The sequence below is a fragment of the Lytechinus variegatus genome, chromosome 13 (assembly GCF_018143015.1).
Source record: "Lytechinus variegatus isolate NC3 chromosome 13, Lvar_3.0, whole genome shotgun sequence".
Classification (NCBI taxonomy): domain Eukaryota; kingdom Metazoa; phylum Echinodermata; class Echinoidea; order Temnopleuroida; family Toxopneustidae; genus Lytechinus; species Lytechinus variegatus.
Genome location: NC_054752.1, coordinates 700,820 through 822,137, shown reverse-complemented (window position 1 = coordinate 822,137; position 121,318 = coordinate 700,820). Strand labels below are relative to the sequence as shown.

General features: G+C 36.2%; 3 protein-coding genes and 1 long non-coding RNA gene across 5 annotated transcripts; 1 reads left to right on the top strand and 3 right to left on the bottom strand.

The window, feature by feature from the left end:
- Positions 1–2,012: 2,012 nt before the first annotated feature.
- LOC121426224 (tRNA wybutosine-synthesizing protein 4-like) lies at positions 2,013–25,165 on the bottom strand. Of its 2 annotated transcripts, XM_041622443.1 has the most exons (14): positions 24,777–25,165; positions 22,968–23,171; positions 21,663–21,855; positions 19,443–19,596; positions 18,321–18,387; positions 16,126–16,157; positions 15,664–15,754; positions 14,713–14,820; positions 12,775–12,859; positions 11,526–11,810; positions 10,314–10,627; positions 9,031–9,215; positions 8,331–8,463; positions 2,013–2,556 (listed from the first exon to the last, which is right to left on the bottom strand). In XM_041622443.1, exons 1-14 carry the CDS (start codon positions 24,867–24,869, stop codon positions 2,383–2,385), a joined length of 2,118 nt encoding a protein of 705 aa, XP_041478377.1. In that variant the 5' UTR covers positions 24,870–25,165; the 3' UTR covers positions 2,013–2,382. The 2 variants fall into 2 exon arrangements, with proteins under 2 accessions (XP_041478377.1, XP_041478378.1); XM_041622444.1 differs by lacking the exon at positions 14,713–14,820.
- Positions 25,166–34,138: 8,973 nt separating this feature from the next.
- LOC121426700 (SH3 domain-binding protein 5-like) lies at positions 34,139–46,611 on the bottom strand. The gene is made up of 7 exons (XM_041623072.1): positions 46,283–46,611; positions 41,499–41,561; positions 39,006–39,134; positions 37,982–38,167; positions 37,236–37,366; positions 35,830–36,086; positions 34,139–35,472 (listed from the first exon to the last, which is right to left on the bottom strand). The coding sequence occupies exons 1-7, from the start codon at positions 46,337–46,339 to the stop codon at positions 34,760–34,762; spliced, it is 1,536 nt and encodes a 511-aa protein (XP_041479006.1). The 5' UTR covers positions 46,340–46,611; the 3' UTR covers positions 34,139–34,759.
- A 6,114-nt stretch (positions 46,612–52,725) lies between these two features.
- On the top strand, positions 52,726–54,992 carry LOC121426127. Its single transcript, XR_005971561.1, has 2 exons — positions 52,726–52,989; positions 53,918–54,992. It is a non-coding gene; the product is annotated as an uncharacterized LOC121426127 (long non-coding RNA).
- Positions 54,993–55,624: 632 nt separating this feature from the next.
- On the bottom strand, positions 55,625–68,342 carry LOC121426126 (cyclin-dependent-like kinase 5). Its single transcript, XM_041622294.1, has 8 exons — positions 68,187–68,342; positions 66,332–66,420; positions 65,589–65,774; positions 64,938–65,033; positions 63,860–64,031; positions 61,980–62,110; positions 61,376–61,456; positions 55,625–56,714 (listed from the first exon to the last, which is right to left on the bottom strand). The coding sequence occupies exons 1-8, from the start codon at positions 68,221–68,223 to the stop codon at positions 56,622–56,624; spliced, it is 885 nt and encodes a 294-aa protein (XP_041478228.1). The 5' UTR covers positions 68,224–68,342; the 3' UTR covers positions 55,625–56,621.
- Positions 68,343–121,318: the final 52,976 nt, after the last annotated feature.

Genomic DNA, 121,318 nt, shown 5'->3' with positions numbered 1-121,318 from the left:
GTTTACATACATGTACACCCATTGAATTCAGTGAAATTTGTTCGCTTGCCAAACATCGTAAAATTCACTATGTCTTCAGAAATATCAATACTACCATGACCACGACAAAGCAATGTGATGAAGGGGCATGACATACCTACTAGTTTGATATCAAATTTTTCAAGATAGCACAAATATTTTATAAGATATAGTAAATTTTATGTTTGGCAAGTGTAAACTTTTCTTTGAATTTCCTGGTTGTATGTCAGCTTCTGGCCTCAACTGTCACTCTTCTAACACACAAGGTTAGACAATTTCAGTATAGATCTTTTGGTAAAGGGTGTTGGACCAATTGTTCCTCAGCATACCATCAAACTTTGATTTAGTCTCATCAGGAGATGAGATAATGTGAGTTGTAGTATTTTGTAAATTCATGTTTGATTTTTAAAGGCATAGAAGGGCAGTCTCAATTGTGCTTCCAACACAAGAACCAACCATTGTATCCAGGGGTGTGAGACTTCAGATTTTTATCTGATTTCAGATTTTTTGGTTTTGATTTTCAGCTCATATTTGGCTTTCCTCTGTACAAAAAGTATGGGAGCTCTTTCTATTTCAATACTCTTCAGCTTTTTATTTGCGACCACTCACACCCCTGATTGTATCAAGCAACTCACTTTAAATACACAAAGGAAAATCTTTAGCTTCTGTATATAAATAATTTATTTATTAATGCAACATCTCTCTTCACACTAAGAGTATCATTACGGTGACACATCATTTGCTCTGGGCTTTATTTCACCTAAGATATAGGGATTGCCATAAGGTTTTATATTAGGTTTATGATGGGGTATAGTGTTAAATCCAGGGATGAACTTGGTCTTTACATTAATACAGCTGAGCAATCGTTGCAGGAGCAAATGTAATGAAACTATTAGTAATGACCTTCAAACCTTTATTATTGGAAAAATAGAGATGATTTTAATTGAAAAATAAGGGGAAAAGCATTTGTGAAAGAGTCAGTAGTAAAACTATGTTGAAAAATCAGAAATAGAATAAAGAGCTCTTTGATTGGCAAAAATTCTGATTCCTCCATCTGAAGTTTGGAGGTCTTCTGGTATGATAAACCATCTGATCCCTTGGAATGGTTCAACAGAGAAGAACTAGGAAGTGTTTCATTAAACCCCCAAAATACTAGACACACATCAATATTGTGATCGCCAAATGAGACACATCAGACCCAGCTACCCTTCGTTCAGGAATAGAACTGTTATGTGCTAATGAACTGCTCTAGTAAAGCTGAAGTTAGCAAGAGAAAGCAAGACAACTGATTTGTTATTCATAATGGATGCTTTTGCATTGCAGTTTCATCGTCCTGACAAACTTGTTTAACCCTAAATAGACTGGGCTATTTCGACACATAAGAAGACGGGGGGGGGGGGGGGGGCTGATTCAGCCCCCCCATGATCTCGGCCGCCGATCGCGCGATCATGACAAAACTTGGCACGCGCATTACCCATGGCATAATCTACAAAACTATAAGATCAAATTCTGCGGAAAATGACATTGCTAATCAATTATGCTAATTTATGCATAAAATCAAAATTTTGCTTTAACTAAATAATGCCCCTAACATGCTAAATTTTGGTACACAGCCACTTTATATGAACCTGATCAAATGTACTTCAAAAAAATTTCAAAATCATTTCTTTTGTATTTTATTTCTTATGTATTTCTTTGTTTTTTGATTTTCTGGAAATTGTCAGGGACTTTATTTGGACCATAAATATGATGGAATTAATTGATTTCAATCAGTAAAAGGAAAAATAATGATACATTTATGAATTTTGGCTAAAAACTCTATTCGCATTGGATTTGTACACAAATTCACGTTTTTGTGCAATTTTGGGTCTGCATGCACTTACGAAATGTTGCGTAATTTCAAAACCGCGTACCCGGGGGTCGCAAAATTGGTTTCATAAGTTGCGCGAGACTTGAATGTAAAAAGTCAGTGAGCGACGCGGTCAAAAAAATTCGCGCGGCGGATTTATCGCGAAAAATGTCGAGGGGGGGGGCTGATTCAGCCCCCCCAGTCTTTTTAGGGTTAAACCTCCTTTTCATTGTATGCCATGGTCATATTGTGTTGGTTGACTGAAATGCACTCTTAAACTGGTGTTTATCCATGACATGAATCATACAAAGTTTCCTCATCACTTTCATCTGACAACATTCCTTGATTCTGATTGGCTGAGAGGCACTCTTACTATATTAAGTGTCCGATAAACAGTACTTGTCGGATAAAGTGTCCGACAAATCCTTTCATAAAACGCTCCCCAGGATGACTTATTCTGAAGTGTGCCCTCAGTGATTACTGGAGTGAAGTCATGCCTTGGATCATACTGTTTGCTACCTGGTTGACTTATATTGAAGTATGCCCTCAATGACTACTGGAGTTTGGTTCAGATGGGTGCCAAAAGAAAAGCAATTCCCTCCGCCTCCAATGACAAGGACGCCCTCTCTTTCAGGTAGCCAATGACTGGTATGGTTATGAAGCATCAATGGACATTCTGGAGAAGACACCTACATTAAGAATAAAAACAATCAAAGCTAGTCAGGACTCTGCATTCTTTGACTTGATAAATCTTTCCTTATAAAACAAAAAATTTTAATTGTCATGTTAGGCCGTCATTGCCCATTGAGTGCTGTATTGTATTCAAGTTATTATTTTTAGTTTCTCACTTTATCCATGGATCAGCCGCAGAATATAGTGTTAATTTGTTGATGTCATACAATCTTCGACATTTGAGATCTTCTGATTGAAAATTGCTTGCAGTTCCTAAATCCAAGAAATCATGGAGGGGGGGGGGGCGTTGGTCATTTGCACATGCTGAAACATCCTTGTTGAGTCAGTTGCCATATTCCATCCGTAATATTTCAAACATTGATTGTTACAAAATTGCTCTAAAAAGCCATTTGTAGAAATTGACTTCAAGTAGTTTCCTCTCTTGTATTGTCATGATAGTGTTTCTTTTAACCTTTGTCTTTTCCTGTTCCATGTAATCTTTCTTATTTCCTTTTCTTAGGCCCTTGAACACATAATGTGGATTTGGCACTTTAGAAATACTCTATATTATTATCAAAAAATAAAAACTGCTTTATTTGGGAGTTCACATGAATGCCTTAACCCTATCTAGGCCGGGGTATTTTGGGAGTTCATATGGCGGGGGGGGGGGGGGGGCCTCCCAGGCCCCCCCTAAGATCTCGGCCGTCGACCGCGCCGAAAATTGGCACGCGGGTTGCCTGGGACATAATCTACAAGATCGTATAGTAATTTATTTCATGCGAATTGCTATTACGTGATTATGCTAATTTATGCGTAATTAGTATGCGAAATCATACTTTTTCCTCTAACTCCCTAAATAAACCTCCAAATTTACTAATTTTTGGTATAGAAACTCTTTGTGCTGTTCTTAGCAAGTGTAAATGAAAAAAATTGCAATATCAAATCATTTTCTTATGTATTATATTGTTTTTTGCAATTTCTTATGTATTTCTTTGTTTTTTGACCTTTTGTTTTTCATTGTTTTTTCAATGAAATTTGTTGGGGACTCTTCTGTGATCATAAAAAGCATAAAATAATTACATTTAGACCAGCAAAACTGAAAATAATCATGCATTTATGAATTTTGGTTGAAAACACAATTTGCATTGACTTTGTACACGAAATCATGTTTTTGAGCAATTTTTGGTCTGACATGCACTTACATAATGTTGCGTAATTTTGGAACCACATACCCGGGTGACGCAAAATTGGTCTCAAAAGTTGCGCAAGACTTGAAAGTAAAAAGTCCGCGAGCGGCGCGGTCAAAAAATTTCGCACGGCGAAAATATTGCACAATTTGTTGATTCTAACTCCAATTATTTTGGGAGATTCGAAACCCAGTTTTTGTAAAATTCTCTAAAAAATCACTAAATTTAAAAGGCAGAACTACGTAAGTCTACTTACAAAAGTAGTTTTTCAAGCTTTGACGAGAATTAAAAGGCAAAACTATGTAAGTCTACTTACGTAGTTTTGCCAGAACAATAGCCGCAAAAGAAGAAGGTGATTTATCAGGCAAAACTACGTATCTCCCAAATTCTGCATTTTACCGGTCGCCCTCGTAAATTATACCGCAGAGCGAACGCACAGCTAACTGTCTGCATGATGGTCTGCCGCCGTGGCTGCACATGCGTTTGCCGATTGTGTGTGCATGCTTCAATGTGTGTAACGTATGTGCTTTGCGTATGTGTAAAAATGCGCGGCAGAGACACCGGATAGTTTTGCCTGATAATTTCGCAATGTTTAAGAGATACGTAGTTTTGCCTGATTAAACTTTGCCATGCGGAGGACATACGTAGTTTTGCCTGATAAACATTTGCCACGCGGCCGCGTACCTTGTGACATACGTAGTTTTGCCTGATAAACATTTGCCACGCAGCCGCGTACCTTGTGACATACATAGTTTTGCCTGATAAGTTAGAACATACGTAGTTTTGCCTGATAAAAAGCTCGGAGTGTGTCATCGATTTTATCAGGCAAAAGTGCGTATGTTTTAAAAAAAGTGGAAAATTAGAAGATTAAATGAGTAAATCAACTAGTTTTTGGTGCCAATAGCTTATATAAGTTCCGCAGATCAAAGGAAAACAAAAAAAATCGATATACCATTTTCCACTTTTCAAAGAAAAGCAAAAGAAGCAATGTAAAATATTCAAGCTCGAATATCTCCGAATGGCTAAAAAGGAGATACGTAGTTTTGCCAGATCACGGCCGACCAACCAATTGCATATATCATTACTATTATTAGAGTTTTGGCAAATATTCCACAAATCACAGAGGGAATATTGGCACTAACGAGTGCATAATTTCTGGTATTCCATGAAATAAAGCCATCCAATATAATTATTATTATCCACACCCCCCCAAAAAAAAGGGAAAATTTTGATTGAGCAAGTCATGTCATCACAACCACTTGATATGGCCTCATATAAATATGGCATGCAGTTAACATTGACATTATTGAGTATCATTGTGCTCTATTCTGCACATCACTTTGCTTTCATTGTTACATGCGTTCTATATTTCAAAAATTTGTGCATGCTCACTAGACTGTTAAAGACGGTCTCATATTTAATGGCAGGAGCCTAGGGCATATTCATTGTATTGATGCTGACCAAATTACGTAATTTGCTGTATCGCTAAGACAATATATACTATTATTATTCAGATGTAGGGTTTTAGAGGCGCAGATATTTTTTGACATCTGACGAGGTTGTTTCAAAGAGATAAACAAGTGGAATGCCTCTGGCCGTCTCACCTGCATCACGCGGTTCAATATAGCAGCAGTGCTGACTTTGAAAACTACTCTAACTCGCACAAGATGTTCAGTGATACATGGTTACTCTAATGTCCACTTTTTATGAAATAGACCAATAAACTTACAGAGATATGATGGTTATTCAACAACAAAAACCAACATGGTCAAAGTTCATTGACCTTACATGACCTTTGACCTTAATCATGTGACTTGAAACTCGCACAGGATGTTCAGTGATACTTAATTACTCTTATGTCAAAGATTCATGAAACAGATCCATAAACTTTCAAAGTTATGATGGTAATTCAACAGTTACACCCCATTTGGCCAACGTTCATTGACCTTTGACCTTGGTCATGTGACCTGAAATGCGCACAGGATGTTCAGTGATACTTGATTACTCTAATGTCCAAGCTTAACGAACTAGACCAATAACTTTTCAAAGTTATGATGGTAATTCAACACATACCCCCAGTTCATTGACCCTAAATGACCTTTGACCTTAATCATGAGACCTGAAACTTGCACAAAATGTTCAGTGATGCTTGATTACTATTATGTCCATGTTTCATGAATCAGATCCATAAACTTTCAAAGTTATGATGGGAATTCAACAGATACCCCCAATTCGGCCAAAGTTCATTGACCCTAAATGACCTTTGACCTTGGTCATGTGACATAAAACTCACGCAGGATGTTCAGTGATAATTGATTAACCTTATGTCCAAGTTTCATGAACTAGGTCCATATATTTTCTAAGTAATGATGACATTTCAAAAACTTGTTGGTTAAATGATTGTGCGCATGAAGCTATTGTTATGTCACAATTAAACTGCATTGCATATTAGTTGCCAGGAGGTGTGGTAAAGGAGCGTCAATTCATTGAATTTGAATGTACTTGCACTTTAAGCTAGTTCATCTTTACTCTATTATAGAGATTTCTTATTTCAAAACAAGTGGAATGCCTCTGGCCGTCTCACCTGCACCACGCAGTTCAATATAGCAGCAGTGCTGACTTTGAATACTACTCTAACTCGCACAAGATGTTCAGTGATACATGGTTACTCTTATGTCTACTTTTTATGAACTAGACCAATAAACTTACAGAGATATGATGGTTATTCAACAAAAAACCCCAACATGGCCAAAGTTCATTGACCTTACATGACCTTTGACCTTGATCATGTGACCTGAAACTCGCACAGGATGTTCAGTGATACTTTATTACTCTTATGTACAAGTTTCATGAATCAGATCCATAAACTTTCAAAGTTATGATGGTAATTCAACAGATACACCCAGTTCGGCCAAAGTTCATTGACCTTTGACCTTGGTCATGTGACCTGAAACGTGCACAGGATGTTCAGAGATACTTGATTACTATAATATCCAAGTTTAATGAACTAGACCAATAAACTTTCAAAGTTATGATGGTAATTCAACAGATACCCCCAATTCGGCCAAAGTTCATTGACCCTAAATGACCTTTGACCTTAATCATGAGACCTGAAACTTGCACAAAATGTTCAGTGATGCTTGATTACTATTATGTCCAAGTTTCATGAATCAGATCCATAAACTTTCAAAGTTATGATGGGAATTCAACAGATATCCACAATTCGGCCAAAGTTCATTGACCCTAAATGACCTTTGACCTTGGTCATGTGACGTGAAACTCGTGCAGGATGTTCAGTGATACTTGATTAACCTTATGTCCAAGTTTCATGAACTAGGTCCATATAGTACGGAAGATGTTGATCATCGTGGTAGCTGAATCTGAGTAAAGAAATAAATAATCTGTTGTCTCACGATGCGGCAAACAGTTTGCCGCATCGTGAGACAACAGATTATTTATTTCTTTAACTAGGTCCATATATTTTCCAAGTTATGATGACATTTCAAAAACTTAACCTCAGGTTAAGATTTCGATGTTGATCCCTCCAACATGGTCTAAGTTCATTGACCCTAAATGACCTTTGACCTTGGTCATGTGACATGAAACTCTAATAGGATGTTCAGTAATACTTGATTAACCTTATGGCCAAGTTTTATTAACTAGGTCCATATACTTTCTAAGTTATGACGTCATTTCAAAAACTTAACCTAAGGTTAAGATTTGATGTTGACGCCGCCGCCGCCGTCGGAAAAGCGGCGCCTATAGTCTCACTCTGCTTCGCAGGTGAGACAATGACAATACTCAGGCGCCATGCTCATGATTTACAAGATTGCCATAAATGATGGTTACGAAAAACTATTTTTCTTTGCCTTCATTACTTTATTATGTTGATTGTTTAGCTTTGTGGGGTATCTAAATAATAATGATAATATTGGATGACCAATTTTTGTGGGATGCGTAGAAATATTGTTACTCGCTGAAGAACAATATGTTATTTATCCTCGACTCGTCCAATATTGCTCTTCAGCCAATATTCCCTAAATAAATCATGCTTGTGTTTGGTACCTTTTCTACTATGAAAATAAATACTAAATATTCAATCAGAAAGTAGAAATCAAAGAAAGTAACATTTTTGTCATCTTGTTAAATATCTTTAGAACAATGGAATCTTGAGAGAGATTTAGCAGAATAAAACTAACACATTCTAAATATTGCACTTCAATAACAGATAAATGGCTTATCATTACAGTGCAAAAAGGGCTAAACTTGACTTCTGGAACAATTTTTTTTAATTTCCACTCATCCATCGATGGGTGGAAATGACCCAAGAAATGTTTGTTTCCAAAAGAACTCGGGTATTTCTGAAGAATTTATTACATGTAGATGATTTAGCCAGCACATGCTGGAATGCATGTGGTACACTATTTATCATATTTCATAATGTCTAAAATTGTCCAATGTTAATGACACAAAATATTTTTTTCAATGAAAACATTCTTGATATACAAATTTGATTTGTAGATAAGATAAAAATGGTTTGCCATGCATAGACTGGCTAAATAGCTCAGGTTAGACCTTTCTATCATTTATAAGACTGTCTTTACCTCTAATCTGATTTCAAGTAGAGTCCATGTAATAAGATGGATGATGGTTAGTGAGGGTGGGGTATCAGTGATTGGTTGCACCCCACCCAGGAGATATAGCTGGTCTTCTACTATGTGAGCTGTATGTGAATACCTGTTGGGAAAAATTAAGTTTAAACATAAATGTCAGAGTAATGATCTCAGAATGAGTTTGAATCCTATGATATAACCTCAATTTATGTACTTAATGATTCTTGTAGAAGATAAGCACGACATTCCAGAAAATTTTTCATGTTGGGTCTTTTTGCAAGAAATAATAGAACATAGTAAATGCATTAAAAATGCCCGTCAAAAGACAATGAACAGCTGAGAGGTCTTTGTCAAAAAATTGGTGAACCGGGATACACAAAGTCAGATTTTTACAGAAAAAAACCCAGATGTAGATCAACAATGATACTGTGAAAGTTAATCTTGATTTGGAGATTTTCTGATGAAATCACTATGTGCTGTAACTATTAAGTGGATTATTCTGAGTCATGTACTTGCACTTAACAAATTAGTTTGATTTGAATAAACCTTTCTCAGGGGCATCTTGTTTCTTGAAGGATTCAAACTGGTGGATTATTATTACCAATACTCACACTTTATCATTGACAAAATAATGCAGGGAAAGCTGCTATGGAAGGGATTATAGCACAGACAAGTTGCCTAAATGACTAACCTTGGTTTTAATGATGGTATGGTTTCTTGGATGGTATGTGACTTGGTTTCTACATTGAGGATTACTATAGAGTGTAGGGGTGTGGTATCACACCCTATACCACCTGTTACTACCACATAGGAGTTACCCCAAGGTGTGGCAGAATGAGAATGTCTAGCATCAATGAATCCTCCTTCAAAGTGTATCTGTAAGACAAACACACAACAACTAAAATCTTATATAGATGATAAGATGAATTCTAAAGGGTGTCAAAATACAAGTATATATTTAAACCTCATAAATCAGTTTCTGCATCTGAATCTATAAATTGCAATAGTGGAATGTAAGTTTGAAATGATAAACTCAAGTTGACATTGTAGAGCTTACTCTGCCTCCAGGAAATTTGGGATGTACACAGTTGCAATTAGATGGTAAATGGATTCGCGAGATATAGGGGTTTAGGATGGGCTAGTTCATACGGAAGCTTTAAAGTGCTATTTACTTGTCAAGATGGTGAGATCTCGCCAAGTCGACATATGAAACGTTGTATATCAACATGGTGAGATATTTTAACTCGCCAAGTTAAAAAGTAGATGGCAAATTTTGATTTATATCTAGTGTGCATGCACCACATCCCATTTACAACAAATCTTGGCTACCGATCAACATTCTCATGCATGCAGGCTGAAGTTTTATCTTACTATTTACTTTTATATGTCAGCATGGTGAGATACATGATCTCGCCATGTTGACATACAACTTTTCATAAGTCAATTTGGCAAGATTACACATCTCGTCATCTTGACAAGTCAATGGCACTTTAAAGTTTCCTTACAACAATAAACATTCTGAGAATCCTCCAGGTACTATCTAATGGATGCGCTTCTACACCCCTCCCACCATACACCAGAACAAATTTCCCTTTGGGCCGCTGTGGTCTTGTGGTCACGACTCTCGTCTTTCAATCTGAGGGACGCCGGGTTCTAATCCCAGCCGTGGTGTGCTTTCCTTCATAAGAAATTCACCCATATTGTGCTGCATTTAACCCAGGTGAGGTGAAAGGGCAACAGGTAGGATTAATTCCTTGAGTGAAATAGGCAACTATATAATTAGTGCCTCATAACTGTTAAATATTATCAATCAACAAATGGCTGCCTAAAGCTATAACCAGCAATTCCTTACAAAGATATTCCACAATAAACCAATCAAAGCGGTTGACTGCAGCTCAGATAGAAAGCATCTTGAGTCAGGTTGATGGACCTTACAACCTTGTCATGCTAAGTATTTTCTCATTGAATGCTTACCCTTTGCCATGATATCTTCTCTACATCTAAGAGCCAAGTATCACCTAAGGGGTGCCCTTCTACACCCCTACCACCATACACCAGAACAAACTCCCTTCCAGCTAGAGTCAATGGGGTAGCTGTATGCCTCCACCTAGGGGATGGTGACACCTCTCCTCCCTGTACAGTTTGTAGCTGATAGGATGGTAGATGATGGGTGTTCTGTAGAGTCAGGATGTATGGAATGGTACAAGGTTTAGAAGGAGATGTACGACCACCAAAGATGAGGAATTGGCCAGAGTTTAAGGCAGTCATGGTGTGATGGAGTCTCGGTCCTAAAAAACAACACACAGAAAAAAATATTGTCATGATTAAGAACACAGATTTATTTACATGATTCACCAAACACATATCAATGCAATCAAACTTCAGCTGACTATTAAAGGGGAAGTTCACCCTGAAGAAAACTTTCTTGTGAAAATAGCAGAAAAAATAGTAAAAAATATTGGTGAAGGTTTGAGGAAAATCCGTTAAAGAGTAAGAAAGTTATTAGAGTTCAAAGTTTTGGATTTGTGACGTCATAAACGAGCAGCTGTCCCATGTGTTATGTAATATAAAATGCATAAATTTCTAATTTTGTATGGTTCCTGATGACTTAATTTTGTTTTCTTTTCATGATCGCGTGTGAAACGATTTGTCTATTGATATACAAAAGTTACAGTGAAAACCATTTTCAATTTTCTGAGAAAATTACATTTCATTGATTTTTTACCATTCGCTATGTAGGAATGCTGCTCGCATATGACGTCACAAATCAAAAAATTGAAATTCTAATAACTTTTTAATTATTTGATGAATTTTTCTCAAACCTTCGGCAATATTTTTCATTAATTTTTCTGCTATTTTTACAATAAACTTTTTGTCAGGGTGAACTTCCCCTTTAAGGGTTGGTGTCAGATTAAGACAACTTTCATGTTTGTTCCCCCCCCCCCCATTTTAAATGCTCTTTCATATAAGTGTCACAAGAGGATCAAAATCATTGTAATAATTGGAACATTAGTGCACATTAGCTATATCAACAGAGCAATTGCAGTTGAGAGAGTTCTTAAAATGTATTATGAAATTCATTTAGAATGTTTTCAACACGATTAAAAACATCTGTAATATATTCCACTGTTTTTTTCTCACTTCTCAATAATATTGAATATTAAAAAAGGATTGCCAATAATCTACCTAACTTCTCAGACCCTTGAGTGGCGTGCAGCTCAATGACGTTACCAAGATGATGATTAATCATGTGAACCTTGTCCAGTCTTCTATGACATCCTGCTGAATCACCAAACCCTCCTGAGATCATAATATTACTTGTGTCTGGAATCAGTACACTGGCATGTGAAAACAGCCTCAACAAGGTGGTAGCCTCTAATGTAGACTGTAGAGGGTGTGGTTTCACAAGTACTGTTGGGTTGATATCAGATACGAAGCTATGCTCTGCTACTGAAGGTGCTAATGGCAATTCTAGAATCGAATTACAGAAACATACAGAACATACTTTCTGATTTAACCTCCTATCAAATAACAATACAAACATTCTTTGTAAATTACCAAATTGCCAAATAATACAAAGTCAACTGGGAACATAAACATGAATTATAAAAATTCCCCAATAATTATTTAAGCCCATTCCCAATTTCGCATGTTTTCTAAATTGTTGCAGTGATGTATTTTCAGTATAAAAACAATAATGTAAAAGTAAAACTAATTAGTACCACCATAACTAGTCATTCAATGGACATTGTTTTGATATGCAACAGAATATAACAGAGTCTGACTGACTACCGTGCTCTAGACTTTTGGCCTGATAAAAATTTCCTGATTTTTCCCTCATTTGAGGCAATTTTCCTTGATTTGAGGCATTTAAAAAAATCAACTTCCCTGATTTTTCCCTGACTGGAAAAAAGTAAAATAATTTTCCCTGATGGAACCCTGTAAAGGATTATCAACAGTGATAATACTTTATTAAATAACCACACATGCAAATTGTTGACCATTATTAAAATCAGGGAGTTGGGAAGTAACTCCTGTTAGAACCATGTGACTGTATTTGCCTGCGGATTTTCATCACACCAGAAGCATGTACATGTACCAAATTACGTCATTTAAACACTTGTACGATCATGGTCTTGTGTTGACTTCCCCAGAAATCCTGATTCTGGATAAATAACGATTTGAAATGTACCTTTTTGTAATTTAAAATCGGCGTTCTGAAGTGTTGTTTAATTGAAAATAAGCATGGACACAACCGTGTTTTCAACTAATCATGTATGAAAACACCGATTCTGGCCTGAAATGAATAAGCATAAACATGCCTTATGTTGTCCAATTTTGTCTGTGCACCTTTTATTCAATAAATATATGCGCTTAATAAATCTTTCATCATTATCATTCCTAAGAGTTTTGCTCATGTCTTATATGAACTCACCTGGAAAGAGATTTCTCCTGTATTCACCACATCTACCATTGAATGCAGCAACTAGTATATAGTGAATACATTTCAAATGCCACTCCTGTTAAAAAAAAAAACAAGTGGAATGCCTCTGGCCGTCTCACCTGCATCACGCGATTCAACATAGCAGCAGTGCAGACTTTGAAAAATACTATAACTCGCACAAGATGTTCAGTGATACTTGGTTACTCTTATTTCCACGTTTTATGAACAAGACCAATACACTTTACAGAGATAGGATGGTAATTCAACAAATACAACCAATGTGGCCAAAGTTCATTGACCTCACATGACCTTTGACCTTGATCATGTTACCTGAAACTTGCACAGGATATTCAGTGATACTTGATTACTCTTATGTCCAAGTTTCAAAAGTCAGATCAATAAACTTGCAAAGTTATGATGGTAATTCAACAGATACCCCCATTATTGCCAAAGTTCATTGACCTTTGACCTTGGTCATGTGACCTAAAATGCGCACAGGATGTTCAGTGATACTTGATTACTCTTATGTTCAAGTTTTATGAACTAGACCAACATACTTTTAAAGTTATGATGGTAATTCAACATATACCCCCAATTCGGCCAAAGTTCATTGACCCTAAATGACCTTTGACCTTGGTCATGTGACATGAAACTCATGCAAGATGTTTGGCGATACTTGATTAACCTTATGTCCAAGTTTTATGAACGAGGTCCATATATTTTCTAAGTTATGATGACATTTCAAAAACTTAACCTCAGGTTAGGATTTTGATGTTGATTCCCCCAGCATGGTCTAAGTTCATTGACCCTAAATGACCTTTGACTTTGGTCATGTGACATGAAACTCTAAAAGGATGTTCAGTAATACTTGATTAGCCTTATGGCCACGTTTCATGAACTAGGTCCATATACTTTCTAAGTTATAATGTCATTTCAAAAACTTAACCTTAGGTTAAGATTTGATGTGGACGCCGCCATCAGAAAAGCGGCGCCTATAGACTCTCACTCTGCTATGCAGGTGAGACAAAAAACAATAGAACTTTCTTATTTATTAAAAAAAAAAACAATTACAGAACCAATAACTAAGATTTACTTTAAGCTCATAATATGGAGAAATTAGTCCTTTGGCACACTTGACCCAGATGTGTACCTGGCATGAATCTATTCCTTAAAACTATTGTAAGATGCTGCCAGGGTAATAATATCCATTGCAAGCAATTATAATGTGATATATGTGATATATGCTACATAAGAACAGGATATCATAACATTCTATTTGTGTTAAGTCATTCATTCCAGTATAAAGGAGCATACAGGTTTGTTATATTGAGTTCTTGTACAGGGCATACTAACATATCTACATGATTTAAAAAGGATTAATTGAACTGTTACATGAGTGGAATAGTAGGTAGCTCTGCGTATGTACAGCACACTCTTATTACAGTACAGGAATTAATTAAGTTGATGTTTGTATTCAAATTCATTCATTTATATACGTGTAGATCTATGGGAAATCTTTTTTTTAATACTCACATTGTCAGTAAAGTACAATAACAGTCCACAGTAAGTTTCAAGGAAGTTCTTTTTTGTATATTTCTATTTTTCAAGTCTGTGACTACAATAATAATTATACTTGCTTAAATACTTTATCAGAGGTCTCTAATGGGGCATTTCAAGAAACTTGCAATCGATTGCAAGTCTATTTTTGTTCCTGAAAGCAAGCATATGCCTTGCAATTAATTGCAAATTTGCAATTGATTGCTACTATGCTCCATGAAACAAGGAGAGTAATCTGATTTGCTAAAGTTAAAATTGCAACAGAATATTTGCAATTGATTGCAAATATTTTCTTGCAATACCCCCTAAGTGCTTTACAATAATACAGCTTAATATAAAATAACACATCATACAGATTCATCAGTTTCTTACCTCAAACTCATCAAATAGCTCAATCTGTTCTACTCTTATCCTTTCACCCTTTGAGATGATTTGTGTGTAGTATTCATACATGTTAATAGCACAAGATGTATCCCAACCCTTCAGAAAAGAATACAAAAGAGGATGTTTTGGTAGCATATTTGCAAATAAGAAGTATTTGCTTTGCAATGTATAAAGGAATTGAGAATGCACAGGTTGTGACTCTCCTAGGGCTAATATAAATATTCTTTCAGTGAATACAGTGTTATCAAACTACCTTCACTTAATACAATGATGAGTCACCAGCCAAATTTAAAAGAACAATTCATTGGGGGAGGAGGTACTTTTCCTACACTATTGACTGAACCTGCAAATTAGAAAAACTCTAACACTGCAGTGAATGTTTCTTTTTCAGGGCTTTTTTTTATTTTGCAGGTTTCTTTTGAGAAATTTTCCTGCACCCTCATGAAATTGTCTTTCCCTGTAAGGCACACTAACATACAATGCCATAGCATCAAATTTTCTTGTTTGATATCATTCACATCACAATAAAAGTGGCAAAACAGGTACTTCTCTTTCCAAAAACTTTTTACTTTCTCAGCACAAATGAAATTATGGTATAGGCTTCATCATTCTCTGTATAACTAATCGTTATTTCAAAAGATAAATGATAAGACAAACAAACAGTCAATGAGCGACCGTCAGGTCAGCTCAGTCTCCCTATCCAGTCAAACATGAGGGAATAGGTTCTAGGGCATGTTGCATAAAAGTTACCATATTGGTTACTTTGTCATGCAATGGTAACTAACATGAAATCCTTGATTCTGATTGGCTGTTGGTCATCATTACCATGGTAGTGGATGTTATTAGAATAGTAATTCTCATGCAACAGGGCCCTGATTCTCTTTGTAATATTGGTCTGTCTAATATTGAAGGTGAATTCCATTTTAATGAAAGCCATACCTGTTGTATAAACCTAGCACAGTGTTTTTGCTTATTGGTGTACTTCTGTATCGCGTTTAGTGGCGAGTTCAGCTTTTTGAAATGTTTCTGCCTGAAACAAAAAGAAAGAGGAAATTCATATTCATCAATTCTAGTCATTCAAAAGATATCTTAGAATTATCATTTCAAAATGTTATGATATGCTGTAATTAGTAAAGGAAAAAAATGAAAAAAAAAACAAACAATTTATTGTATTTCTTAAAATCTAAACTTCAAATATAGATTATTTACTTTGAAAGTACTACAGTACAAATATCAAGTTTTATATGGATAATAATGTACTACATGTATGTATATCTGAGTTGCTATTTTTTAAATAGCAAACGAAACAAAGAAGAAAAAATCATAATAGCTTGTATTTCAGACAGTGAACCTGCAAATCTTTTAATTTTTTTTCTTCCAAGAGCTAAAATTTCAACTCACATTACAATGCCAAAAGGATCATCAGGCAAAACCTAAGAGAAGAAAAAAAATGAATGCAATGTTATCGAAACTGTCTCATAAGATTCTGTGTACAGACATGCATACAGATAGGCATACAAACACACACAATGCCTACAATAACATGAGCAAGGTGAGGTAAAGATCTCATTGGCGGGTAAGGTCTGGGTATCTAATAATTGTAGAGCAGGGTAAATCTTTATGAGGGAACCTGCTATTACCCAATCAAGGTATTTGTAAGAAGTAATATCAAAATTGTTAATGTGGCTGAAAATATACTCAAATCGACCAAAAATGTAGTTGTCTAGTATCACTTGTGGAAGAATGATAATAATAAAGATCATAAAAAAATCCATGATGTACACATACATTGACACTTTAATAGTTAAAGGACAAGTCCACCCCAACAAAAACTTAATTTGAATAAAAAGAGAAAAATCCAACAAGCATAATGCTGAAAATTTCATCAAAATCAGATGTAAAATAAGAAAGTTATGACATTTTAAATTTTCAATTCATTTCACTAAACAGTTATATGCACATCTCGGTCGGTATGCAAATGAGGGAACTGATGACATCACTCACTCACTATTTCTTTTGTATTTTATTATATGAAATATGAAATATTTTGATTTTCTTGTCATTGTCATGTAAAATGAAGTTTCATTCCTCCCTGAACATGTGGAATTCCATTATTTTAACATTTTGTGGTTCAGGCAAGGAGGTCCTAATTGTCAAATTCGTAAAAATTGAAATATTGTATAATTCAAACAATAAAAAACAAAAGAAATAGTGAGTGAGCGACATCATCGACTCTCTCAAATGGATGTAACTGACTCGTTCATATAACTATTTTGTGAAAAATAGGCAAAACTTTGAAATGTCATAACTTTCTTATTTTACATCTGATTTTGATGAAATTTTCAGCATTGTGCTTGTCTGAATTCCTAATTCAAATAAACATTTTTCTGAGGTAGACTTGACCTTTAACCAACTCATGAACAATCATTACCACTTGGAAACTATCTTTCATTTTCTGCTCCATTTGTTGCTTTTTTCTCTATCAGGCCAATATTTTCATGTCTTTAGACTTGACATCTTATATTCATGTACCAACTAAGTTCAGAAATTTTTTTTTAAAAAGTCATATAATGTGCTTAAAGGTAAAAGCTAGTTTTGGTAACGATTTCAAAATGAGTTCGTACAGAATCCAATGAAATGACCACCAAAGTGTCTGTTTGTATAAATAAAACGCATGTGCCAAAGGATTCTGGAAGAAATTGTGTAATTGCTGAGAAATCAGCAAATAAGCACAGGATTCGGGTAGAGCGTCGGGCCCGACGCTCTAAGCAATAATTATACATTGTCCCACGTGCGCTTATCTGTGTTGGGGATCTTCGGTGTGAACATTTTTCAGCGTAGATTTCAAGATTTCACAAAGTTCAGTTAATGTAATTGTACCAGATCTAGATCCTCGATGATATGCTGACAATTAAGCCTTGTTTTACAGACTTTCTCATGAAATCAGTGTTTACTGCAACTACTGGAATTTCTCTTTAAAAAGTGAAACATGACTATTGCTTTATAGCACTGATGAAAAAGCACTATAAACTTGATCTTGAGATTGTTCCATTAATCTTGAACCCAAATATTGTAAAGAAAATTCAATCTTTAGAGTGAAATCTTCACTATTTTCGGCAAATGTTGAGAGCAAGTGGCATCCTTTTTCATACCTGGAAAAAAAGAATTCAGACAGAAATAGTATACAAATAATGCACGTAAACGCGTGCATGCAGGGCCAAATAATGAACGATGTGCGAGAAGAGCCAATGGATATACCGCACCGAGGTCCACAGGACCGTTTGTGGTATGTCCATTTGGCGAGTCGAGCACAGAGTTCATTATTTAGGTCCTCTATGCACAAGAATGTGTGCATTGTTTGTTTTATACATCCCCCCTCCCCCATGTTACTGACTTGCCCTGAATGCTATATTTGATCTAAATTCTAAATAATTCCAGACCTCGCACTATAGTACAATTGGTATGACATCAGAGTGCAATATAGTGCATTTTGGACGTAATAGTGCAATTCGCTGAATATCATTTGATCCAATTTAGACCAATCAGATTACAGAAAAATGTTAGGAGTTGTATAATATAAACTCCAAGATACTTACTTGTTCATATGAAACAAATTGACCATGAGTGAAATAGCCTCCAGCCCACTTTATAAGAGCATCTGAACTGCAAAATACATTAAAAAATATTAAATAAAAGATGTCCATAATTATATGAATCCCTAATGAGATATCTAGTTTTACTAAATGTTAAAGTGCCACCTTTATGTTGACCCTACCTCAAGTGATATTTGTCATGTCATCTGTGAACTTTAAGAAAAAAACATGACCCTGTATATTCATAATAAAGATGTTAATGTTTAAAAAAAATAGCAAAACAAAACAAACCAAAAGAAAACCAAACAGTAGCAGTGAAGATGGCTTACATTATGGATTCTCTGTTGACTGGTCTTAACCCTAAAAGGACTGGCGGGAGAGGAGGGGGGCATGATGCCCCCCTCCCCCTCAATGCTTCACATGATATTTCTGAAATTTCTAAAATTTTATGACTTTTCTCTTTGAAGTCTTGCGCAACTTTTGAGACCAAATTCATGACATATATGTATAGCATCGTGGCGCCACATGACTTTTTACAAGACAATATCATGCAGAAAATGGCTCATTTTTATACCTTGTGTACAAAGTACGTATATGGGAGATGAACTTCATAAAAGGGTGATTATTTTTCATTCTAATTGTTCTGCTCAATTAATTTAGGGTTTAATTTAGTTGTCAAAAGGTGTGAAATAATTTCCATTGAAAAAAAACAATGAAAAACAAAAAACGACATCTGTAAAAAAAAAAGAAAATTTGAAGTGAAATTGGGTGTTAAATATGCAAGTAATTTTTTCACGAATTAATTTACATATTTTATTCATAAGAAATAAAAAATAATATTTTCATAGTTTTTTTATACTGGCTTGTACATATGTGGTGAAGAATATGTGTGCCAAATTTCGGTGCGATCGCACGAACGGTGGCCTCGAATAGAAGGGGGCATCATCCCCCCGTCCTCAACACTGTAAATCTCAAGTAGCCCAGTCCTTTTAGGGTTGATGCAGCTCCCATCTGTGGTGCTCTTTTATATTCCCCCTTTGTACTGCAATAAATAAATATGGAAAAGTGGCCTTTCCTTAAAATATACCAACATTCAAGGCCTGTGTGAATTACAGTGGGGCCTACCTGTGAGTATCAATGTATGTAATGACACACTCAGACAGAAGCAGGGTGGGCAATACTGAGTCAACGCCAATGTCCTTGAAGACTCTCTCTAAAGTATCTAGATGTTTCAGATCAACCCCAAGTAGATGGTACTTCTCAGATGATATACAAACACCTGTGAGAAGAACATATACATGTAGGTTCATATCTAGTAGAAGTTTCAAGCTGAAGGAATTCTTCATCTGAATCAAAGCTATGTGTGCTACATGCTACACCCCCTAAAGACTTGTGGTTTGCGAACCACGAGTCTCGCCTGATTTTGCGATCAATAAATAACATGATCTAATGACCCCTACATGAACTTTGACCTTGTCATCCTAATGAACAGAAACTTCAAAAAAGGATGGACATGACCTCACATTTTTTGACCTTTTGACTTCTAGGTGAACTTTGACACCATCTTTCTAATGGACACACATTAGACCAAGTGTGAACCTAATTGATGCAGAAATAAAGAAATGAGAGGTTGAAAAAAAATAACTCATCCTTTTGACCCCTAGATGACCTTTGACCCCATCATCCTTAACAACACACATGTGGTATTACCCAAGGATCATTTGCATCAAGTGTGATGAAAACTGATGCAGTAATATAGAAATGAGAGCAAGTTGAACAAAAACTTCAACATTTTTGTAGCAGACCAACAAACTAACAGACCAAAAGGAAAGGTCTCTGCCAAAACATTGTTCAGGCAAGACAAAAATTAGGTTTGAGTTTGCATCCCACCCCAAAATGTTAACTTTAAGAACCCACTGCACTATTCACATAATAAATAATGATTAGTTTAAAGGTCCACCACACCTCTAATTAGTTAGATTGGAAGGAGAGACCCATGCACCACCAAGGCACAGGTGATGCCAACAAATAATTCACTGACCTTTAGGGCAACATCAGATATATTGCCCGCAATAGAATCATATTGGCCTCTGAGGCCTTAGATGAGGGCAAAATGGTTCTTTACACTTTTTAAGGGCAATATATTTCATGTTCCCTGACAGAAAAGCCAGTCAGACATCAAGAGCAAAAACTGTGAAATTTTCAGATATTTTACCCTTTAAGAATGAGAATCTATTTTATCATGCTGAGTATACTGGGCCTCTGAACTTTACCATTGTGACGTAATTAAAAGGTCACGTCCCTGGCCTGGGGACACAGTATCCAGCGTTGTCTCATCTTGATTGACATTATGACGTATTTTGTTACGGCGTAGTTCAATAAGACACCTAGAATACCAGGATATTAGCTCTGCCTGATTGCCCGCTACATTTCCATGCATTTTCTCATTGACTTTTCCGAGCAGGTAGTAATTTGGGTCAATGGATAAACAATTGGAAAATAATTGCCCCACAATTCGATCACAGACATAAGCAGGCAATAATTCCATAAAAGTTACCCTGCTCAGATGTCTGATACGGCTAATAATATTATCATCTATACTGAGTGCTTTAGCGATACATAAAAAATTGTGTAATTTGGTCTGCATCAATTGCCTGTTCAATCAATACCAGAGTATATCCTTAAAAGGACCGAAATCTGATGAATATCCCATAGGCTCCTGTACAAAACTTGCCGTTGCAATATGACAGCCTCGTGCGCATGCAAGCAATCTGATGAGCAGCATAGAGCACAATGTCACTCAATGACGTCATAATGAACTACATGTTAGTCGCATGTCAACAACCAAATTTGATTCTGAAGTGATGACATAATGGAAAGTGACATGTCTTGTTCAACCAAATTTATACCTCTTTTATGGGGGGGGATAGATAATAATTATAATGGATGGGTTTATTTCATGGAATACCAGAAATATGACCAGTGTTTTGGCTCAGTTTGTAGAGCATCTGTCCCACAACCTGGAGGTCGGGAGTTCAAGCCCCGGCCGCGTCACAAAAAGACGTTAAAAGATGGGAGTTGCTGCTACCGTCTTGCGTTCAACAATTAAAGGGATAGAGCCTCGTCGATCTGGCGTTGCACAGCGGCTGCCGGGCCCACAATCAATAGGACAAAACAAATTTTTGGAGTATTATTCATTTCTGATGTCTATTTCAAAATATAAAATATGGATTTTCATTTTCATATTCCACTCGTTAGGGCCGATATTCCACTCATCTACAATTTGTAGATGCCAAAACTCTTGGAATATTTCTGGTCATCCAATATGATATAAATATTTCTTACCAGAGGAATCTAGCAATGAATGATAGATTGGGTTAAGAAGCAATTCAGTCAGTTCAATTTTTTTTCGTATCAAAGCAGCTTTTCTTTTCACCAGTTGAGGAAAATCAACTTCATAGAAAACAGTGTTGTCCAAAGAGCCATTAGCTTGTAGTCTGAAGTATGTTGAGTCAAATCCAGCCCCAAGTGATATGATCTGGATAAAGATAATAATTTCAGAGTTTGATCTCTCCAGGTATGATCTATTCCCAGGTGCCCTATTCTTTTCCTTCAGCAAGAAATTTACCCATATTGTGCTGCACTCAACCCAGGTGAGGTGAATGGGTACCCAGGAGAATTTATTCCTTAAATGCTTTAGTGGCTATATGGTGGCTCAGCTACAGCCCAGGTAATAATGCAATACCAAGTATCAAGTGCAGTAGAGTATGTATGTAATTATTCTAGCTATGCTAAATGGAATTATTATTATCAATATCCTGACTTAAACTCACGATGCTGCTTAGAGCACTTTGAACAATACATAGTGTTAGTAAGGACCAACCAATTAGTTTAAAGTTCTGAGAGAATATACTGAGCAACTTTTTCTACCAATAGAGGAAATTGGACTCTTATTTGTTGTGTTTTCAAAGTGGAACGCAAGTCCTAAACCAATTAATTTTATGCAATTTGTCTATTTCTGGTTCAACCATTGGTGATCATTTTGAATCGTTCTAGACACATTGTGTCACACACATTTTAGGCTTCATCTGGGAGCCTTCTTGTACTTGTAATTGCTTTCCCATAATTTTGGACTTATCACAGCACAAAATTTGAAGCCTAGGGCACTTATTCATGTCCTTAAGCCTAGATTATTCTTATCCCAAATCTATTCCAAGTGATGCATGTACAGTGGTACAGTGAACCCACCAGAAAATGCACTCCTTCATGCTGAGTGTTGAATGGATAGAATAGCCAAGAGAAACAACCTTTACTGAATGTAATATTTGATCACCTGACTTCACAATAAAACAGGACAGAACTTGGCAATTGAAATATATAAATTTTCTGGTGGTGTTCACAACATTTAGCACCACTGTATATCCCCCATGGCTTCTTTCAGTTTTGGCCACCTTTGAAATTAAAGCTAAAGTATCACCCTGTGCCTTTTATATCAATAATTAATGGGTGAGGCCGCTATCCCATTGGGCAAATATCATAGTACAACATAAATGGCAAAACAAAATCTCCCTAGAAGGTCAAAAGTCAAGAGGGCACCCAAGGCCATCATGATCTTGCTATCTGTCTGCATCTTCCCTCGATGTCACTGACCTGATTTGTAGAATCTCCAAATATCTTAAGGAATGCCTTCAGGACATCATCAATAGCTCTGGCTCTGATATAATATCCTCTGTTAATCAGTGGTGCTCTCCTTGTTGTCTTTGACACAAAATGATGAAGGTATGTATCTTTAAAGTATCCCAATGAAGCTACAGAACACTTGCTAACAATGCTGCTATCATTGGTCCCTTGGACCTGTTAAGTACAAGAGGATGAGAGGTTCTTCAATTTAACAATACAGTAAGAATAAGTGGCACAAAAGATTTCCCCTGCCAGCCCTGGGATTTTCTCTTCAATATCTAATCAATAAATCTCAAAATTTCAGCCACATTTTCTCTTTTTGGTTTTGATCGTAACTCTTTGCCCATCAAGTTCGCTGATTGGCACACTTGCTGCTTTGCCAAGTACGCCGATCGGCACAAATCTCACAACAATCCGATTATATAGATTTAAACAATGCTTTCAATCACAAAAGCTAAGCTGCACTTCCTGCCTTGCTATTGAAAACAAATAGCATAGGCTTAGAATATTGGGCCTGCACTATTATTCTTTGACAAAGGGGCTGTAAATGGACTAGCCTGTTCTCATATTTTGTAAAAATCTGGGAATGAATAGCATGTACTCTTATAGTTTGCTAAATGAAACTTGAAGGTTCTCATTGATCAGAAATATATCTTCTAAACATGAGTAAATGTTTATGAAATATACATCAATAGAAAGCCTATTTCATACTCTACAACTTTACTGATAACATTTTTCTGTAGGAAAAAGCATAAAAAAGCCATGTAAACTACGTATGCAAATCCAAAGCACCCATTTCTGGGGTCCACAGAATTAATCCGGCAATAGGGGATTCTGTGCACGGTGGACAAAGAGTTAATAACAAAGCTCGGTTGGACTTCATTTCCACAGATTTGTTTTCTCTTTTGATTCAGGGAAAAGAACTTGGGATCATGAATTGATTGATTAGTAGAATCAATGTAATTGGAAACTTTTTGCTTTCACTTTTCATAAATTTTGTTGAATTTTAGTTTTCATTATATTTATGACAAGCAGATCAGGATCAGCCAGGTAATTATTCTTCGATTGCTAGATCGCTGTCAGCTACAGCGGAGCAAGCGGACATGCTAGCAGATTAGCTGGCACGTTTGTATGTTCAGCTGTAGCTGCACTGATCAAATGATCGAAGAAGAACCTGGCTGATCCAGGATGTCAAACAGATCACTGTTTGTCATAAAAAGTTGCTTTTTTCCAGCATATTTTTTTTGAAAGGTGGTAAGCTGAATGTATTTAATATAAATTTATCTCTATTATTTCTTCCCTTTTCCCCCGTCAAAAAGCAAAATTTAGGAGTAATCAAGAAGGTGCACCAGTGCACCCTTTTCACCATAGTTAAGGTGTTGATGGAGCTCCACCAGTATGAGCCCAATGCATGCAATGGCTGTCAGCTACAGCTGAGTGACAGTGTGCGGACTTGCTAGCAGATTGGCTGGCACGTTCGTACCCTCAGGCTCAGCTGACGGCGATCAAAGAATAACCTGGGGCCCGTAACACAAAGCTTAGTAATGATCATAAAACATTTTTCTACTTGATTCCATCGACTCTAATGTACAATCAATCATGAAAATCAAGCATGCGACCAACCGTAGTTTGTGTTACCGGACCCTAATCTGTTTGTCATCAAGTTCAAAAGTCATTTTATTTGTTTTTTTTTAAATAATTTTTAATAAACAATGTTTTTTATTACAATACAACCGTCTACATCATACCCAAACCGTATGTTAATGTTTGTGGTCTCACCGCAACATCATTTTGAATGGTACATGTAACTCCATGATGAATTTGCTTCCCTTCCATGTTGACTGCGACCAGCTCATCCAAGAATCGGATCATCAGACTACTTCTTCACCAGGACGCTGGTGCTCCCGCAGCTCCCGGGTCGGGAGATTGCGCCTGCCCTGTGCCCGAAGATATGCGGGTTGTGCTAGCCGCTAGGCCGGTGTGCATTATACTCTCCCGAGCATGAGACAAGTCATTAATATTCGTAATTTTAATTCCAAACAATTTCATCTATATTGAACAAGAAAACAACACCAATTGATGCCAAATTCTGCAAATTTTGATCAGGCTTCGAATTTGGAGATCTCCACGCTCACATGAACAGACGACTTACTCAGTGATCTCTATCGTAGATGGCGCTCGAGTACAGTCAGAGTGGAGCAGACCTGCCTGTGTGAGGTGCCGTGCAGACTCACCTGTGTGAGGTGCCGTGGCCGAGTGGTCTATGGCGCCTGGCTACATGGAAAGTCCGGGGTTCGATCCTCGGCCGTTGCACCTATGACCGTGAGCGAGGCATTTAATCTACAATGCTCTTTTATCCTGCTTTCAAATAAATGGAAATGCTATATGCATAATTGGTAATAGGTGTGCGCTTGTTTTAAAAAAAAAAAAAAAAGACCTGCACGTCTCGTCAGAATATTCACACAAAAATCTAATACTATTAATAATTATCATGATTATATTAGACCTATTTCTGAAGACAGATCAACCTGATTCAGGGGCGGAAATCTCTCCTAAAAGGTAGGGGGAACAATTAAGGGGCTGGAAAATAGGACAAGCACACAAAAAAGGTTATCATCCCAAATTTAAGGTCATTTTGATTTCAACGAAAAGAAATTTGACAAGCAAAAAAAAAAAGGTTATCATCCCCAAAGTAAGGTCATCTCGTCCTAAAAAAATGTTTTATTTCGATTTTGAATGATGTATTTCTAACCATCATAAAAGACCACAAATAGTAGGGGACATTTGATATTGTGCCCCCTACTATTTTGAGTTAGGGGGACACGCCCCCCTCCTGGATTTCCGCCCATGCCCTGACAAAAAGTTTGTTGTAAACAGGGGGTCAGAGCCACTACGGGTGGTATAGTATTTTAAAGGGGAATCCAACTTAAATAAAAACTTGTTTTTATAAGGAAAAAAAATCAGTCAAGTTGATAAGTGAAAGTTTGAACAATATTGGACAAACAACAAGAAAGGTTATGAATTATTAAAAGTTGTAAATATTGGTAATCACTATACCCATGGAGACTTCAAATTGGCCACAAATGGGTTATCATAGTGATGTAAGGCAAAGACTACTCTTGATGTACTCCAATCACTGAACTGTACACTAGTGGACAGATGAGTGACTCCAATTATTATTATTATTAGTTTGGCGTCACCTGTGCCTGGGAGGCGAAAAGCGAACTGAATCACTGTGACCCGCAGGTCTCTCCTCCCGATATAACTGATAGGGGGGATGCAGGTGGACCACTACACCGGGGTTTCCCCCTACTCTATAGTGCAATGGGTTCTTAACGTGCAAAGGTGGTGACTCTACACGGGGCCTCCATTTAACGTCCTATCCGAGGGACGGAGTGTTTTCCATTGTAACATAGCCTGCTTCTATGAAACATGGGAGAGACGTTTACACACAACGCACTGGCTTCAGTCATCAGCCCGCGGGGTGGACTCCAACCCACGATCTTTTGGTTCGACGGGCAGACGCGTTACCGATCTAGCCAACACCGCTCTCAATATCCAATACATATTATGGCTAAATTGTTATTTTTCCGAAGTTTTATTTCAAATCATAATTTTCTTTCATGAGGACATAAAACAATATACTACCTGGGTTATATTTAGATTACTGCCCTAGGGGAATGGGTACTCAGGAGAAAACCACAAATCCCTGATAATTAAGTCCCTGGCTTATGGGAAAGTTGTCTTTGCTCCTTGTCATACTTACTCGGTTGCCAATTTGAAATCAACATAGTTTTCGTGATCTCAGCTATAACTTGCTTATTGTTTGTCCGATTTATTTCAATTTTTCACCATTCTGTTTAATTTATTTTTCTCCTTCCCAATAAAACATTTTATTGCCAAGGCTGGATTCCCACTTTTTTCGGATTTGCAAGAAAAAAAAATAAAGGGGAAAAATAGGTGAAAGGGAGAATGAACAGCAAATAAATTAAACGAAAATAAAAAGGAGGAAAAACAGGGGGAAACGGTGAGGTAGTATATTCATGCAGCTAACTGTAAAGGCAGAAGGACAAAAATGGACGGGGGGGGGGGGGGGAGAAAGCAAGGAAGTAAGTGACTAAGGCCGGGATAAGAAGACCTGGAACGTATAATTAAAACAATAACTTTCAGGCCATTAGGCCTTTCAGCCCACGCTCGCATTGACTGATTAGTCAGGCAGCATATAGTCTGCAGGCACAGACCCTGATTGGACCTTTGATCAACAAGTGTGCCTCCACGCAAAGACTAGCACATACAAAACTTGCTGAGCGAGAGAGCCTTTAGTACACAAGGCATGAGTAGGCTGCACATTCAGACCCTTATTTCGAGTGAAGGGTTTGCCCAGCAGACTAGGCAGCATATGTCATGATTTACCGGCTACTTCGACAAATTGGCTAAGTCTGATTTTTCACTTTTATATGTGATTGGTGACATCACAAGGATCAACTTTCAACTTGGTGACAAATTTCTAATGGTCATCTTGACCATGTGAGGGGTCAAAATGGGGTCAATAGGGGTCAATTTTTGGAATTGCCCCGATTGTGTCGAGTTATACATCAATTATGCTGATGTGATATATTTTGACCATTACTCGATCTCTGGAGCCAAGAAGGGCTACACAATTCTGGTGTGCTGTTCTGAGCTAATCATCGGGGCCGCTTTTGCATATTGTAAAGAGAAATTTATAGATTTCGTGCATACTTTTGGTCAATTATTATGTATTTTTCAGTAAAAAAAATATGCAAGTTTTCACAATTTCTGGGGGCCGCTGCCACCTCCGCCCGCTGCGGCATGGCCGTGGTTTACTTCAATGAAATTTGATGTGATTATTCTTTCTGGCAACATCCAGGTAGTTCACAAAGTAGAGAAAAAAAACTACAAAAGAACAATCAGCATCTATGCATATCATTATCGTGAGAACAGGTATTAAGTTTAAATTCACGTTGTATGCTCTGGAAAAATAGTATGCCTAAAAGCCGTGTTAATGACAGCACAATCAGAAATATTGTGCAGTCCTTTTTGGCTCCAGAAATGGTCAGAATATATCACATCAGCATAATGGACACTAACGACTACAATGAGCATGCCTGAAAAATGTTGCCTCTTTGTTAGAAATAATATAACCGTCACTCGTTCCAATTAATCAAGGAACAATTGGAGCCCAACTTACCATATCATCCTCAATCCTCACCTCATTATCTTATTCGTAAGTTAAGTCAAATAAGATGTTGGGCATCTTTCTTTGGAGTTGGGAGCACTGATCAATCGATGTGTTTATTAGCATAGTATTACACATATACCCCAGTACAGTACATTACAATATTTTTCTGTTGATTAAAATATTCTGTACAAAGCAAATAGATGAAATGTTTCTTTACATATCAAAGACCGGTAAATTGGAAATGAAAAGAACTTGAATTGAGTTCCTAAATCAAGCAACTCGGAAAGAGCTGGTTGCACTTATAACGTCATGAAGATGATACGATTTTTATAGATTTTGTCAAGTCGTTTCAAGGTATTCCTGCAATAAACCATGATACCACACTCAAACTATTCGACGTCTATCACTGTTTATATATTTTGTTCCTAAATGAGCACATTTTACCCCCTTTTTATCTAATGGATAAGGTCTTAATCGCTAGAGGGTATTCATTTGTCTCGCAATCTACTATGGTCAACAAGGAAATTCGTGATCACTCTCGCAAAAATTGTTCACTGGCTTTCTAGGAAATTCGTGATAATGTCTTCTTCAGAGACTTTTCAAAATGAAGAACCTACGTCTATATTCAAACCGCTTTTATAGTGTATTTTTGCTACCAATGAAAGTTTGTTGACCTCTTGACCTTTCCCTGACCTTGTCTTGACCCTTATTATCTTCTGGATAACGACTTCTGAAGATGAACTTATTAAAATCGGGGCAATTCCAAAAATTCACCCCTATTGACCCAATTTTGACCCCTCACATGGTCAAGATGACCATTAGAAATTTGTCACCAAGTTGGAAATTGTTCCTTATGATGTCATCAATCACATAAAAGTGAAAAATCAGACTTAGCCAATTTTTCGAAGTAGATGACATATGCTGCCTGACTAGATCCGAAATGAGATAAAATGACATGAAGTAAAAATAATAAAGAGAATGATTCTGCTCGTAGTAGTACGTGGGCGGAAATCCCAGGGGGGACAGGGGGACGTGTCCCCCCTACTCAAAATAGTAGGGGGACACAATATCAAATGTCCCCCAACTATTTTGGGTCTTTGGTGATTCTAAGAAATATATCACTCAAAATGGGTATAAAACGTGCGTTTTGGGACGAGATGACCTTTTTTTTGCTCGAATTTTAGGTAATAGCCTTTTTTTTTTGCTTGTCAAATTTTCCAGACCCTTGTCCCCCCTACATTTTTGGGAGAGATTTCCGCCCCTGGCGATATGGGTCAAAGTCATTCAGTTCGCTTTTAGCCTCACACTGGTGACGATAAACTAATAATAGTAATAACAATAATTCACTCATTCTGTTCATGGGTTTGAGGTCTCAAATGTCAGGTGTGAACAGGGCCATAGCTAAAAGTGTGTGCAACCCCCCCCCCTCTGGATATCCCGGTAAACTGGGCTCCAAAATGGAAAAAAATAGAAAAGGGGCAAGATTGAAAATAGAAATTACTGGGAAATAATAATAACGGCATGTGCTGCACTCAACCCAGGTGAGGTAAATGGGTACCGGTAGGAAGTAATTCCTTAAAAAGCTGTGTGCGCTATGAACGCCTAGCTTATCCGGGTAATATAGGAGCGCCTTGAGCACCTAACAAGGTGGATATGTGCGCAATATAAATACCCTAAATTATTATTGTTATCTATTTATTTATTTATTTAGTTATTTTGTTTTATTTATTTCATACTGCAGGGTATATAGGCCTGTTCAGTTCTTAAAACTGCTTTACAAAGGCGCCCTGCAGTTTAAAATACATGTCAAGTTAACTGTAAAATATATCATTAAAAAAAACAATCAACGTCAAAAATACAAAATACAAACTATTTAACATCAGAAACAATTAACACCAAAAAATATAGAGGGGAAGTGACAATTTAAACATACAGGTACAAAGCATTGTAAATCAATGGAATATCATTTCGCTCTTTATCAATTCGTATGAAAGGCTTTGCATATTTTTTTAAAAAACTAACAAGGAGGTACAGGCTTGTAAATTTGAAGGAATGCATTAAATAATTTGGGTCCGAAATATACGAAAGATTTTCTTTTAGTTTTATATTCAATTCTAGCTTTGGGAAGCTGAAGGGGGCATCGCAAAGAAAACCGTCACGGTGTCCTGTATTTCACGGGCCATTTACATACTAAAGGTTTTAAATAATTTGGAACTAAATTATTCATCATTTTATATACAAGAACACAATACTGATATTTTATACGCTGATCTACTGATTGCCACTTCAGTGACTGCAACAAAGAAATTTGTGATGTATTGTAATCTTTTTTTCAAAAGCATCCTGGCATATTTATTTTGAAGTTTTTGTATCTTATCTAAATGTATTTTTGCACTGCTTCCCCAAGATGTACTACAGTAATCAATGTAAGGTAAAATCATAGAAAAGTACAGCTTCTTCATGATATTAAAGGACAGTAAATGCTTAATCCGCCTTATACAATATATTGCTCGAGATATTTTACAAACGATATTAGTGATATGTTCACACCAAGTCAAGCCCGGATCGAGCATGACACCTAAGTATTTAATCTTTTTTACATTTTCTAATTGTATGTTCCTGAATTTCACTGATCGTAAATAGTGATCAAAGTGTCCAATATTTTGGTATGTATGTTTTAAACCACAAGGCCTATATGTATCAAATTGCGCTTCCAGCACGTATTTATTACTTATCATTCCCCATTTACGGTTGAATATATCTATAATGAATCATATAAAAAGTATTATCATGATGATAAGGAGTGAGTAGGAGAGAGCGAAGCGAATCGGCTCTGGATGAAATTTTCTTTGCGGCCCGTTTATGTCCTTGCTAAATATTAATGGGATGAAAATATTTATATATACATGTAAATAAATAGAGTAAAATTCACAAAGCAAAATACTAAAAATTTCATCCAAATCGGATAACAAATAACGAAGTTATTGGATTTTAAAGTTTATCAATAATTTGTAAAAACAGTTATATGCACATCATCATGGATATTCATTAGGTGGGCTGAATTAGATGTCACATCCCCACTTTCCTTTTTCTTATGTTATTACATGAAATTATAAATGTGTCATTTTTTCACATAATGTGTAATTGATGTGTCTCCGTTATGATGAAATAAGTTGTGGCAACAAATAACTATTGTACTTAATCAGTTGTCAATCCAATTGTTTTAGTTCTTGGTAGAGAAATTTTGAATAAACCTAATTTTGTATAATGAAATAAAAAAAGAACAAGGATATGACATCATCAGTCCACCTAAACCTAATGAATATTCATAAAGAAATGCCTAGAACTCCTAAAACTGTTTCACCAAATAATGCAAATCTTTAAAATTTACTAAATAACTTCAGTCGATTCATTTTTCAGATGGGGTGGGGGGGGGGCAACGTCATGAATTCCAAAGGCGCTCGATTACACAAAACAAACAAACAAACTCACCCATATACACACACACCCTCACACACACACCCAGACACACACATAGGCCTATGTATGTACACTCTTAAAACAAATCAGTCAAATTGACTAGACTAGTAGTCAGCTGGGTGCAACTGATATGGCAATCACTGATATTCGAATTTCTGACATATATTCTAGTCAGAAATAACTCCGTTCTAGTAAAATATGACTAGAATAACAGTTGCTCCCAGCTGACCCTATTAACTAGTCATTTTTGACTGATTTGTTTTTAGAGTGTATATGTATGTATATACATATATATATATATACATATATATATATATATATATATATATATATATATATATATATATATATATATATATGTATATATATACACATCAGGAATGCGAAACAAATTCACGAGTAATGCAGTTTTTGTAATGCCAACAATTAAGTTCTTTTATTAACTCTCCAAATTTTCGGTAGACCTCTACCTTCTTCAGGGAAGATTCGTGAATTGTGACAAGTTTGAATGACAGTTGTTTTTTATTAAAGCGTATATATATATGTATATATATATACATATATATATATACATATATATATACATGTATGTATATATATCTCACCAACAAAATGAATGCGAGCGCGAAGCGCGAGCTCAAATTTTCTAGTACACTGACCTGAAAAAACAGGTAAAAGGTACCGTCCTGTTTGTAGTAACTCATGAGTAGGATACATATCTCACTACACAGATGATGCGAGTGCCGAGAGCGAGCTGAACTTTGTTTATATTCTGACCTGAGAGCTTGATATTCTAAGGATTTTTGGTACCAATGATTAAGATGGGTATCTAAAAGAACAATAGATGCGAGCGCGAAGCGTGAGCTGAAAATTTTGATATTCTGATCTGAAAAAAATGACAGTTTAATGGACGTTTTTAATCAAGAACAAGATCTAGATCAAACAAAAGATTATTGCAAATCGGAGCGGGATTTTTTTTTGAGGTTTAGAACTGAAAACGGGACATTCTATCCACCTATTTAATCATGAAAAGTATGGGTTTTTGCTACAGATGTGATGTGAGCGCAAAGCGCGAGCTGAAATTTTTTATATTCCTATCTGAAAAGCGGACATTTTGAGCACGATTTTGAATAAAGAACGAGTTGCGTATCTCAATCTCACTTGCTGATTTCTATGTAACATTACAATCTTATTTCATTTTTGCACATCCGGAATTATTGGGGGAGGGGGGCAAAACGATATGTTTGCCCCCCCCCCCGTATTTTCATCGGTGGGGTGATCGGCCCCCAGGATCGACGCCTCTGCTTCATTCATTATTTATTATCCGATTTTGATCAGAGTTTCAGCATTTTGCTCTGTGAATTTTACTCTTTTTTAAAGAAAACATTCTGGACTATCCCTTTGAATGAATATTACATCGGGGTAAATGGAGCGAAGTCGTTCCGCTCTGGTGATCATGGTGGTAATTAATATCGATTGTCGTATTTTTGTGTGATGACCATCTTTTATTATTCTTTGATTTTTTGGGATGCATCCATTTTTGTATATTGCATAGAAAAAGTATGATACATGCTATTATGACTAAGACCACTCTTGATATCCTCTTTCTGATAATTTTGTTGTCATTATCTAAAAAAAGTTTCTAACTAAAAGCTCAAACGAAACAAAATAGAATAGCGTCTGCGTATATATTTATTTCATTTGGGAAGAAAATTCGCGCCATTTCTTATGAGTAAAGATTATTATCTTGTGAGCAACTATTATGATCATTATCATTTATTCATAATCTGGGATAAGATAATCTTCTTCTGTTGCCATTTACCTATCACTTTATGTTTCGTAGAAATATATATAAACCAGTGACAAAAATCTGTTATGGACATATACAGTTATTCTATTCAATTATTTCATTATTTGTCTCTTTCTCTCACTTTCTCCGTCATCCGTCATCAATCATTACTCTTTTTCTACACTTTTTCCACACATTAATTCGTATCTATTCCTTCATTTTCATCTCTCTCTCTCTCTCTTGTTGCCACCTGGGTTTTCTCTACTTTGAGATCTGTGTTATTAATGATTTATAAAATAAATAGAGACAATCATCTCTAATAAGAACTATACATGTGAGAGTTTGGGTAGACATATTTCTCTTTTAAGCTAAACCCCAATTTTATCATTCCGAGTGTCATCATTATCAATTTATTCTTTGTATGTTGATCATTTTATGGAAGGAGGTTGGAGGTTTTCTTTTTAATTCTCATTCTGAATTCAATATTGTTACTTTTATAGAATAATTATGATAATAATATATGTAATTTGTAATGCACCAAATCCACTCGGCAGAGCGCCCAAGGCACAGTGAAAGAAAGAGAGAAAGAACGAAGGAGAAAACAGTACAAGAAAGGGAGGAATATATCATTTTTATAGCTTAATCTTAAGAACACAATCACATCAACAATAATACATAATATATATTTTATTCATAAATTCTGTCATGTCGCATCAAACATTCATATTATTTTGAAGATAAAATGTATTTTAGTTATAACGGGATTTTTTTTCTTCGATAAATTAAAACATTCACTTAGCATCTTTGCTGGTGAATGTTGTTAAATTGACTTCAATGTTCCAGACTTTAACCAAAGAAATACATTCAAGTCGAATTCATAAAATGACTATCTATCTATAAAGTGTCAATCAAAAGGCATCAAACCTTTAGAAGAAGTTTATGCGCATGCGTCATGCTTTTCGTTTATAAATTACGGACGTCGCTTATTGATGATGATCAATCGTAATGAGATGGTTCTGTGATGAGAGCGATGTAGGCATTCAAAGACTTAAGGAAGTATATAAAAAAACATCTTTTAAATTGCCGCTTGAAACTTTATAGCTAAGAAGAATGGAACTTGTCAGGTCGATATACACGGAAGGAAGGGATTCAATTCAACCCTAAACTTACGTTAGTGACACGTACTCGCCACAATGATGGAACCTTGTAATTCTTATATCGTGGCATGAATACGGATTAAAGTTAATGATTGTTATTCGCAATCATGTTACAGTCATTCAAGATGTCAATCGATTATATCCAAACGACGTCATCATCAGCTTTATCATTCTCGATTTCATCTCCGCCGTCATCTTGTTGATCTCTTTGACGCTGTGTATCGTCATCAACAGAATCCATAACATCTTTATTGAGTGTGACAATTTCAGTAAGGTTGTCAGTGAGAGTTTCATCTATGGTTTCATTCACGGGTTTGATTGAATCACCATTATCATCATTGTTGCATGATTCATTTACTGTTTGATCGTTCACTTGTTTAGAAGTCAATTGATTCGATGTCGGGATATTCGATTCATCAGCCGTCACCAGTGTATCGATGTTTTCACCGTCTTCAAAGACGCTGAATGACTTGAGGTCACCAATGCTGATTGTTCTTAGCTTACGCTTGACATCAAGCTTTCCATCGGTGTCATCGTCACTGTCGCTGTCGATATCAATGCCAATAAAAATATTTTCATCATCAACGTCGTCATCATCTTCGACATCATCCACGGTTTCCATGTGTATCTTGGGAAGGGAATCTCTTTTTGGCTTCTCTTTACGACTGTTGCCTGGAATATTCTCGAAGTTAAAATGGTTGTCTGTTTTTTTCTCTGTATTGTCCCACTCAGCGGGAGATGGTAGACTTGAGCCTGAGATTGATCTTGATGTGAACTTAGAGGGCGGTGATGTACAACTAGATGGGTCGGATGAATCGGTAACAATGCTATCATTATCCATGCCATCATCTGTGGAAGAAACCAGGATGAAATAACGATTTACAAAGCGGACAAAATAATATACCCATGTGGATCAATGAAAAAGAAAACATGAGCAATATTAGTGGTAGGTTCACTGCATCATCTCAGTGAGAACAAATTCTGAAAGTACTCCCTTCTAGAATGATAGCAAGTCAAACTTAAAACAAAGTAATAACTAAAAAACAGGCATCCCATTTTGAATTGTTTTTCATTAAATTTGGCTGTTTAATGGTGATGTAGGTGGATGTCAAAAGGCCTAACAATGTTGGTTAACCGGTCTCGAAAAGACAAAGCTGATGGGTAAACTGAATGCTTTGCAAAAGATCTCTGAAACATTAAACTAACCAATATTGAATGTGATATCAAGTTTCTCATGTTCCGATTCACTCTCTGTCTCCGCACCCACTCCACTCTGTCGACTACCAGCTAGGATCACAGCAACTTGACGGGATTGATGAATGTCATCTGAGATTTCCTCCAAATGCTTCAGAGCTCCTCGATACTTGGCCTTGCTTTCAGTGAGGGCGCATTGTAAGGCTTCAGTTCGTGTCTTCAGGTCGTTCAGCTGATAGAAGAATGACTTCTTCAGATCATAGTACTCTCTGTTTTTTTTACAAGATAAAATGACAGAGGTCAATTTTTGTCAATGCAGAATGAGTTAGCCACAATGGACCGTCCTACATTGAGCAAGAAAATTTAAAGAAATGCCCTTGGCTGAAAATCATATCTAAATAAAAAGAGTAAACTTCACTGAGCAAAACGATGACATTTTTTGTCGAAATCTGGTAATAAATAACAATGATATTTAATTTTAGAAATTAGCAATATTTTGTGGCATATGTTACATGCATGAGTATAGGTATGATGAAGATGACATGTCCAAAAATTTGCCTTTTCTATGTTATTACATAATATCACAATTATTTTAATTTTTCATAGATATGTTGATAATACATAACACCAAAGTAAGTTGCAGAAATGATTACCTTACACATTAATTCAGTAATCAATCAATTAAATTTTTGTAGTTCTTTGAGGACCAAATATGAAAAAACACAATTTCATATAACAAATTACAAAAAAGAAGTGTGGATATGGCATCATCAGCATACTCATAGCATATTCATGCAGGCATTGATAGAACTGTTTCGCCAAAACGATGCAACACTTTACAATGTTTTAACTATTCTATTTCCTGTCTAACTTGATGACGCTTTCGGTTTGTTTGTCTGATTTTACTTGAGTTTTTCAAATAACGCTATTTTCAGCCTGAAGTACTCCTTTAATTACATGGGTATCTTGTTGATATTTCGCCATACGTCCATCTGGTATAGTTGCACCAGGGTCGATTGGTAGTGCAAAAATCTTTCCGATAGCTCTTTCGACAACTCAAATGGGTCGCGAAAGGTTAGCATGGTTAGGAGGGCAGGTAACTGAACATGCATACAATCTTACTGGTCATTATCATGTTCGATGTATAAAGTTGATGACAAAAGTGAATGCTGACGCTCCCCTTGTAGATTAAAGCTATGCTAGCTAAATAGAATAAAGCCATGAACTAGTCATGCTAGAATCATATTTTATATAAAATAAGGTTCTTTATTCACAATCTAAATTTTGGCCCTTTTCCCGTAAGCTTTCATTTATAGTATACTCCATGATGCTCCTGCAAGTGAAAGTTTACAAGATGGGGAAATTTCTTAATGATAACAAAATTGTTTAAAAATATCTAGGAAATTCCCAATACTTACGCTGATTTATTGATAGATCTTTTGAATTTCTTCGCCAGCTGATCGACTAGTTGTTGGCTGGTTATATAATGTTTAGAACGTTTTTCATGTTCGTTTTGACTTTCACGCTTTTCCTGTTCAGCTGCATTCAACTAAGAAGTAAAAGAAATTGAAGAAAATACATATAGGGCATATTGTTATAACAATATTTACCATAAATGAAAACGAAACTGTCATGACTAAATTCTGTCATATCCTTAACTGTGTTAACATTCTTGTTTTGAGCGGTTATACTAGTACAATTTATTTATTTTGTATTTTTTGTATTTTAAACAAAAAATTGTTGATGGAAATTGAATCTTAAATCTTGAATCTTAAGTCTAACCGAAAATTTTGACCTTTTGCCAAACAAAATCCAAATTTTGTGATATTGACATAATATCCAGAAAATAATACCATACTTCACTGCTTCTCTATTTTTTTTTCGTGATTTTTTTTTGTGGGGGAGGGGGTCCATGGCCCCCAGGCCTCACGCCTATCTGAACGCCAGTGAGTGGAGTTTAAAAGTAAAGATAATTTTTTTTTATATCTTTTGAGATTTACAAGTTAATCCTTGAGATTGGAAGAAAACAAATCCAATATTCGGATGGTCATCGTTCACATGCAGAAGGTTTATATAAAATCCTTGAAATTAAGAGGACTATTGGATAAGAGTATATCATTAATTTTATTATTCCTATCGTAATGATTAAAACTGTTATACTTACTTTCTCTGTGGATAGATTAAGCATTTCTTGAAGAGCGGAATCGAATCGTCTTCTAGAGTCTTGTTCTCTCTGTTTCCTTGATGTAAGAGCGGCTTCTTCGGCTATTGAGATAGTTTCTTTAGCTGCTGAATACATGCTTGATGCTCGCTGATATCGTAACGCTGCTTCTTGGGCAAGCTCCTGAGCCTGTGGACAGAGAGGAAAAAAATTCGCATCATTTCTAAGGATGATAATGATGATTATAATGATAATGATGATGATAATTATGATGGTGATGATGATGATGATGGTAATGATAATTTTTTGTTTAGCTCCATTTATCTCTGAAAAAAAACATTCAGAGGCGCTGGGTCCCATAATGTCACACATGAAAATATAGGCCTTTAGGTCAGATGGGATTGGTACAAGAATTCTAAAGACGAGTAGTAATTGACAGCAAAGTTCCATCATTTTATGTTTTTCAAATTCAGTTGCATGATGAGCCATCGTCTATTACCTATTTTTTTTCTTTTTACAATACGCAACTATGAATATTCGAATGCAAATTAATCAAACAAACCACCCAAACACAGGGATAGGTCGACATTGTAGATAAATTATTGAAATCTAATAGACATGATAGAAACGTGTATACAGCAAGAGTCATTTGGCTTGACATTCAAAGAAATCTAATGAAAAGGCTGGTGTGACTTTAAAAAAGGTATTTTTTGTTAGGCATCGTTACCATGGTAATTAGTTATATAGGATGCCAAAGTTAACACAATTGCAATATGTATGCCGGGCCAAGGGATGGATCGAGACCACTAATCCCCACCAGTATGTCACTGTTAGATTATAGACAACATAACAAACAAACAAACAATATATAAATAAATAAATAAATAAATAAATGAATAAATAAATAAATAAAAATGAATGAATAAATAAATAAATAAATAGAGAAATAAATGAATAAATAAATGAATAGAGAAATAAATGAATGAATGAATGAATAAATAAATGAACGAGCGGTGACCCAACTTACCCTTCTTGCCTCCTCCTTGGCTGCATAATAACCCTGAGCTTTTTGAGCTGATTTTCGACATTTCTTGATCTTCTCATTCAAACTTTGTGTTGATTCGGTTAAGGTCTGTCGAAATGCTTGCCGAGATTCCTATTGAAGTAACACGGGGAATTGAGATATTGAGATATTTTTCTGATACTGATTTTGATGTTGTATTTTTGTAGCTATTAAGACTTGCACGATTCAAAATAATACATGTATAGAGAAGTATATAAGTACAATCTTAAACAGAATTGGCCTGAACAGCCTTCGTCTTGGTGAGTAAGCTCCACCTACCCCCCCCCCCCCCAAAAAAAAATGGGTATCATGCGCAAAATAATCACAGTTTTGGTTGAAATAAAATTAAAAAGAATACTAGAACTTTGGTAAATTTTGGCCACTTTTGTTGTGCGGACGAAATCTTCACCATCAAATTGACATGATTGATTATTTTGATGAATCCTTTAAAGACCAATGAGATAGACGGGGAGATATGACAGAGGAGAGAGAGGAAGGGAAGGAGAGGGGGGGGGGGGGGGTCTAGAGGGAGAGAGAGATGGGGGTGGGAGACAGATAGTGAGGGGGGGGGGGTCGGGGCATGCGAGCAGAAGTAATAAATGCAGTAATACATCCAGAGAGTAAGGAATGCAACGTATGGGGGGTCATCTCAACTTCAAGTTGAATTGATTTGAATTTATCATCAATTCTCACCGTATTTACGCTTTCACGAAACAGTACATAAACATAAAAAAATAGTAATTGGAGCTTACGACTGTGTACATAATATCAAAATGCTAATTGAGATTAGCTCTGAATATTGTTTAAACAACAATTTATAATAACTCACATTACACTGTAAAAAATATGAATCCGTTGTTAATACTTAATGAATATAAGTAGAATTTATAATTTGTAATTATTTTTCATTTTTAAAGTAGTTTTAACTTGTCTTTTAATTTACTTGATTCATTTGGGTTCAATATACATTTAAGAAAATTCACGTATTACTGGCTTTCTTTGATTGAGTAAATCTAACTCAATTAGGCAAAGATGATTATTACTATAGTCTTGTCTTGTTGAATGTACTTATATTTTTCAAGTAACGCCTTATCTTAATAATGCATGAATATTCATTAGACATGCAAGTAAATGTTTGGGGTTTTTTTAATAACTGTCATATCTATTTGTGTTTGAATTTTTTTCGGATAAGGGTGTGCTAACTATTTTATTCTTGTGTTGAATCAAAGAAAGAGCAACATTAAATAGTCATTCAGCAGAATATTTCAGATGTCTTTTAGGTTTTCATAAAATAATTATATTGTTCTCATTATTTTATTTGTAAGAATGAAATGATCGCGTATAAATATCAATGTAACAGGTATTAAGTGAAAATGCACAAAGTCTAATATTCGGATAAAAGATGTCTAATATGAAAATGATGCCACTTAAGTACAAGTGGGAAGATGGGGAGTGGACTTTGATTTTTTTCAAACAATTTAGTGATTTTTTTTACTAAATTGAATTAAGTCATTGTAAGTTGATTTTCTTGAGTGAAATGGATGCAAAGAAAATAAGTAAAGTTTACTACAAACTGCCAAAGTCATAAACACTTGAAAAAATTAAGGCAATCTGTTGAAACAATTTTATTAAGTAATTTCAACTATTTTTTTACAGTGTATAAAGAAGTTCAGTATTGATTATACTTATCACTGTTTCAGACAATGTTAGTCTGTGTTCAAAGAATCCAAGGCAAAATATTAGAAAAAAATAGTAATGAGCTTTTTGACGTAATTCATAAAAATAAGATTAAGAACATTATGAATTATCTTTATTTATCACAGACGAGCACCTTCCCGTGTTTCATGTGATATAAAATCCACGGTAACGTATACGCAAGTTTTTTTTAAAGGGTAGGGGGTCAAGCTAAATGAAATGTTGACGGTCTCCAGGTGGTTTCCTATATCCCCACCCCCCCCCCCCCAAAAAAAAAAAGGCCTTCAATTTTTTTTTTTTTTTTTTTTTTTTTTGGGGTGGGGGGGGGGGGTGGGGTACGTGGGTAGCAATTTAAGGGTAGTTTGACCCCCTGTAACCACCCCTCCCCCCGCATACGCCACTGCCATAATTACAATATGTTTGATGGTTTGTGATTTCAAATATATCATGCCTAGCTCTTTCAAGAAAACTGAAGCTTGTTTGAAAAATATTTAATTTTTTCTGAGAAAATGGTGATTTATGGAAGTACTTGTACATTAAGTTACAGAACTAAAAGGTAAAGAAATATAACTTTCTCTGTATATAATCTTGTTATTCTGTGGTGGATCAAAAATGAAAAAACATGATTATATAATCATGTCCCCGATTGAAGACAGTACTAAGGTAGGCCTACATCATAAACATGACAAAATGAACCCGGTGGTAAGGTCGTATTATGAAAGAGGAAACGGAAGTTGGAATCAGAGGCTAACATATACTTACATCTAATTGTTTTTCTAGTCGATTGATTTCCGCAGAAGCTGTATTTAATAGTTCAAGTTCTTCCTGTACAGACGGAAGTAAAAAGAAATGGAAACTTTTAAGTTAAAGGTATTCATCGGAAAAAACAACAGTATATCAAGCTCAAAACGAATTACTACAAGTTCTGATTATTAACATGAATAAAGGACAAGTCCACCTCAACAAAAAGTTGATTTGAATATAAAGAGAAAACCAACAAGCGTATAACACTGAAAATTTCATCAAAATCGGATGTTAATTACAAAAAATAATTTCACAAAAAACGATATTTACATTCTGGTTTCTATGCAAATGAGACGTTACCCGCTCACTAGTTCTTTTGCATTCAGAATGAAATATTCCCCTCATCATGCTCATTGTAATTTGAAAATGTAAAAGTCAGTTTTATTCCTCCCTGAACATATGAAATTACCATCATGGTTTAACACTTTATGGTTCAGTCAAGTTTGTCCTTATGGTAAAATTGGTAAAAATTGAAATATTGTATAATTCCATCAATAAAAATAAACCAAAATAAATATGAGTGAGCGACATCATCGACTCAATCATTTGCAGGTTATTGAATTGTGCATATATTATTTTTTCATAAAGTAGTTATTGACTTATTTGCTAAAAATAAGCGAACGTTTAAAGTCTCATAACTTTTTTTTATTTTATATCCGATTTGATGAAATTTTTAGCGTTATATATAGATGCTTATTGGATTTTTCTCAAAATTTATTCAAATCAACATTTTTCTGGAGTGGACTAAACTTATTTGAACTGAAATTCTCTAATCAATCTTCAAGATTGGAATAAAATCCAGAAATCCCTGTAGTCTGTCTTGCAATTTATTATTGAAATAACAACGTGAGTATGGTAGACTGCATCGATAGACACAAATGTTCTCAGTGATAGACCTGTATGATAGACCTAAAGACCTAAATGATAGACCTAAGCGAAAATCATGCTGAAATTGAATCACCAAAGTTGATTCCCTTATATGCTATGGGCTATCACAATGTGAATCACAACACCTTCATAATGCACTACAAAAACTCCGGTGTTGATTTAACACCATCCCGGAATAAATTATGTTCACACCAGAGGCGTATTGAAACAACATCAGTTTGGAATCAAACCAATGCTGTTTTAATACTAATTGGTGTTGTATAAACACCTATCTGGTCTTATAGACCAAAACGAAGCTGGTGTTCTTTCACACTTCTCTGATGTCGACGTATATAATATAGATTCAGGGCTGGTTTCAAATCAACACCAGAGTTCTTGCAGTGTGATAATTTGACAGAATGAAGAAAAAATGAAAGAAATTAGAACCTAAACAATGTCAGCAGTTGTTCTTGTTACAAAATGTTTTTCTTTTCAAAAGAGGTTTCTTTTCGAAACAATTACACATTGCTGAAGCACACAATTGATTTTTGTCACACCCGATGTTATTACGATCGTCATTATCTGCTAGGATGGTAAATATTAAGAGGTTTGTCAATAATAATCTATCACAATGTATTAAATTATACACATGTATATACCCCCTCGATCGTTATCGTTTGTTCATGATAAATCCTCTATTATAATGATCATGGTGTTTAGCTATAAATGTCCAAAGTTCATATCTTTCAACTTCGAATTGCGATATCTGTTGTAAAAGGCTTTCAAAATATGAATATCAGCACTATCTGAGCATTATAAACAATTAATTAGTCTCTATAATAATTCATGAATAACCAAGTAGGCCTATATAGAAAAGAAGCACAGTTATCCCAATTCTACCAGAAAACATCGATTTTATGTTTGACTATCATACAAAACACTCATCATATAAAACACAATCACATATATAGTTTTGGTGTGTTTTTGGTGGTGCCCCTATAAAATATGAATTTTGGTTTATCACTGAATTGAAATTTTGATATAATTTATTCATTCGCCAATTTCTTTTGACAAAATTGGTAATCAATAAATTCATTTGTTTGTTTTGCTTTGTTTGTATCTCGCTATACCATGTCCCAAGTAGCACACCTTACCCCCCATCACCCCCAATAAAACAAAAATACTAAAAATAATAACGCCACTAATTAGGCCTACGTCAAACTATGATACCTGGGGAGGATCTCAAAACCGCTGAAACTTTTTTCTCTAGTTTATTATCATATAGCTTTATAATTCAAACATTACATTTTCAATGGTTCTTCTTTCAGTATTTCTTAGCAAATATCGCGATAACCTTCAATGTCTCTTCAAACATGACCTTCGTTCATTTGGTTAGATAATCTAATCTCGTATTTCTTGTATTGACATAACAGGTAAGTAATAAACCAATGCTACTTGAAGATATTTTCTGATCAAAGGTCTTTTTTGTGCTAGGTCACACCAGTGACACCGACTCCATGCTGATTACGTTATTTCTAATGACATACTATCGTGTCGGTTACATTAATGTGATTGTAGCATAACCAACATGATAACCTCTTGGCTCTTATTTCGGTCATGCATGACTCCAAATTACATGAAGAAGGATTTTTATGTAATTTTGTGTAAGTGACATTGTCGCTGTCGTTATAATCACAATAAAATATTCTTTCGTAAAACATTAATTTGTCTTCAGATTATATTAATAAAATCAGCACATTTTATTATCGCTAATTCCTTCGTGTAGTCTTTGTCGATAGGTCTTATGTGTGTTTTTAATGACCCTATAAGGCTTTAGTAACAAGTCTGTAGCCTGGAAGGAGGGGGGGGGGGGGTCGATCGAACCCCCAAAAAGCAAGAAAAACAGAGTAGGGAAACAGTTTTTCGGAGACGAAATGGCCACCAGTTTTTACTGATGTCCTCTCCCTCAGTTTTTGCTTGTCGAATTTTTGTCAAAGTCACATTTGCACGCCGAACTCCCCCATTGATATCACTGTGGCTACATAAGGGCTGAATAATCACGGTATTTACAACTGCATGATCACTATGATCTTATTGACAGCAACAAATATAAGGAACTTCACCGCAGTCTCTATCATGCTCATAGCAAACGTTTTTTTTTGTATCTGGGCTGAAGTACTTATCATTTTGTAATTTTAAGGCTAGATTAATTAAAAACCATATAGCGTACAAGATTATAAGCCTACTCGTCTATATGCTGCTTATTCCCGTACAAGTGTTTGTTAATATATCCTACGCTCTGGCGACGCCGATAATTACCTGACAACTGTAGACGTAATCATTCACGTAAAAGAATAGAGCGTAATATTACAGAAAAGTAAACCTCATCAGCAGTAAATTAGTTGATCGAAACGGAAATAAATCGTACCATTTAGCGCTAATATGATATTCAATTCTGTGACGTTTCATGAAAATATTGTTCTCATTCCTACTAGGGATACTTCAATGAATGTAATTTCAATTTACTGAATTAAAAAATAAATATTTTTATGTAAAAAGAGACATATTTATATGTAAGAGACATATTTATATTTACATATATATGTAAGAGACAAACTGATTAATCCACTTTAAGTATTAAGTATCGGCCCTATACACAGCGAATAAAAAACGGTCATAATTTTGTTTCACATTATGATGTCTATTTTTGATGATCTGAGGTCTAATCTTTCAAATGCCATTAAAAAAATATGTGAGGGGGAAAAAGTGCGAGGGGTAAAAGAATAGCTTGCGCCAAACGGCAGAAAATGAGAAAATACTAATCATAAGACTTTTTGCTAATCAGCAAACTTCCTTTTAATCTTTTCATTATCTCTGCCATAATTTTCGAATCATGCTGTCAAAATCCATTTACAAATCTATTCATTTACTTAAATTGTTTTGTTGGTGTTTTCTAATATGGCATCTTTTAGCATTGAATAGTTTTTCATATACGTTAAAAAACGTCAACCCAAGTAAGGGGATTTACATTATTAATGGGATAGTTTGTAATTTGATCAAATCCCTTTATTGTGGGCTGCAAAGTTTTTGATGTCTTTGAAAGACATGGATCCTTCCGATAGAATTTTTAGTAATCTCCTTGCTTAGGTTGACAATTTTTGTTTTTACTTATGAAATAATATTCAATGCTAACAGATGAAATATTCAAATATTCAAATGAACAAGGTGGTTTGCGACCCATAAGTCTCTCCTGACTTTGCGATAATTAAAATATGCAATATAATCTTATGACCCCTAGACGACCTTTGACCCAATCATCCTCATGTAGAACTACCCAAGGGTCATAATTCATGGGCCAAGTGCATTTGCAGAAATAGAGAAATCAGAGCAAGTTGAACAAAAACTTCAAAAAAGAATAGACATGACCACATATCATTTGACATTTTGACGCATAGACGACCTTCGACCTCATCATCTTCATGGACTGATAGGTAGAATTATCCAGTGATAATATTTACCAAGAATGAAGATAATTGATGTAGAAATAAAGAAATGGGAGCACATTGAATGAAAACTAGCAAGAAGTCTGATGATCAATATTTTCTAATTTTCTTGCATTTGGTGCAAGCCTTTTTTGAACCCCTCACAAAAACGTATCCTGGTAAGTTAGCTTTACTACATACCAATCTGTAATTTTGCATGAATGAAACAGAACTGTAGAAATCGTGAACCATTAACATTAATCGACTTGATGAAATAAAACTTTGGCGGGGAAATTGATCAGGTACACTGAACTTTCACCTTCAACGATAAATGATCTTCATATAAAATGAAATGAAATTTAATATGGATAATAAGTGATGAATATAAATTACCTTAATCCTAGGATCCAATACTGCACCATCTTCAGCTTCCATATTAGCTCCAGACATCGTCCTTTGTCTTCACTCAACAACAATGAAAACATCAACTCGTCCGGTAAAACCTTATACCATCACATCAAGTATTTAATAGCTCAGTTTTCAGAGAAGTTGTGTTTTGCGTCGGGTTGAGCTAGGTGAACTCCCTCTTGGGAATGATCGTGACGTCCCTGCTACTCACCCAAGGCTAACTTTGGTCTTCGTAGTGCATGGGAAGTACTTTTCCAGATGGAGTAATTCTCTACCCAAGTTCGTATATAGCTAGTTGCTTTTCATTGGCTGTACCAGATTTATGTGAACTTTGTTTTGTGCGCCAAAACTGGAAACAAAGGATTGTTCAATTGCCTGGATGAAGTACTGCCTGCCTGATGACGTCATTGTTAGAGGAGATATTAATGAAGTACATTTTAAAGCGATTATTTTAGCTTAACACATTCCATTCCATCAATACTGGTATTCATGTAGTCCAACCTAACATTTGAAAAGATAAACTATCATTGCTGCACTATATTACAACTATTATTATTAATAGTAGTAGTATCCATTATTGTTATTATCATTATTACAATTATCATTATCATCATCATCATTGTTGCCATTAAATGATTATAACCAACACCAACACTATCATTATCATCATCGTCGTCATCATCATCATTATCATCGTCGTCGTCGTCGTCATCATCATCATCACCATCATCATCATTATCACAAATTAGGCCTGTAACTAGTTGAAGGTATGACAGTGAAAATTATTGATTTTTTTATTTCAAAATGGGAACTAATTTTTTTTTCTCGTGGTCAATAGATTGAATTGATCCACTTAATTAGATTTTCATTTTTTTTTCAATGGAGAAAATATTCATATATTAGAACATTATTATTATTGTTTATCGTAATTCTATAACATTGGAAGACCGTTTTCATAATTATCAATCCATTGACTATGGACTATCTTTTATTTCTGTCTTTACCATACAGACACGCCCCTTAAGAGTGATTACCTCGTTTGGACTTTGACTCATACCCGCGTATAATAGATAGTTCACTATAAATACTCATCAAAACAATAGATGGTATACGAAAAATTGATTTTCTCGAAATTCTGCGTGTTCAGATTCATTACTAATATGTTAGAATTTATTCATTATTTATTTTGTTATTTATTCGGTAATTCAAACATATTCAAGATTACAAAGCAATATCAATCATTACATAAAATGACATAATTATAGGGCCTAGAGGTATATGCAATATTTGCTAGCAGTTTGCCCAGTGTATTAGTTGGTGGTCATGGAAAGATGAGAGTAAACTTAATCACTGTGACCCGATTCCGCCCAACCAAGAGATGCACCGGGAATAAAATATAGCATGAAGGAAAATACAATGACAATTGGGGGGATTATAAAACATAATAAAGGTAAAAAAAAATAAACATTACGCCTTCATAACAAGGAAAAAAATATATTCAAGATAGAAAAATAGAATAATCGCCACATATAATTATTGTTCACTCCAATGTCGGATCCAGGCCGGGGGGAGGGGTTGGCATCCGGCCGCCCGTGAAGTGGAAAATGTCTGACATACGCAAGTGAAGACATTCTTTTACTTATGCTTTATTTATTTACAGTGCTTGTCACATTTTTTCGTGACATAAAACCTTCATCAGGGATTGGAGAAATTCTCCATTAAAACAAACATTAAAAAAGAAAGAAAGAAAAGTGCTCCACCTTTGGAAAATCCCGGATCAGCCTCTGGTTCACGTCACACCACACGATCTGACATTGCAAATACCAGTCATGGATATAAAATCCATTATCATCAAAGACAGACTATTGCATTTCAAATAAAATGGAGTCATATTTTGAATAAGTGGATCCCGGATGGGGGCCAAATGGGACGTGTCCCCCTACTGGCGGTGCAAATATACATAACGTTGCGTCCAATAAAAAGACGAAACCGAGATTTATCGATGATTTATCATTACTTAATCATAAATACAACAAACAAATGACCTACCATTGTAAAACTGAGAATCTCCTCTTTCATCTGAAATTACTTAGAATTATTTATCATTCACGCATTAGTGAGCAAAAACCGGTTTTGACTCTCGCCTTTGAAACAGAGGGTCGTGTGTTCGAATCGTAGCCATGACGTATTTTCCTTCAGCAAGAAATTTATCCACACTGTGCTGCACTCGACCCAGGTGAGGTGAATGGGTACCCAACAAGAGTATTCCTTGCATGCACTGAGCGCCGGTGATGGTAGCTCGAGCTAAAGCCGGGGTAATAATAGCAGCGCTTTGTATCCTCTGGCAAAAAGCGCTTTATAAATACAGCTATTATTATTATTATCATTATTAAAACAATTTGAAGAGGGGATACAAACAAGTCACTTGGCAGGCTGTATCTGAGTTTCAAATAGAAAATCACAATAAAAAAAAGTTCAATATCTGCTCTTTAAATTGATACCTCAAATACAGAAAATGGTCAAGAAATAACAAAGTCATGGTAATTTGAAATAAAGCTTGAAATCCAATAATTTCATAAAATGAAGGGTTTTACAGGCTAGCGTTCAGAATCACTCGACACTCCGTTTTGTCGACGATCAGCGATGTTACCCGCGTGATAACTTTTGTGGGAAACCGGTGAAAATACGTTTTTTTAAATGAAATTATGGAAATAAAGCATTGTTTGGAGGGAGCAGAACTTTTTGACAATTTTTTGCGATTAAGGTATCAAATAAATGGGTAAATATTGAACTTTTTAGGCATGTGATTTTCTTTTTGAAATTCAGATACCCCCGCCAAATAAGTTTTTGGTAGCTTTCTTCAAATTGTTTTGCTCACTCATGCGTGAATGAAGAATAATCCAAGAAATTTCAGATGAAAGAAGAGATTTCTAAGATTCTAAGCTTTACACTGGTAGCTCATTTGTCTTGTCTACTCAAGTTATGATAAATCATCGCGTAATCTCGGTTTCGGTTTTTGTGGGATGCACTGGATATAAAAAAAACAAGAACAGAAAGAAAAAGAAGAAGACGAGAGAGGAAGGAGAAAAAGGAGTAGGTATATGGATAAAAGAATGAAATAAGGGGAGGAGAATAATTGGAAAATATAGTAACTTTTAGGTCATTATATAACGATGAAAATTTTGCGAGCATTGACAGTTTGAAGGAGATCTACTCAAGGACATTTCAATATCCATATACCCTATACCATGCACAAATTATTCTGCTCGGATTTCAAGTTTGTGTTTAGTGAGTTCATGGTCACAAAAAGTGCTCGCTCGCATTATACAAGTAGAAATTTCATCGAAAGTACCCCTATTTTGAGGTGAAAACTATTCGTTTACTTGTTTTTCAAATTGTTCCTTACCCAAATCACTTTCCTTTTTTTGCATTGAGCCCCCTTTTTCTTTTGCTTGTCAAATTTTCCCTTGCCATAATGACCGTCATTTTTTTTAAATTAAAAACCTAATCTACATTGTTTTTATTTTCTTTGCTTGTCTAATTTTGGTAGGCATCCCTATTAAAAAATAATCGTTCCCTGTTCCCAAATGATTTACAAATTAGAAAGAGAGGATGGAGAAAACAGAAGAAATTTGACTTTTTTGTTAACGTGAACTGGGCCAGCAGAATTTAAAAAAAAGCCTTAAAAAATCTTCCAGACTTCTTGTAACTTTTAATTCAGATCCCTCATTCTTACTCTGTCATCTTGTGTATATATTGTAAATATGTTTTTTTCTTACTTTTTGACATCTTGTCAACGTCTTATCGTAAGTCAATTAAGGTTTTCCTTTCCTGTATTATGTTTACATGTATATTATCTATGAAAGCGACCCCTCTGTAAAACAGCGTTGATATGTTATCAACGCTGAGTAGGGCAAACCCTCCGTCCTTTTAATTATTATTTATTTATAATTGAACATATATCTATCAATGTTATTACTTTTTAATTGACGAAAAATAAATACAATACAATACCCAGTTTGTCTTTTATAAATAAAATGGAAGTCATATCATAGGTCAAATGTCGGCCCTGTTTTATTTGTTGGTTCTCAACACGTGAATATATACTTGTAATCTGTGAAAAACGATAGAATGGGCATACACCACCTTGAACCCCTTAATAATACTAACGACAACAACATATATATTTTTTTCAAATATCTTTGCCCTCTTTTCATTATTATTTCTCTTTGTATTGTATTTGTATTAATTTTATTATTTTTTTCCTATTCCGGGGAGGGGGGGGGGGGGGTGGGTATTGCTCTGATACCAATATGGGGTATGGGGTTTGGAGGGAGAGAGAATAGAGTGTATTAATATACACGTATATTGACATATTTAATGCTAAAACACTCTCATGTCAGTGTATCTGACAACACTTTGAAAAAGAGTATTCCCTTTAAAAAATTAAACAAAACCAATACCCCAAAACAAAAAAAAAAAAGTCAACTGCTCAGTTGGTGGAAAGGCTTTTCAGTGCGGGTTCTCCCGCTCTGAGGAATACGCCTCTTCAACATTATGCAATCTGAAGTCGGTAGAACCATTCAAATCCAACCATAAAGATATATGTATCCTCATCATAATTCAAAGAACCACGTAAAATTTTCAATCTGGCCCCCCTTCATAAGTAACAAGTATTAGGCATAGTTTATATGCTATGTATTATTATTATTATTATAAAAACCATGAAACATACAAACCCCCAACAACGACAACATATACACTTTATCCAAATGGTGACTTTTAAATAACTTGATATTTAATAGCAACAACTACAATAAAAATCCACAAATGTTTTTGAATATTTTATACACATAAATACACTCCAAAACATAAAGTTGATAAAACCAATCCATTTTTATTCTTACACTGAGACCTAGGTATAAGACTAATATAAATTGGATCATTCCTAATTCAGTTCCAAACAAAAAATACCCTAAATCCTCTTACAACTTAAAAAATATATTTCTGCAATGACGATGTCATGAATGCATATTATATGAAATAAAATGACATGAAAATCTTTTTGCAATAAAATTCAGATACCTAATGCTTACACTGGAGAATACATTAAGATAATAATTCATTTCTTTCTTTTTTACATGACATAATTATGTTGGATTGTAACAGATAATTATACAGATTAATTACATGTACAATGCACAAATATCCAAAGCAAAATATAAATTAAAAAAATCAATGAAAAGAACCATAATACTGCACCAGTGTTGAGGCAAGCACTGAACTATTAAAAGCGTTTTCAGTTATCCATTGACTGGCCTCAGGGCGATACGAGATATATTGCCACAACTAGATTTATATCGCCAGAGTTGTAGACGAGGGTGATATCAATTTATTGAAGGCGATATGCCCTTTCGCCCCCAGGCAAGTCAATATTGCTATTTTTAACCAAATCAGACATCTAGAGCAAAAATCAATTTAGCAATTTAGACGTTTTAGAATTTAAGAACAGGACTCTATTTTTGTCATGTTGAGCAGACTGGGCCTCTGAACTTTACCATTGTGATGTAATTGAAATGGCGCTTTAATGGCCTGGGGACACAGTGGCCCGTATTCTGAAGTCAGGTTTTACTTAAACTCAGGTTTAAAGTTGTGGTTTAACTATGGAAAGCAAAATTTTACATAAATCACTAACGGTAGTGATATCATATTTCAACTCATTTGGCTCTCAAGTCATTGATAATTGTCTACGAAGTATAAATAGACGATTGTCTTCACCATCGATGAATCAGGAAAGAGCGCAGTAAAGGTAAGAAACATACAACTTAGTAAAAATTTTGACACTTTTGGCTTCCATTAATTTTAGCACAGAGTTAGACCATGGTCTAAGTTAAACCTGACTTCAGAATACAGGCCACTCTATCCAGCATTGTCTCAATTTGACAGACATTGAAGCACTGTGCGGTTCAAGGACGCGTAAACAAACGCATAGAATACCCGGATGTTCGCTCTGCCTTATTTCCTGCTGCATTTCCACGCATTTTCTCATTAACTTTCCTGAGCGGGCAATAAATCGTAATTCCGAAGCTTCGTTATTCCAAAGGTTCGTATTTCCGAAAGTTCGTATGTCCGAAAACGAAGTGAGGTTCGTAATTCCGATGGTTCGTTAATCCGAAAACGAAATGAGGTTCGTAATTCCGAAAGTTCGTCAGTCCGAAAATGTAATGATTAACGAAGCTTTCGTTTTCGGATTAACGAACCTTCGGAACAACGAACCTTATTTTGTTTTCGGATAAACGAGCCTTATTTCGTTTTCGGATTAACGAACCTTCGGAACATCGAACCTTATTTCGTTTTCGGATTATCGAACCTTCGGAATAACGCCACAAAATATTCGGATTAACGAACCCTTTTACGTTTTCGGATTAACGAACATCGAGGTATAGGCAATTTACGTGTTTCGGAATTACGAACCTTCGAAATAAAGAACCTTCGGAATAAAGAAGTGCAACCAAATAAATTGGGTCCGTGGATAAACAATTGGAAATGTATTCACCGGCCATTCGATCCCAGTCTTAAGCAGGCAACAATGTATTAAAGTTGCCCTGCTCAGATGTCTGATACGGTTAATAATGGCTGCTATTCCCCCATAATACATTTGGGTGGTCTTTCACAAAGCTTTTACACATAATGTTTAACCCTATCTAGGCCAGGGGGGGGGGAGGGCCTCGGAGGCCCCCCCCCCCCTCAACGAATCGCTCGATATTTTCGCCGTGCGAAATTTTTTGACCGCGCCGCTCGCTGAGTTTTTACTTTCAAGTCTTGCGCAACTTTTGAGACCAATTTTGCGTCACCCGGGGGAGCGTTTCATCAACATTTTTGTCCGACAAGTTGTCAGATCTGACATCTTCCCTTGATTCTGATTGGCAGAGAGGTACTGTTACTATGGTAATTGTCGGATAAAACGGAACTTGTCGGACAAAGTACCTTCATGACACGCCCCCCTGGTATGTGGTTCCGAAATTACGCAACATTATGTAAGTGCATGTCAGACCGAAAATTGCTCAAAAACGTGATTTCGTGTACAAAGTCAATGCAAATTGTGTTTTCAACCAAATTTCATAAATGTATGGTTATTTTTAGTTTTGCTAGTCTAAATGTATTCATTTTATGCTTTTTATGATCACAGAAGAGTCCCCAACAAATTTCATTGAAAAAACAATGAAAAACAAAAGGTCAAAAAAACAAAGAAATGCATAAGAAATTGCAAAAAACAATATAATACATAAGAAAATGATATGATATCACAATTTTTTTCATGTACTCTTTCTTAGGACACCACAAAGAGTTTCTATACCAAAAATTAGTACATTTGGAGCTTTATTTAGGGAGTTAGAGGAAAAAGTATGATTTCGCATACTAATTACGCATAAATTAGCATAATCACTTAATAGCAATTCGCATGAAATAAATTACTATACAATCTTGTAGATTATGTCCCAGGCAACCCGTGTGCCAATTTTCGGCATGATCGCGCGGTCGACGGCCGAGATCTTAGGGGGGGCCTGGGAGGCCCCCCCCCAGGCCATAGGAACTCCCAAAATACCCCGGCCTAGATAGGGTTAAGCCTGACGGGGAAGCCTTTCTTGTGCAAGACTGGTAAACATTTTTTTGTGCAAAATTTCATAACATCAACCCCTCATTTTGACATACTTGAGTTAATTTTCAGCAGATCAAAGTTTGAACATATATTTCATTTATTTTTTCTTTCAGATGCTTGGCAAAAATGATAACTTTATTGTACAACAATCAGATTTCACCTTTAGCTGATTAGTAATCAAATGTAGAGGTGCTGTGGCTCATTATCCTGAATCACAAGGTCTGGGGTTCAAATCCCACTATGGCACCTGCATCCTTTAGCAAGACATTTATCTACATTTGCCACTCTTCACCCAAGTGTAGTAAATAGGTACCCAGTAGGAAGGAATTCCTTGAATGCTCTAGCGTCCGATCAGGATAGTCATGCTAAAGCCGGGTTAATAGTATGCAGCACTTAGAAACATTTAAAGCTCTATATAAATGTTGCATATTATTAGTATTAGAATGAGATTAGCATCCATAACAGCTTTATGAAATAAATAGCCTCATCATATAGACATTTTCACCCATCCCCTTCAATTATACTTCCTATAATAATGAGGTATAGCAGTAACTATATGAATGTACCTTGGTATTATAATACATGGGCTGCACATAATATTCAAAGTGAGGGGGGGGGCAAAACTTGCATCATAACTTGATGGTCACTGTGTGGATGGTTATTGCAAAACAGTTTGGGGGAGGGGGGCTGAAGCACCCACATGCAGCCCCCGCCTCCAGCCATCTTGCGGCCCCAGTGTGTTGCTTAGGTACCCATCATTTGATTATTGTATTTGTTATGTTATATTATATGACTCAGAATCGACCTCTATTCTATAAAAGGTTTGAGCACAACACCAAATAACACCACAATATACACTACACTTTGACATCATGGTCACAAAATTATCTATATTATCCATACTGTACAGGAATGTATAAACCAATTGTTATACTTTAAACATCTGATAAATATTACCCATTCACACAGTGGTTTACACAAAACTTCAAAGGAAAAGTATAACCAAAAAAAAAAAGTATATTTGGAAAAAAAATACACACAAGCATAGTGCTGAAAATTAATTTACTTTTTGCAGAAAGAGAACTCATCATTTCACAAACGGTTACAATATTGATAATTCATTGAGGAAACAAACCTTTTTTCACATTATAATGAAGCGAAAATGACAATATATCATTCAATAAAATACAAAAGAAATGGTGATTAATTTATACCAGAATGTGAACTAATTGTTTTCTTAGATCGTCCAAAATATTTAAATATCATAACTTTCTTGTTTGATATCTGACTTTGATGACATTTTCAGCATTACACTTTAGTTTTTTTTTCTCTACTCCATATCAATTGAATTGCCCTTTGAAGTTTTAAACTTGGATGATAAGCTCACATTTAAGTCCTGTAAAGATACACTGCAAAGTTGAAGACAAAAATGACATTTCTACTCTCCATTTGTGAGTTACAGGGGTCTCCACTTATATTTGAAGTAGTAGGACATGATAATGAATGAGTTCAAAGGTAAGTTTTCCTTGTGCACCCATGAGACTACTACATGGGTCAACTTGACACTCCAGTACTTAATCATTTAGAGATACTCTTCATCTTAAATATCAAGTGTCATGTGGACATTCATCTTAATTACATACCTTCTTGGATTTATTGATAATTTATTTAGAGCTGTTGTCATAAAAGTGGCCACTTGAAATAAAATCTTTTGCTTGCAGTGTAGATATCCTGTATAAATATCTTATAACAGATGAATATTCCTTTTAACAAAAGACATATATTCGTATGACAGGAAAACATGTTCTGTTGCACTATAGCAGGATGGCAAATTATCATCTATATAGAGCGTTTTAGCCATACATTAAAAATGTGTATTTTGGTCTGCATCAATTACCTGTGCAGTGTATCAGAGCATATCCCTAGAATGATCGAAATCCAAAGAATATCCCATAGGCTCCTGTACAAAATTTGCTATTGAATATGAGACCATATTCAACAGTATAGTGCGCATGCGCGAAATATACAATGCGTACAACAATGAAAGCAATGCGGTGCGCAGCATGGAGCATAACTACGCTCAATGACGTCATAATGAACGACATGCAAATCGCATTTGATCTTATGAAGTGATGATGCCATTATGTGATAAGTGATATGACTTGTTTAATCAAATTCCCCCTCTTTTCGATTGCCAGGGGTGGGATAGATGATAATAATTATATTGGATGGCTTTCTTTCATGGAATACCAGAAATACAGAAAATTCCACTCGTTAGGGCCAATATTCCACTCATCTGTGATTCGTGGAATGTTTGCCCAAACTCTTGGAATATTTCTGGTATTCCATTCTGAGCCATCCAATATAATATAATTCTCCTTTCCAAATTCTAGAATATCTTATTTACAAAGTGTCTTGTGATACAGTTAAACAAATAATTTATTACAGGATGCACTAAGCCCTGATGATGTATGTTTAGCCCATATTATCACTTATACATAATAATACAAAGCATACATGTATATAATCTTAAAAGTACAAAATGTTTTGTGTTTTACTAAAAATCCCTAAGTAAACAGGATATTCTTTTTTTTTCTTCTTATGCTCAACTGAAAAAGAACAGTGCTCAAGGATTAGGAGTTGCACAATAAAAGACTGCCCTCTCTAGTTGACGACAGAGTTAAGATCAGCAAAGTACTGGTGCATAAGCCCTTCTTCAGCTGACATTCGTAGCGCTGGATTGCACATCATCAGACGCTGAAATGAGATAAGGAGTCGAAAATATATGACAGAGAAATGCAAATTTTATTTCAAAATTAATGACTGTTCAATTTGATATAGTGATTGACCCCTATTTCTTCTTGTTTAGCATTGTAGCATCAAACCTGCCAACCTCTGGGAATGAAAAACTGTATTCTGTGATTAAAAAAACTGTCTTTTCCCCAAAAAACTGTATCTCATAATAAAATGCCTGGTGCTCTCACTCATCACGCTGCTCTTCCAGATGAAAAAAACAAAAACATTTAAACATGTGTATTTCTCACCCTGGTTTTAAGAAAATGATTGAAAAAAAGTTACCTGAAATCATAATGATCTAATAACCATTTTGGTGTAAGTTTTATGAAATAGAGTCATAGATGATTTTTTTTAATTTTTTTTTACAAAAACATATTTTTTAAAGAAAAAACATACTGCCATATTTTGGTTGCAAAAACATACTAAATACGGCCAAAACGTACTGGTTGGCAGGTCTGCAAAGATTCCATCATTTATAAATTAAGTCTATGAGAATAATACAATCCATGTACAAATTACTGCAATCAATTAATCACCATTTAAAGGACAAGTCCACCCCAACAAAAACTTGATTTGAATAAAAAGAGAAAAATTCAACAAGTATAACACTGAAAATTTCATCAAAATCGGCTGTAAAATAAGAAAGTAATGACACATTAAAGTTTCACTTCATTTCACAAAACAGTTATATGCACATCTCTGTTGATATGCAAATGAGGGAACTGATGTCATCACTCACTCACTATTTCTTTTATATTTTATTATATTAAATACGAAATATTTTGATTTTCTCGTCATTGTCATGTGAAATGAAGTTTCATTCCTCCCTAAACACGTGGAATTCCATTATTTTAACATTTTGTACTTCAGGCAAGGAGGTCCTAATCATCAAATTCAGAAAAATTGAAATATTGTATAATTCAAACAATAAAAAAAACAAAAGAAATAGTGAGTGAGTGACATCATGGACTCTCTCATTTGGATGTAACTGGCTTGTTCATATAACTATTTTGTTTAAAATAAGCGAAACTTTGAAATGTCATAACTTTCTTATTTTACATCCAATTTCAATGAAATTTTCAGCATTGTGCTTGTCTGATTTTTCTCTATTGATTCAAATCAACATTTTTCTGAGGTGGACTTGACCTTTAACCCTATCTAGGCCGGGGGGGGGCCTCGGAGGCCCCCCTCAACGAATCGCGCGATATTTTCACCGCGCAAAATTTTTTGACCGCGCCGCTCGCTGACTTTTTACTTTCAAGTCTTGCGCAACTTTTGAGACCAATTTTGCGTCACCCGGGTACGTGGTTCCGAAATTACGCAACATTATGTGAGTGCATGTCAGACCAAAATTGCTCAAAAACGTGATTTCGTGTACAAAGTCAATGCAAATTGTGTTTTCAACCAAAATTCATAAATGCATGATTATTTTTAGTTTTGCTGGTCTAAATGTATTTATTTTATGCTTTTTATGATCACAGAAGAGTCCCCAACAAATTTCATTGAAAAAACAATGAAAAACATAAACAAGTGGAATGCCTCTGGCCGTCTCACCTGCATCACGCGGTTCAATATAGCAGCAGTGCTCACTTTGAATACTACTCTAACTCGCACAAGATGTTCAGTGATACATGGTTACTCTTATTTCCCTTTTTTATGAACTAGACCAATAAACTTACAGAGATATGATGGTTATTCAACAAAAAACCCCAACATGGCCAAAGTTCATTGACCTTACATGACCTTTGACCTTGATCATGTGACCTGAATCTCGAACAGGATGTTCAGTGATACTTGATTACTCTTATGTACAAGTTTCATGAATCAGATCCATAAACTTTCAAAGTTATGATGGTAATTCAACAGATACACCCAATTCGGCCAAAGTTCATTGACCTTTGACCTTGGTCATGTGACCTGAAACGCGCACAGGATGTTCAGTGATACTCGATTACTCTAATGTCCAAGTTTAATGAACTAGACCAATAAACTTTCAAAGTTATGATGGTAATTCAACAGATACCCCCGATTCGGCCAAAGTTCATTGACCCGAAATGACCTTTGACCTTAATCATGAGACCTGAAACTTGCCCAAAATTTTCAGTGATGCTTGATTACTATTATGTCCAAGTTTCATGAATCAGATCCATAAACTTTCAAAGTTATGATGGGAATTCAACAGATATCCCCAATTCGGCCAAAGTTCATTGACCCTAAATGACCTTTGACCTTGGTCATGTGACATGAAACTCATGCAGGATGTTCAGTGATACTTGATTAACCTTATGTCCAAGTTTCATGAACTAGGTCCATATATTTTCTAAGTTATGATGACATTTCAAAAACTTAACCTCAGGTTAAGATTTCAATGTTGATTCCTCCAACATGGTCTAAGTTCATTGACCCTAAATGACCTTTGACCTTGGTCATGTGACATGAAACTCTAATAGGATGTTCAGTAATACTTGATTAACCTTATGGCCAAGTTTTATTAACTAGGTCCATATACTTTCTAAGTTATGACATCATTTCAAAAACTTAATCTCAGGTTAAGATTTGATGTTGACGCCGCCGCCGTCGCCGTCGCCGTCGGAAAAGCGGCGCCTATAGTCTCACTTTGCTTCGCAGGTGAGACAAAAATTGCAAAAAACAATATAATACATAAGAAAATGATTTGATATCGCAATTTTTTTCATGTACACTTGCTAAGAACACCACAAAGAGTTTCTATACCAAAAGTTAGTACATTTGGAGCTTTATTTAGGGAGTTAGAGGAAAAAGAATGATTTCGCATACTAATTACGCATAAATTAGCATAATCACTTAATAGCAATTCGCATGAAAAAAATTACTATACAATCTTGTAGATTATGTCCCAGGCAACCCGCGTGCCAATTTTTGGCGCAATCGCGCGGTCGATGGCCGAGATCTTAAGGGGGGGCCTGGGAGGCCCCCCCCCGGCCATATGAACTCCCAAAATACCCCGGCCTAGATAGGGTTAACCCTAACCCAAGAACGTCTCAGAAAAAAAAAAAGTAGGCACGTCATGGTCTAGTAGTTCTGACTCTAGCCTTTGGCCGTGGGTTCGAATCCTAGCTATGGTGTGTTTTCCTTAAGCAAGAAATTTATCCACACTGTGCTGCACTCGACCCAGGTGAGGTGAATGGGTACCGGCAGGATTATTTCCTTGAATGCACCAAGCACCTTTAGCAGCTGGAGCTACAGCCGGGGTAATATATAGTGCGCCACTGAATAGGCAACTAGATAGATCGGCGCCTCATAAATGCTATATATTATTATTATTATTATTATTATTAATTATTTTGAGACTAAGAAATGCCAATTTATGATTTTCTTTAAACCATGGTATATTTTAATACTTTAAGTCAGTGTTTCTCAAACTTTTTTTACTTGAGGTCCACTTTGAATCTCAGATTTTTTTAAGACCCACCTTCCAAAATATTAATAAAACATTAATTTGGATGAAAAAATGTTTCGTGAAATTTGAACACAAAGCTCTGAAGCACAATTCGAAACAATCAGTTTGAGAACTAATCTGCATTAAAACATGTCCAGTTAATGGGCGACAATTAATGCACATGAGGTTCACATTAAATTCTATACCATAATGTGCATGTGCTTTGCTTGCTTTGCAACATGCACTGATACCAAAGGATAAGTGTGCTTTAGTTTTATTTGGCCATGGACCTACTAGGTCCAAATAAAGTCCATGACAATTTCCATTGAAAAAACAATTATCAACAATAAACAAAGAAATAAATAAGAAATCTAGAAAACAATAAAACACATCAGAAAACATGATGATGTGATGCTGAGATTTTTGTAAAAAATATTTGATCAGATCGATATAAGGAGTTTGTGAACCAAAAATTAGCATTTGAGGGGCATCATTTAGCTAATTAGAGCAAAATTTTAATTTTACACATAAAATAGCAGAATTAATTACCAATGTGATTTTTCCAATGAATTTGACCTTACAGTTTTGTAGATTATGCCATGGGTAATAATAATACAATAATATAGGGTATTTATATTGCGCACATATCCACCTTGTTAGGTGCTCAAGGCGCTCCTATATTACCCGGCTAAGCTAGGCGTTCATAGCGCACACAGCTTTTTAAGGAATTACTTCCTACCGGTACCCATTTACTTCACCTGGGTTGAGTGCAGTACACTGTGGAACAGTTTCTTGCTAAAGGAAATTACGCCATGGCTGGGATTCGAACCCACGACCCTCTGTTTCAAAGTCTCAAGACTAATCCACTGGACCACAATGCGCATGCCAATTTTCATGGTGATCACGCAATCGATGGCCGAGATCATAAGGGGGGGGGGGGCTGAATCAGCATCCCTCCAGTCTTCTTAGGTGCCAAAATAGCCCAGTCTATACAGTGTTAAGCTTCCATATGATTACCTTTTCCAAAGTGGACTGTGAGTATGAGAATTCACAATAATCAAGATACAAACTGTGCACAGGAAATGATACTGTCTTAAATTAAACATTTGACTCCTAAACTCTTTGGATAACTAAACAACAGATCAATATCAATCATCTGTTTATATAGCCAATAAGCCCTGTTGATATGATTGATGTATCTCACCTGTAATAAATCTCTTCCTGTAGCTGATAGACTGGGTACCACTGAAGCTAATGGGGTTGTCACAGGGTAAATAGGGTATGGCTAAAAGATACAATAAAAAGAGTTCATGACGGATAGATAGAATAAAAGAGTTCATGACGGATAGATGGAATAAAAGAGTTCAAGACTGATAGATGGAATAAAAGAGTTCATGACTGATAGAAGGAATAAAAGAGTTCATGACTGATAGATGGAATAAAAGAGTTCATGACTGATAGATAGAATAAAAGAGTTAATGACTGATAGGTGGAATAAAAGAGTTCATGACTGATAGATGGAATAAAAGAGTTAATGACTGATAGATGGAATAAAAGAGTTCATGACTGATAGATGGAATAAAGGAGTTCATGACTGATAGATAGAATAAAAGAGTTCATGACTGATAGATGGAATAAAAGAGTTCATGACTGATAGCTTTCAAGCTTTAAATAATATGATCTTTTGTATTAGAATGTTCATACTCATATCTAATATAAAGTTGATGGAAAAGGAATTAAAGATGTGAGTAATATAAAGAGAAAGGACGAAAGTGAACAAGGAGGAAATAGATGAAGATAGGGCTAACCTTAAAATCAGGTAACTTTGATATTCCAGGCCATGTGTCTTCAGTTGGAGTACCTAAGAGTTTGAAGATCCTCTTCAACTGATCCTCAACATCATTACCAGGAAATAGAGGTCGCCCTGCATTAGCCATCTCTGGACAATCAATGAAAGAAATATCACATCAGGGTTCAATCATACCATGGACCTCCATGATCATACATACATCACATTACATATCCACATTACATATGCCAAGGTCAGGAGGAAATGTGAAATATATGAAATAAAGGGGAAAATCTGAAAAATTGTGCATAGAACAAATGGAGGTTGTCCACAAAATCAGCCATTTTGAAGCAATGTTTTCCAATTTGAGGATCCCGATAGAAAGTACAAGACTTTTTCAATGTCCATAACTTGCTTATTTCACAACCTATTTGGATGAAACTTGTTTTAAATTGTTCCGATAATTTTACTCTTTCTACTCTTTCCAATAAGATTGCTTCTGTTCTTGGATTTTGGTTTCCTTTAACTAATCCCTGTAATGGCATACATGTATTTCCCTTCTGAAAAAAAATTAATCTTTACTATGCTGCACTCAATCCAATTGAAGTAGATGGGTACCTGGCAGGAATTTATTCCTTGAAAAGCATATGTGCTGTAAAAGACATGCCTGGCTACTGGCTAAAGCTGCTAAATCCAGTGTAATAATATCCAAATCCCTTTGGACGCACTTAGTAAAGCGCTGTTGCCTCAGTCGGTAATGCGTCTGTCTGTCGTGTAATTATAAAATGTGGATATAGGGTAATCAAGTATCACTGACAACTGAAGTCTTAGGTCACATAATCAAGGTCAAATGTCATTTATTGTCAATAAACGTAGAGAGCGGTGTTGGCTCAGTCGGTAACACGTCTGCCCGTCGAACCAAAGATCTTGGGTCTGAGTCCGCCCCGTGCGGATGACTGAAGCCAGTGCATTTTGTATAAACGTCTCTCCCCTGTTCCATAGATGCAGGCTATGTTATAATGGAAAACACTCTGTCCCTCGGATAGGATGTTAAATGGAGGCTCAGTGTAGAGGAGAGTCACCACCTTTGCTAGTTAAGAACCCATTGCATTATTCGTATAAAGTGTAGGGGGAAACCCCGGTGTAGTAGTCCATCTGCACTCCCCCCAATCAGTTATATCAGGAGAGACCTGCGGGTCATAGTGATTCAGTTCGCTTTTCATCTCCCAGGTACAGGTGACACCAAACAAATAATAATAATAAATTGTATGTATTTTACAAGTTTTACAAGAACTAACTATAACCATTGGAAGATCAAGTCCATCCAAAAAAATGCTGACTAGAATAAATAGAGAAAATCAAACTAGCAGAGTGCTGAAAATTTCATCAAAATCGGATGCAAAATAAGAAAGTTATGACATTTTAAAGTTTCGCTTATTTTTCACAAGACAGTGATATGCACAACTAGGTGAGTCAGTCGATGATGTCCATCGCTCACTATTTCTTTTGTTTTTTATTGTTTGAATTAAACAATATTTCATTTTTTATAGACTTGACAATAAGGACCAACTTGACTGAACCATATAGTATTAAACAATGCTAATTCCACATGTTCAGGGAGGAATAATCTTTGTATCAAGTGAAAATGAGGAAAATTTTTTAGAACATTTCATATAATAAAATACAAAAGAAATAGTGAGTGGATGACATCATAGTCTCATTTGCATACCAGCCAGAATATGCATATAACTGTTTTGTGAAATTAAGCGAAACTTTTAAATGTCATAATTTTCTTATTTTATATCCGATTTTGATTTTGAAATTTTCACTGTAATGCTTGTTGGATTTTTCTTTTATTCAAATCAAGTTTTTGTTGGGGTGTCCTCTGAATGAATTTACCTGCAAATATACATCCAGCAGACCACATATCAATAGATGTAGTATAGACCTTAGCACCAAACAATACATCAGGTGGGCGGTACCAAAGAGTTACAACCTCTGCTGAATAACAACGTACTGGGATACCAAAGGCACGGGCAAGACCAAAATCAGCTAGCTTCAGTTCTCCATTCTGGGTAACATACAACAGGTTGAATAGGAAAAAGTTTTGAGAATACAAACTTGTAGTTTTGCCTTAGTCAAATAGGTTGGGACCACAGAAATCTATTTCACTTCTAAAGGAGAAATTTCACTAAGAAGAGATACATGTAGAACACCAATTTTGCAATTTCGCGCAATATTTTCGCACGAATTCTTTTTACCACGATGTTCAACGACTTTTTATTTTTAAGTCTTGCACAACTTTTGAGACCAATTTTGCATCACCTGGGTACACAGTTAAAAAATATACGTTTTGTAAGTGCATGTCAGACCCAAAATTGCTCAAAAACGTGATTTCGTGTACAAAGTCAATGCGTGCCAATTTTCTGCGCGATCGTGCGGTCGACGGACGAGACCTCAAGGGGGGAGCCTGGGAGCCCCCCCACTCATATGAACTCCCAAAATACCCCAGCCTAGATAGGGTTAAAGGTGTTACATTTCTAGTAATTCATGAAATAAAGGCAGCCATTTACTATAATCATTTTTATGTAGCCCCCCCCAAAAAAAAGGGATTAAAAAAATTGTGTCACTTTCCGAAATCAATTAATGGCCAAATTTCATTTTACATACGATGTAAATGTAGCTATTTATGACGTCATTTAAGATTTCTGCGCTCTATGTTGGGCATTGTATTGTTACGATTGTTTGTTATATTTTGCACACTCCCGTAAGTGACTGTTCAATATAGTATCATATCGAATAACAATTTTTGTACGATACAGGTCTTCATTGGATTTCAGTGCTTTGAGTAATAATCTCCCACATTGAATGCAAGTGATGCAGACCAGAACACATGTATAATATTTGCCCATTTTAAATACTTGAATCCATCATCAAAACATTTAAGGGTCTGTAAAAACCCACCTCTATACCTCACCTTATTGATAAGGAGATTCTGTGGTTTAAGATCACGATGAAGAACATGATGACTGTGACAGAATGCTAACCCTCTCAATAGCTGGTACATGAACGACTGTACAAGACAAAAAAAATAAATAAATATGTTCTTTTGAGCCAGCTTACATGTACATGTATCCCTATGGCAAGCTGTTTTTTTTTTGTCATATCTTTATTTTTGGTATCAAGAAATCAACAATTGTCAAATGGAAATTCTCGATGAATACAAATAAAAGTTAAAAAAAAAAAAAAAAAAAAAGAGAAAGAAGTTGAACGATAGTGACAAGGTGCTCACAACATGACATTCAAAATACTGTATGCTGATGCATAAAAAAGAAGGAATAGATGTACTTTTCTTTTTTATTGCCATTTATTTATTATCAGCATCATTATCCTACATGTAAGTATTAGAATTATGAACTTTTTTCTTGATAATTTATCTTTTTTTTCAGACATGTGACAGAATCTGTATATTTTGGTGGATGTCATAACATCATAATCATCATTGCCATCATTATCATCATCATCATAATTGCCATCATTATCATCATCATCATCACCTTCATCACCTTCATCATCACCATCATTGCCATCATCCTCCTCCTCATCATCCTCATCATCAATGTCCTACCTTCACAGTATCGGGATCAATTTCCCCATTGCACGTGTCAAAATATTTCTTGAGATCCTGATCACAGTACTCAAAGACAAGGGTAAGCTTCTTCTCACTGTGAAGGACATCATAAAGCTGAACAATATTCTTGTGTTTGAGTTCCTTCAGGAGACAGATTTCTCGTAGTGCAGAACTTGGTACTCCCTAGGAGAATCACAAAATCAAGAGACAAAATAAAACAAAATTCTTTGTAAAATTTTGCAATATTTTGTACAGATGCACATAAGTTATGGAAAAAAATTATTTTATGCTCTAGTTGCATTTACAACAAACTCCATTGACTTTGTCATCACTGAGTGAAAAAAAACCTCTTTAAATCTAGTTCTTGTCATGTATATAGGCCTAAGATATTCTTACTTAAGTAAGATTTTATCACAGAAAGTCATTTGATTTTTTTTTTCTGAGCAATTCATCCCGACATCATCATCATCATCATTCAGCATACAGTATTTTGAATGTCATGTTGTGAGCACCTTGTCACTATCGTTCATGTCAGTGTGATTATAGAAAAAGTCCATTATATCCATTCCTTACGTCATTATTGGTGGCATCCCCATATATACATGTAGGGAGAGATATTTCATACATACATGTATTTGCAGTATCAAGTGCCACTTTGAAAATTTGTAATTAAAGTGTAAATCCCCTATTGACTGATTTAGCAGCTCATTAATCTCCCCAATGAATTTGAAGTGACCTACCTCATCATCATCATCTAATCGCACCCTTTTAAGGGCTACTATCTCCTGTGTGTCACGATTTTTTGCTTTAAATACAGTTCCATAAGTTCCTGCACAGAAAGTTAAAAGACATAAAATAAGTAAGCCATTGGAAACACAAAGGCGAACTACCAAAACAAACCTATGATTTCTCAGTTATAGGACCAAAGTTATGGAATCAACTGCCTATCCAATTACGCCAAATTTCACTATTGATGAAGGGGATACTATGCGTGACCAATGGGGTTTCGAAAAGCACCCTAAACAAGCATTTTCTATGTTCTGAAAATGCATCCCCTAACAAGTATTGGCATGTGAAATCCAACCCTTAACAAGTACTGGAAACAAAACGGTACCCTTGACAAACATTCCCTGAATTGACCCCCTAAAAAAGTACAACTACATACAGCATTGGCATACCATAGTCTAACCCAGGGAACTCACGCCAGCTACGCGGGCGGGAGCCCAGGATCTTACATGTAAAGGCATACTCACCTGACAAGCGTGAAGTATGGTCAAAATAATTCTCCGAATAAATAGTTAAAACAGAAATCAAGCACTTACCACGATTATATGGATGATGGTCTAACGAGTGGCAGTTTTTCTGACATCTGGGCACACAGACTGGAACCTCAAAAAACGAAAAGTTCTCTCCTTCTACCCCCGTTTCGATCGGCCATTTTGTGGGTTAACCATAGACCTACCTGTAGATTCCCCACAGGCAGGATGGTTGCAGTGAACAAGTGCTACTAGTGTGAGTGTACGAGGACTAACTTAGGGCCTAACTTACAGTCTCCACTACTACAAACTTACAGGGGCCGATTGCATGAAAGGGTCTTTGCAAGGACCGTCTTTCGTGTCGCCCATTTTTTATGATGCGCCATGTGAAACGCATTTTAAATAAATTATCTGCAAACATATTGTATTCGCCCATTAAAATAAACAAAATATTTGTTCATAAAATGATGTGATATATCACGAAATTGTATAAATTTTGATTTAAAAAGCAAGCTAACGAATCTTATTTTTCATCATAAATTTCAGAAACACCTCACTTATAGCGCATCATAAAACATGGGCGACATGAAAGATGGTCTTTGGAAAGACCATTTCGTACAATCGGCATACAATTTCGTAAAATTGGCGTAATTATTCATATCTGAATGACATGCGCCTCAAAACCCAAGCTAACAACAACAACAACCCCTGATCGATCAGTTACACTGCCAGTGCCAGTGTCAATCATGTCAGTTCCAGGGCGCAAGGCTGGGGTCTCTCTAGACCAAAAGCTTCGGTCTCTGTTTTGTTGGTTGTTCAGCTGAACTTCGTTGGCTTCACTCACCAAATACAGAGACCGAAGTTCTAGCGCGATCTGTACAGGGGACTCAAGAGTCAATGGCCATATGTTTATGTACTTAAGATCGGATAAAACGGGGAAGTGAATTTGCGCGACAGCCGAGGTAAGTCACTGTTTTTGTTCCTTTTAACTTCATTTTTCTCCGTTTTTTGGCAATTGATGCCAAGAGGGAATATAAGTTTGCACTCTGCCTCTGGTCACTATAATTTTCGAAATTTTTATTCATTAAAGACAAAAATTGAAAAGCCCCGACAGGGGGATTTTGCATTGCAAGTCCCCTAATGGTGGCTGCACGATAGCGAGCCGTCTGTGTACGAGAATTTTAAAAAAAATGTTAAAAAACTCCTCGAAACAGACGGCTGCCAGCTGTCTAGGGTCTCTCACACAATACGCCAAACCCCGCATACGGGACTACATTAGAAATATCCCTATCAAATTAAAACGTATTTTTCACTAAATTTCAGTCACTAAAACGCTTACCTTCTCCAATTTTTTCAAGCCGCTCATATTTTTGCATTTCCAGATCTCTTGGCACCAGAAAACAGCATTCATCCACGGTTGTTTAAACAAAACCGCGGTTTTGGCTGTGATTAGGGTCTAAACTTCAATTTTGGTAATAGGAGACTAACATTGAATCGTGAAAAAAAATAATTGAGAGCGAGCGAGCGCGCGCGCGCTCAAGAAATCCGTTAATTTTTTTTTTAACAAGGCCGATAATACAACCTATGCATGAGCATCGAATCTCGCGCGCACCATATTTCCAGTGGCGTAGCTGAAATTTTTTTCCGGGGGGGGGGGGGCACTGGGGGTCCTTGCTTTTTCGGGGGGGGGGACCTTTTTTCTGTGTGTGGGTATGTTACAAGGGCAGATCCAACTTTCGCCAATGGGAGGGGGGCCCGAAATTATCTTCACCCAGATTTTCCCCGATTAGTCACTTCTTAGCTATATTCTTATGAAACAACATAAATATGAAATAATCTCATAAGCCCTTTATAAAAAAAAAAGTGCGAGCACGAAGCGCGATCGATTTTTTTTCAACCTTTCATGTTTTTTGTCCTGAAGATAATTCGGAACATTCTGGGCACTGTTTGTGATCCTGAACAAGATGCGTATGTAACTAGATAATTGCTGCAAGCGCGAAGCGCGAGCAGACACTTTTGATAAATGTTCTATGATCGAAAACGGACCTGTTAAGGACTGTTTACAGCTACCCACGAATACGGTACATATTTCAATAATGGGAGCACGAAACGCGAGCTAAACTTTTTGACATTTCGACCTAAAATCTTGACCTTCTAAGCACTTTTTGTAATCATCAATGAGATATATATATATATATATATATATATATATATATATATATATATATATATATATATATATATATATATATATATATATATATATATATAAATAGTCTGCTTCGGCATATGGAATAAAATAATCATAAAAGGTATAGTGAATGCCGTAAAAATAAAATCATAGATTTTAAAAGGAGCATAGCTCTCAAAAATGAAAGGTAAAGTCGTGTTTTACACGACTCAAAAGTCGTGAAAAACACGACTTTTCGTAAATAGTGGGGTATGGTGTGTCATCCCGTAGGACTAGCGTGCCAAAATTGATTTTTGGTTGTTTTGGCTTCAATAGGGTCCCCTTAGACCAAAAACGATGGGGTTCAAATTTTCAGACCCCTCCTTCCCTTTGTGGGGGGTCCTTTTGGGCGCCATATTGGCCTGTACAAAAGTCCAATAGGATAATCCATTGTTTTCAACCTTATTTCTCACTTTCCCTCGCCAATTTTATTTGTAAGTTGTCTGAGGTGTACAAGAATGAATATTTGATGATGTTGTGATGTCAGTATATTTTCACTTTTACCATACGGGGGGCGGATTTTGCGAAAAATGCCCCAAAATTGTAAAATATTACCCCAAAAATATAATTTCCCCCCTTTTTGGCACTAGAATTAGGACAAAAAGATTACAAAATGAAGTGCATATGTCTTGTTGTACAGTCCAATAACAGAGGAATACATCACATGTAATTTATATGATTATTCTTGGTAAATTAATGTAAAAGTCACCCCCATTTCAGGATTTTATGCAGTGAAAACCTAACTACAACACTAGAGGGCGCCATAACTTATCATGATGATATTAGTGTGGTACGGTATATCATGACACAGCTCCTGCAGGATTTTTGTGCCAAAATTTTTTTTTATTCACTTGGGTCCAGTCTATCAGGAAATGATAGGGTTCCAATTTTCCCCACCCTCACCCACTGCCTGTGGGGGGGGGGTCACCTATATCAAGACTCACTAAAATCAGGAGTATTAGTAATTTTGCGCCCGGTTAAAAAATGAATTGTTTTATGGTATTTTATCATCCCTAGACAGCTAGAATGCCTATATCTGAAGGCTTCAAGTTAGACGAGCATCCTACCAACCATATCCCTTACCCCCCCCCCCCCCACACTGACTGGCATACAACTTTCACCATTCGGCCACTCGTTCTAGAGTACAATTTACGATTAAAGGACTTCAATTCGAATTGTCAATTATATACTTCTCGGCTAATTTCCAATTACTGATAGACAGAAAGAAACACATAAAATATATTTTTAGCCCCCCCCCCCACTCATACACGCACACGCACACATGCACATAATCAGTATTGACATAACATGTGGTGTTTAGAGAACTTCCGAACTTACATTGTTTTTCAACAGTTTTTAGTACTAATTGATCTCAGGAATAATGTACTAAAAATCTACCAAAATCTGCATCAGGGAAAGTGGTTATTTTCAAGATAGTATCCAAGATGGCCACCATTCACTTAAAATTAATGAATACGACTCACTCATTATCCACCCTAGAATCCTAATTAGTTTCATACTCCATGTTCTAGGAGTTAAATAATTTGTTGACACAGGATAGAGTGAATATAAGGACCCCAGGATACCTGGAAAATATAAGATGGCATCAAAAAAGGCTACCGTGTGCTAAAAATCCGCAATTTGATTCAATGATTTTAATGGTGAAGTACTCGTAAATTGGAAAAAGTTGCAAGGATAGTGAGTAGTCTGGTGGGTCCAAAAATCCATGATGGCTTCAAAAAATTTATTCTGAAATGGCTGCTAAACTTTAAGCAGACATATTTTATTTCATATCGTCCATGGAAATGTGATTTCAATGTTTAATTTTTAAACCACCGGTTTGGGTCAAGTAATATAAGGATAAGTTACAAGGACAGTCAGTGGTCTGGTATGTCCAAAAATCAAAGATGAGTTCCAAAAAATGATCTTAAAATGGCTGCTGATATTTAAAGCAGACATAGTTCTTTTCATATCGGCCTGGGAGATATCAGGTGGGTGTTTCATAAAGCTGTTCGTAAGATAAGAACGACTTTAAAGGTCGAGTCCACCTCAGAAAAATGTTGATTTGAATCAATAGAGAAAAATCAGACAAGCACAATGCTAAAGATTTCATTAAAATCGGATGTAAAATAAGAAAGTTATGACATTTCAGAGTTTCGCTTATTTTCAACAAAATAGTTATATGAACGAGCCAGTTACATCCAAATGAGAGAGTCGATGACGTCACTCACTCACTATTTCTTTTGTTTTTTATTGTTTGAATTATACAATATTTCAATTTTTACGAATTTGACAATTAGGACCTCCTTGCCTGAAGCACAAAATGTTAAAATAATGGAATTCCACGTGTTTAGGGAGGAATGACACTTTATTTTACATGACAATGACGAGAATATCAAAATATTTCACATTTCATATAATAAAATACAAAAGAAATAGTGAGTGAGTGATGTCATCAACTCTCTCATTTGGATGTAACTGGCTCGTTCATATAACTATTTTGTTGAAAATAAGCGAAACTTTAAAATACCATAACTTTCTTATTTTACTTCCGATTTTGATGAAATTTTCAGTGTTGTGCTTGTTGAATTTTTCTCTTTTTATTCAAATCAAGTTTTTGTTGGGGTGGACTTGTCCTTAAAGAAAGACTGGTGATCCTTTCTTTTGGTAAATGGTATACACCATAGGCGATGGTTTAGCACGTAAGAAAAGATCACCAGTCGTTCTTAAAGTCACTCTTAACTTACGAACAGCTTTATGAAACGGCCCCCAGTTTGCTGTCTAAACCAGTGGTTTCAAGGGTCAAATAAGACATTTGGATAAGTAAATAAGGGCTGTCAGTGGTCTGGTATGTCAAGAAATGCGATATGGCCTCCAAAATGCAGGGTCTAAATTGACTGTGGTTCTTAAAAGTACACATAGTTCATTAGAAATGCACATTGTGGATTTGATTTCGGTGTCTACACTAGAGTTTAAAGGATCAAGTGTTGTTTCAAGTTGAAAGAACAGTCGGATGTCAAGATTGCTTAAACGACTGCTATTACTTAAAAGTGGATATAGAACATTAAACATACACCTGGGGATATTATTTTGGTGTCTACACTAGTATTTCAAGAGTTGAAATTAAAAATATTTATTAAGGACTGGCTACAATGACTATGCAGTTATCCATTTTGCCTTAAAATCCCGGTGGGCTTAAAAAAAATGGGTTCCAAAATGACTACTGTTACTTAAAAGTGGAGACATTATTCAAACAATACCAACCTGTGAGAAATATTTTGGTGCCTACACTTTATGGGATAAGTAAGGTTATCATATTGATTAATGAGTTTGTAATAGCACCCACTTGATTTTTTTTTTATCTACCATGGATTTTAGACAAAATGGAAAACTAAATATCCTTGTTATTTGTTGAATGTATTATCTAACCCTTTATACCACCATGTAGACATCCAAATTATTCCTCAAATATTAATATTGTATAAACTCTGGCCATTATTAATGAGTTTTAGGAATCCTTTTAGATGCCATTTTGAAAAATTTCTTGGATTTTTAGGCAAAATGGACAAGTGCATATCTTTCTAACTAATCGAAGGTAGTATTATAATCATGAAACCATTGAGTGGACACCAAAATCATATGTCCTTTGTGAATTTTAAATGAACGATGTCCATTTTTAAGTAACAGCATTCACTTTAGACTCAGATTTCTTCACGACATCTTGGATTTTCCGACATAGAGCAATGACTGTCCTTGTTATGATATGGTATTTACCTAGGGAAGCCACTTCAGTTCTAAAAACTGGTTCATTCAAAGTTCATTCAGGGAATTTCTACCGGGTACCCATTTACCTCACCTGGGTTGAGTGCATCACAATGTTGATAAATTTCTTGCAGAATGAAACTATGCCATGGCTGGGATTCGAACCCACGACCCTTTCAAAGTCAAAAGACCAATCCACTGGGCCACAACACTCGAACGGTTGTAACTAATTTTCTGACTTTAAAAATCATGGTTTAAACATCAAACCATATTCTTGATGGATATTACATGTCCACTTGTAAATAACAGTGGCTATTTTATACTCTATTGTTTAACATACTCGACCAACGACTCTCCTTGTAACTTATTCTAATGTATTATTAGACTCACTTTTCCATGGTAGTCACACACATTCATATTCCCGGATATTGAACAAACTATATCGGTTTTTCAAGCAGCAACAGCAATTTCAAACTCCATTTTTGGAAGCCATCTTGGATTTTTTAACATACCGGACCACCGAGTGTCCCGGTATGTTGAGTCCAAGATGGCCTCCAAAAGTTAAATAAAAAAAGGAAACGGTATTCTTGTCCCAATTTTGATCGTTGAAACCATGGTCTAGACACCGATTCCATCTATCTCAAGTATATAAAATGTGCTATGTCCATTTAAAGTATCAACAGCCATTTTAAACTCCATTTTGGAAGCCATCTTGGATTTCTGGGTCCTTGTAACTTTTCCCGATATACTTCTTCACCCTTAAAAATCTTTGAATAGAAACCAAATTAAGGTCACTTAAGTAACAAAAAAAAAGAATCCAGGATTTTTTTATTTTTAGCCTAAGGCAGCTATTTTGCCCCCCCCGGGGGGGGGGGGGTAGAATCAAACAAATTCGATGCCCATACTATGAATCGGCATTGGAAATAATTGCTCTTGAAATGTGTCAGCTTTCAAATTTATTGATAAAATTACAGTGCCTAGAATTTGATTTTTTTTAGGGAAGTGCTTATAAGTATACGTAAGATCGTATCTCTGTGCTTATCATAAGTTATGGCGCCCTCTAGTGTTGTAGTAAGGTTTTCACTGCATAAAATCCTGAAATGGGGATGATTTTTACATCAATTGACCAAAAATAATGATATACATTACATGTGATATAGTCCTCTGTTGTTGGATTGTATAAAAAGACATATTCATTTCATTTTGTAATCCTTTTGTCCTAATTTTAGTGCCAAAAAAGGGAAAAATAATATTTTGGGGGCAATATTTTACAATTTTGGGGCATTTTTCGTAAATTCCGCCCCCATATGGTAAAATTTAAAAAACATTGACATCACAACATCATCAAATATTCATTCTCATACACCTCAGACAACTTGAAAATATAATTGGTGAAGAAAAGTGAGAAATAAGGTTGAAAACAATGGATTATCCTATTGGGCTTTGTACAGGCCAATATGGCGCCAAAAAGGACCCCCCACAAAGGGAAGGAGGGGTCTGAAAATTTGAACCCCATCGTTTTTGGCCTAAGGGGACCTTATTGGAGCCAAAACAGCCAAAAAATCAATTTTGGCACGCTAGTCCTACGGGAGCTGTGTCAGTGACATACCGTACCACACTAAAAGTCGTAAAGTCGTGTTTTTCATAGCTCTCAAAAATGAAAGGTAAAGTCGTGAAACAGACATGTTTTTCACGACTGTTTCAGAAACGGATTTTGAATTCTCTTTTTTGTCACATCATGGGCACTGACGAAGAGTGTGACTTTACCTTTCATTTTTGAGAGCTATGCTCCTTTTAAAATCTATGATTTTATTTTTACGGCATTCACTATACCTTTTATGATTATTTTATTCCATATGCCGAAGCAGACTATTTCTATTTTACTCAGGTACTTTTTACTGCTAAACTTCGACTGTTGGCGGTGAGGCCCTTTTCAGATTTTCCTGTTTTGGAGCCAGAAATTCGCCATTGTCATCTTGCAGTCATGGCAACGCGTCTTTAGATGCGTCTTTTACAGTGCGCTTCTTCCATCTTCAGCGCATTGATTTCTTTGAAAGGTGAGTTTCACAATCCGTATGCCCATGAACAGACGTGTTTTTCACGACTGTTTCAGAAACGGATTTTGAATTCTCTTTTTTTGTCACATCATGGGTACTGACGAAGAGTGTGACTTTACCTTTCATTTTTGAGAGCTATGCTTCTTTTAAAATTATTTTATTTTTACGGCATTCACTATACCTTTTATGATTATATATATATATATCTATAACTTAACAATTGATGCGGGCGCGAGCGGAAGAAAATTTATATTTTAAACCTAAAAGCGGGCCACTCTATTCATATTTTGTAAATTATGAATAGGATATGGTTAATTGGGTATCATTAATAATGCGAGTGTAAAGCGCGAGCAGATAATTATTGATATTCTGATCTGAAACTGGATAAGCATATTTTAAATAAAGAACATGCTGGCATGTTTATTGAGGTTGCCTGCATGTAACATGCAGGCTACCTCAATAAACATGCGGGTGCATATTTTACCGCGCGAGCTGAAAATTTCTGATATTCCGGCCTATTACAGAATAATATGAGCACGAGCTGATTTGAGCTGATTTTGTTTCAGCCATTAAAACCTAACATCAGGACCATGCAACCGCGTAGCCAGGATTTCATTTTGGAGGGGGCGGTAAATGCACGCGAAGCGTGCCAACACTTACAGAGCGCGCGAAGCGCGCTCCCTAGGGGGTGGGTGCAGGGAGGGGGAGTTTCCCCCTCCCGCGCGAAGCGCGAAGCTTTTGGTGTTTCATAAATTAAAATGAAAAGGAGCCGTCTCTCTTGTCTCTAGTGCCTATTTCAGCTCCAATTCAGTTGACTCATTGTGATTTTGAACATTGTTTTCATGAACCTTAATTTGCTTTCAAAAAGTGATTGTGAACGCACAAAAAAAAGGAATACCTTGGAGGAAATTAAAATGATAATACCCTCGCGCGAAGCGCGGAAGCTAAAGCGTTTTATTATTTTTTTGCCATGAAAAGGGTCCCGACTAAAGGGTCTTCTCAAAGATATATTGAATACTTCCCTTGGAAAGATCAGATTTGATTACAAACAATTTAGCGACAGTGCATATCTTTAATTCGCAAAACAGAGGAGAAGAAATGTATATATGCCGGGAGAAAGATATTCAGCCCCGCGCAGAGCAATGAAACTGTGAAATTTCAAAGGGCGGACGTTTCATCAAAATAATGCAGATACGTCTTATACCACCATCGGCTCTAATTAAAATGATTTTCTAAGATTATTGAACTTCTTTATGAGGAAATAGTGCGCAAAAAGTTGAAACTTCTGTGATTTATTGAAATTAAATTTAAAAAAAGAGGATTCCTAATTTCTTTGACTTATCCTGAAGTGCTTCATTTTGAATAATAAAGAAACTTAAGTGTCATTCAAAATTTCAAACTGAGGGCGCAAAACAGAGCAGGAGATGAATGTGAAGGGAAATGACATGAAGTTTAATAGAATTTGATAAAAAAAAATATTGTACTTCTTTATTTAATACGACGCGAATTTTAGGAACCTGTTTGCCCCAGAATTATGGTTGTTTCGTAATGAGCTGAAAAGCAGGAGAAGTTGACTTTATGGAGGTGGCGGCAGAAATTGATATAAAATTTTACCCGCCCGGAGCCGACCCGACTAGAAGTTGCGCGATAAATTAAAAAAAAAAGATAACTTCATATACTTTGGCGTAGCCTTTCTCTAATTCCATGCCCTAATGGATACATTTGAACTTTAACCGGTAAGAAACACATATACCTGAGGTGGAAAAACAGGGTTAGAGAAAGGGTGGGGGAAACAATGGAGAATTGCAATATTGTCATTTAACCGCGCGCAGTGCGGAAGAAAAATTCATATATAAATTCAGAGCAAGAGTGATGGAGTTTCTCTTTTAAGAAAAAAAAGAATAAAAAGAAAAAAAAAACACAAAGCTACCTTTCTTCCCTTTTCTCCCTTCCCTTTTTCTTTTCTCCTCTCTTTTTTCCCTTCTTTTTTTTCTTTTTGGGGACGTTTTGGGGGGGGGGGGGGGGACCGCCCCCACCGCCCCCCTGGCTATGCGCCTGGGACCATGACATTCCCCACCGGGGCTAGGGGCATGTGCCCCCTCTGAGATTTGGTGCCCCCCCCCAGGTGCCTCCCTGAAAAAATTGGCGGAGCAAAAAAATAAATAAATAATAATAATAGAACAATTACACCTTACAAAGGTCTCAAAATAATGTGCATTCGGAAAACAAAGAAAAGATGAGGGAAAGCTGCTGGTAATGCTTTGATAATATTATTTTCAGTTAAATGAATATGTTTTCAATGCAGATTTAAATTGCCCAATTGTATAAACTTGCCTTAAAATTGTGTGGGATACTATTCCAGAGTCAGGCGCTGCATGTGCAAACCCCCGTTCGCCATAAAACTTTGTCTTAAAGGACAATTCCACCCCAACAAAAACTTGATTTGAATAAAAAGAGGAAAATTCAACAAGCATAACACTGAAAATTTCATCAAAATCGGATGTAAAATAAGAAAGTTATGGCATGAACGAGCCAGTTACATCCAAATGAGAGAGTTGATGACATCACTCACTCACTATTTCTTTTGTATTTTATTATATAAAATATGAAATATTTTTATTTTCTCGTCATTGTCATGTGAAATGAAGTTTCATTCCTCCCTGAACATGTGGAAATTCCATTATTTTAACATTTTGTGCTTCAGGCAATGAGGTCCTAATCATCAAATTCGTAAAAATTGAAATATTGTATAATTCAAACAATAAAAAACAAAAGAAATAGTGAGTGAGTGATGTCATCGACTCTCTCATTTGGATGTAACTGGCTCGTTCAAATAACTATTTTGTTGAAAATAAGTGAAACTTTGAAATGTCATAACTTTCTTATTTTACATCCGATTTTGATTAAATTTTCAGCATTGTGCTTGTCTGATTTTTCTCTATTGATTTAAATCAACATTTTTCTGAGGTGGACTTGACCTTTAAAGGGAGGAGAAAGAAAAAAGAAGGGGAAAGACGGGAGAAAAAAAAGAAGAGGAAAAAAAAGAGGAAGACAAAGTGAATGAAATAAGGTGAGGGGAAGACTTGCAAAAAGAAACAAATCGTTAATGTTACTGTAAAAAATTCGCTCGCTCTTCGCGCTCGAATTGCCTGTTCAATAATATTGAGTTATTGAGCTTAAAAATATGAAGTTTTGAAGTCAATATACAAAACATATTTCAGCTCGGACATCGAGCTTTCAGTAATTTTTTCATTTACAAATTTAAGTGCTCTATAAAATGTCAGTTTTTTGGTCTGTGTATTATCCACATTTTAAGCTCACGCTGCGTGGTCGCATTATTTGATTTGCCAAGTTCCTATTGTCTTCTTGTATTTCATAAAGTTCTCAAAAGATCAATTTTTAGATGTTTTTGTCAAGACGTAGCCCGGAGGGGCCACTTACATTGACGAGTGGATACCATGCGCGACCAAAAAAACACGTAAAAAGGATGTCTTTTTCACGATAGGGCACGTTACGTACGTAACGTGATAAGGGTGTCAAAAACACAAAAATAATAAAAAAAGGGTATCTATTTCGCGAGGAAAATTACGTGTTTAGGGTCTAATTTGCGGGGATGATAAAACAAAATTAAAATGTTTTATAAAGGATGTCATTTTTGCCCCAACACTTCGTGTTTAGAGTCCGATTTGCGAGAGGTGTAGAAGTGGGGTCGTACTAAACCAAATAAGGTAAAGCCGACGACCGAAGGAACCGTAACAATAAAACATTCCTGTACTTGTTTAGGGGTTCATTTCAGGGAATATTTGCCAAGAGTATCGTTTTGTTTCCAATACTTGTTAAGGGTAGGGTTTCACACGCCAACTACTTGTTAAGGGGTTCATTTTCAGAATATGGATATTACGTGTTTAGGGTGCTTTTCGAGACCCCTTGGTCGCGCATGGTATCCACTCGTGAATGGAAGTGGCCCCCCCGGGAGACGTAGTAGGCCTATAAGTTAGCGCTGCGCGCCCGCACTTTGATTGTTGAGTACTCTCTGTGTTTACACTTGATTGGCTTTTGGTTCAGAACCAAAAGCCGATGCAGAATTGGCTTTTGGTTTATCTTGCACTGCGTTTACACGTTGTTACAGCTCGCCGTTCAGAACCACGAGCCGATGCAAAAGCCGATTAAGTGTAATCACGATTGTATCAATTCTATAACCAAACAAGCTCCCCTTTTTATTACATTTTATTTTAAAAATTCAGCTCTCAATTTGCGCTCGCAGTAATTGTTAAAAATGTATTAACCATTGTTATGCGTATTCATAATTACAAAATGCCTAAAATTTCCAGTTTTCAAGCATTAAAAACATCAACATTCACGCTGTCATTACGCATATTAGATTAACACTTCTTTCACTTGATTGCTAAGAAAGCGTGAATGCTTGTAAGCAATCAACCAGAGGACCGACGTCTTAAGGTCCTCTCCAAGGGACCTTGTAATGAGGATTAATGCTCACCAAAGAACATTAGCGCACCAAGTGGGAATTGGACCCGGGTCATCGGAATCCCCCGCTCTATACCGACTGAGTTGGTAGACCAAATGATTGTAGACGAGTTGGCAATTAGACGAATGGATCTAAGATATTATCAGTGTTACTCAACCAACTAAAGCCAAACTTGATAGAGTAACGCTCAGGGTGACCAGACGTCCCGTATTTCCCGGGATTGTCCCGTATTTTGCTCCTGTGTCCCGGCGTCCCGACAAACCCTTCCCGGGACGCCTATTTGTCCCGTATTTCAGAATATTGAACAAAATGTAGTTAATACATTTAGAAGTGACGAACTTTCATTAAATAACCAACAGCTGACGAAGCAGTGACAACAATTAAATCGATATTTACTGTAAACTTTTGCAAGTTCTGCGGTGATTTCTTGCTACCCCATGGCAGGCTGCGATAACTAGGCATGTGGGATCGAAGCAAATTCTCAATGGTGAAAACAATCTCACATGATAAACAGTTTTTCCACCAAAATAATCACAAAATCGGCGGGAAATTCTTATAATCATGCTATGGATTCTCAGATTAATGATTTGGAGATGTAATCGGAGGAACAAGTTATTGACTCTTATAGATCTAGCTGTTTCAGCTTTCGTTTTGAGTCTTGGTGTGCACGATGCCGCGATGTAGTTTTAAGTTTAACAATATGTTTCACTTTGAAATTTTATTCATTTCTAAAACATTTTATTTTTTAAATTTTAAAAATACATTAAAAAAAACACCGAATTATGATTCTTATTAGATGATTGGATTTTTTTGTTTACTTGAAGTTTGAACTTTTCCCTTTTTCTTTCTTTTATATATACCCGATCCTTTCTGCTTGCCCTTTTTTGTTCCATCTATCTTTATTTTCAATACCATACTTTATCCGTATTATTTATTTTGTAATTATCTGTGTTATTGTTTGAATATTTTTTGTGTCTTTATTAATTATGAATACATCGCACTTCGGCCTTAGCCGCAATGATGTCTTGATTTCTATTAATAAACCATTTATCTATCTATTTCCTATCTTTCTTTCCTAGAATTTTCTTTTCTCTCTCTGTTCATTTTTCTTTCTTTCCTTCTTTCTCTTACTTTCCTTCTTTATCAAATATCCTTTTTTATTTCCTTCATTCTTTCTTTCCTTATAATTACCTTGGCTTCCTTCTCTCTTCGTCTCCTGTTTCTTTTCGTTCTCTCTCTCCTTCCATTATTTTCTTTTTTTTCGTTCTCTCCTCCCTTCATTCTTCCCTTCCACTCTTTCTTTTTCCCCCTTCTTATTCTTTTCTCTTATTCTTTCTTTCTTTCTTTTGTTTCTATCTTTCCCTTCCTTCCAGTTTTCTTTTTTCTTTCTTTCAAAGAATGAAGGAAACATGTTTATTTCCTTCATTATTTCTTTCCTCCTTCTTTTTCTCCATTTTCCCCCTTTAAAGGAAACCAAAACCCAAGAAGCGAAGTAATCTTATTGGAAAGAGTAAAATGAGAGGAACAATTTAAAAAAAAGTTTCATCAAAATCGGTTATGAAATAAGCAAGTTATGGGAGTTTGAAAACTCTTGTTGTACTTTCTATGGGCATCCTCAAATTGGCAAACGTGCTTCAAAATGGCTGATTTTGTGGACAACTCTCCATTTGTTTTGTACACAATTTTTCAGATTTTCCTCATTATCTTTCAAATTGCATCTTGCCTCCTTCTGAGCACAACATATGTCATGGGAAAATATAATCCACACCATATATTTCAAGTTCAGGAGGAGATAATGTGAAATGTGTGAAATAAAGGGGAAAATCTGAAAATATGTGTACAAAACAAATGGAAAGCTGTCCACAAAATCAGCCATTTTGAAGCACGTTTGCCAATTTGAGGATCCACATAGTAAGTACAACAATACTTTTTAATCTTCCATAACTTGCTTATTTCATAACCGATTTTGATGAAACTTTTTTAAATTGTTCCTCTCATTTTACTCTTTCCAATAAGATTGCTTCTCTTCATGGGTTTTGGTTTCCTTTAATTCTCTCCTTTATTTTGTCTTTCAGACATTTATTCATCTCCCCTTCCTTTCTTTTCTTTCTTTCTATATTCATTTCAAAGAATGACGGAAACCTTTTTTATCTCTTTTATTATTTCTTTCATCCTTCTTTTATTCTAACTTTCTGTTATTTTTCTGTTTTCCTTTATTTTCTTTCCTTCTCAATCATCTCTTTTCTTTCTCTCCTTCATTCTTTCGTTCACCTTCCCTTCCGATTCTTTATATTTTATCACAAGTCTAACACTTTGTGTGGGCTTCTTTGTTGATCTTCGTTTGTCAACTGTCCCGTATTTCATTTTGTGAAATCTGGTCACCCTGGTAACGCTCATTGAAGTAACAGAGATAAGAAACAGGGGCCCCAGACGATACATAATCCAGGGAATAAGAAATCACGTTTGATAAAATAATGTTGATGAAGACTAACAGCGCCATCTTCGTTCTCTGATTCCCAGGTCCAATCTAGGGTAGGGTTTCACATGCCAGGTTTCACATGCCAATTCTTGGTAAGGAGTGCATTTTCGGAACCTGGAAAATACTTTTTAGGGTGCTTTTCGAAACCCCGTGGTCACGAATGGTATCTACTCGTCAATGGAAGTGCCCCCGGAGGGGAATATTTCCCCCTTCTTGCGTTACTTACTACTTCTATCATTGGTTAACAATCAAAGAATGTATCAGCGAAGCTTGTCAGAGTTATTCATTTTAAAGTGTTGGTTTAGTGACGTAACATGCGACCAGCTCTTAAGGGGATGATAATATTTAAATCTAAATAATATAATAATAATAATAGTGTATATTTGTAGAGTGCACACACCGTCAGTAGACGCTCATGACGCTAGCCGAGCAACAGTTCTCTTTTACAATGTAAAAATTAGATTTTACAGAAATTTATACTACACAAGAACCATGAACAAGTACAATGTAAGAATAATAATTTCACATCTGGTTCATTCACCCCAACCCATCCATCAGCCAATCATCATGCGGAACCCAATGCCCTCTAGCTGCCCCGTTCACTGACAATTTAAGGGGTAAACCCAGTCTGCACACAACTCACAGGAGCTCTAGCAATCTGAGGACACCGGGTCCAACATGAACAGCCATACGGGAAGGGATGAATCATCTTTCTTTTAATCATAAATGGAATACAACAAAATACATTTAAAATCAGTTACAATTTGAATAAGTATGTCTTATCTTTGAAAGTAGTATGTGTCTTGATGGAGCGAAGTGAGAGAGGAAGAATATTCCCCGGGGGGGGGGGGCCACTTCCATTCACGGGGGGATACCATGCACGACCATGGGGTCTCGAAAAGCACCCTAAACACGTAATTTCCATATTCTGAAAATGCACCCCTTAACAAGCATTGGCGTGTGAAACCCTACCCTTAACAAGTATAGGAAACAAATCGACACTCTTGGCAAATATTCCCAGAAATGAACCCCTAAACAAGTACAGGAATGTTTTGTTGTTACGGGTCCTTCGGTCGTCGGCTTTAACTTACTTGGTTTAGTACGACCCCACCTTCTACACCTCGCGCAAATCGGACTCTAAACACGAAGTGTTGGGGCAAAAAGGACATCCTTTATAAAACTTTTTAATTATTTTTAATCATCCCCCCAAATTCGACCCTAAACACGTAATTTTCCTAGCGAAATAGATACCCTTTTTTCATAATTTTCGTGTTTTTGACACCCTTATCACGTTACGTACGTAACGTGCCCTATCGTGAAAAAGATATCCTTTTTACGTGTTTTTTGGTAGCGCATGGTATCCACTCGTCAATGTAAGTGCCCCCCCCCCCCCGGGAATATTCCATAACCTGGCTGCTGCATTCGAGAACAGCATGTTCTCCCCAGGAATGATAGGTACGGGAAGTTTGAAGCAGCTTACAATCTGTAGATCGTAAAGTGCGGATAGGATTGTATGGCCTAAAGGAATCCTGGATATATTGCGGTGACAATCCATTGAGGGCTCGATAAACTGAACTCGTTTGTGGACAGGAAGCAAATGTAGATAATGTAAAACTGGTGTGATTGGGGCCATTCTCGGTGTAAAGGTGAGGAGTCTCACTGGCACTTGAATTTTGAAGAGATTGCAGTCTATTAAGTTGTTGTTTTGTGAGTCCATAGAAAAGAGAATTAAAAAAATCAAGCCGAGATGTGATTAAAGCATGAATTAATTGTTCACATGCTTGTTCGTTTAAGAATTTTCGAATAAACCCTAGGTTCCGCAATTGATATCTAACAGACTTTGATGTGCTAGATACATGTTCAACAAAAGACATATTGGTATCAAATACCACACCTAGGTTACGTACCTTAGAAACTGGCCTTATAACTTTATCGTCAATATGTACAAGCAAGCGATCATGGTTAATTTTCACAATAGACTTTTTCGAACCAAAAACAATGAATTCACTTTTATTTTCATTAAGTTTAAGACTATTTGAATCCATCCAGCACTTCATGTCATGGATGCAGGCATCTAAGACTCTTAAAGCACTGGCAATCGCATCAGGGGAAGGATGTACAGAAATGAATAGCTGAATGTCATCAGCATAGCAATGATACTTAATATTATGTTTTTTAATAATTGTACTGATAGGCTGAAGGTAAACAGAGAACATTAATGGGCCACCTACAGACCCTTGTGGCACACCATACGAAAGGAGAGTTCTATCTGATTGAGAATTATTGACAGACACATATTGGGTTCTTTGATCGATGTATGAAGAAAACCGCTTCAGTGCCATGCCCGTTACTCCAAGAGAGTGTAGTCTTTTTATATATATTAAAATTCACTGAGCAAAATGCTGAAAATTCAGCAAAATCGGACTACAAATAACGAAGTTATTGAATTTTTAAGTTTATCAATATTTTGTAAAAAAAAAACAGTTATATTCACATCATCTTGAATATTCATTAGATGGGATGATGATGTCATATCCCCACTTTCCTTTTTCTTATGTTATTACATGAAATAATAATTGATTCATTTTATATCATAATTATATGTGTAAATGATGTGTCTCCATTATGATGAAATAAGTTGCGGAAATAAATAACTAATGCACTCTAACGCCCTCTCACGTCCCTGATGCACTTAATCAGTTGTCAACAGGGTGGTGACCAGACGTCCCGTATTTCCCGGGATCGTCCCGTATTTGTTCTGATCGGTGCAAACTTGTAATGGGAGAGATACTTGTATGATGCCACGATGTTTCATCTAATTGACAATGTTTCACTTTGAAATTTTATTCATTTTTAAGACATTTAGTTTTTTTATTTTAAAAATATATTTAAAATACATCATATATCATTATGATCTTTGTTAGATGACTGAACTTTTTTGTTTGCTTAAATTTTGAACTTTTTTCCTCTTTCCTTCTTTTCTATCCTTCCTTCTTGCCTTTTTTTGTTCCATCTACTAGTATCTTTATTTCACATCTTTCTTTCCTGATCCTTTCTCTCTCTCTCTCTGGGTGTTCATTTTTCTTTCTTTCCTTCTTTCTCTTACTTTCCTTCTTTATTAAATTTCCCCTTTTTATTTCCTTCATTCTTTCTTTCCTTACATTTTTCTTTGCTTCCTTCTCCCTCTCCATTTTCCTTTCATTCTTTCTCTCTTTCTATTATTTTCTCTTATTTCTTATTATCCCCTCCCTTCATTCTTTCCTCCCTCTCCTTCCTCCTTTCTTTCTTTCTTTCTTTCTTTCTTTCTTTCTTTCATTCTTTATTACATTTTTTCTTTCTAATTCTTTTCCCTTATTCTTTCTTTCCCCCTCCCTTCCGCCCACCCTTCCTGTTTTCTTCTTTGTTTGTTTCTTCCTTCCTTCCTTTCCTTCATTCTTTCTTTCCTCTTCCTTTTTTCTTACTTTCTTTTTCCTTTCTCTCCTTCATTTTGTCTTTCACACACGTATTCATCTTTCCTTCTTTTCTTTTTCTTTCTTTCTTTCTTTCTTTCTTTCTTTCTTTATTTCTTTCTATATTCATTTTAAAGAATGGCGGAAACCTTTTTTTCTATCTTTCATTCTTTCTTTCATTCTTCTTTTAATTCATTAGATTAATCTTTAATTATGTTATTTCCCCCCTTCATTTCCCCTTCATTTTGTTCTTTCTTCTCAAATCATCTTTTTTCTTTCTGTCCTTCATTCTTTCGTTCACCCTCCCTTCCAATTCTTTATATATTTTTTTTTCAAAAGTCTAACACTGTGTAGTCTTCTTTGTTGATCTTCTTCTTTTTATTAAGAGCTGGCTCGGTCGATCCGCTCATGCAGCGTGCTTTGTCGATTGTCCCGTATATCATTTTGTGAAATCTAATCACTCTGGTTGTCAATTCAATTGTTTTAGTTCTTGGTAGAAAAAAATTGAATAAACTTAATTTTATATGATAAAATACAAAGGAACAATTGGTGATATGACATAATCAGCCCAGTGAGCCCACCTAATGACATGCAAATCTTTTTAATTAATTTACTTTGCTTATTTTTTATCTGATTTTGAGCAAAATTTTCAGTATTTTGCTTTGTGATTTTACATCATTTATAAATAAAGAAATAATATAGGATTTATATAGCACAAGTATCCACCTTGATAGGTGCTCAAGGCGCTCCTATGTTACCCCGGCTAAGCTATTCTGCCGATTCTGGTGCGCACAGCTTTTTGAGGAATTACTTCATGCCGTTACCCATTTACCTCACCTGGGTCGAGTGGCTTCAAAAAAGAGATAAGGCTTCGCCTTGAACCATGTCAAATATATTGCAGCATCACTTTAACATAATATTTAGAGAAGCCTATTGGACTTTATATCCCTTTTACTTTTTCGAAATTTAGGAGCTTTGAACATTTTTATTGACAATTCAAACATTTCAAGTGATTTCAGATCGTTTTGAGTGGTAGAGCCGTGCCGGTAGTGGTGCTGATTCTAGCCTAGAGGGTCGTGTGCTCGAATCCCACCTTTGGTAAGGCGTTAATCCACACTTTGTCACTCTCGACCGAGGTGCTAAATGGGTACCCGGTAGGATGTGAAAGTTATTGTATGTTTGAATTTGCCAGCGCATTTACGAGGCTGCGATGAATGCAAGGAATGCTCCCCAGGGAGTGTGAGGGATTGAAATAAATCCAATGATCGGGGTAATAATATGCCGTAAACAGGTACAGCGCTTTGAGCCGTTATGGGAAAAGCGGGTATTATAAAAACTAGCTACTATTTATTATTATCATTATTATTATTAATACTCCTCTATCGTGGTCAAGTCGGTCCGTATTTTTCCTGAATAACTTTGCTCTAACAAAAAACACCAAGTGATTTCAATCTTAACCAAGGTTTTCCCTATCAATAACAGTCCAGATGAACAGAATTATTTTCTCTTCGTAATTTGACCAAGGCTAAGGTTTTGAAATAAAAACTTAAAAATATATGGACCTATAGCACGTATAGTTTATTAAGCTAAGATATAAGGGTAATTATGTATCACTAATCACCTTGCAAGAGTTTCGGGTCACATGTTGGGGGTATTTTTATTTGATTTTATCATAACTTGGAAAGTTTATGGATCTTGTTCATGAAACATGGACATATAAGGGTAATCAAGTACTTCTGACTTTCTGACAGAGGTCATCATGACAAAGGTTGACATTTCGAGTTAACTTAATTGGCTGTATTTTCTAATGTCATCATAACTCTCAAAATGTATGGATCTTGTTGATGGGACTTGTAAAATATAATACACACTTAAAGCGTTGGGCGACATACTGTGTTGGGTATATGTTGGCAAAAATTATATATTCTGGACATTTATTACATAAAATAAGTATTGAGCAAATTTATTACTCAATTATTAGTTTTGTTACCAAATTTGGACAGATTTTCTTAACCAATAGTTGTGTGGACAGTATGTTGTCCAGTGATGGTTAAAAACTGGGCCCCTTTTTTGCCCAACCTTTTTAAGAGTGAATCATCTTGCACGAGTTTCAGGTCACACGGGTCAACGGTCATTTAGGGTCAACTAAATTTAACCATGTTAAGGGAATCAACACTGAAATTTTAAGGTTAAGCTTTTGAAATGTTGTCATTTCAATGAATCTATTGCACGAAACTTGGACATTAAGGGTAAATAAAAAAGTATCATTGGTCAGTTGATCAAGCTCAAAGGTCAATAAGGGTAATCAAGTATCATTGTTCAGTTGATCAAGCTCAAAGGTCAATAAGGGTAATCAAGTATCATTGGTCAGCTGATCAAGCTCAAAGGTCATTAAGGGTAATCAAGTATCATTGGTCAGTTGATCAAGCTCAAAGGTCAATAAGGGTAATCAAGTATCATTGGTCAGTTGATCAAGCTCGAAGGTCATTAAGGGTAATCAAGTATCATTGGTCAGTTGATCAAGCTCAAAGGTCATTAAGGGTAATCAAGTATCATTGGTCAGTTGATCAAGCTCAAAGGTCATAAAGGGTAATCAAGTATCATTGGTCAATTGATCAAGCTCAAAGGTCAATAAGGGTAATCAAGTATCATTGGTCAGTTGATCAAGCTCAAAGGTCATTAAGGGTAATCAAGTATCATTGGTCAGTTGATCAAGCTCGAAGGTCATTAAGGGTAATCAAGTATCATTGGTCAGTTGATCAAGCTCAAAGGTCATTAAGGGTAATCAAGTATCATTGGTCAGTTGATCAAGCTCAAAGGTCATTAAGGGTAATCAAGTATCATTGGTCAATTGATCAAGCTCAAAGGTCAATAAGGGTAATCAAGTATCATTGGTCAGTTGATCAAGCTCAAAGGTCATTAAGGGTAATCAAGTATCATTGGTCAGTTGATCAAGCTCAAAGGTCATTAAGGGTAATCAAGTATCATTGGTCAATTGATCAAGCTCAAAGGTCAATAAGGGTAATCAAGTATCATTGGTCAGTTGATCAAGCTCAAAGGTCATTAAGGGTAATCAAGTATCATTGGTCAGTTGATCAAGCTCGAAGGTCATTAAGGGTAATCAAGTATCATTGATCAGTTGATCAAGCTCAAAGGTCATTAAGGGTAATCAAGTATCATTGGTCAGTTGATCAAACTCGAAGGTCATTAAGGGTAATCAAGTATCATTGATCAGTTGATCAAGCTCAAAGGTCATTAAGGGTAATCAAGTATCATTGGTCAGTTGATCAAGCTCGAAGGTCATTAAGGGTAATCAAGTATCATTGGTCAGTTGATCAAGCTCAAAGGTCATTAAGGGTAATCAAGTATCATTGGTCAGTTGATCAAGCTCAAAGGTCATTAAGGGTAATCAAGTATCATTGGTCAGTTGATCAAGCTCAAAGGTCATTAAGGGTAATCAAGTATCATTGGTCAGTTGATCAAGCTCGAAGGTCATTAAGGGTAATCAAGTATCATTGGTCAGTTGATCAAGCTCAAAGGTCATTAAGGGTAATCAAGTATCATTGGTCAGTTGATCAAGCTTCATTGGTCAGTTGATCAAGCTCGAAGGTCATTAAGGGTAATCAAGTATCATTGGTCAGTTGATCAAGCTCAAAGGTCATTAAGGGTAATCAAGTATCATTGGTCAGTTGATCAAGCTCAAAGGTCATTAAGGGTAATCAAGTATCATTGGTCAGTTGATCAAGCTCAAAGGTCATTAAGGGTAATCAAGTATCATTGGTCAGTTGATCAAGCTCGAAGGTCATTAAGGGTAATCAAGTATCATTGGTCAGTTGATCAAGCTCAAAGGTCATTAAGGGTAATCAAGTATCATTGGTCAGTTGATCAAGCTCAAAGGTCATTAAGGGTAATCAAGTATCATTGGTCAGTTGATCAAGCTCAAAGATCATGAAGGGTAATCAAGTATTATTCGTCAGTTGATCAAGCTCAAAGGTCATTAAAGGTCAATGAACTTCGAGCGTATTTTGAAATCATAACATGGGTTCCTTTTGTAAAGAATAAATTCATTTTAGTTGTTTTCAAGGTCAGCATTGCATATCGAATCGAGTAATGCTGGTGAGAATACCATGCAGAGACGTTCCAATTCTTTCGTCTAAAACTCTATGAATGAATAGCGATGAAAAGTAATTATGGAAAATCGTTTTTTTCTTTATTGTATATAGCTTGCATTACAGAAACAATTATTGTAAAGAACAACGAAAAAGTGCACCTTATACACATGACATTAAATATTATTTACATGAAACATTAATCAAACAGTAATGTACAAACATAATCACATTTTCAATTAACGCTTTTGACTTCACATTCATATTATGTTGATAACATTAAAATGATGTGATATATATAATGAAAATGAAAAAAAAACATACGTGTTCAAAGTGCAACAATTCGTCAATCAAAAATGTTGAAAACCGAATTACCTTTTCACTTTCTCAGTCATGTCAGCAAGCATGTATGGTTATTCTAAACTTTATTACTTTCTTTCGAAATACAATCGGAAATGTTAATATATTTCTGTACATTGTTTAGTATCAATTTATTTTCAAAACGCCATTTGTCAATCTTAAACTGCTTCTTAAAATCAAACGGTGGAAAGTGCAACATCCTTCAAAGGGTAAGTTCATCCTGACGAAAAGTTTGCTGCAAAAATAGAAAATTATAATAATAACAAAGATTCGAGGAAAACCCATTTTAGATTTAAAAAGTTATTTGAATTTTAGGTTTTTGATTTGTGACGTCATTAACGAGCAACTGTTCCATACGTTATGTAATATTGAATCCATAAATTACATTTTTTATGGTTCATGACCACTAAAAAGTTTAGTCTTTCAAGAGCGGGTGTAAAATAATTTGTCTGTTGACATCCCTGCAGGTACAATAAAACTAATTTTCATTTTATCGATTTCTTTTGCATTCATGATATAGTGTGGGAAGTTGCATATGACGTCAGAATTTTTATTTGATCATGAATTTTCCTAAATTCCTTGCCAATATTCTGATAATTTCCTTCTTCTGCTTTTGTCAGGGTGAATTAAAAGGCCGAGGACTGAGAGCATTTTAATAAGGAAAACGACGTCATTTCTCAACCATTTCCACCTTTTTGGTTTTTAGAGTGTGACACAAGCTTTTCATCTGAATTGGGAAGAGGCGATGGAACTAATTGCGAAGGTAGATTGATCAAGATTAAGGTTTGGTATGGCTAAGTTGATGAGGAGGGATGATTTTTAAAGGGTTTGTGGTTGGTTTGAGGAGGAGAGGACGGCCAAGGAAGACACTGAAGAGAAGAATATAGATGATTTGGGATATGGATAAATGGACAAGGGACGATGCATTGATCCAATCATTTCCCTTTCAACAAAACTTGATTTATTCTATTGGACATCTTGTACTGGGTCCCGTTCATAAAGACTTGTTACAATAAAAAAATGCACATTTTCTACAACAAGTTCACTATCAGCAAATCAAATTGATTGATTTCAGTAGCTTGAAAGTGTTGTTGCAAATTTATTTCACAACTTTATATAAAATACGTCCAGATGATCTAGAATAGAAACATAGATTAGCCTATAATTTTAATCCGGAAACACCGAGTAATGAATGAAACTTTTACATGTCTTGATGTATAACCATGATCAATCATCATACCAGACGCAGACTTAATCGAAATTATTTTCGGTCACATAATGCCCAAATAACGTGATATTAATAATATTGTCCATAATCTTGGGTCCATAATCTTGGGAAAGCTGGGTTGCTGAAGTATTTATTTATTTATTTATTTATTTTTTTTTTGGGGGGGGTCTTAACTTAGGCCTAATCGTAACAAACCAGCAGCACCTCGTGAAAAACGTTCCAAGGCCCATAATCTGTGAGAAGGGTGGGGGAGTCAACAATCGAATATAATATAAAGTATTATTACCATCGTCTAAAATCTATTTCTTATAGATAAAATGTTGATACTTAACTGAATCATCTTGTTTGTGTGTGTGTGTGTGTGTGGGGGGGGGGGGGTTGCACCACTAGACGGATTTCGATTTTTTTTTTTACATTACAACATGATTGAATACAGTTTTTTTCTCATATAAAACCTCATTGGACACCCCATACATTTCAAGTATTTCATCAGAATGATGTATCTAGACGGACTATAATCCTGTAAAACCTTGTAAATGGACTAAGCATTTTTGAAAACTTACAACACTGACGAGTGACGACAACATAAATTTTGACTATCATAAGACTATAAAGTAGACAAATTAATTTACATGGATTGATTATACGATATACAATATAGAAAAAAAAATTAAAGGCCTTGTTTGGTCCAAAAACATGCTGGAAATGACGTAATGTAATAATTATAGAAAAAGTTAAAAAAGGCAAGAATGAGGGAAGTTTCCATTTTGTATCATTATCATTATTATCAATAAGGCAACAAAAGGACACTTTGCTTAACACTTATTTTCAGCCTTAAGATATCAAACAGTACCCACATAAAAAAAGTAACGAGACATAGGCAAGTTCACATATCAAACCATATCGTAATTCTACAATAAATTTATACAGATTATTAAAAAAGAAGAAATTTATTTTCTCCTTCTTCACTAATTTTTACTGGAAGATGTTATTGCTTATTAATAACATATGATGATTTCAAGCAGGAGTTGTAAATGTAAATAAACGAAACTATACTTAGGAATCCCAATCCAACAGAAGGAAGCACCATGCTAAATATTAATAACCAAAGAACATGATCATTATTTTGATCAAGACCAAGAATGTAATGCCGCAAGCGATTGTATAAAATTAATACCAAACCTCACCTCCAACCCATATATAATTCCGTCGTCATGCCTGTCAAAAACATTACAAAAATTAGAAATGTTGCCATGGTAATATCAAAGCTCCCATCAATATTTCTTTTGTCAGTCAAACATATATTTTCGTAAAGTAAAATTACAGTATGCTGAAAGCAGTGTGAAGGACTGAAATTTTGCGATTTTTTTTTATTTTTGCAATTTGTCCAAGATTTCCACGAATTTTCAAGATATTCAAATCATTATTCCACTTTGAACGAGATAAGTACGTATTTACTGAGAGCAGTGTTTAATACCCCTTTCATAAACCCAATTAAAATGAATTAGGCGGCTAATAGCAGCATAATTTGGTCTTAAAATTGGAGGAGGACAAGAGTTATCCGCATTACTCTGATGCTGCTATTATCCGCATAATAGCGGCATCGGGATAAGATTTTGAGTTTATGAACGCATTTCCAAATAATGCGGATAATTGCCATGGTGCGGTCACAAGGTCACCTTTTCCAACACAACCGCATCGGAGGGGGCATGTCCAGTTGTCATGGCGATTATCCGCCTTTTTCAGGACAGGCGCTCGTAAAAATAATGCGGCTTATTTTCGGAGTTTATGAACGCAATTTTTATTGAATTATCCGCATTACTCTTAGGCGGCTAATTGGAGGGTAGGTTTATGAAAAGTGTTTAAGACCATTTTCATGCACCATTTCATTAATAGGTTCGTCTCATTCGATGAGTGTGGACTGGACATGGGCTATTAAAGGTCGAGGACCAGAGTCCGGACTATTTTAGTTCCTCTGCCCATGACACAGAACTATCATAAACAAAAACGACAACAATAACAACGAATGTATTACTAAAACTCAGATAAGAGTCCTTGCTCCAATGCTATAGGAAGTCCTCACATCACATTCATTGACTGAAGCATTGTGGTTACTTTGTTTTACCTCCATGATTGAAGAGTGCCCATATAGAGTTCACTGTTCATGCTGTTAATGCTTTTATTCGGCCATCATGAGAGATGCTCCGAATAGATCCAACCAACGCGAGGGGTAGGGGGCATTCGTCATATCGTCATCGAATCTCATAGTTTTTTTTTAATCTTGAAACTACCGTCATGGCATTTGGTAATGGATAATTGTCACTTTCATACTTTTTGTCCTTTCTGTAATGGTTTGGTTTTCCTTAATTGTCACATCTCATACGTGGTGGACCGGCAACCAGAACAATTCTTTGTTTTTTTGGACACCCTCTTTATAACATCAGCTGCTTCTGGAATATCACTGCATTGACATGTTAGAATACATCTGAATACCTTCTTGAAATAAGGATGCTTGGTCGCATAGATGATAGGATTTATACAGGAGTTACAGAAGACGATAGCGGCGGCGTAGGGAACGAACGGGTCACTGTCATCATAGAGAAGGCATACGCTGTACGGCGTCAGACAGATGAGAAATGCACAAACGACATAGAACAGATTTTTTGTTATTTCAACCTGTCGTCGTAGCTGGCGTCCTTTCAGTGAATTCTGTGGGGAGGTAATGGATCCAGAGTGGGTGATTCTTTGAGGGTTGTTGTTGCTTGTTCCGTTCTGCTTTGATGGTAGAGACTTGCAGGAAATTCTGTTGCAAAGAAAACGAGAAAAGAATTATACACATTTAATAACGCGACAAAACATTGAAAATGTTACACAATAACTGGACATTAACTGAAATATAGTACCCAGTGTGCTGGGCACGAACCTTACAATACAAACACGTAAGGATAAGGGCAAGCAAAACAGAAAAAACCAGGATAATGAAATTGTACTTTGCAACGGATTAGCGATTATCATTAATTTTTCTTTAAAATGTCAATGAGCCTTGCTTTGTAACTTTGTGTAGCATTATGCTGACATTCACCAGTTCTGTCATCCAGAAAATCTATTTCTGATGTCATGGTTGACTTCATTCAGTCTTGTCTTTCATCGCCGCAATCCCCTAATGACTCTTTATAGTGAAACATCCACTCTTTAGTTTCACTATAAAACACACTTATTACTGCTACCGTTTCTTGAACAAGATTATCTATTTATAAGCCCCAACAGGAATCAATATATTATCACTTTGATCAACATCTACCATCCTTGATCGACTTTCTCAATGCGATATGTCCGTCCAGAGACATCGGCTATCATCGACCAATATCGACAGTTTCCGTTGCGCGTGACCTCTGACATTATAAATAACTGATTAACCGGAAGTAATTGTAAGTACTTGACAACGGGATTAGACTGGATGGCCATACTAAAGTCATATAATGAAATGTGTTTGTCATTGTGGATTAGCTGAGACCTTGAACCTGTTGATCAGCTGTGATAACAAAATGCAGCAAACCTTCTTCCTGTGATAATGATCCTTGGTACCGTAATACAAACCTTACGATTAAAAGTATAACCATGGAGCTATGGTATAACCATGGAGCTATGGTATAACCATGGAACTATTATGGTATAACATTGACCATGATGTGTAATCAACAGTATAGATTGCTATAATTGCTATAGCAGTATACTTTAACAAGAGATTATACAGGGCTGCTGTGGCAATGTTGGGTCATATAGGTGCAACTCCCGGGGAGGGTGTAGGGAGGGCAGTCAAATACATTGCTGTATAATACACGCGGGACCAAAAAACATAACGCGTTTTAGGGGTGGGTTTTCTTCAGTTTTGGACGCGGGCCGCGCGTGCACGCGTTAAGGGTATCAAACACACCGATTTCAAAAAAGGGGTAGTTTTGAAAAACTGGTCAATGGTCAATCGTAGGGTCAAACGCATTTAGGGTATGTTTTTTCCCCAAGCCTTTTCCCCGGGGTCATATTCTGGCGACAACTTGTTAAGGGTCCAAAATGTGTACTAATAAAGCCCACGAAAAAAAACCTGTTTAAGGGGTTATTTTGCACACAGAGAAAAACTCGGTTAGGGGTGTTTGGAAATAATTTGGCCACGCGTGTGTACATCAATACATTTGACTGGCCCCGAGGGTCCAACCGTGGATCTACAACAAATGATTTCACCGGGTAACAGTTCCCTGGCCCAATACCATGAATGAATGTTTGACCAACATATAACTATATAGTGAATACCGAGACGACCTTTCTTCCAGAAAAGCATATCCAGAAGGGTCGTTGACAATAAGCTATAAACACAATGCAAAGACTATATACATTTTCTACGTTTGAAATCAAACGAGGGAAGAATGTCAATGAACACAAAGCCCCTTACAGCACGCGTTTCTCTAAACAAGTGGAAACGTTCGATGTTTAATCATCACATAAAGGAGCAAAAAAACAACAACATAATATTCTACAAATTTGTAACAACAGCATTCCCTGAAATTCCTAATTCAAACCAAAGAGGTGCTGTTGAATCCTAGTCACTAGCGTAGCTACGGGGGGGGGCAGAGGGGGCATACTACCCCCCCCTCCCCCCTGACGAGTCACAACTAATCCCTGACGAGCTCCTTTGAACTTGAAGACCTTTATTTTTTGCTTATCAATTTTTTTTTCTGTTACGAAATCCTTTATTTGTGGTTGAAGACTTTTTTTGCTTGTCAATTTTTTTGGCGGACGAATCTGCCCCCCCCCCCTGTAGAAAATCCTAGGTACGCCACTGATCCCAGTCCTACTACCATAGTTGAATAATACAAGAGAGGGGGAATCATGTGTTGTGCTGAATGTGTCTGTTTGAAAATTGAACGAATATAAAAATGTCTTTAATTACTATTTTTCGAGGTATTTTCAATTATGATATCAAAATCAAACCAAGGAATAATTGTATAATTTTTCCTGTACAGATACGGATTAATGGGCCGTCAGAAAAGTATGGTATAAATGTTATCAAAACAGTTAATAATGAATGTCCCATGAGGAAAATGATTTTAACCGCTTTTCAATGCTCCACGTGATATGGAACATCCATTAACCTAAATGATACGACTCTATCCGCACCTGTCTCCTCTAATATTAATCAAGCCATAATGAATGTACACAATCATACCTGATGACTTTCACAGTTTCATCAGGCACTAACGATCATAAACATGGTTTTGTAAGCGTAACAAAGGAATCAGACAAGTAGTGAGCGTTAACATTTGCCATAGTCTCATGTGAATAAACTGGCACTTAAAAAAACATAAAAAAATAAGGATGAAATTCGGGGTCGAATGAATTACTACCAGTGGATAGGATTATATCTGACAATCTATATCTGTCCCTCGATCGGCTCATTATTGCCTGAGAGATCAGATTCATCACCTAAACAGAACTGTAAAAAATATTGAGTAAATTTTAACCAGCACGAGGGTAATTATGTGTCTAACCAATTTGGCGCAGTATTTTACCCAATGCAGAAAACAAGGCAAAAGCAATTTTGTGTCTCGCCCACTTATGAAAATAACCAGAAATATCATGATTTGCGAGGGCACGCAACAGAATTGTATCGAAACTTCATTGTGAAATGACTAGGATGGAATAACACTAGTCATAAAATCCTTGCACGTACACTTTAATGTTGACCTGGAAATGACCTTTGACCTTACCATGTGACCTCCCACTGCAGCAAAACATGCAGGTCGCCTAGATACATCTACCATCCAAATTTTGTTGAAAAGTGACTTACGGTTGCGGAGTTAGTTGTCATAAGATAGTCTTTCATGTAAACTCTAACGTTGACCTAAAAATGACCTTTGACCATTTCATGTGACCTCCAACTGCAACATAACGTGCAGGTCCCCAAAGTCCATCCACCATCCAAGTTTGGTAGAAAAGCAAAATACGGTTGCGGAGTTACATGTAGGTGTCATAAGAGTCTTGCATGTAAACTTTAACGGTGACCTAAAAATGACCTTTGACCTTACCACGTGACCTCCGACTGCGGTATAACATGCAGGTCCCCCAAGTCCATCTGCCATCCAGGTTTCCTTGAAAAGTAACTTACGGTTGCGGAGTTAGGTGTCATAAGAGAGTCTTGCATGTAAACTTGAACGTTGACCTGAAAATGACCTTTGACCTTACCATGTGACCTCCGACTGCAGTATAACATGCAGGTCCCCCAAGTCCATCTGCCATCCAAGTTTCCTTGAAAAGTGACTTACGGTTGCGGAGTTAGGTGTCATAAGAGAGTCTTGCATGTAAACTTGAACGTTGACCTGAAAATGATCTTTGACCTTACCATGTGACCTCCGACTGCACCAAAACATGCAGGTCCCTTAAGACCATCTACCATCCAAGTTTCCTAGAAAAGCGACTTATGGTTGCGGAGTTAGGTGTCATAAGAGAGTCTTGCATGTAAACTTGAACGTTGACCTGAAAATGACCTTTGACCTTACCATGTGACCTCCGACTGCACCAAAACATGCAGGTCCCTTAAGTCCATCTACCATCCAAGTTTCCTAGAAAAGCGACTTATGGTTGTGGAGTTAGGTGTCATAAGAGAGTCTTGCATGTAAACTTGAACGTTGACCTGAAAATGACCTTTGACCTTACCATGTGACCTCCGACTGCAGTATAACATGCAGGTCCCCCAAGTCCATCTGCCATCCAAGTTTGGTTGAAAAGTGACTTACGGTTGCGGAGTTAGGTGTCATAAGAGTCTTGCATGTAAACTTTAACGTTGACCTGAAAATGACCTTTGACCTTACCACGTGACCTCCGACTGCGGTATAACATGCAGGTCCCCCAAGTCCATCTGCCATCCAGGTTTCCTTGAAAAGTAACTTACGGTTGCGGAGTTAGGTGTCATAAGAGAGTCTTGCATGTAAACTTGAACGTTGACCTGAAAATGACCTTTGACCTTACCATGTGACCTCCGACTGCAGTATAACATGCAGGTCCCCCAAGTCCATCTGCCATCCAAGTTTCCTTGAAAAGTGACTTACGGTTGCGGAGTTAGGTGTCATAAGAGAGTCTTGCATGTAAACTTGAACGTTGACCTGAAAATGATCTTTGACCTTACCATGTGACCTCCGACTGCACCAAAACATGCAGGTCCCTTAAGACCATCTACCATCCAAGTTTCCTAGAAAAGCGACTTATGGTTGCGGAGTTAGGTGTCATAAGAGAGTCTTGCATGTAAACTTGAACGTTGACCTGAAAATGACCTTTGACCTTACCATGTGACCTCCGACTGCACCAAAACATGCAGGTCCCTTAAGTCCATCTACCATCCAAGTTTCCTAGAAAAGCGACTTATGGTTGTGGAGTTAGGTGTCATAAGAGAGTCTTGCATGTAAACTTGAACGTTGACCTGAAAATGACCTTTGACCTTACCATGTGACCTCCGACTGCAGTATAACATGCAGGTCCCCCAAGTCCATCTGCCATCCAAGTTTGGTTGAAAAGTGACTTACGGTTGCGGAGTTAGGTGTCATAAGAGTCTTGCATGTAAACTTTAACGTTGACCTGAAAATGACCTTTGACCTTACCATGTGACCTCCGACTGCAGCATAACATGCAGGTCCCCCAAGTCCATCTACCATCCAAGTTTCATTGAAAAACGACTTACGTTTGTGGATTTATGTGTCATTAGATTTGTGACGGACGGACGACATTTGTATCCCTAAGTCTCGCCTTCACCTCCGGTGGGCGAGACAAAAATAAGCAGCCATTACTTAAGAATGGGCAAAATTTTCATCACACTGGATAAGTAAAATTGCCCAAAAGAATTGCCGAATGTTGGTTGGACACATAATTACCCTCAAGGAACATTCTTACCCAATATATTTTTAGAGTGTAAAACAGTAAAATAGCCATAATCCTTCCGCCATATAATGTAGTTCCAGAGTTAGTGATATTTCTTCCCAATTTAGGAAAAGGAAGTCACCCTCCATAGAATCAGTGTTACATATTAGACAATCATAAACTTTTTCAATCAGCTATATTGGCTAAATTAATATATTTTGCCTTCCAGTTGTAAATAGTGCGACCAAGGGGTTAGAATATAGAGAAACCAAAAGATGAAAAGCACCTTCTTCTGTTAATATGAATCAACTCCTGTGTGACAGTCGACGAGCGGGAGTAGAGTGGGGTAGAGTAAGAATGACCCTCTCGAGACAAAGATGGGGGGGGGCGGGGGAGGGGGGTCTTTTCACGAAAGGTTGAGTTGAGTTTTCTGAACCAGTCGTTCTATGGAACTGGAAGACAAATTGTGTGTGTGTGTGTGGGGGGGGGGGGGTCTTTGAAGAAAGGTTGAGTTGAGTTTTCTGAACCAATCGTTCTATGGAACTGGAAGTCAAATTGTGTGTGTGTGGGGGGGGGGGGGTCTTTGAAGAAAGGTTGAGTTGAGTTTTCTGAACCAGTCGTTCTATGGAACTGGAAGTCAAATTGTGTGTGTGTGTGTGGGGGGGGGGGGTCTTTGAAGAAAGGTTGAGTTGAGTTTTCTGAACCAGTCGTTCTATGGAACTGGAAGTCAAATTGTGTGTGTGTGGGGGGGGGGGGTCTTTGAAGAAAGGTTGAGTTAAGTTTTCTGAACCAGTCGTTCTATGGAACTGGAAGTCAAATTGTGTGTGTGTGGGGAGGGGGTCTTTGAAGAAAGGTTGAGTTTTCTGAGCTACTAGTTTCTATATAATTTATTCGGACTAGAAAACACGATATTTCTCTTCATTCACTTACTACATCAGGCTGTGTGTGTGTGGGGGGGGGGTCTAGAATTATGAACTGCAATGACTATGTTACCCTGTGTATCGTCATGGTATGGGAGAGAGCCAAGAGTATATATGAGGTGGTAATGAGTGATAACAGGTGACCGAGTTTTTTTTTACCTTTTCCAAATAAGCCATTGTTTTACGAGGTGTAATTAATCATCTTGTTTTCATAAAGGTGAAATAGAAAAACAATTTAAAAAGCGCTGTGACAAGGGCCATAATATGGATGTATAGATAGATAGCTATGGATCATTTCCTTCAACTTCCTGTCATCAATCAATATTGTTAACATGGTTAATTTTGAACAAGGAGAAGCTCCTTGTTTTGAAGATGTAACTACTCTCCTTCCATGATAAAATTACATAATTTATGAGGGAATGTTGAATAAGAGTAGGTCTATCTAGTATCAATTCGATCATCCAATTCCCCCCCCAAAAAAAAAAAAACAGGTTCCCGAGATCTGACGGTCCATAGGACGTAGGCATTATTTATGGTTCATCTCTCGGAAATGGGCGGCCATTTAAAACTTAATATGAATTCATGGAGCACGTATTATAAACCAAAAATATTCCTTCAATATCTGAAGCATGAACTCATTACTAAAATCAGCCCCCCCCCCATTCTTGCACATGCGCGCATGCCACGTTACAATACTATCAAAATGCTTTCTTTCTCTCTTGCAGTATATCGATCAATATTCAAAGCCATGCTAACAACAATATAATCATACCCATCATGATAGGCCTCAGTCCCAATTGTTTGCCTTTATACAATTCTTCTGTGTTTTGTTAGAAATGAAATGGGGGTGGTGTGGCAGGCTTGTAAGATCTTTCCTGAATCAGAACAATGTGTTTACAATGTGCACCTGGCACGAAAACGAGTGAAGTGTGAAGTGAAGATAGGCTAACAATAAAGTATTCATTAAAGGCCAAGTTCAAGCAAAAAAAGTGGATTCGAATCAATAAAGAGAAATAAAAAAAAGCGTAAAGAACGCTGAATTTTCATCAAAATCGGATGCAGAATAAGAAAGTTATGACATTTTCAAATTTTCGCATATTTTTTCACAAATCAGTAAGGATTATACGCTTAACTCCGTGATATGCAAATGAGAATGTCGATAACATTACTCATTAATTATTTTATTCACTATTTTATTTATTTATTTATTTTTCATTATTTTTTTGGGGGGGTGTTATTGCTTGAATCATACAATATTTCAGTTCATACAGATTTGATAGAAAGGACCACCTTGATTGAACTACAAAACTGTAAATCAATGGTCATTGTGGTGATTCCACGTGTTCAGGAAAGAATTAAAGGACAGGTCCACCCCAACAAAAACTTGATTTGAATAAAAAGAGAAAAAATCAATAAGTATAACAATGAAAATTTCATCAAGATCTGAAGCAAAATAAGAATGTTGACATTTAAAGTTTTGCTTCATTTCACAAAACAGTTATATGCACATCTCGGTCGGTATGCAAATGAGGAAACTGATGACATTACTCACTCACTATTTCTTTTGTATTTTATTATATGAAATATTTTGATTTTCTCGTCGTTTTCATGTAAAATGAAGTTTCATTCCTCCCTGAACACATGGAATTCCATTATTTTAGCATTTTGTGCTTCAGGCAAGGAGGTCCTAATCGTCAAATTCGTAAAAATTGAAATATTGTATAATTCACCAATAAAAAAAATAAATAAATAGTGAGTGAGTGACATCATCGACTCTCTCATTTGGATATAACTGGCTCGTTCATACTTTGAAATGTCATAGCTTTCTTATTTTATATCCGAATTTGATGAAATTTTCAGCATTGTGCTCGTCTGATGTTTCTCTATTTCACATGACAATGAGGAGAAAATACTGTGATGAAATACGATAGTGAGAGAGTTAAGTCTCTTCATTTGCAAACGGACCAGGATGTGCATACTACCGTTTTGTGAAATTAAGCGAATTTTCCCATTTTACATCAGATTTCGATGAAATTTTGATGGTTATGCTTGCTTTTTTCTCTTTTATTCAAATAAACTTTTTGATGGGGGTGGAAATACCCCTAATAATGGTCATACAAGGCATATGTATTATCAAATCGCAAAATGAAATATAGAGACAGAGATAGAAAGAGAGAGAGAGAGGGGGGGGGGGGGGGACTTATGGAGCGGGTGTGGGGTAAACGGAGAGAGAAAACGAGGGGCACGTTTCTTTTATTTAATATTATTTCAAAAGCGCACATTGATTTTATTTTTAATCATATATCTTCTTTGATAATAATTAGATATGATTTGAAATTGATGGCCTTTTGGAAACAGGTCAGGTCAAAGAACTTCAAATCCGCTACATAATTCATAATGATTCATGTCAATTTATAATACTGCTTCATCACCATTGTAATCCCTCTTAATCAAATGATTAATACAACCGCGACAGGTGAAGAGGACCTGCATTGTTACATAATATCCTCTATCCCTTCTTTAACTTCTATTATTTTAAAGGTTATCGATATCCAAATATAATTATCATCATCCTGAACATGTCATCATGTGTTTGATAGACCCCAATTCCTATAAGCATGTGATTGGTCACTGTGAATTCAACGAATATCACGCTCATTAAATAAACTTTACCAAGATGATTTATAGCTGTACATTTTATTCTACACGATGCTTATCCACGTGGACGATCATTAGACCCGCATCTGCCACATCATGATCCATGTGATATGGGAGTATTTATATTAACGATATATTTTACACAGATGCCCTTTCTTTATTATAGGAAATAAAGGAAAATGAATAAACGGGTAAGAGGAAAGGTGAGAAGACGATTTAAGGTTAATTATAGAGGGATTGAAATTTGAAAATATAAAATATCAGAGCCATCCCTCCCCGTTTACCCACTTTCTATCTTCGGTTAATCACATTTGATGGTACCCGGGTTTAACTCTAGACTTAACAAGACTTCCCTCATCAGTATACATGGCAAAGGACTATATCATTCACTGAAATATAGGACCATATACTCAACATATGATCGTTTTCTCTTCTTTCATAAGAGAAAAAAATAATTATACAACAATGTTTCCTGAGAGGGTTATTATTTGTATATCATACAGCAAGTGAAAGGCGAGTGAAAAATTTACTCTTATTTTAGAGAGAATGGTTCGCCGAACCACTCACAAATAATGCATTCAGCATTTTTATTTATTTATCTAATGCCGGATAAAAGAACACTGTTGATTAAATGTCTTACTCATGGGCATTTGTAAATGACGTGGCCGTGGATCGAACCCTTAACTTTTTATTGTCTAGTCAGCCACAGCACCTCCATGGAATGTAAACAGTACACATATCGAAAAAAAAACTCTTTCAAATCGACGGAACAAAAGGAGGATAATTCAAAAGGACAACAAATTTTAGTCAAACAGTGATATTAATCACAATGAATATCAACATCAAGAAATATCAGGTGTATAGCATGGAGCTAATATAGGTGTAGCTTGGCAAGATGATGTAGTAGGTACATGGTAAGTGAGAGAATGATAGCAATCTTTGATCAGTGTTGATGTGGAATCACTTGGAACCTAAACAATGAATGGTCAGGTGATAAAATAGAATGATTTTCCCCCATCTCATCTCTAGATAATGAATTTTGGCGAGAATCTCTTAGATTGTGTCACATACACGGCTTGTTTGGATCACAAAGAAAGTGCATAAGTTCATAACGGAACTCGAGTGAGGTGTCATATCTGAGTCGCCTTTTCAATGAGGATTATCATCCATCGGCCAGCTCTCGAGTAGACAGATAAAAGTGTTCAGGTGGAATTAATCAAAACGATAACAACCTCCATGTTCATATTTCCGTTGTAAATAAACCACTTTCCAGTTCATTGGCTTAATAGGACGTCTTAGGGGGCCTTTCATATTGATAGCCAATCTCAAATTTTATGGAATGTAATCCCCATTTCTGATGAGATCATTGGTGCATGAGTGTAAACACAATATGGTCATGATTTTGTCCACTCACCACATGGTCTACCTTCATTTAGTCTAATGCCATTCTGTCCATCAATATTTCGTCTAAGAACCATTTGGTCCAATCATCACTACGTTTAATCTGTAATCACCAGTTGGTCTACGACCAATAAGCAGTTGGTTTAATACTCGTTTTATTTCTTAATCATTTTGTCCGATTAACACTTAATGTAATTAGACCAAATGGTGCATGGACTAAATTCCAATTGAATCAACTGGTTATTAGACGAAATAGTGAGTGGACTAAATGGTAATTAGGCCATGTGGATATTGGACGAACTGATGGTAGACCAAAGGACGAGTTGGCAATTGGACGAATTGGCATTGGTCCTGTAATGCTACAGACACACACACAATACCGATCAACGCTATAGTAAGTAAATTTCTCGTGACCGAGTGATCTCTGACGTGCCGACTAAAGTTAGGGGTTCGACTCCCAGCACGGCTCTTGACCAAGGCATTTTCATAAACATTGCTCTTTTATCTTGCATGAAATAAATGAAAATGCTTTAACACCAAAGTGTCGACGTGTCGAATGGCATCATTGGTTTCAAATCAGTTTCGTTTGTGTTATCTGATGAAAGGTACGGCTTCAATTCGTTTGAGGATAATACTGGTATTACATGCAAAGGGCTATAGCGATTTTTGTGTGTGTTTTATTTTTATTTTTCATTTGCGTATGATTATCTCTTCATTTGGGACATACCCAGGGCTGGATGGACCTTTAACATCACTATCCGAAAGACTATTACGTTTGGTCAGCATCAATCCTAGCCATGATATTTCTCCTTGGCCATAACTCAATTCTACGTGCCGTAAAATATTCCATTCCCCTCTTACCTAGGGAACATAGAGGGACCACAGATTTCACGCATTCTAATAATAGTAGATATCGAAAGAGCACGTCTACAACCTTTAACGATGAGGATTCAGTATAATATGTTTGAACTAATTAAAGATTTGATTAAAATAAGTGATTGGATTTTATTATTTATTCCATAGAACAGGTGTATTCGCCATGACATGATGTTCTGTGTGGGGGAAATGCATTTCCGATGTTAATAATATGACGTAATACAATTAACCCAAACATCATATGCATGGTTTGATGAGATAAAGTTATTGTGATTTCCTGCACAATAAAGTATTTGAAAGCGGGATCAACATCGGGATCAACATTTGCCATGGGTCACATGATCTCAATCTTGGCGCGCTTTCTTTTCCTTTTGTGAGACAATCTTAGCTGGTTTGGGTTTATTATATCTGGGATAACATAATTGCGTGGCATTCCTCCATCACGTACACACATCTCTAAGGCGGATGTGAAAAGCAATCAAGAATAGATTTATGTCTTACCACAAAACAGATACCGCTTGTATTTATTCAAATTTCAAAATAAATTTGTAAAAGCGTGAACGCCTCGTGGCTCGCGCATCGTTTATCCTTTTCTGCCCCACCCCAAACCTCCCCCTCTCTCTCTCTCCCTCTCTCTCTTTCTTTCCCTTCTCTCCCTTTCACTCCCATCACTCTTCATTATTTCGAATAAGGAAATTTCTCACGATCTCGTTGAGAATATACCACATCCCTGTTACCTGTGTTGTGGCATGGACCATGCATGGTTGTTGTGGTAGCTATCTATCATTCTCAAAACATCACGAATACCTTTAGAAAATCATTCACATCATCTTCTATCATTTTGTGTTTGAATACTTCCCGCATGTATCAGTTTCAACTTTGAGATAACGGAAAATGTGGAATTGAAAATGCAATACCTATTTTTTCTCATTTGTAAAAAAAAATGAGAAGCACTGCAAAAAGCCGGTTTAAATTTTACACCAGCATGGTATCTATATCGGTCCACAACAGAGGTATTGAAACAACACCGGTTTGGTGTTAGGCTAACACTAATATTTGGCATTTCAGCAACACCAGTTAGTGTTAAACCAATGTTGGTTTGATTGTTTCATCGCCTCTCTGTTGTGGACCGATACCAGGCAGGTGTTACATCAACACTGGTGAGAACTGATGGAAAGACGCATTTCCAGATATCCAGTTCAGTGATTTCAGCTTTAAATGTAGGCCTAAACACATTTTTAATTACCGGTAATGAATTAATATTAAACCGTTTTTTTTTACATTCATAGACAAAGAATTTCTCATTCTCATTTATAATAGCTCTGTATGGACATCCTCTAAACAGTAAATAATTACATGGTAGTTCCTCTATACTGATACCGAATCTCTCCTGCAAATCATTCGTATAAACATATAAAGCACATTTAGACATGCAGCAAGTGCAGCAGATGTCTAATGACGATATCAAGATCATCATCGCCTGCTATATAAAGTAATTTTCATACATGTACACCTTTATAGTATACAGTCCTGCTAGTATATTTTTGTGTTCAACAAGGATTTCTTTTGGTAAATTGCCAACTCCAACTCGTGTATACCAACTCCTCCACTCACCACATGTTCTAATTTCACTTAGTCTAATGCCATTCCGTCCATCAACATTTCGCCTAAAACCCTTTGGTCCAATCATCACTTCGTCTAATCACCAGTTTGTCTATGACCATTTCGCCTCACGACCAGTTGGTCTAATATCCATTTCATTTTCATTCATTTTGCACTATTTAAACTTACTCTAATTAGACCAAATAGTATTAGGACTAAATGGCTATTAATGGACAAAATGGTTGAATAGACAGAATGGCATATGACTCAATGCAAATAGACCATGTGATGAGTGGTAGACGAGTTTGCAATTGGACGAACTGGCATTAGACGAATTGGAAATAAACAATTTTTTTATTTAAGTCCAAAGTGACATTGAGGTTAATAATAACGTATAATGATATTGGTATCGGTCGTATTTTGATTTCACTTTCCTCATTATTCTTTTGTAATTTGATGAGTGTCGTATGTTTTCTCTTGGCTTTCGCGAGGGGTGGATGATTGGGACCCTGTAAAATTTAAAGCCTTTTTACAAATGAGTTTATTCAATGTTAGCTCTCCGATTTCACTGACACACAAACGAGCAAATTGTAAAATATGTGGAGATTCGGGCAAAAAGAGGCGGCGTTTGACGAAAATACGAGAGGGGTCTTTTTTACACCAGGGAATCGCTAACAATAAATTCTGGTAAAGGGATGGTCCAGGCTTGAAGAATTTGATAAAAATTATTCAAAAATGTTCTACCAAGAATTAAAACAGTTGGATTGACAACTGATTAAGTGCATTAGTTATTTCTTGCTGCAACTTATTTAATCATAATGGAGGATAATGGAGACACATCATTTAAACATTGATGAAAATTGAAACACTTATGATTTAATGTAATAACACGAGAAAAGGGAAGTGGGGATGTGACATTATCAGCGCATCTAATGAATATTGATGACGATGTGCATACAACTGTTTTCACAAAAATATTGATAAATTTGACATTCAATACTTTCGTAATTTGTTATCCGATTTTGATGAAATTTTCAACATTTTGCTCTGTAAATTATATTTTTTTATATATAAATATTTTCATCCTGGACCATCCCTTTAATATGAATTACAAAGTCACGCAAAGATTTTTGGCGATTTTTTTTATTATTGTGGCTAATGTACTAGGAAACATACATCCAGTATAATAGATTTTGTCTTTGTTTAATCCAGGGCCACTCTGAACATGATTTGAAATTTGAATGGATTAAAGATTAAACAAGCAAAACACTTGCGATTATAATGATCTTGTTGCAATTACCCTGCCCATGCCGTTTGAACAAATCTACTGTATATCTCAATATGTAATGCCAAGATTGAGCTGATAATATCGTCGCCCTATTTGTATTACTATTTTGTCAAATAAAATGTCAACTTTTTGTCCAAGTGTGTAATAAGTCTGGCATTGAATTGTGATACCACACTGCTAAAAACAAGGAAGACTAAGCTTTATAAACAAAATTATATAATATTCATTCCCACGGAAACTACTCATATGTGTAAACCTGTATCACAATAATTATGACGAATGTTCCTTTTCAAAAAATACAATGCATGGAATGGGTAAAAGAGGAATTAACTTCTTTCAAATTGACCGCTGAATAAAGCTGAATTCCCCTTCAGAAAGAAGCAAACTCATATACATTCAAATACGATACCTTAAATTATTCATAAAAAGTTGTTTTTCAACATTTCCATTGCTCTGACTTCCCCATTTGGTTTAAGGTCGAAACGTTCGATAACCCTCAGTGTGTATGCCCAAGGAGATATCACACCCACACCCACACACCCTCACACACCTTAGGACACCAACGCGAGAATGATAAATATTTTAATTATATTTTTGTCTACACTCTCAATAATTGTGGCCGACATCTGAAGACGAAATTTCACATAAAGTATAAATTCCACAAAGCATTATTCTAAACAATTTTAAGCATTACTTTTGTGGAAACAGTCATATGCACATGGATATTCATTAGGTGGGCTGATGATGTCTAATCCCCACTTCCCTGTTTCTTATCCATATTTTCATACATGTGTAAATGATGTGTCTATATTATGATGAAATAAGTTGCGGCAATATAACAAGCTGTCAATCCAATTGTTTTAGCTCTTGGTAGAAAAATTTTGTTGTTAACCATTCCTAATTACATGCTCTCTATTAATATTTGAACTGGATAGCATAACAACTGGGCGTTGTGGCGTGCGCCTGTAATCCAAGCTGTGGGGAAGTTACAAATTGATGCAGAGGTTCGAGTCCTGGTCACGTCTTTCGGATGGTGACGTTAAAGGTCGGTCCAGACGTAAATAATCATATCTGATTGATACACGTCTGACAAAACTAAAATACACACACACACATTTCTACCTCCATATTTCCAAACGATTACCAGATTAAAATTGAGCAATTATTGTATCACATTAATTAATTTTTGTTGAAAACCGAAGACTTCCCTCTAGCAGTGTCTAGTACATCTGAACCTTCATATTAACTTAATATGCATCACTCAGTTTTAATCAGTTTTGATGACTGGTTAAATAAATTGAAAAAAAAATGCAGAAAGGGAGGTAGATCGCCCCTATATCTCCTCCATGTGTTCGAATACATTCCGTTCTCACGGGGTCTTTCGGGCTTAGGGAGAAACCTAACACCCATAACAAACTTGATGTATTGTATTAGGTCTGGGTCGAAAAGGCTACCATAATAGGGTTGTTTGTCTTGCCAGCATGTTCACTACCCAAATTTGAGTCGATTCGCGTTCATTTTTACCCAGCTTAGAACTGTGGCTGGGAATCGATGTAAAATGGACCTTCATTGAAAGTGAGAGAGTGGCCCTTATTTTGAAGTCGGGAAGTGCCTACCGTTTAGATCCACAGTCTAACTCTGTGCTAAAATTATGTTTATACTGTTTATGTCTATTTCGTTTCATTTTGCTTTCATGAAGAAAAATACTTCAGCTGTCATTCCCAGACAATAATATATACTAATGCAGGCGAGACAAAAAAGCATCAATTACTTTAGAATGGGCAAAATTTTAATAACACTGGATAAATAAAAATGCTCAAAAGAAATGCCACAATAGATAAAATGGATGACGAGCTGACCTTCAAGATAGTCATTTTTATTTTTTAGCGAACATTTATTTAAAAAGTGCCCAAACCCATTCCACCGCCCCGACTTCTCCCGGGACTTATACCGCACTGGTTTGCTTAAGTGTGTCAATTTTCGTTATGCGCACCTTTTGCACGGCACAAAAAAAGTTGGATGTCATGACGCGTATTGGCCAATCGCGATGCTTGAAATAATATACACCTATTTTATAAACACTGTAAATAAATATTGGGTAAAATTGGGTTGGTTATGTGTCCAACCAATTTTTGACAGTATTTTACCAAATGCGAGAAGCATATTGTCTAGTAAGAGTAAGATTATAAAAAAACCCGGTAATTACTTATGGGCAAAACTTTCATCACACAGGATAAATAAAAATGCCCCAAAGAAATGCCCAATGTTGATTGGACACATAATTACCCACATGGAGCATTTTTACCCAATATTATTTAGAGTTTACTGTTATTATTACACTGTAAAAACGCTGTTTGAAATTTGAAGCACGTTGTTTAAGCCCGTCACTCAGACTACTGTTTAAACTTTTTAAACGATTACAAAAAGTTTAAAGGGATGGTCCAGGCTGGAAATATCTATATCTCAATAAATAGAGTAAAATTCACAGAGCAAAATGCTGAAAATTTGATCAAAATCGGATAACGTATAACAAAGTTTTTAAATTTTAAAGATTTACATTATTCCGATGAAACATGCAGTTCTAGACACGTCTTCATGAATATTCATTAGGTGGGCCGATGATGTCATATCCCCACTTTTTCTTTTGTATTTTATTATATGAAATAAGGTTAATTCAAAGATTTTCTACCACTGAACTATGAATTGACAACTGATTAAGTGCATTACTTATTTATTGCCGTAACTTATTTCATCATTTACAAAAGTATGAAAAAAAGGAAACATTTATGATTTCATGTAATAATTTAAGAAAAAGGAAAGTGGGGATGTGACATCATCAGCCCACCTAATGAATACTCATGACGATGTGCATATAACAACTGTTTACACAAAATATTGATAAACTTCAAAACCCAATAACTTCGTTATTTGTTATCCGATATTGATGAAACTTTCAGGATTTCGCTCTGTGAATTTTACTCTATTTTTAATTTTTTTATTTATTTTGGTATAAATATTTTCAGCCCGGACCATCCCTTTAAACAACATGTTGTTAGAATGACATGCTTAAACAATTTTACTTTGTTTGTGTGCGTTGTTGCAGCAGAGAATATATAATGCATTAAATGAGTTGTAAATCAAATTCTTAACATAATTTCATGTAATAAAATACAAACGAATAAGTGTGGATATGACATCATTAATTTTCTCATTGAATATGAATGAAGGTATGCATACAACTGTTTCACCTATAGAGAATTGAATCATCAGCATAACTGATATAGTAATTAAATAAAAGAAATTATATAGAATTTTAACTTATAGAATTTACACGCAAAGTTTTTCTAACATGCATAATTTCACAGGATTCGAGTAATAATATGCACATTATGAGGCTATGAGAATATTCTTTACAAGAAATTTGTTTGTGTCTTTTTATGTGCTAGTTCTTCATTACTGAAAATAGTGTTATTGTCATGCTTGATATTTTCATATCATTGTTTTACCCTGTTTTTGCTTTTAATATTTTAACAGCACATACTCAACGTGTTCATCAGGCTAAATGTAAATACAGGTCCTCATCGTGATCCTTATACCCACCACGACTAAACGATCTTCAACATTTACAGAAATATATTTTCCAGACGAGAGATTACTATCACTTAATAATTATCTCTGATTGCGAGTGCTCATCTGAAATATCACAGCCAAGATTCGCACGTCGTAAATATTTATAGTGCACGCGTAACGAATTAATCACTGATTAGCGGGAGCTCGTGTAACAATCTTCCATCATCAGAAACACAGAAACTCTTATTACGGCATTCAACTCGTCATGCTATGTGGCGCCTTTTTATCTTCATGTGTCATGATGCGATGTCACATGGATTTCCTTAGGGAGATGTAAATGATTAACCCAAACATGGTGAAGCTGTCCAAACCGATTATCATGAGACGAGTGGCAATGGCAGGCGAAGAGAAGCAGTAACATGATATCACATACCGGACACCTTGTAAACCTTTAATGAATTTAATAAAATCTGCTGGTCTTGATGATGATAATAATAATAATAGTCAGTTCTTGTATAGCGCATAACACATAAATAACGTCTCTATGCGCTTCCAAAGGACTTGGGATATTATTACCCTGGCTGTAGCTCGAGCAGCTCTCACGCGCTCAGCATTTTAAGGAATAAATTCCTGCCAGGTACACATTCACCTCACCTGGGTTGAGTGCAGCACAATTTGGAGTAATTTCTTGCTGAAGGAAACTACGTCACGGCCTAGTGTAGTTGAAGGGGGGAGCCAGGTGGGCATTTGCCCCCCCCCTTGAATTTGTCAAAAATAAAAATTTCCATCCAAAGGTAAATCAAAAAAAGTGTTCATGGTCAATCAACTACCTAGCTTTCTCGTACACGCTTTAATCATTTCCCCCCCAGCCCGCGAAATTATTTTTCCCATCGCAGTTCCGGACCCTAAGTCTACAAGATATGAATATGAATTCAGGACTTGCGTCTTCAGAATAAGAGCACGCATGCGCGTGGACTAGTTGTTTACAAAATTAATCAAGTTTTTGTAAAGATGAAGTAATTTTGTAAAGGTGAAATAATTTTGCGGGAAGGCCCCCGCCTTCCCCCGAAGAAAACCCTCGCGTGCGGTCATGTGCATGAAGACAAGACTGTAACTTTCATCATATTGAACATTCTCAGAATCTTTACCTGTTAACTGGCGTAAGCCTGATAACTTCAAGGATGAACGCACAACACCAATGAATTGAGAAAATCAATTATTAACAAACACGAATGTATTAATATAACTACATTTTGTCCCGATAACCAATACCGGCAGGAAGTGTTTCCACAAAGAGTTCATTCTTACTAAAAGCATGGACCTATATGCTAAAAGTCATTCTAAGGAATAGGGAGTGCGCGTGATGATCAGTCTGGTGATGCATTTGTGAAACAGGCATCGGTCTGGGGTTTAAAGCCATCTGTCCATGCAACCACTTGTACTTGAGCGTGAGAAATGGGATAATTCCATCTGTCAACATCGTCTCTTCCAGCTCCACAAGAGATGGAGAGAGGCGAAAGAAGCGGAGGAGAAGGCACAAGAGAAGAGAAGTAGGGGGAGAAGGGCATATGTACATGTACTAGAAGTAGAAATAAGAGAAAAAAAAGAAAGAAAGATGGATAGATAGACAGATAGATAGATAGATTGATATATAGATAAATCAAAGAGATTATGTCTCCTCACTGCGTTTCTATTAAGTCTTCTTTTGTTTCTAGATAGATAGATAGATAGATAGATTGGAACCAGTGACGTGGTGGAACTAACAATACAGTTACCATGGTAACAGAAGAGAAAGCAAATGGACATGATGGAGGAGGGCAAGCAGCGGGGTAATATCATCCAATGAGTGCAATATAAGGGGGGGGGGCGGGCTATCATATGCCCCAATATGACGGGCTCAAAATGGTCTCTACCAAGTTGAAATGTATAACAGACTGGAGAATATGGACGGGGTCGAGAAATTTACGAAAAACTGTAAGCTGTTTGCTGTGGCCTATAGAATTTAGACGGCGAGACCTTTACGAATACGGCCTTGCCTATATACTTCGGTGCATAGCAATCCGTGATGGCGGTGGGGGGGGGGGGGCATACCAAAATCAAACAAAATTAATGAGAATTGATGTACGAGACCTATGCGACAAATTCGGTAGCACATTCCTATTCAAAGCAGGTTTAATAAAAAGATGAATAAATGGATGAATGAAAGTACATGCTGCATCATCCCTGAAGCTGACAGCCGCATGCGACATAAATGAACAGCCTAATAAATAGATACTAAAATGGCAATGCAAACACCCCCGAGGACTAAACCCAGAGGCTATATCGCATCTTTATGCTCAGAATCCAGGGAGAAAACAGACAACGACCTTGCAATAGATATACACCCCAGACTACAGTAATATCTTCTTTGGTAATAAAATGACAATGTTAACCGTCCCTATGGCCTGGTGAATAGACCCCTCTTTCTTTGATGTGACATGATATAGATGATGACTGATGAGTACTTATCTCGAGCCTAGACCAAGAGGCACGTGTCCCACCCCCCCCCCCCCCCCTTTGTCTAACTCCCTTCCTCGCTTATTCTCATCAATTTTATATCCACGCATCGATGACTCACCTTTATATACACGCTTTGCAATATTGATATAAATTCATTCCCTCTTTCAAAAAATGAACTTTGATTCGATAAAAGTGCGTAAATTCATTAACCATCATAATTGGATTGGTGTAGATTTTGGCTATAATATGAAAGGATACCAGAGCCAGTCAATTTTCGACCATCTAGTGAAATGATGTCGTTACTTTCTTAATCCAGCTCATTTATAAAGGTTTATCCGATCTAATGGTTTGATGATCCTGTAGATATTGTGTTGTTTTAAGGTCTGTCATTCTTTTAAAAAATATTTTGGTTGACATCAAAACCCCTGCTTCTATTGAAGCTATTTTGTTCTGTGTTAAGATAGGAGTTGTAACTCCATGAATTGTTCTCTACTAAGGAAATAGGCAGGTGATATATGGCATGAGCCACCTTTTTCATTAGACGAAAAGCAATACAAGAAGATTGTTAAATTGAAAAAAAAAATCTATGACGCGTTTTTTTTACTGCACAAAATGACAATATGTTTTTATTATGAATAATTTCTCTTTATTTGAGGTCAGAGTAAAGGATGTACACATTGGTCTACACAGTATCCAAGCAAGCCGCAGACTGTCTCATGTACGTCACACCTTCGATAACCCTCCACCGTTACGTAATCAAACATATCACAGCACACCGTCGGGATTCATAACGCTTATCATAATGCTCAAGGGCTTTTGCGATATCAAATTTCTTGACGATTGGTTTGCAATAAATTCATGGTATGGCTTGCATGCATGAGTTGCATCATGGATAACATCCGACCCAGGCATCTGACAAAAGTACAAGCGTAGCAAAGACGACCTAACTTGGAAGTGAAATCATTACGTAATATACGGCGCCACTGCACCGATAATACACAAATTGTAACAGGATGCTTATCATATGCTGTTCATTTCCTCTCACAATGATAGTGAAATTAATTTGAAATGTCACGATCTGGTTTATCTGTTTGAGGGCTCAGAGTTAATGAAATAGCTATGTCACAAACAAATGATGCTCATGGAAGGGATAGATACATTATTCAAAAGAAAGAACGCGATATGATAACGACAATGACAAGAATATAGACTCTAATATACTATTAATAATAAAGGTAAAAAAAACGCGATATCGCATTGCATATCAGACGAATAATTCTCTCGTCAGTCACCCCCCTTCTCTTTATTGTCTCCATGACCCTGGAAGGGGGGGTGGTGATGGGCTGATGAGTATGTTACCATATTCAGCAGCCCCTGGAAACAGGCTGACATGCAAAAAATAAAATCAAATAAATTTATTTATTTATTTATTTATTAAAACATCTTTATACAGGATAACATGTTCAGATAAAATACACTGTTTTTCAACACGGTCCTGTTACATAAAAATATCAAACAACAATAAAAATGCATAAAAACTTAATTGAGTTAAAATACTGGGTATACTTAATTTACAATAAAAGTTGCACACAAAAAAAATAGAGCAGGAAAATAGAGAGAGGTAAGACAGAGATAGTGTGGTTAAGTAAATGGCAGAAGTAGAGAGAGAGAGAGAGAGAGAGAGAGCGAGTGAGGGGAAAGAAAGGAGTGCAACAACATAATACAGAATTAACTATACAATCAACTATACAATAAAATATGGATAAAAAATCAGTCTACTGTCAGTTTAAAAATACTTGTTTTTGTACGATCTCTTGAAATGTAGGAGGTTAGAAATATTCTGGAGTTCATTTGGCAAGGAGTTCCATGTCTTTATTGCACTAAATTTAAAGGATTGCTTGAAACTTTCAATATTTGGCTTAGGTAATACAGCATTCAGTGAATCAGCATTACGTGTATACATTCCATGTCTATCAATAAATAGTTCAATATCATTACATAGTCTAATAGGGGCAAGTCCATATATACATTCGTAAGCTAAAATACATAAAAATAATCCCTCCTTGTATCAAAAGATTGCCATTTTAGTTTCTTCATTAAATCTGTACAACTAATAGAAAAATCATATTCTTTCATTACAATACGTGCCGCTCGCCTTTGCAGTCTTATAATAAGTTCCCTATTTTTCAATGAATTTAGGGGGTTATTGCTCCCAAAACGACAGAGATTTGGGGGAATAACTTTTTTCCGCATGTGTTTTTTTCTGACGACAATCCCCTGAACAAAACCCCCAGCATAATCAAGGAGCTTCTTGGCATAATCAATAAGAAAATCGTTCCCAGCATGGCATCCTCTATCCCCCCCCCTCTCTCTCTCTTCGTGTCCTTACCCCCCCCCCCCCCCCCCCGCTACCCAGTTCATGCTCCATATTATAATAACTTCCTTCCATATCAGAAGTAATGGAATTTCAAGATGTGTAACACATTTTATCTTGTAACCAGTGGAGGACCGATTACCCGACGGTACCATCATGACCATCCATCGTGGTTAGTCTGCTGTGCAAACCCTTCACTCGAGGTCTGAATCGCAGCCTACTCATGCCTTGTGTACTAAAGGCCCTCGAAACAGCAAGGTTTGTATGTGCTAGTCTTTGCGTGGAGATACACTTGTTATCAAAGTTTCAATCAGGGTCTGTGCCTGCAGACTACATCGCAGACCATGGAGCTATCAACAAAATAGGTCCATGCTAAGACTTATGGAAAGACAACATAAAAGATAGATTGTGACACTGCGGATTTGTTGTACTGGAACCTTCACACCAGACAGCAGCGTAACAGGGGTCGGTGGCCAGAGCAAAAAAATCCCGGTCGTAATGGTGCAGCGAGGCGATCATTTTGAAAAGGCCTGGTATCGGGCAGAATTTATATTTTTAAAAAAGTTGCGAGCAAGCAAAAAAATTGACATTTTTTATACAAAAATTCAATTTTGTGACTTTGACATGATATCCAGAGAATATCATATTTCACCCTCCTCTCTTTCCATTCATTTTTTGTGGTGTGTACTAGATGGTTTTAACCGCCTGACCGGCTGATGTAAAACAGCCATTGTGCTTATACATGTTTTATCCTGAACAAATATTTTGAAATAAATAAATATATACAATTTAGCAAGCTTATAGTACAATGTTGTATGCAGTCCATCTTTCTTCCCGTTCTTTTATTTTCAATCCTCAGCAGCGCGCTCGTGATATTAAGTTGTTTTTTGTCCCTTTTCTTCGTTTTCTAATTTAGCTTTTTACCTTCATTTCGTCGTTCAAAAACCAAAATAATCATCTTCATGACTTATTGGTTGATGATACTATTCAGATAAAGGCCATATAGATATATCACATTTACTTCTAACATATCCAACCGATGAAGTGTTTTTTTAAAACTACAAATCATCAATTATCAGGTCACTTGACGCGAGTCGGGAAGTTGTGAAAATTGGCCAATTAACCGTTTAACCTGAGTTTGATTTGATTGAGTTAAGACAGAATAGTTTGACCTTGACTGTCATTCATGATAACCGGTTTAGATTCCTGTGGTATCGATTACAATGGTAAGTCGTGGTTCAATCGAGAATGGAATATTTTCTTCTAAACTAAAAGCCAGCCTGACACTTGCACGATTTTATGTCACGCATTGGCACGACTCAAGTCGTGCCAGTGCGCACACTAGTCGTCAACGGGCGTGAAGTGTGCGTAAACACGTCGTGACACTCCGTGACGAGAATTTTGAAATGATCAAAATTTTGGTCACGACAAAATTTAGCGACCAGGTCGTGAACTATGCGCAAACTATGCGCAATCTTTACCCCAAATCTTATCAGACGGTGATGAAAGGTGGAGGTTCAAATAAAAGTAGAAAACTAGGCAATAAGATTCAGTTACCACATAACAGCCAGTAAAAAATAGTGTGACATACATGTAAAATTTAAAGAGAAATACCAGTAATTGCAATAAACACTGATTTCATGAGAAAGTCTGTAAAACCAGGCTTAATTGTCAGTATATCATCGAGGATCTAGATCTGGTACAGTTACATAAACTGAACTTTGTGAAATCTTGAAATCTACGCCGAAAAATATTCACACTGAAGATCACCAACACAGATAGGCACACGTGGGACAGTGTACTATTATTGCTCGAATAAAGACCCGACGGAAGTGACCAAATCCGCGCTTATTTTGCTTATTTCTCAGCAATTACACAATTTCTTCCAGAATCCTTTGGCACATATTTTTTATTCATACAAACAGACACTTGGGTGGTCATTATATTAGATTCTGTAAAAAGTCATTTTGAGATCGTTACCAATACTGGAATTTATCTTTAATTAATCATTCGAGTTCAATAGGGGAGCTGGGTAGCTGCAAGTGTCTTACAAATCGTGTTAACATTGTGGACTCTCTCTCTCTCACCTCATTGATTTAAATCATCTATCACTGTATATTCTTTACCTTTAACATACTTACTAGATAGTAGATACCATACAGATATTTACCATCCTTCATTCATTGGGATAAGTCCTTGAAATAGCACTTGAATTTCCAACGCTCGTCGTTGAAGAAAATGATATTTCCACTTGTCCCACCATTTTACTCCAAAGAAATCATGGATTTTATTAAAGGGATACCCAAAAATATTGGTTCTATTATTGATGTGTGTGTGCACAATTTCTAAAATTCCCATTTCGATTACCCTTTTCTTATTTCCGAGAAATGTTGATTTTTTTTACTACATGTAATTTGTATTATACTATTCGCAAATTAAGACTTCAAAGAAAGTTCAATGAGATGTAAAAAAGACAAATTCGGGCAATTATGACAATAAAAGCATTCTCTGTAATTCATAGAAAGAGATTTTCATGAGCCTATCTTATTAGATATCACAAAACTGAGCACAATGCTTTTAAAGGGATACTCCGGGCTGACGATATTTATATCTCAATAAATGCACAGAGCAAAATGTTGAACATTTCATCAAAATCGGATAACAAATAACAAAGATATATAGAATTTTTAATATTTGCACTCTTCCCATGAAACAGTTCTAGGCATGTATTCATGATTATTCATTAGATGGGATGATGATGTCACATCCCCACTTTCCTTAATTTTTCTTATTTTATTACTTGAAATCTAAATTGTTTCATTTTTTTCATAAATGTGTAAGTGATTTGTCTCCATTATGATGAAATAAGTTGCAGCGAGAAATAACTAATACACTTAATCAGTTGTCAATCCAACTGTTGTAATTTTTGGTAGAACATTATTGAAATAAACTAATTTTATATAATGAAATATAAAAGAACAAACAGGGGATAAGACATAATCAATTTGCTCATTGAATATTCATGAAGACATGTCTAGAATTGTTTCACCGGAATGATGTAGATCTTTAAAATGCTATAACTTTGTTATTCTTTGTCCGATTTTGATGAAATTTTCTGTGTTTTGTTCGTTTTATTTTCCTTTATCTGTTATAATCATATTATTTTCAGCCCGGAACATCCCTTTAAAGTGCACTTAGGGGATTGATTTCTTAAAATGATTAAAATCATTGCAATGATTGGAGTATTTCTTACTAATATTAATCGCCTTTAAATTGTCGATCCTGAGATTTAGAAGTGACGAGTAGTTCTTCCCTTGTAGTATGACTGAAAAGAGTATCACATTATACCAGTAATCAACGGTCATTAGATCTAATATCCAGTTATTGAGTATTCCCAGCAAATGCACGTAGTAAACGTAGGCATTGATTGGAAATAAGAAGGCAACACGCTCGTGTCATTTTCAACCTATTTACCTTTGATTTGATGAAGTAAACTTTGATTCAGAAAGGATAAAAGACCATCCTCCCTTATAGTTGGTATTGAAACCCTTCATAACAACTTTAATATAACAGTAGTATAATCGATTTATAGACCTGCAAGATTTTCATATATCGTAGTGATACTTTAAATGTTTTTCACAAAATGCCAACCGTGTGAACAACAGTTTCGACTCTGAGTTTAACCGCGAAATTTGTTGTAATTACAGTACCTTAATATCAATCTACATTTCCCATGACTATGTGCTGACTATGTGAAATCAATATTTAAGAATACTGAATTAGAATTTTCTGAAGATGATCTGAATTAAATTTTGGAAATTCGAACGGATTACTATACATGACTCTATTATTTCTTCGTTTGATATTGTACTATACACAAAGATTGGGCTATTAGACGATCGTGTGTCATGTACGGTCATACATTATAATCTAAACAAAAAAGTTGGGACAAGTGACGTTTTAAACCTCGTAAAACCGAAAGATACAATCAATCAATCAATAATGGCCAGAATTTTAAACAAGGACGCGTAGCCCCGGAATCGAAACTTATTTCATGTAGTAAACGCACCTTAAATTTAATTATACTTTCACGACGATTAAAAATTAAATTGAATTTGGCATTTATTTTTTAATATGTTTGTTTTATTTTGGGACATTTTGGGTGTAAAATGAACGACTCTGATTCATCCCACCTCCTTTTTTTTTTGTTTATGAGAAGTTCATAATATGGGGATATTTTTTGTTAATTAATTGTACCATAGGCCCTAATGGAATGACCCGAAACGGAAAAGATCAATCTATTTGTTGTGGAGCGTTATGGCTTCTTTATTATATTATTATTATTATTTGTTTGGCGTCACCTGTGCCTGGGAGGCGAAAAGCGAACTGAATCACTGTGACCCGCAGGTCTCTCCTCCCGATATAACTGATAGGGGGAATGCAGGTGGACCACTACACCGGGGTTTCCCCCTACTCTTATCGAACAGTGCAATGGGTTCTTAACGTGCAAAGGTGGTGACTCTCCTCTACACGGGGCCTCCATTTAACGTCCTATCCGAGGGACGGAGTGTTTTCCATTGTAACATAGCCTGCATCTATGAAATATGGGAGAGACGTTTACACACAACGCACTGGCTTCAGTCATCCGCCCGGGGTGGACTCGAACCCACGATCTTTGGTTCGACGGGCAGACGCGTTACCGACTGCGCCAACACCGCTCTCTTCTGACTTTGAAACAGAGGGTCGTGGGTTCGAATCCCAGCCATGTTTTTTTTTCCTTCGGCAAGAAATGTATCCACACTGTGCTGCACTCGACACAGGTGAGGTTATGGGTAACTGGCAGGAATTTATTCCTTGAAATGCCACCGCGTTGTAAAAGGCTGCAGGGCTAAAGCCAGTGTAAAAAAAAAATCAATTGAGCGTATATAGGGACGCATGTTGTTGATATCATTATTATTATTATCATTAATATTATCATTAGTCAAGATTGCTCATATTCGGTCAGTAAGTGGACATGAGGCTTGCATAAAACTCCAAAACTCCACACCACCCATGAAGGTGTGCCACGTATGGATACACAATGACATTCAATGAAGTCTATTAAAGGTGTAGATCAATCACTCAATCAACCCAAATGGTAACTACTCCAGTGTATAGTCACCAGTTATGAGCCGAGTCATGAGTCATTTTACACAAGCACAAAGGGCCCTTTTCACAACTGCGG

What these genes read in the sequence shown, in the direction of transcription:
- LOC121426224 (XM_041622443.1), bottom strand. Translation starts at nt 24,869, where the DNA reads ATGATCCGATTCTTGGATGAGCTGGTCGCAGTCAACATGGAAGGGAAG. An exon ending in AATTTGTTTCATATGAACAA is followed by an intron (nt 16,158 to 18,320) that starts GTAAGTATCTTG and finishes TTCTTCTCTTAG; the next exon opens with GTTTTGCCTGATGATCCTTT. An exon ending in GTGCTAGGTTTATACAACAG is followed by an intron (nt 14,821 to 15,663) that starts GTATGGCTTTCA and finishes TCTTTTCTGAAG; the next exon opens with GGTTGGGATACATCTTGTGC.
- LOC121426700 (XM_041623072.1), bottom strand. Translation starts at nt 46,339, where the DNA reads ATGTCTGGAGCTAATATGGAAGCTGAAGATGGTGCAGTATTGGATCCT. An exon ending in GACTAGAAAAACAATTAGAT is followed by an intron (nt 39,135 to 41,498) that starts GTAAGTATATGT and finishes TTACTTCAATAG; the next exon opens with GAATCTCGGCAAGCATTTCG. An exon ending in AGATCTATCAATAAATCAGC is followed by an intron (nt 36,087 to 37,235) that starts GTAAGTATTGGG and finishes TAAAAAAAACAG; the next exon opens with AGAGTACTATGATCTGAAGA.
- LOC121426126 (XM_041622294.1), bottom strand. Translation starts at nt 68,223, where the DNA reads ATGCAAAAATATGAGCGGCTTGAAAAAATTGGAGAAG. An exon ending in GATTAGATGATGATGATGAG is followed by an intron (nt 65,775 to 66,331) that starts GTAGGTCACTTC and finishes TGATTCTCCTAG; the next exon opens with GGAGTACCAAGTTCTGCACT. An exon ending in TTGATCCCGATACTGTGAAG is followed by an intron (nt 65,034 to 65,588) that starts GTAGGACATTGA and finishes TGTCTTGTACAG; the next exon opens with TCGTTCATGTACCAGCTATT.